A 127,464-nucleotide genomic window follows, 5' to 3' on the forward strand; every position below is an offset into this window, starting at 1 on the left:
CAACTTGTGCCAACTGCTGAGGTCTGATTTGGCAGCAGGCCCAGCTGGTCGGCAAGTAAACAGGAGAGTGTGATAATTGATTTCTGCTTCATCCTGTCTTTGTTGGCTAACTGGATTGAGCGCAGTGTCCTATCTGTTTCTGCATGCACTGTTGATGCACCGAAAAGCCTTATGAGGTGTGTACAAGCTTTGAGGGAGGAGATTGACACATTCAATTCATTTAAACAGGAAAGGAAAGGATTTTCTGAACACAGACAAAAGATCCTAAATCGAATCATTTGAGATTCATTCTTCCATGCCAAATAATTCTGTAGTAAGTGATTATGTGTTTTTTACACTTTGAATTGAATGAATTTAAAAGGAATATACCCCTGACATTTTGTTCAATGAATATACAGTTGTATATGTTCCACAGCAATAAGACAGCTACAGCTGTCAGAAAAATTTAATAATCTTAGTCCAAAATCGTAAATATCAGCACCTGCTTTCTGAGTTTTTGCTGCAGATCACAAAGTTAGCATAGATTGACTACTACATATTTTTTCCTAATGGTTATCTGGATGTAACACTCCATTGAGCCTGACATTGACTGTTATGAACTTGGGAGGGAGCAGAAAGAAAATAAATTCCTTGTTGGAGTATAGAAATCAAAAGGAAGCTGCTCCAGTCTGCTGTCCTCTGTGTGTGTACTGTATCTGTGCAATCAGTTGTGTCTCAGAATTATTTGCTTGATTTAAGAACAAAATTGAACTTTTGAGGGACCTGAGAGGGAGGACATCCTCTCACAGTGTTTGGACCAGCTGTTTTCCGCCTCCCTTTATGTTGTGCAGATATTACTTTATACAACTTTTATAAGAAAGCGCTTATATTCATGTTTGGATGTATGCAAGTCCAAGTTACTGTGATATTAGTGACATATTGCAGTTGTGCCAGCAAGGTAAGAAAAAAAAAGTTTTTCACAGAAGACATTTTGACATGTCACAGTACGAAAATCAGGCTAAATTCCATTTTACTGCTTCATTTTCAGAGTCCTGGCTCGCTATCACACTGTCATGGCTTACTGGAATACTTGAATAAAACGAGCCATTGTCAAGGGCACAGATCTCATTACAGTTTGGGTGGGGGCAGTGGTGGAATGGCCCTTTAAAACTCCACAGTCACAAAATACAGAAAAACTAATCGATCCAGGCAGTGGTAGAGGTTTTCATAAATGGTGTCTGGTGACATTGAAGAGAGCATAACCATTGTTTCTTGACAAACAAAAATGATCTCTTTAACAAAAAAGTCTGTCTCTGTAGAAATCCTTTCCATTATGTGTCCAACGCTTCTAATAACAATCTGAGATGGGCACTTTTATTGGACAGGCACAGTTACCACCAAGGATTATGCTGCAGCCGGCTGACGCAATATACTGGACCAATTCTTTGGTCTTCAGACAAAAATATGTATAAATAGACCCCACGATTAAATATTTTAGAATTCCCCCTGTTGGTTTTATGTGACTATTATTTTCTGGACTGACCAACTGTCAACTGACTAGTCTGTGAGAAGAGAGGAAGTAGTGATGCAACAAAATGCAATGTGAGAAACTGAATTATTACCATGTAGAAGCAGTTATTTAGTTGTATAATGAAAATGTAGAGCAGCTGATATGCACTCTGACTCTGCGAAATCTATTATCATTACTATCTACTACACAGAAACTTCACACATTTACTGGCTATCGCATGTGCATTTTGCTGGAATTTGTCCAAAATGAACTACAAACACAAAGTTATTGTTTTAACAGTATAATAATATCATACAGTCCAAACATGCTGGTTATGAATGGTTGAGTGCTTTAAATATTATAGGCCTGTTTCAGACAGTTTGACTTACCATAGCATGAAAAGTGCAGGTGTAAATGACCCTTCCTGAGATCCACCGTCCTGTTTCCTGTAGATATTCGATGTGCTTGACTCGTCTATGTTGAAAATAAAACCACACATAGCTCACTGGCTAATCTACATCAGTCATTAGCGAATTAGTGTTAGCTAGTGATTTGCTAACATTTGTTAACTTATGATATGTTGCTTTTACAGGAAAAGGAGAAGCAGAGAGACAGAGCACATTTAAGCCCCGTCCAGACCGGAGGAAAAACAATTCATGGTACTCCACTGATTTGTATTGCATGAGGGCGTCTCTTGTCATTTTCCATCAGCTAGGAAACAGAAAAATGTCTAAAAGCTGCTGTGTGGCGGGATGAACCACCAACAGAGCAAAGAACACAGAACTGTTGTTTTTTATGAGCATGTAAAATGAAAAACCGAGTCTTTAAGATGACAAACGTGAATATCAAAGCAAATATCAAAGTATTTCACTTCTGGCCATTCAGTGGGATAATTTCTCACAGAAAAGCAAGATAAGGAGAAGGGACATTTAGTTATACACGCAATAATGAGTTTGCCAATGTCACTTTTCCTCTGTGGTGGACACAGGGTGATAAAATAATCCTTTGTCATGTTTAAATCTAATGCTTTTAGTTAACTGCCATCACTTTGTTAGTGTCTCAGCCCCTGATTGCATATTGAAGTGGCGTGGGCATGGTCTACAGAGTATGACACATTGCACTCTTGTCTCTATAGATGGAAATAATAGCTACATTCAGGGCTCTCTCATGTGTTAATATTATTAATAACCTTTCCTGCTATGAAAACTCAAAATGTTCTCTGTGAAAACGTCTAATGTGAAATATTGATCATGAAAAGATGGTGTTAGAAAAAAAGAGGCAAGTGTTTGGTATAAGTACTATATTTTTTTTCATTACATCACTGATATAAGACACTCAGGAATGAATCTTGCGTGTGTGTCTGTGTGCGTTTGCTTGCCCTCCCTGGTCATATAAGGGAGTGATCTTGACTCACGGCAGTGTGCGTAACTATGCATGTACAACCCTAAACATACCTACTGGCATGGATGCCAAAAGTGTCAATCCAAGATAGTGACCCATGTACTGTACCTGTAAGCTGCCTACTAAAGCAGAATGATGAAATGCCTCTGAACATTTCAACCACTGGTTGCCGGTTGCTCTCGTGGCTTTGGGTGTAATATTTGCATGGGTTCCTTCAGTATATACAAAATGCATTACATAATGTGCATGTCTATTGAGGTCTGTGTCATAAACTATCATTTATATCTACATACAGTACATGCATACGAGTTCATTTCAACTGTGAGGGTGCATTACATTCTGATGAGTAGGCCATGTGATGCCACAGGCAAGGGTGAGGGTGCGGCCTGGAAATAGAAGAGCTGTTGCCCTAATTCATGTCAGCACAGTGACACACATGGAATGACAAGGAATACCCATGTCTCCCTATTTTAATAAACATGTACATGCAGTAGTTGCTATTCTTGAGTCCAGCACACAAGGCGAGCACCTGGCTCTGAAAATTCAGTATTGACAGTGTTTGTAAACTTGGAGTTACTTTATAGAAGCTCAATATGCTGAGATTCAATAATATACTAAGTGGATGAGGTGAAATTCAACATTCTGCACTTTTTACACTCCCACACTACAAACCCAGACCATATTTAGAGGCACATGTATGCATGTGCTCAAACACACAGAGACAAAAAGCTTCAGTTCTGCCTCCATAATCGACTCCAACACCAACCACCTCTGAGTACAATGTACTGAGTGAAAGCTTAGAAGAAGTGCTCTACTCTCACTAGCGCTACATTACTAATACTATCCTGAACAGCATCTATCTTCCCACATCATCCAAACAACAAAATGTCAAAGAGTTAGAGGTAACAACTTTCCCTCTATGTTACTCGATATCTGTGCTCTCTGTTTCAAAAAGGTTGGTGAATCCTGAGTTAGACATTTTGAGAGATTATTAGCTTTCTTGCAGAGACAAAGATGAGAAGATTGATTTCCATTTTCATATTTTTAGTGTTAAGTGTTTAGCTACAGCTGATTAGCTTATCTTAGCATAAAGACTGGAAAGAAGTGAAAGCGGCTAACCAGCCTCAGTATAAAGGAGAAAAGCCATCTACCAGCACCTTTAAATCTATTTATTGATTAATACACATTTGGTGTTTAAGCTGTCCAAAGAGCAAAGACGGCATTGCACTAATAAAGATTATATAAGATTAGTTCTAATCAGTTTAGGATAAATGAGTAAAAACAGATTTAAAGCTAGACAGAGCTGTTGCACAATCAACAACTAATCTCTGTTTGGTAAGTCCAAGTTTAGTGATGTAAAATGAAATTTTAATCAATATGCTTGCTTGGCAAATTAAAATAAATAAATTAAAAAAATGCATTCGGGAGTCAGGACCTACTATAAAAGAGGGGGAAACCAACTGCTCTGTGTTCCTAACGAAACATTACATTGTTGCTACCCAGCTAACATGAAAAAAAACATTACATTATTTGCTAGTTAGCAAAAAGGTTACCCACATAGTGCATTGTTTGCTGGCTAGCAAAAAAAAACTTTTTCAAAAAAACTTGGCTAAAAAAGTTAACTAGCCTAGTTTGCTTACTCATGATGGCTCAGCAAATATATATATACTTTTTTTTTTTTTTTTTTTTTGCTCAATCCATCTCAAAAGGGCCGCTAAAAGTTAAACCTCCTCAAGGATTACTTTAAATGGAATTTGGGTGCAACAGAATTAGGCTAAATATAAGTTTAGAATGAAAACTAGGCTGATTTTTAAAGAGAAATTTAACTTTAATGTTTTAATGTTTTAAGGTAGTTTAAAAATTTGGTGCATCATAAATTAACTTTAAATCATCATTTATTCAGGGTAACAAATTCATCCTTGTGTAGAAAAATGTCAACAAATTGTAGTTAGAGGGGTACTGTGCCAGACGTATGCTAAGCTAAGCTAAGAGGCTAGTGGCTGTAGCTGTCAGCATACATTAGACTGGTGAAAACCTTTTCATTTAGCACCTCATCTTGGCAAGACAGCCAATAAGCATGTTTCCCAAAATGTTGAACTTGCTTTAAATAGACAGATAGTGGCACTAATGGGGACATTGTTGTGCTTGAGAATGGATAGGACAGAAATGCACTCAGCTGAATGTGGTCACATCAATAGCACAGCTGTGCCTGCGAGCCAGCTCAGTGAATAGACGAGGAACTGCACACAGCTACTGGATGCAGGAGCTCCTGCAGGTTTGTTTCCTGCCTGCGGTTGTTTAACTCGTCTTTTTTTACACCATTGTGTGGATCTACTGAGCTGAAGGCAAACTGGCCACTGTAAAAATGCCCGCAGATGGGAGATGTGACATCAAGTAAGAGTGGCTCTAACCGACCGTAATAGCCCTCTGACACATCTACTTACACACAGCCTCACTCACACACAAACACACACAAAATAGGAAGAAAATCCTTTGGTCATGGAGCAGTGGAATGATTTACACCAAAGTTAGAAATGAGGGATTTATTTTGAGAGACTGGATGCCTGTGTTTCAGTCATTTCAGCAAAATTTCATCATTAATCACCGCCACAAATGGATGACGGCACTAAAAAATGACTGTCAGCCAAACACAAGCACCCATACTGCTGTGCTGAGCTGGAACATAACCTACTCTGGAGCTGGAACATAAGGAACTGCTGCAACTTATATTAAGTTAAATATATTTCTTATGCTTACAATTGTAAACATACAAACAGTGTACAACGAGTGGTCCTGTTTTGTATCCTTCTTTTCCTTTAATTATTTGTCACTTCATATTTTGAACACACTGACACACAGAAAGAGGGACGGGAATAAGCAAAACGCCTGGTTTTCATTACAGGCCAACACTGACTTTTCCAGAGTTTTCTCCAGTTTCTTTTCTCTATCATTATCACATCACATTGTATTATTATCAGAAATGATTTGTCAGCTTGGATTTATTTCATCTTATAAAATTATTGTGTTTAATCTCATGGTACATACTGTATGTTTTCTATTGGACTAAATATTGACAAGCTCTTCTTAGCCCTCCTCTGAGGAAGTGGCTATTGATTGGTGGTGAAGATTAAGCCCCTGCCTCCATGTGGCAGAGAGGAGGACGGTCCTACTGCTGTTACATATCTGCACACACAGGCTCAGGGGCCTGCCAACTCTGTATCCTTCCCCAGCAATAAAAGGTCATTTGAGAGGAGATGGTGTGTCCTTTTGTGCGTCACAGTCCTGCCTGGAGAAGTGTTTTTTTTTTTTTTTTTTGCTTTGTCTTGTTGTCTGACCTCTTCTTGCTCTTTTCTCTTTTTTGCTCTCTGGGTATTTCGAAGGTTAGCAGGGGTCTAATTAGCATCCAAGTCAAAAACCTGTTTGTTATCTTCATTGTCCACACCAGAAGTGGTAAAAGAACACACATTCTGTTTCAAGTAGAAGTACAGATACTCTGCTTGGTCTCATATTTTCTCTGGTCCAGTCCGCTTTTCTTGTCTGTTTCATCTTGTTTCATCTTTTTCGCTTTGAAACATTTTTTTTGTCTTGTCGCATCTTTTACATAGTTTTAAGTGTTGTTACGATGTTTTCATCATGTTAGTTTTCTTATGTTGTTTTTTGTTTGGTTATGTCTTTTGTTGTCTTTTTGCATTTTTTACTTTTACTAGTATTTTTCATCTAGTTATGTCGATTACATTGTTTTTTGTTTTGTTACATCTTTTTTGACATGTTACGCCTTCTTCATCTTGTAACTTCTTTTATGTTGTTTTTTGACTTGTTATATTTTTTCATACTGCTACATTTTTGTGACATCTTTTTAGCCTTTTTGTCTTCGCAACTTTTGGGGTGTTTTTTCCATCTTGTTACGCCTTTTTTGGATTGTCACTTCCTTTATGTTGTTTTTTCATTTTGATATATTTGTTGTTCATTTTTAGTTTTGTGTCTTGTTACACCATTTTTCATGTTACATCTTTTACATCATTTTTCATCTGTTAAGTCATTTTTTGTAGTGTTGCATCTTTTTCATTGTGATGTATTTTTTTTGCCTTTTTTGTCTTGTTATGTCTTTTACATTGTTTTTGTCTACTTACGTCTTTTTGTCTATTGTTGCTTTTTGTCTTGTCACGTCTTTTTTGCCTCGTTATGTCTTTTTCATCTTTTATGTTCTTTTTTTATCATATTTTTCATCATTACATCATTTTTAGTCTTGTTACGTTTTTTCATCTTGTTGTGTCTTTTTTTTTGCCTTGCTATATCTTTTGCCATGTTATGTCATTTTTTGTGGTGTTATGTCTTTTTCATCCTGTTACATCTTTTAAATTGTTTTTCATCTTGTTAGGTCATTTTTTTGTAGTGTTACATCTTTTTAATTGGGACATCTTTTCACCTTTTTTCATCTTGTTACGTTGTTTTGTCGTTATGTTGGTCATGCTTGATATGCACTGATTTATACACTAAGAAATTGTCTTTGCTATGTATTATTGTTCCATCCATTTAGACTGAAATCAGTCTTGATGTTGGGAAGGTGGTGTGCAGTGACACAAAATAAAAATAATCAGTAATTCCTCTCATATGCATTAAAAATAAAGAAACAAGAAAGAACAGACAATGGTTTTAAAATGTAGGAAGTAAAAAGTAAAAAGTTGTCAGAAAAATAAATACTAAAATACAGATATGAAGAAGTACAGTCACAAAGTATTTGTACTTAGCTACTTCCCACCTCTGTTCTACACTCACATACCTTACAAACATAAACACACAAATACACATATGCACTGCAAACACTGCCACACGAGTGAACGAGAGCATGCATACACACTCACAGCTGCAGATGAGTTGCATTGTGTATTAGTGTATTCTGGGTGCCCAGACTGGTTCACAATTTTGTTAATCCAATGGAGCTGGCTGCAAAAGTGAGATAACCAGATGCTTACTCACACTAAGCTCCAACTCAAAAGCAGCACAATGATATTTCAAACTGAGACAGGGAATCTGCAAATTGGTCTCTGGTATTTTTGCATAAACAGTCGTGCAGCATTAGAGGGTCTTGAATTTCCTTTGACTAACTCTATTCCTCTCATCTCCAGCATGTGTCCCTTTATCCCTCCCATGCTTTATTTATCTCGTCTAAAGATATTTATGGCCATAAATCCTATTTTTGCAACTGTCAGTTTCCCTATAGACGTCTCTATTTCTATCTTTTTGACAGTGCTTATCTCAATGTTCTCTTAATGTCTGACATTTTGGGAAATAATCTTATTTCCTTTCTTGCCTGGAGTCAGATGAGGAGACTGATACCATGTCTGTATACGGTAAATATGAAGCTAAAGCCAGCAGATTAGCCTGGTTTAATGACTGGAAACTACTTAGCTTTATCAGAGGGTAACAGAATCCATGGAATCCCCATTACTAACAATGTGATGAAAAAGAAGAATGCTTTAAGTCATTATAATGAGAAACTTTCTCAAAATAATGACTTAATATTTCAAAATAATGACTTAATATCTCAAAATAATGACTTAATATCTCAAAATAATGACTTGGTATCTCAACAAAATAACTGAGTCTTTCTCAGGCTCTATGAAAAGGTAAGCTAACTCGGTGCTAAGCTAACTTGTTTAAGCTAATTGGCTACTGCTTACAAAGGGTTATGTGCCAGACTATTTTGTGGCCAGGAGCAGTGACTATCTGTAGACTCCACAAGATATACTGATTTGATTATTGACTTTTAAAGGTGCTGAAAGGTTGATTTAGCTAAAATTTGGACAGTGATTAGCAAGCTGTTTTCACCTTGCTTTACAGTCTTCATGTTAATCTATCCTGCTGGTGGCTACAACTACATACATACAAAGTGCAGACATAATTACATCTCAGTTGTTTAGTCTGTACAGAAGTTTATATGTCAAATTCTGTTTTTTCAGGGGGGTTATGTGCCAGACTGTTTCTGTACTGGGAACAGTTGCTAGTGACCACCAGTCAGGCTGTGTCCAGTCTTTATGAAAAGCTAAGCAATTATATCATGTTTGTTGATTCCATGCGAAGGCCTACTTATAAAAACTAATTCTCACCCTTTTACAAGGGGTTTATGTCAGATCATTTCCTGGAGTCTTCACATCTTGAGCTTTATACTTTGTTTTTTGGATGAATTCCCCATTGTTTACAGTGTTTATGTTAAAGCTACTACAAAGAGTTTTTAACTGGTTATGAAATGGTCTCAATATAATTCTGATGCCTCTATATGACCTACAAAACAAACAAAACCATCGTCATATTCTCCTTGAAATCAGATTTAATGAGCGTGAATTCGCATTTTCCCAGTCAAAATTACAGTTTGTTAACCAGTTAAAATGAATCAGGAGGACATTTTTATTTAGATTATTTTATTTAGATTCTGGGTTGGGTGCAGCTGCTTGTGACCAGCAGACTGCACATAGCACACAGCAGACAGCACACAATCTCCCAAACTGTGGTTTTAACACTTCAGTTATTATAAAGGTCAAACGTGTTAATTAGTGAGCTTTAGAGGTGCTGGTAGGTGGATTTTGTTACCTGTCAGCAGAGCCAGGGTAGCTCTTTTCCTCTGTTCCCAGTCTTCATGGGAAGCCAAGCTAACTGGCTGCTTACTGTAGCTTAGAAGTGGTATTAATTATACGGGCTAGAAAGCAAATTAGTCCATTTCCAAAATGCTAAACTATTCATAGTTATTTCCTCCCTTGTTGTATCTGCTCTGTCTTCTTGACAGTCTTCTGTCTATCTCTGTCTCGTGTGTCACTTGAATATTGATAGGTTGTGAGACAGAAACTTAAGACCCGATTAACGCAACGCACACCACCACAACTACCCTTTGGCTCCTCTGTTCACCTCATCTCCTCACATGCCACGTTTTCCACATGTATACCCAACACAAATGCCAAGTCCCCGTGAACTGCATGGTATGGAATAACCTACAGCCCCTGGAAAGCGGTGGCATTTTCCCACACTCCTCATGACTTGAACTTCTCATGGGAGCGCTGCACCGTGCTCACGATAGGGCACCTGACCTTTGATCCGACGGGCCTGCCACCGAGAGATTAATGTTTCGGGGCTGAAGCGGTGGTTAAATGCTGATCCCTATATCACTTTACGCAGCTCTTTTCTATAACGTATAGCCTACCACTGCAGGGGAGATGACTAACCTGGCTGAATCACAAGCACGCAAAGCCATATCCTATTTGGTAGAGCCCTTTGAATTCCTTTAGGGGATTTTAAAAAAATGTGAATCAAGGGGATTTGACACTTAAAAGTTGAACATGGTGGTACAACTCAAATATTCATGCGAGGTTGTTAATCCACTTTTCAAAAGGAATTATTAATAGACCAACTTAGAATAGACTCTGTAGATGCCTACGAGCAGTTCTGTCTTCCAGCTGTGTTACATAAAATATAATGAATTCTGCATCTAGGATACCAGGGGAGGGAGAGACAGAGACAGAGAGAGGGAGAGGAGAGAGAACTTATTTTAGAGCATGCCTGCTTTATAATGAGGTCCTCAGTACAGACAGATAAACACGGCAGATCCAGGCTGCTTTGGTATTTTGCCATTTATATAAAAGCTTAAAATCTAAACATCTAATGACTGAATATTTCACACAAACAGATCTTCAGGGCAAAAGAGGCCTGAAGCTACAGTACCAAAGCACCCTCTAGTGACAGGTTTTTGGTTCTGTGCATGATTTACAACACAATCCTATAACTTCAGTTTATCTGGAACTTTGAAAAGGTCAAATATTTTAAAACTTAAAGGAATAGTTCTGATAATTTGCAGTGGGGTTATATGAGGTATTTATCAAGAGTCAGTGTATTACAGTAGATGGCAGTCAGCCCGCCCCCAGTTTGGAGAGGCAGAGAAGAGTACCAGCACAGGTGCTTAACAATGTACTGCTCTCGACAGGGTCAGCAATGAAACGGATTTTAGCCACTTAAAAAAGATCCACCGAAAAAACCCAGCATCAGTTTAAGTGCACACTATATTTAGAATATTTTTACCTCTTTACTTTGCCATCAAACTGCCTTTTCTGACAGGAAACTGCCGTTATATAAGCCAAAGACAGCTCTCTCCAAACCAACCAAACTCCATGGGTAAAATCATTCATTTTACCTTGCAGAAAAAGTGAGTTGCTGGTCTTCCACTGCCTGAATCTGTCAGTTTCTTGTGTTATTGTGTGACTCAGGGGAATATGAACTATCCTTTTAAAACACTGAAGTCACACAATAACACAAATAAACTTCCAAACTAAGGCAGCAGTAGACCAGCAACTCCTGTGCTCTGTGATGCAAAATTACTGATATTGCCTGTGGAGACTGGCTGGTTTGGAGAGAACTTAATTTGGCTTATGTAATGGTTGTTTCCCCTCAGAAAAGGTTGTCTGACAACAAAGTGAAACAGTGAAAATGTTCTAAAAATATTGTGCCTGATGTTGATTTTCTTTTCTTAGATGGTCCTTCTTTGAAGTGCCTAAATTTAGTTTTATTGCTGACTCTGTGAACAGTTTAAAAAAAATCTAATTTGTTTGCCTGATTTTTAATTATTATATTTCCTGTCTTTATTCCTTTTTTTATATATAAAATGTTAAACACTTTAAGCTGCACAGTTTGTATGAAAGGTGTTATATAAATAAAGGTTAGTATGACATTATAGTTATAGTTATACATTGACCATGGATAAGTAACTTATACAACACTTCAAACACAACGTGGTGCAAATATTAATGAGGACATTTGCTGAAATCTGTAAACAATTTTTTTTTTAACCTTCAGAAGGATTTCAAATTAAATCAACAGTTTAAAAGTACATTACGACCGACATAACTTTACACAACCAGTGATCATTCTCTCTATATAAAATATACATGACATAATTTATTCCATTAAACTTTAATCCTGAGTACTGACATACTGTCTATACTTCAACACTGTATCTGCACACTGACAACTAGCACATTTTAGGCACAGCTCAAAGACAATAAATCAAATAAAATCCATTCCTCTGCTCTGTTGTCAAGACTTCTGAGGCCCCGTCTGGCTGCTGAAAGTCTCCGAGTGACTCTGGTGTTGCTCTACCATACGCAGGATGTTGTCAGATAGTCCTTTAATGTCGCTGTGAGTGTCGGGATGTGCAGCCAAAGCCTTCAGAAGTTCAGTCACGCCCTCCCTCTCCAGCATGCTGCTGTAATGTGAGGCTAGATGACAGAGAGAGAGGAAGTGATAAGAACATGAGAGAGGAATGGAAGCTTACAGGGATCGACCACACCACCACCACTTGAATATCAACACACGAGAAAAGTCTATGAAACTATTTAACATTGCTTATAGTGCAATATTTGTGTCATCACTATATACTATAGGGTGACAACTAACATTTATTTTTATTCTCAATTTATTTTCAGATTATTTTCCATATTAATTAATCCTTTGGTCTATAACATGTCATGTGCACAAATGTCCATGCATTTTGGCATGAAAAATTACTTTAAAGGTCTGGTGTGTAAGATTTATGGGGATTTATTGGCAGAAATAATAATAAGTGTTGTGAATTCCCCTGTGTTTTTCTGTACTGTGTCTTCTCAGATCTTTGATCTCACTGAAATTTCCTGTTTAGATAAAGGATTAACTAGCTAACTACATAATCTCACCCTGTAGAGGACGAGTAAATTGTGCCAGACACTAGACACTAGAGTAAAACATCCTGAAAAATCATATTTAATTTAATATAAAATGCAATTATTAAAGAATTATTCTTGTTTTTTTTTACAGTCTGGATCTTATTATCATGATTTTGATGTCATTCCTTTCTGTATTAAAGGTTCAGTTCCAGATTTATAGGGATTTATTGGCAGAAGATGGCAGGATATTTGTTTTCATTTGTGTACAATGACCTGAAAATAAGAGCTGTTGTGTTTTCGTTACCCTAGAATGAGCTGTTCCTATCATCAGAGAGCTTTGGCCCTCTTCTGTGTTGCACCACCATATTTCTACAGTAGCCTTGAATGGACAAACGAGACACTGCCATTAGATACGTCCTTTAACATTTTTTGTGGTCACCATATTTTGTTGTACATGCTTGGAGGAGGAAGGGGAGGCAGGCGGTATTCATAGGTCACAATCTACAATTTCACTGCTAGATGCCACTAAATCCTACACACTAGTTCTTTAACAATTAATCAATGATCAAAATACTTTATCTTTCTGTCTCAGTTGACTGATTGATTATTAGACTAATAATCTTTGATGCTCTACGCTGACCTCTATAAATCCCTCCATGTGCTCCCCACAGTAGTCTGTTTGTGTGTCTTACTGTTTTGACTGCAGACCAGATGTATGGCCCAGACCGCCCACAGCTGCACTCCTGAGGGCTGACAAGTCTGAAGCAGAGGGCAAAATGGATGGAACGACCTGAAATGTGGACACAAGGAGACACTACACTGATTAGGAGTGTCACAATATACCACGATTGACAAAAAATGAAATATTGGTATTATGTTCAAGCTGTAACATGCGATATTTCCACATTAAAATATCTAAAAACATGAGATGTTATGTTATATATTTAGCTGTGTTGTGTATTTGTTTCCAGCATTGGTCAAACTCAGAGAAATATGTCATTTTTTCAAGGTGATGGTGAGTTTCATGCTACCTAGTTGCTATAACTTTCAGGAAAACATGGGATATGTTGAATACATGAGAGAGTGAGAAAGGAAGACGGCAAACGTGACAAAACATAACATAAAATAAAACTTTAATATTATTATCTTGTCCATGAAAATGACTTCTGTCGTGTCAGGTAGATTTTCATGATTCAAGATTCAAGATGTGTGTTGTCACAGCAGTTACACAAAGTACCACTGTCTGAAAAACTTGGCCGGGATGCTCAAATAACAGTGAGTAAATAACAAAAATATCAAGCCAATTAAGTAATAAAAGACAGAACAATAATAATCATAAAGATAAAAAATATACAGTACTAAAATAAAATACAGCACACTAAATAAAATATTTGAGAGCAGCAGAAGTGCCAGAGAAAACTTGGCTGATGTTACTTAACTAGGTGCTAAAGAATCTAAAAGTAGCCTAAAGAATGTAAAATTAACCTTAATAAAACCTAAAACTAACCTAAGTGTGTACAATTTTAATGAGCTAAGGTGGTTGTTTAAAAGTGAAGATAACATCTTGCATAATCTCACGCTGCTTCACAACGTCAAACTACATCATTTATTATTGTTTTAATGTGAGAGAGACGTCTAGGTGAAATCTACATATTGTGCATTTAATAAGACACATACAGTAATATTATGTAATTAATCATTCGCCTTGTAAACATACTGAAAGCCCTACTTTTAACTATCTGTTAAAAGTAACTGCTCTTTTTTTCAGCTTTTGTACAGTTATAGACTCATTTGTCAAAAAAGAGACAAAACACACGATAAATAAATTTAATTTGGCTGATAGCATTTTTACTATTGTTTCAAATCTTTTCTGTAGATCACAATAACACATTTATCATTAATTCTTCTGGCCACATATTGAAATGATATCCTGAAAATCTGATATTGTGACTCTCTAACTGAGACTTTAAGAAAGTTGAGTAACTGAGAAATTGTTTTTTTGTGTTTGAATTCCCAGACAGTCAATTTATTTTGGCAACTGCTCTATTCAGGGAATGTAAACTGAGGTCTCGCTTGCAGAAAATTATTGTCAAAATACTTTTTTGTGAATGTCTTAATGCTTTGTCTAGCACTTATGGTAGTATTCTTGTGACAAATCTCTGTATGGCACATCAGTGGATACCCAAATAAATTAAACTATTAGATTAAGATTAGATTTTATTTCAAACATGTTGAAAAAACAAAAGAATATGCACAAGAGAAAAAAAGAGACAAAATAAACACATATGTTATATGAAGCGAACACTCAGCATATTCACAGTAAATAATTTATGTCTGAAAAGGTGTGAGGAGGTGAATACTTCACCATCAAGTCCTACCTCAGTTTTTATATTTCATCAATACACTTAGTGATACGCATGAATCTTTCAGCTACTTGCTCCAGTTTTCACCAGTTTTACACAACTGCATCACATTAAACAAAAGTACTCATTCACAACACAGACAGATCAAACAAGCAGAAACAAACAGAACAGCACAAAGTGAAATCGACCCACACATCCCACCACATCTTTCCAATCATCCATTCTATAAACATTCAGCATGTTGTTTTTTTAAAGATTTGTTTTAACTTATTTACTGCTTTTTTCCCCCATTTCATCATTTGTTGTTTTTCCATGTAGAAACTCCTTTGATTGTAATATAAAGATTTTGTGATGTTTGTCCTCACTGATTTCCTTCTCAAATATACAGATTCCTCTCAAATTGTGTTGAAAAGCAATTTTTTTTACTTTATACATGATTTGACCCTTTTAATTTTAGTACTTTTAGTTTGATTAATAGGGGGTTGGTTGGTTCTCTGGAAGTGGTTTTGTATTATATTTTTATTGTGTTATTTTATTGTGTTGTTTTTATGTTTTTTCCTATAGTTGATTGTACACCACTTCGGTCAACTCTAACACAAGTGTTACCAATGATATCATTTAAGGTCCATGTACAATAGCAGCACTCTGACTCTGTTTGACCTGAATGTAAAAGAACGTTGATTAATATCATTGATAATACTTGTGTTTAACCTACTACTTCATGTCAAAATGCCTGCTATGGAAAAGGTCTATTGTGTTAAATGTACACAGTGTTTTAAACCGTGCTGACACTGTATACATTAAATCAGCAACAACTGGGCAAAATGTTATGTAAGAGTGTTAAGAGAGAATGTAGGATGTGTTATTGATGGGAAACAATTTGGTGTTATGCAACATGAGGCTTACATTTGATGTTGAATCAAGCAGACAAGATGAGTAAGTGCATTAAAAATGACTACTTTTACAAAGCCTTTTCTCAGTTTTGTTCAGTGTGTGTTTTTCTCTCACCTGTAGGAGACCATTTCTCTCTCCAGATGGGTCCATGTTATTATGGAAGCATGCTGCAAAGACAGAGAGACACTTTGAAAAGAGCCAAAGGTGAATTTGACTGTCTGTTAAATGCAAACCAGCATACAAAACTTTGGCCTCGCTCTCCCTCACACACACATACACACACACACACACACACACACACACACACACACACACACACACACACACACATACACACACACACACACACACACACACACACACACGTACCAGCTGCTTCAGTACGGTGCTGAGGAGCTCGTCGCCCAGGGTCCAGGCGTCTGGTCTGGAGGCGAGCTGTGCCAGAATCCCCCCTGCAAAGTACCGGACCCCCACCTCCACCTGAGAGTCCTGCAGCAGGCTGAGGATGTGCTCCATAAGGTCCTCCTCCTGCAAGTCTGCCTGCAGCACCTCCACCTCTGCTATGTTGTTCTGCAGAGCAGATTCACACATGACTCTGTGTAAAACTGAACAACTCTTTCACTTAAATATTGTACATATTGTGTCGAATGTTTTTATAATACATACATTTTTCATATGTTAGTGTCAGTGTTCTATTTTCTATTTATTAGGGCTGTCACAATTTCAATATTAAACTGAAAAAAAATCAGTGATCTCAAAATCAAAAGGCAAACTGAATAGTGGATGTCCCTGTTTTTATTTCTTTTCCCAAATCATGACTTGTAAGCTGCATTTCCACCGCATGGTATTGTACAGCTCGATTCGACTCTACTTGCTTTTTAAAAATATTATTTACTTAAAAATGCCCCATGTACTGAGGATGAATGCAAGATGAGCAGAGGTAAAGGTGAGCAATGAAGTTGTCAGGCTGGCAGTAAATGTACAGTTTAGGTTACAGTTTTTTCAGTGAATAAATTCTGCAGCATCTCAAGACCAAAGGACCCATGTGTCTGTTTGTTGTTTTCCAACTGCTGGAGTAGCGACTATGTCACTATACTATCTGCAGAGCAAAAATGAAGTAGCAGCACCAAAGGCGAGTACAGTTAAGTCAAGCTACAGCTATGTGGTGCAAATGTGACTGCATAAATCATAAATCATGTTTTTTATTGTGCACTCATGAGATATCAATCAAACTGGTGTTGGTTTATTCATTTTAATAATGATGTTTAGTTCTCTGTATGTGAAAATCTATTTGGCAATCATTTCCTGATTCTGCTGATAGCAGTGATGACAGTAATAATAATGTTGGCAAAAAGGTGTAAGGGCCAGAGGGGATAGGTGAACAGTTTTATGTCAGTTTGCCTACATATGGATTTAATTTTATTCCTACTGGTCAAATACTTCTAAATATTTGAGGGAAATCTGAGACAATTTGTCATAACTCCCAAATTCAGATGCTGTTTGATGTCACAGCACTAAACTCGTGGGAATGATTGCAAAAAGAAAAATGAGCATCAGCTGTAAACACTGCAATTACTTTTTAGTTTAAACAAGTTGTAAACATACAGTACTGTGGCATACATGGCACTTAATCAAAAAACACATTCTGAACTAATAACAACACGTATACACAAACACGCTGAACCCACCAGGAGGCCAAGAAGTTTCTGCTGAATGGAAGGTTCAGTGTAGTAGAACTGAAACACAAGAAAGGGGGGGACAGCATAAGAGGAAAAATATTTGCGTGTGTGACCTTGGATATGTTTCTGTATTAACGTGTCGATCACTGTATGTTTGTACCTCCAGAACCTCCTCGTACAGCTCCAGGCCCTGGCACTCGATGAAATTGCGAGCGGCAGTGGGCATCTCATCTGTCAGGTTCCACAGAGCACTCAGGGCAAACTTCAGAGTGGAGTCCACCACTCCCACCATAGCTTTCTGCTGCACAATACCCAGCAGCTGCTGCAAGAGAGACAGACAGACAGATGGAGGGGAATGATAGAGAGGGACATGGAGACGGTATTAAGACAGCCAATAATCAATATATCCATGTTTGTAAATATACTCAACAAAATTATCAGCACACTTTTTTCCCTCACATTTTTCATGATTTGAGGTTAAAAAAAAATGTATAGCTCTTTCTGCACACAGAAAATCTTTATTTCTCTCAAATTTTGTTCACAGCCTTGTTAAACTCTGTGTTAGTGAGCACGTTTTTTGCCAAGAGAATACAACCACCTGACAGGTGTGGCATATAGAGATGCTGGATTATTGCACAGGTGTGCCTTTGACTGGTCACAATACGGCCAGTGTACTGAAATATGGCTATTTTACATAGTGCCACAGATACCACTGTTTTTCCTAGGAAAGCAAAGTCATGACCCGCCCTATTCTGCTTCTGATTGGGTAGTACTCCTTGCCTTCTTTGGCTGAGTTGGTTAGGTTTAGGCATGATGAACGATTGGTTAGGATTAGGATAAAAATATCAAGGTAAGCGAGTCAGAGGAAGAATAGACAGTTCACGACTTTATCCTTCTGGGGAAAAAAAAGGTACCTGTAGCCCCATGTGAAACAGCCATAGTTCAGTGCCTAATAAATGTCTTTTTCAAGCTCAAACTGGCCATTTTAGAGTGGCCTTTGACTGTGATTAGTCCTGTGCCATAAAGAAGAATGTCACAGGAACCGATGCCTCTGTACAAACTCAAAGCCAAAATTCTGAAAACATAACGTTACTTGTATTTCTACAGTATTGTAGGTACCAGTGATGCAATTCTTATGGACCTGATGGGGCCAGCATGTTAAATGCCAACGGAAGAAGAACAATGCCCAGTAGAGCAGCAAGTTGCTGACAGGTGGCAAGAGCAGCTGCAGCGATAGCTCTGCTTTGACTCATCAAAAAACTCAGGAAGAACTGTACATGAAACTTTGTGTTCGTGGCAAATCATCAGCGATATACAAGTTCATTAGCAAAATCCAGATTAGATTAACAACTAGGGGTGCCACAACTTCATCAAAATCAAAGACACCATCTCGATTCTCCAGCTCTTTTTTTTCTCTCCACCCCTGCCTACTTGCAGCATCAGGCACATGTCCAAAGAAAAAACACTTCAAAGATGACAAAGAGATTATGTCACATTTGATACCTACCATCTTTTTAAAGAAGAATTTGAAAACATTAATAACAGTTAACAATGGCATAGGCATCGGTACAAAAGAAAGGTTAAATTACAAAAATTGAATGGAATAGTGACCACAAAATCAGAAGTCAAATTGAATTGTGGATTTGGAGAATCGTGATTTCCCTATGAACAATGTATCCAAAATATTCTTGTCATCCAAAATCTGAGAGAAATAAATCTTTTGTGTGCACAGAAAAAGTTGTTTTACTGCAACTCATGAAAAATGGGAGCAAAACCAAAAGTGTTGCATTTATATTTTTGTTGAGTGTATATTTGTAGATATACAGTAAACATCCTTTGACGGTATTGAATTCAACTGTTGGTTAAATTGTTTACATATTAATAAGTGGCAGCAGAAATACAATAAGCTAAAATAAGTGAAGCGTAGAGAGAAGCTTGATTACATACACAATGAGGGAAATGGAGAAGTGATTGAATAATGGAGTAACAGTAAACTGAGAAGGACGTGTGTGTGGAGCAAATGAGGTGACAGTGACAGTGAGTGAATGAGTGCATACAGTGAGTACGTAATGGAAAATATAGAAGGTGAGAAAGACAGAGAGAACTAGAAATACACTCACGCATATCTAGTGTTAAGCCAGGGACGTTGTGTAAGTTGGAAACTAAATACTCTAAATCAGAGGTTTTCAAAGCGGGAGACAGGCCTCCCCGGGGGGCTACAAACAGTGTCAGGGAGGCTCAGTGAATGGAAATGAAAACATATTGCATTAGTTATCAAAAGGAGACCAATGGAAACACAGTGCCCGCCAGCAAAAGGACAAAATATCCCCATGGTAAGCTATAATTATGAGATATAAAGTCAGAGTTATGAGCTAAAGAAGTCAAAGTCAACTTTTTATCTCATGACTTTTTATCTAGTAGGTCTAACTTTTTAACTCATAATTCTAACTTTTTAACTCATAACTTTATGACTTTTTAATTCAGAGTTATAACTTTTTATCTCATAGTTATGACTTTTTATCTAGTAGATCTAACTTATAACTTAACTCATGATTCTAACTTTTTAACTCTTAACTTGACGTTTTAATTCAGAGTTAGAGAGTTATATCACAATTATGATGTACCATGGGAATGTTTTGTTTTCTTTTACTGGCTGAAATGGACTTCTGATCACATAAACTAGTCTAAATATGTGTGATTTGGTTACAGAGATAGTTCAGAAATACAGTAAAGAGAATTTTGCAATTTGTCTCACTTTCTCAGAATCAGATACTAATAAATGCCTTAGGAAAGAGCTTTTTATGTATTTGGTATGGTCTGAAGTGTCAAACAAAAGTTTTTGGCTATCTTGGCTCAATTCTTGAGTGTCTATTGGATCAAATAACATAATCATGATCCCATAGACATTTAGGAATTAAGTGAAACTAAGCATATAAAATAAGGGCAGGCGCCTCTTTCCAAGCTTTGTCTGAAGGGAGGCCCACAGTCTCAGACTTTCAAAACCCCTGCCCTAAAATTGTAAATGTACCTTCATAATAAAGACGTTGTTGCCGAGCCGAGCAGTCTCCTCGGTGGACAGCTGCAAATAAAACAAACAGATGAGTGCGTCTTTGAATTATCACCATTTTCCTAAATGTCAGACTAGAACAAACAGTGCTTTTATCACACAGGGAAATTTGCCCCACTTAACTGGACTAAATGAAAGCATAAAGCTGGAAACTAGTGTCACAGGGGTGCAGGAGGTGACTGAAGCACAGGGCTGTAAACAGGCGGGACTAACAGGTGCCACACTGTTTTCCTGCAGCGCACTAATGCACAGTAAGCGAGCGGCATCTTGACCTTGGCCACCAGAATGGAGATGACAGCCACTGCCATCCTCTGAAGGGTAGGATCCTCATGGCTGCTCAGCCAGTTAATCACCAGCGTGGCTGCTAAATACCTGAACCATGATCAGGAACACAACATTACAACAATATAGCAGTGATGTACAGACAAGCCATGGGAAACTCTGAGTTCAGGTCTGCATTTCTACATCTGGAGGAGCTATTTCTTTTGGCACTTACATTTCAAGAGAAAATATATTTTAGCTGGATCACAATTTGCTGGAAAAACATGAGTACACTGATGATCTTGGCTACTGCACAGCCCAGGGCTCATACGTCATATTATAACTGCAGGAAAGTAAACTAACTTGTCAAAAGGGACATCCTGAAGGATGTAGTCACTGCAGAGCGCCAGCAGGCAGTTCTTTTGCACCTGCAGAGATGAAAACAACTTGTGAATTGAAGAACCATATGGCTGTAAAAAAATCTGTGGGTCTATGTGTGTGAATGGGGTTTTATAAAGTAAGTACAAATGCTGTCTGAAATGAACCACATATGAGGTCAGAATTTGATGAATGACACATTTTGTTGTTGTTTAACTACATGATTAGAGCCCAGCAGTATAACAAAATATATTTAATTTTCAGACAACACATAAGCCTCCATTACATGCTGTGTTTTGGCTGAGGCTCTGTACATGATATCGAATATGGATGTGTAATGTGAGACACTGAGCATATCCTGTGACCTGGTGGTGGTTGGTGAAGGTCTTCATGGCGTGCAGCAGCTGGGTGACAGTGGAGCTGATGAGGCTGACGGGCATGGCCTCTGCCAGGTCCTGAGTGGTCAGGTTGAACACGCACGCTGTGGCCACCAGGTGGACGTGCACAGAGGTGGGGTGGCTCTGCATTCCGCTCAGGACCAGCTGCAGGAAATAACAAGTTTATGTCATAATCACCACAGAATAAGAAACTGACCGGTGTCAGGACTTTAAGCTCTCAATATTACCGCAACTGCTATTTGGGTGTCTTTTTTAACCATCAGGTGCTTCACTGATACTCCATCAGTAGGGGACAGTGATGGGACGGAGTATCTCTCAGATATTATTAGTGTGTAACCCTCCCACCTCCTAAAACTACTCACTAAGCCAGCTGTGAAGTTGCATTGTACTATTTATCTGTGAGGCTCCACTAGAAACTGCCTCTTACACTCCTCTTTCCAATCACCTCTAAGTACAGTGATTATAATGTCAGTTTGAAGAACATTTTAACTTGAGCTGTAAACAAGACTGTTCAAACTGAGCAAAAACAGTGCTCCTTACAAAGAGAATGAGGAACACTACATTCAAATATTGCTTTTATTTTTATATCTCTATTAGTGTATGAATGGTACTTCATATTGTTTCTTCTACTGTGGAATATGTGGGAAAATTGTGTGTGTGTTGTGAATTTCTGTGTTTTTCTGTTCTGACACTGTGTGTATTATTCTTTTGGAAATGTTGATCTCAGTAAGACTTCCTGTTTAAATAAAGGATTAGCTATCTAGCTAACGAGATAAAATTACAGCCTCTCATCCTGCAGAGAATAAGTACAGATATTGTGCACACTAGAGTAAAATATCATAGAAAATGTATTTTATTTACTGTACAACACAATTATTAAAGTATAATTGTGTTTTCTTCTTATTATTATCATAGTTCTGGTAAGGCTTAGCAATATATTGATATTTTATCAATATAAGTGATATGAGACTACATACTGTCTTAGATTTTGGACATTATTTTATCGTTATATGGCATATGTTTGGTGTTTTTCTGGTTTTAAAGGTTGCATTACAGTAAAGTGATGTAATTTTCTGAACTTACCAGACTGTTCTTGCTGTTCTATTATTTGCATCATATGATCATACAGCTTTTAATCTCCCTTGATTTTTTGCATGCCAGGTTTTCCTATGCAATGAAGATTATTTTAGGTGTGCTCACCTTCAGTTTTACCTTGAATAAAAGCATCTTAGATCATCTGTTCTAAACCTTTACATGTTGGTGTTGTTTTAGAAATTTTGTCAAAACAGACTGATGAAAACTTCAGAAAACAGAAAACACCCAAAAATGAACCCAGCCTTTAAAGATCGAACACGCCAAGTGCCATACCTTTAGCATGTCAGGTTGTGGTTTGTTAGTGTCAGTGGTCAGATTGTAGAGATGGACGAGGGCCTCTCGTATGAAACACTCTCGGTCTCTGTACCTTCTCAGGGCCTCACACACCTGGTTCTCATCAGCCTCTCCAGTTACCTGAACACAAACAGCAGATCAGCACCGTCAGGGAGTCAGGAAATGCAGTGGTCATATTCAGTACATATACAAACAGAGCCACAAGTCAGACACAAATGAGAAACTTATGCAAGAGTCAAGCTCATGTGTCTGCCCAGAACATTCTCTGCTGTCCTGACATGTCATGAACCACAGAATGACATCAAATCTGTAAACTAGAAGCTTACTTTAAGGTTTTTGTGTGAAGACAGGACCTCACAGGAGCTAGCCCCAGTGGCTAGCAGGCCCAAGAAGACCAGTCCACCCCTGGCCTCCACGAATGCTCTAACTGCTGCTTCAGTAGTCCTCTTCCGTCCAGAGATATCTAGAGAAATGAGGGCAGGGAGGACCTGGGGACTCCCCTCCAGGAGCTGCCGTACTGTCTCGTCCCCATCTTTCCCGTCGCTGTCGTCCACGGTAATGTGGTCATCTGAAAAGTCTAGATGCCTGAGAGCGTGAAGCTGGCCGAGGACAAAGAGCATCCTGGCAGGAGACATGTCCAACTGCCGCAGCCGGTGGGCGATCAAAGATCTCAGGGTGTTTTTGCAGTTGAGGAGCGCAGTGAGCTTTGAGATGGCAGTGCATGAGATATCCAGGCTCTCCAGCTGAGGCAGAGAACAGATGTCCTCAAAGACAGTGTCTGTTAGGTCTGTGTTGGCGAGGTTTAGCTTCCTTAAGCCCCGCAGGGAGCTGAAGCCAACACCGGTCCCTCCATCCTCCCCAAGAGACCCCCAGTCCAGATGCAGACCACTGAGGGACAGCCTCTGCAGGCTTGACCTGCATTCTGGGTTGGAGGCAAGGCCTGAGACGATGTTCGCCCCAGTGAGGCCCCCAGAGACCCAGGAGGCATCTAGTTCCTGGAGCCGGTGAGGGCAGAGGGCCAGGAGGAAAGCTTCTGCAGACACCGGAGAGCTGTGGATGGAGGCTCGGCGCAGACGGAGCTCTTTGCAGTTTCGGAAAATCCCAACAGTCGTGTCATTCAATATCCCTTGTAGGGAGAAACAAACAGAGGGAGGTTGTTGGAAAAGTAGCATCAGTTAAGCCACATTTATGTTTGTGGAGTAGACTTTTCCCACCATTTCAGCCTGGCATAGGGCACTGGGAACTCATACTGGATGATGACTGGGTAAATTGAGGATAATGATATTCTGATTCACTTTTGTTTATACAGGAAATTGTGTGCTTGAAGAATTTAAGCTAACTGAAGGTCAAACGCGAGTCACATTTGTCATGGTGTGTTTATCTGTTCCTTTTCTATCACCTGGGAGTTGCAGTTGCCCTCAGTTGATGATGTTATTGATGTTGTTGGAGCATTCGCTGTCCTACCTTTAGTTGCCATCTTACGCAGCAACTGGTCAGCCATTTCCTGCGGGAAGAGCGGGGCCCAGCTGAGGCACATGGAGCCGTCTGCTCGCCTGCTGCACAGAGCGTCCAGGCTGCGGCACACCTGAGCCAAGCAGAGGTCGCACAGGGCCTGGGGGCCCTCAGCATCCTGCAACACAGCAACAGTTAATCACGCAACTGGACAATTACTGTACGTATAAGCACACCTGCTGTCGTTTTAAAGGGTCAGTTCACTCAAGTTACAGAGAAAACATAACATAAATTTAAAGTCAATTTGTGTGAAACAGGTGTTTTCAATAATTCTGTTCTTGATCTCAATAGAAAGTTGTGCATTCTGGGTATTTATCTGCATGGTTGTATTATAAACAAGAGTGATCGTACACTAATAGAGTAGTGTCTCATACAAGCTAAGAGAGCAATAGCTATAGAAATGGTTCCCAAACTCGAGGGGGGGGGATGGCGCCAAGTGGGGTGTGGAGGACCAGGGGAGAAATATAGAGTGAAACTAAGTGGACATGATTTTTGTAGAAGAATTAACTGTTTGCTGATGCTATCATGCTGACCTTTATTTCACTAAAATTCAACCTGAATCCTATTTTTTATCAGTTGGTTTCCCAATTAAAGTTGAATGATTGATAATAATCTTAAGTTGAGGATGGCCGATCTTTTTTCAGCTTCTGAAAGTGGGGGGACGTGCCAGAAAAAGTTTGGTAACCATTCAGCTGTAGGATGAAACAATGTGAACAAACCAAGTATGAATCAGTACATTATGGATCTATCAACAAGTGCTGCCATGCAAAAAGCTAAGATACATTACCCCAAGGAAAGCTTGAAGTTTCTGAATATATCTGGAGGCATTTCATTGAGTTTTTGAAGCAAAATGTTGCTAATAAAACTACAGTCTGGGTTGAGGGCTGGGTGGGGTGTCTCGACTAAGATTATGAAGTATAGTAGCTTGTGATCCTAAAGCATATCTGCACATCATAATTACTGTAACGTGTATATTCTTTGTTTTAATTACTATGTTTTTATTTACCTATTTGCTTGTTTATTCATTTGTTGGTTGACTGTATTTGCTGCCCATGCAATTAAATAGAATATATAATATACAATATATAATACATAAAAATTCCCTGAATGTTTTAGAGGTTATTCTTCGGTCACATTCAATACATCTGTGGAGCACATTAATGCCCTGACAGTGGTCTCACAGGCTTCTTCCTCAGGGACTCAACAGATCCACACTGACACAGGATCTCTAACGCTGCAGGAGGCTAATTTTAACCGCAACAGATGAGACACCGCACACAAGTAAAGCCCGTTTAAACCACCTAATCCTCCGGTCTCTCTGCGGGCCACAGTGGACAAAAAGCACGTCTTTGCAAAGTCCTACAGCGCTGTGTACTGAATACGATAAAAGTTTGTCAACTAACACACAGCTGACGAAAGGAAACACTGGCAGCATTTTACAAAAGGGGAAGGGGGTTCAAACTCACCATGCCTCAAAGGTAAACAGTCGACGGGAAAATAAAATTGGCAACGGTAAAGCGTCGTTCAGCACATTTTTTAATCAACAGACGTTATTGTTTTAATCCGTTTCATCCATTTAATCTAAGAAAAGTTATGAAATCTTCTGTTTTGATTTAATAGTCGTTCCTGCTGAGCGTCGAGTGTCAACTGTCACCGGCTACCCGCCTCCTATTGGTCAGTGCGCATGACGTCACTTAGAGTTTGTTTGAAGGTATGTTAACTTGTTCATTCATCCTAATACAGTTTTAATTCCTGTTATTCGACTCTATCAATTTATCAATCTATCTACCTATCTATCTATTTGGCCCCATGCTTGTGCCTCTGAAGGTCATTAAAGTGCAGGTGGTAATAAACTCGTTTAGCCACAAGGAGGGGCTCACAGAGAGAGATGGATTTTAACATTTAACCAGTCTGACAGCTTATTAGTTATTTGTCAATAATTATTTAATCCCTAAATACAAAGGCCCAAAATCCATATTGTACATGTACATTTACATGTACATGTACGTTACATGTACATTTACATGTACAATAGACAGACTTAAACAGACTTTCTAAGGAGAGGGGCTAAAATTGTCCACTACCTACAGAAGACCAGGAGGCAAATAAAAAACAAACAAACAGGAAAGTCTGATCTAAAATATGTTCTTTTCTGTGTTTATTTAAGAACAGGTGAAAAAAGGTTTTCCCAGGATCATCTCTATGTTCCTTTTTCATCTGTGAGACAGGTGGGAGGATTTTTAAAGGGATCTTTTTTCCAGCTGTTTGTTGTTGTTAATGCTCATTTCAGCCACAAGAGAATGTAGTGCGCCACTGCCCCATGACTAAAAACATTAAAGGAACAGTTAAATTGTTTTATTGCGGGGTTGTGTGAAGTGCATATCCATAGTGTCAATAGGTGCTGGTCAGCATGTCCCCAGTTTGAAGAAGCGAAGACAGGCATACCAGCAGGAAATTTAAGTAATGAATTGCTGTGGATGGAGTCAGCAACAAAAGGTAGCTACTTAAAAAGGGCTTACCTAAAAAATACATATCAGTTTAAAGGGATAGTTAATCAAAAAATGAAAATTCAGTCATTACCTACTCGCCCTCATTGAAGGTCAGGTTTAGTTTTTTAGTCCACAAAACACTGCTGGAGTTTAACAGGAAAACAGGGCTGGAGAATCTCCCAAACAATTAAAGTGAATGGAATATATTTAGAATATTTTCATTACTTAATTTTGCTGTCAGACAGTATTTAATGATGGGAGACTGCTCTTGTATAAGCCAAAATTATTGCTCTCTCCAACCAACCAACCAAAATGAGTAATTTTACCTTGCATAACACAGGAGTCTCTGGCCCACCACTGTCTCGATCTGATAGTTTGTTTGTGTTATTGTGTGACTCTGAAAATATCTGAGCTATTCTTTTAAAACACTGAAGTCATACAATAACACAAACAACCAGTCAAGGAAGTGGTGGACCACCAACTCCCGTCTTCCCTGAGGTAAAACCACTGATTTCATTTATGGACTTTGGGTTGGTTTGGAGAGAATGACATTTGGCTTATGTAATGTCACTTTCCCATGAGAAACAACTGTCTGACAGCAAAGTAAAGTGGTAATATTCCGAATAAACTACTTTGTTTTTAGGTGGACCTTCTTTTAAGTAGCTTAAAACACCTTTTGTTGTTGACCCAGCATCTACAGTACCTCATACAACCCCACTTCAAAAAATCAGAACTATCCCTTTAAGGCGTAAACGCAAGAGAGAAAAACGTTTTCAGATTTAGAAAATAAATCACCAGTTTTTTTCTCATTTGCCTCTCAGGGCTTCCATAACTATCCCCTCGTTTGTGCATGAAGTTATTTTTTAGAAGGTTTAAGAGGTCACACATTTCACAAGAAATTTTTCAGAAGTCAGAAAACGAAGTATTATTTTGCACAAAACTTTTTTTTTTTCTTATCCCTTTCAACCCTTTTGATCATTCAAGTTTTAAGGGTCCCTAACCACCGGATTGGGAAACACTGATCTACAATGGGTCTTGTTAAATGTGTTGCAGATACAGATAAAGATTTTCCAGGCATGGGTTGAATTAGCACAAATTGTGTTTTTTTGAGCTCCTTTTCAATAACAGCTTCCACCAAACACATGTTCCTCTACTATATATAATTTATTTAAATCGGACAACCTCTATTATACACACCCGACCACCTACGAGACACACACTCAATCACACATACGCAAACACGTTTTCATACATGTACGGGTCACACGCACACACACACACACACGCACACACACAAAGACACTCCTTCATTATAAATGTCCTGCGTCGATTGCTCATAAGCAAATCTGTCCTCCCACACGCTGAAGTATTTCTCCCCACGCAGAGAATCCCCATGCATCAAAGCCTGTGCTTCCTCCTCAATCCAAAACATTTAGCTGAAGGGCGTTCTTTTTTGTCTGCAAAGCCCTCTGCATATTGTCCCCATAACCAAATAAACACAGCTGCCAATAGCTCTTGGATTGCTGCAAGACACACACACATACACACACATCCCATATACAGAGTTAACAAGAGAAATGCTCACTCACATCCAAAAACAGACACTGAAGCTACCGGATCGCCAGAATCACTCAGTCATTAGATTAGAGCTGATAGGAAACAGCTTTGTAAGGAGGAATAAGTGGACTATGAGAAATAGTTGCATGAATGGAGCTGACAGATGTGTGCGTGAGAGAGTTTATGTGCACGTCATCATCTTCCACAAGACAAATAGTGTGCGTGGGAGACAACACAACCTTGTAAACAAGCTGAATGATGACAGCCAGATTGATTTTGAGTGTGAGTGTCCTCACCACTCTTGCTGACTCTGATTCACCGCTTAGTTTCTCATTTGTGGTGAAACCTTTTATTAGGAGGAGTCTGACTTTTCTTTCCAAACTTTACGCGACATCAGAGGAGGGAGGGAGGGAGGGGAGGCAGGGCCGAGCCGTCCCCCCTCTCTGCTCAAACTACAGAGAAAATCACACCATCAGCCTCCCTCTTTCTGCGTATGGACCACCCTCTACTGTTCTCCTAGTGGACGCAGCGTCTGTGTGCCACAGCTGTGTGCAGGCCTGCCTGGGTTCTCAATGACAGAGGGAGACTGAGGAGCGAGAGGAGGAGAATGGAGAGCAAAAAACACAACTGAGACACCAAGCTGGGCCTTACCTGCACCTCCTGGACCACTGACTCAACTCACCAACACTGGTAAGATTTTTATTATTTTTTCTATGGTCAGGTTATTTAATTGATATGTGTTTCATATGCTCAAGGAAAGTATTCAAACTCATGAAAACTTTTGATTTTCTCAGTCACCACTATAAATAAATAAGTAAATGCAGAACAATGAATTGTAAGATAGACTGTAAGATGCTGAAAGTAACCATTTGAATAGATGAGACGATCAAATTATGGCTGCAAGTAAAAATTATTCTCATTAATTGATTGATTAATCTGTCAGTTATTTTTTCTATTAATCGATTAGTTGTTTGTTTTATAAAATGGCAGAAAATGGTCCAAAATGTTGATCAGTGCTTCAGAAAGTCCAAGATGATGTCCTCAAATGCCTTGTTTTTCCCCACAACCCAAATATTTTCAGTGCACTGTCCTAGAGGACTAAAGAGACTGGTCTGGAGTTTAGACTTTTCTTCCTTCAGAAATTACTCAAACTGATGAATCGATTATCAAAATAGTCAGCAATTAGTTCTGCTCAGTGATTTTTCAAGCCAAAATGTCAAACATTTGCTGGTTCCAGCTTCTTAAGTGTCAGGATTTGCTGCTTTTCTTTTATAAATGACGAGTCCTTTCGGTTTTGGACTGTTGGTTAGACAAAACGCTCTTGACTTGAAATGTTGAGTTGAGTACATGTACTGTACAAAGTTCAACCAAGTCATTAGATTAAGTCTCTAAACTTTATTTAATGACTTGTTTGTTTGAGAGTTAAAATTTGGAGCATTAAAACTTTCTTTTTTATATATTTTGAAGAAAACATAGCAATGAAAACTTGCTGTTTGTTTTGAAGTCATGGTTGATTGTTTTCACAAAAATGAAAAAACTGTTGTTGGTTCAACTTTATATCTTAAGCTCTTTGAACATGTTTCCTCACGTACAACAGAATAAATATCAAGTTTGTTTGACAAGATAAATGTATTTATTTTGAATCATTGCAAAATTATTTCAACTTGTCTTTTTGAGTTCACTTGACTTAAAAATTTTTAAGGCAGGCCCAACATATATTTTTTAAGTCAAATTCTTCTTCTTCTTTTTTTTCTTAAATGTGAGGATTTGCTGTTTTTGTTTCATTGGTTGGACAAAAGAAGCAAACTGAAGACAACACTTTGGGCTCTGGGAAATTGTGATGAGCATTTTTCCACAATTGTTTGACTTTTTATTGACTAAACCAGTGATTTTCAAAGTCAGATCCAGGGGCCAACAGGGACCCTTGAGTGTGTTGTAGACAGTCACCAGAAAAAGGACGAATAGAATTTTTTATCACAATTTTTGGAAGTTGGAACAACAAGGGAAAAAATAGTGTTGGCTGTTTTGATTGATTGCAATTCATAATTATCCTAATTTGATCGCTGACTATGAAAACTATAATATCTTTAAAAATGTTTAGTGGGGATTCCTTAAGACAAAACCCTCAAAAATTGAGGGTTTGTGGTCAAATGTGCATCTGTTGTGGGGGTCACTGAGATGAAAAAGTTTGGGCACCTGGACTGAACAATTTATCGTGAAAGTAATCTGATATTTAGAAATCTGATGATGTACTGAAATAATCTGTAATTGCAGCCCTACATTTGAGCATTTTTAAGTAATTTAGAATGTTTTAACATTCCATCTATACATTTGGGGTAAACCCCATGATCATATTCCCCATGAACAAGGCTCATGCATCATGTCGTCCCCTCAGCAGACGGACCTAATCAGTGGCACCATCAGAATAACTTGTGGGCTAATTGGCGTGTTCCTAAAAAATCTGCTGGCCCTATGTAAAAGCCACAACAAAGTTAGACTGGAAAAGTTTAACTTTTTGACTTGCAACATATCCATGCTATACATTGAAATAATGTTGGAGAGAAAGGAGGGGACACAAATGCGGTTTTTGAGGGTTTTAATGTTAAAGAAAATCTTTTAATTGGGAGCTTACAGTAGACAGTCAGAGCTCAGTGGCACCACTTAGAGTCAGCATGCCGATTGGCAGCGTCCTCGTATTCCTCTGGGCTGGGAAAACCCGCCACCGCAAAGTTTGACCTGTCTGGTTGCAGGGACTGCATTAATATAGATGAGGTGGCTGGATCTGGTCAGGTCTGGCTCTGAGGGAGGAGGAGAGGAGAAAATACCCGTTTAATAAGTCAACAAAAAAGCCATGGCTGCTGCGGCTGACTTGATGAAGACCAGCAGGGTGTGAACGACAGAGAGAGAAACCTGGTGGTAAGAACTGCCGATGAGATTCACAGCCCTGGCTGAGGAGTCTCTGTGTAAACACTGTCACTCCTGTCAGACCAGGGCCTGTGAGATTCATATTGTGGGGATGGAGACGTGCAGACGGGCCAATTGCTGAGACGGAGCTATTGAAGGGGGATGACCTGTGATTACGGAAAGACAGGAAAAAGCCCTCTCCGCGTAATAATAACTGACTGACAGTGCCAAGGTGTTTCTGAGCTCTGACACATGGCCCGTTTTCCTTAAAGTGCCTTTTCCTTTGCCCTCAGAAAGTTTATAATCTGACAAAACAAAGGCTGTTCCATATGCAAAAGCTGAAATACAGACGTTGGGGTGTTTTCTTTTGCTGCTTAACTTTTAAGCCAGCGCTGCAAAAAAAGAAATCATACAAAATAGGGGAATCAGCTAATATTTTTTCATTAGCTCAACATATGTTAGGGCTGTCCTCTAATAGTTGGCTAAACTGAGAGCCAAGAGTCTTAGTCAACCAAGTTTTCATTTATTCATCGGTCACAGGAATAAAAACGCATTCCATTCAGGACCTGCCCCTTGCCATTAAGCCCAGAGGATTGTTGCAACACCGAACTTTTCATTTGTAACACTGTTGTCAACAGCGCACTGCTGCTAACTGTGGCTGCCATTCGTTGTCAGTCAGTACTGAGGTGATTTAATGATCAGCAGGTTCAGACGGGGTTCAGGAGGTGTGAAGCAGTGTGGCGACTTGTCAACTAATGGCTTGAACTAACTCCTAACGGTCAATTATGAAAATGTTTGTTGAGGGCAGTCCTGATATAAATATACACATTTTATTTATTCAGCTTAACTAAACTTAAAATTTCCAGTATTTATTTTCAGAACATAAACATAACTTCATCCAACTTGAACTCTTTTGACTTAAAATGATGAGTTGAATGAATGTAATATACAAAATTCAATCAACTCATTTACTTAAGTGCCTAAGGAAACATGATCAGTATATTAGCAGACTTCCCAGGATGCACTGTTTGAGAGTTAAAACTGATTTGAAGGAAACATATATGATGAAAACTTGCTGAAGAGTTGTTGGTTCAACTCAATATCTTAAGCTTATAGAACATGTTTTCTCAAGTACAACTGAATTAAAATTTATTTGTGTGAATCAATCAATCAAAATGACCTCAAATTGTCTTTTCAGGTTCAGTCAACTGAAAATTTTAAGGCAGCCTGGGCACTAACTTTTTAAATTAAGTTTTGTTTATTTTTACAGTGAGTTTTTAAACATTAATGTTGGCTCAGACACTTTGTTCCAGCCAGTAAGTCATTGCTCCTTGTGAAAACACAAAAACGTAATGTTATATATTTCCCTTGAGACAAGCATGTTTTTTCCTTTGACAATGATAAAAGAGAGCTATACTGCTACAGCAGCAGTTTGAGCTTAGGTAATGTTCTGGGATCTGTCCCATTAACTGTGGTCAGGACTCTTCAGTGCAACTAAACATCAAGAAGAGACCACAGAAATGATTCAAAGCCCCTGCTGTCTCTGTCTTGGACTCATTTAATTCTGCTCTTTTGGCATCTGTTAAAATCCTCCTCAAATTTGTTTTGATGAGTTCCACTGTGAAGTGGGCCATATTGTGTGCCTGTCAGAAGTGTTAGATGAAGGTTACTTAACCTCCTTGGCCAGATCCGCCAGACATGCCTTCTGGTTGGATTTGGCCCGACTGCCAAAATCAGCCCGAAGTTGGCTCACCACTGACTCCGCTTCCAGATCCAAGCCTCGCTATTGAATATGGAAGGAGAGATCTTTCACTTAGCGTGCATTTCTGAACGTCACCCACCCCTGCTCCATTCGTTGTGCTGTCAGAACCAATAAGATCAAAACGCAAGCTTCCCTTCCAAAAATAGACTCCAGAAAACATTACTCATAAATCAGGGATTCCTGCTCCCCCTGCTGCTCCTCAAACACATCAATTTCTTTTATTCCACACCAGATTCAATTGTATCTACTTGTAGCAGCCAGGCACAGATGGCAGAAGTTAAAATGAGTCAGTGAGGCTCAATTATTACCACCTGCTGTCTTCTACCATTTATTACTGATAGTCACAGTTCTTCACCTCATGAATCCATCAAACACTGGCAGCAGGTCCCATTCATGGAATATTTCAATGCCGTCCATGGCCACATGAACTCCATTCTCTACCAAATATTTTCATTTCCAGTCAAATCTTCTTTTTTTTTTACTAAATGAAAGTGCTAATTAGAACCATAAACAGTCTTTGGCCTGACCCCTTTCGAGAACCCTTTTTTCTCTCTGGTAGTAAATATTCCACTCAGATCCCTTTCAGAGGGTTCTACCTAGAACCAACACTAAAGGGCTATACCTTGAACCATCTGTGAAAGGTTCTACCCAGAACCTAAGAGAGGTTCTTCATATCCACTTTCTATGGTGTAATGTTTCCACCCAGGACCCATCCAGAACCATTCCACCTTCTGAAGGTGCTAACAAGAAACCACCCAAGGTGTTCTAAGAAGGGGGTTCTACTGAGAACCCATTTATATAATCCATTTATATTCCAAGTGTTTCATGTAGCACCCACCCAGGAAGTTTTGCTGAGAACTCTTATATGCCAAGGGTTTACTATAGAACCCATACAGGATGTTTTCCCAAGGCCCATTTTATTTTCCAAAGGGGTTCTACAGACAGCCCTTTTATGTTATATGGATTTCATGTAGAAACCAACCAGGAATTTCTACTGATGACCTCCTTTATATTCCCAGGGTTTTATCTAGAACCCAACCAAAGACCAATGGTTGAACTGGGAAAACATCTTTGGACACCCGTGCTTTCAAGAACTCTTTCTTCCTTGGATGAAAATGATTCTTAATAGAACCCTTAGTAATTCAAGGAACTTTTCCTCCAAAATGGGCTTTTCAGAGGCAAATGGGTCAGAGTAGAACATCAGCCCTTCCGGAAGAACCCTTTTGAAACGCTTATTCCTAGTTCTCCACATGAGTCAGGGCAGGTACGCTGAAAGTCTATACAGGAGGTTGAGGAAGGTCTGAGCCAAGAGATCTACAGAAATATGAAAAACAGATCCCAACACTTGCACACACCCAGACACCTGATACAGATGCGGTAAGGGCTGTAATGAAAGAGAACCCATGAGGGAATGTATTGAAAAAAAAAAGAGTTACGATAACAGATTTGTGGTGGGTGGGTGGCACTCCTCTTACTCCACCACAGGCCTGCCAGAAGACACGTCTTGCCAAGGGCTGGACTGTGTGAAACCAGCTGTGCCTCTGCCACAGTCTGCAAGTTTTCACTTCATATTTTCATGCTCGCTTACTTCATTATTAAACAAGAACCTTGTGTTGAGTCTTGACTGGAAGCGCTCTCCTGTGTCATTCCAACAGATGCTCCTTGAATACTTAAAGGATTACTTCATCCAAATGACAAAAAAAGTATATATTTTCTTTCTCTTTGTTGGTATCCAGTCCAATCACCTTAGTTTTATTTGTCCATGTTTTGATACACCTGCCTCTGAGATTACTGCTGCCAACCCAGTACAATGATAGTTAATGACATTTCATTGATGGCATTGACTGCACTGAGGTAAAACATTAAAAGTAAAAGAGACAGTTTCCAAAAAGAAATCTACAGAACACACTGTGAACAGTTTTCAGTGGAACTTCAGTGGGACTGTAACAGTCCCGATTATATTCCATTCACCTGCATTGTATTAAGCTAAAGGGAAATCTCAGAGATGGATATCTTAAAACCAAAACTATCTGCATAGTTAAATATCACTAGAGGTGAAGTGAGAAAATATGTTCTTTTTTACTTTTCCAACCATTTAAGATGTGCAGGCGCAGTGGTTAAATTGGAGTATATTGGATTAAAAGAGAAAAGAAAACATCTGGTAGGAAATTTAACTAAAAGTACTAAATGAGTGGTAATAAAAAGCAAACATTCTTATAAATGCTTGGACCAAATTAAAGAATAAGCCTGGTGTTGACATTCAATATTTTCAACAAAGAGTAAAAAATAATACTATAATGAAAAATAGATGGCTTCATCCTACTAACAAGTATTGTCTGTTTAGCCAAAGCTTGAAATGTCATAATCCTTTATGCAAAACAGCAGACCTCTGCTCTGCTGCTCTATGTGTCCAAAAACATCAAAAAACCCAACAATGTGCCCCACTGTTGCTCGGGGTGACATCTTCCTTTGTTGTTATGTTAATTTTGAGTCAATTGACCCAGTAACAGTTGGAAGTATGTGATGGAACTTCTCTGTCAACTTTGTCCTTTCCTGTTTCCTGTACTTACATATGTGCTCAGCTCCTCTATGTTGGAATGAAAACCCAGTTTAGTATGTTGTTAAAAGATGCTGCTGGGGAACTTTTAAAAGCAACATATAGTAAAACACTAGCTAACCAACTAGCTAACAATTGTTGTAGATTACCAAACTAGTTAACTAGTGTTTTGCTAAGCGAAACACTAACCAACTCCCCAACATTGTTTTAACCATCTTCAAATGTGCTTTTCTTTTCAACATAGACAAGACCAGGACATAATATATTTAAGTACAGGAAAATGGACAGGAGAAAGTGTACGAAGCCTCCAAAAGGGAGGGACAGGAAGGGAATTCCAGGACTATCTATACTCCTAACTCACCAAATGAACTTTAATCTGTGGCTGAAAATAATTCTCAACAAATGCAGAATTTACTTCTCATACAGTAAAGTTTGCTAAAAAAAAAAAAAGAGTCCATTCTCAGAATTTACGGTGCTTAACAAGAGTATGAGTAAAGGTAGTTCTTATCACACTGACATTTGTTCAAGTGATCCTTTTTCTGATCAGTTTGATTTTGATTATATAAAAATATGATTGAGTCAGATGGCTGTGTGGGCAGGAACTCGATACTGTGGTTCTAACACTGGTCACTACTGCGCTGGCTCTGGCTGCAAATGACGTCAAGATTGCAACGCTCATATCCAGGATATTTTGGCTTCATTTTTGTACAGAGGGAGGAAGTACAGAGGTGTCGTCAATCTTTATTTACAGTAACTGGGCTGGAATCACTGATCGACAGAGCACCATTTCACCGTTTCCAGTCATGGTTAGAAATGAAACTGTAGCTGATGTAAAAACATGGCGGTGCAACATGTGGAAAGCTTCAGTGGAAGAGGACCTGCGTCCTCTGTAGATATAAAGCACTCATTCTTTGGTAAAGACAACAACAATTCTTATTTCAAGTGACTGTACAAAATGAAAACATACTTGTGAATGTTATTTTTCATTTCTGCCCTAATCTGATAATAATTCCATATAAATCTTACCCACTTGACCTTTAAAGATTCATGTATTCAAGAAAGACAGGGTATGGAAAGTACAGAGACAGACTAATAAATTGTTGATTTTGGTGTTTTTATGGGATTTACTGACAACAAGCGTGACATAGAATAACCCCAACCTTTTCTGCTCTGCACGTCTCCTTCCTTTTTATAGATCTTTAGGTTTTTTGGTGATAAAGAGAGGAGGAAAAATGGGACCTGGAACATGGAGCCTATTTATTCTGTTTGGTCTGTCCTTCTGGAGCACCAGCCAAGCCCTCACCAAGCACCCCATCCTCTCACGGATACGAAGAGCTCCAGAGGCCAGCGGAGATGGTAAGAAGTGCTCCTACACCTTCCTGGTCCCCGAGCAAAAGATCACAGGACCCATCTGTGCCGCCCGCGGTTACTCAACCGACAAGGACCGGGTGACACGCCTGGATGTGGCTGCGGTGCGCGACCTCCTGTCAAAGCAGCGTCGGGAGATGGAGACTTTGAAGCTGGTAGTGGACGTGGACGGTAACTTGGTGAACGAGATGAAGCTGTTGAGGAAAGAGAGCAGGAACATGAACTCCAGAGTGACCCAGCTCTACATGCAGCTGCTGCATGAGATCATCAGGAAGAGGGACAACTCACTGGAGCTGGCACAGCTTGAGACACGCATCCTCAATGCCACCACTGAGTCACTGCGTCTGGCCTCCAGGTACAGGGAACTGGAGGCCAAATACTCCGCCCTGTCTGCAGTAGTGAATAACCAGTCAGTGCTGATCGGGGCACTGGAGGAGCGTTGTATGCAGGTCTACAGCCGGAGGCATGATCAGTCACCCATGGGACCTCCACTTGTGCAGGTGGTGCCTGAGAACATTCCTGTTAATGTGCCACGTTTCACCAATGAGATCCAGAGGGACAACACCCGAGGGTTTGCTCGAGAGAGGGGCTCTCGCTCTGGGCCGTCACCCACAAGTGACACCCTGGAAGTTCAGAAACCTCCACAGAGAAACTTCAGCGCTGAAGGTGAGTGAGTGAAAGATGATTTAGGCTGGGTTGCACCAACAAGGATTAACTTTTAAACAAGATTAAATCTTGGTTTAACTTTAAATTGTATTGTGCCAAACTTTTAAACTGCTTAAAATGAATACAGATTGAATTTAAATCTCTCTTTTAACCTTAGTTTAGTAGGTTTGTCATAGTTACATTTAGATTTGTGTGAAACGGCTCAGAAAGCTACATCTCTTGTCTCGCACAACATACATCATCAACATCAATGTCGCTGTCCCTTGTAACGTTTTCTGACCTGAAGTGTTTTATCCAGTGACCCCTGGTGCTTTTATCAGCCGGGAAGACAAAGAATGATTAAGAACAGCTGTTGTGTGACTACACCCCGTTATGTAAACATACAGTCATCGAAGCTTCAGCGGCCAATGTTAGCTTTTCAAGGGAGAAAGTCATTACGTCACTTAAGCAACTTAAGGATTTGTAGTCTTTCTAATTACGTATCTTCACTGGCTGATACTTCAGCAGCTTTATGACAAACATTGACTTTCTTGAGGTAAAAAATTATGTTTTAAATTGACAAACATATGTTTGATTCAGGAGGGGACTTGACTTAGACTCTCCATACAGAGCTGCCAAAAGTCAAATGATGATTGTAAATGATGATGAAAATTCAACTTTGATGGTGCAACCCAGGTCTTAGTGAGTGATCCATCCATCCATTCATCCATGTATCCATCCATTAATCAATCCCTTTTTTAATTTTTATTCATTTTTTCATTAACTCAAAATATAAAAAAAATCAGTCATGGCAAGATTTATAGCAGTCATGACTTTGTAGGCCAAACATAACAAAACAGTAATCACTGAGGTTGAATATGGCTGCAGGTGGGCCTCATTTTCAAAGGTTAAAGATTTGCAGATTCAGCTGGAACTCAGCTCCCCGCTCAACAGAAAGAACACAAACTGGGATGGAAATAAAAATGTTGTAACGTCTCAATTGAGGCAGGGGACTTAAAGTAAAGCAAAGAAAGACCTAACCAATGCGATTTTGCTCATCAACAGAAATTCCTGACACATTTAGATTGCCCTCGCCCAAGAATAATAAAGTGTGTAGGATTTCAGTGCAGCTGTGTATGAAAATGATCCTTTACATGACTGTTCCATTGCATGTGAGACGTAGACACAACCCAGGCTGGCATGATAGGCTCCTGGAAACCACAAAGTCGAGGCACTTCTGGTATACTTCATGCAGTGAATACCTATGCCTTTACATTATTATTATTATTATATTAGCCTGGAGAGGGTCACCAGTCCCTTAAATAAACTCACCACTACATGTGCTATTAATTAAAAATCCTGTCATGAGAGTGGTGAACTACCTTGAAATAAGGCAGATGTTAGTGACTTGTAATTCTGAGTTAACAAGACCTATTTTGGTTTTTTGACCTCAAATGAAGCCAAGCAATTTCATATTATAGTGACTTCATTTGACCCGTTCTCCTTGTTCTGGGAGGACATAGTAAACAAGTGTATCTGTGCGTACCTCGATAAATGTGTTTTATATTACTGTGTCTGCTTGTGTGATTTTGTTCTTGTTTACTGGGTTTTCCTACCTATTTTACCCCTGTTCAGACAGTGACCTCAGTGTTCCTCATCATGTAAACTCATTGCACTTGTATTGCTGTTTCATTGCTGACACTAAAAGTAGCCTCATTAACTGGTGGTCAAAATCAAGTTAAGACCAAAATTGGACTTTTTCACAAATGTTCAGAGGTGTGGACTAGAGTCACATGACTTGGTCTCAAGTCAAATTTGAGTCACAAATTTAATGACTTTAGATGTGACTTCACAAGATTGAAACAGACTTGCAAACTGGCTTGGATTTAAACACCAATGACTTGTGACTTCAGTTCCAATAAAGTTGACACTTATCTCTCTAGATCCACTTTGTTTGAATCAGTCCGATAGAATCCAATTAAGTTGCAGAAGAGAATCATTATATAACATTACATTACTGAGCACTAGCAGCATGCAAAATGTGCAGGTCAAAAATTACAGACAGAGACGCAACAACTTCAAACATAGTAAGCAAGCTAAAGCTTCACTAATGTGAGCTTAACAGCTAAGCAACTTTGTAAATCACTGAGGCTGGAAACTCACTGTTATATTATGATAATATTTAGGACTCACTTGAGTGAGTGTAAAGACTTGAGACTTTGGCTACTTTTGACTTGCAAAACAATAACTTGGTCTCTACTCTGCATATGTTTAACCATACGCAGTTATGGTCATTTTAGTAACTACAAAACAGATGTAAAAACACTCACCAGTTCCCTGTAGGCTAAAGTAATCCTGCTAAAAGCTAAGAAGCCCAGCTTAGATGATAGGTCATTCTTCCAATTTCAGCGTGTTCATGAGCTTTTAAATCGTAATGTTGAAACAACATGGACGCTACAAAGGGTATGGTAGGGTTGTTGTTGTACTTATTGTGGCATCTGGGACTAGGTTGGCTGAGACCACTGTCCCAGTGCATATTCATGTTGCTACTCAAGAATGCTGAGACAGTTTGAAGCTTTACATTAAAAACTGACTTCGTCCCTGACTAAATGTCCCATGTGGGACATGTGGGATTTAGGGGGATCTATTGGTAGCTCCTGCTTTTGTAGCCTGTGATGTTCTGGATCGCCCGCCACATAGCTTTGGTGTGCTGTTGTGGTCTATCTCCGCTCTCTGCTGCTGATGATTAAATGTTTGTTTTACATTAAGGCAGAACTGAACACAATTACTTAAAATCCAGTGTGTCAAAGTTATGGAGATTTATTTGCAGAATATGGTAGAAATGGAATATGATATTCATATGTATGTTTTCATTGGTGTATAATCACCAGCAAATAGGAATATTTTTGTTACCTTAGAATGAACCCTTTATATCTTCAGAAGGAGCAGATCCACTTCCACAGAGAGGCAATGTTTCAGCGTTTATGACATCAACATACAACAACACAAAGTGGCTGACTTTCTGAATTGTTGTTGTGTTCATAGGAATCTTTCCAGTCAGAATGGTAAAACCACAGATCTCTTTTCTCTTTTGTTTTGGGGGTGGGAGGTGGCAGTAGTCCTGGAAAAAAAAATCTCAAGTTAAAGTTTTACAACTATTTATGTCCCTCTTGTTTCTTGTCCGTCTTTCTTATCACCACCTATCTCTTTGTCTCGTTCTCTCCTTCAGGTCCGTTCAGAGACTGTCTCGAGGCACAGGAAGCTGGCCACAGCACCAGCGGCATGTACCTGATCAAACCAGATGAAACAGAGAGGCCGATGCAGGTCTGGTGTGAACAAGATATAGATAACGGCGGCTGGACCGTTATCCAGAGCAGGAAAGACGGATCCGTTAACTTCTTCAGAAACTGGGAAAACTACAAGGTGATGACACTGACACTTCCCCTGCCCTGTCTGTGTTATTTTTCTCTCTCCTCTTCTCAGCCAACCAGAATATTTGGACCATCCAGAGACAACAGGAGTGTCGTTATATGACCCATCTGGAACCATCTGGGGTCTTCAGGACTATTTCTTGGGACAGAATTCTTGTGTTTTCACTTACTGTAAAATATAACGCCCTGTCAGCAGCACTATTTGTCCAAGGTCACATGGATTGAGATTCCCATTATGAAACATTAGATGGCCCACTAGAAAGGTATGTTCCACATCTCAATCTGCAGGCGTTTCTTTCCAAAACCGCTACTACTATGGTGCCTTCCTGGATGGATGGCTGGTTGGCTTACTGCACCATACCGTATAGACCCTCTCATCAAAGCTCTGTGAGAATGAGATGGAGTATATCGCTGCTGGCAGCCTCAGCGATCCAGTGTTCCATTCAGCCCGGCCAGGCTTGTGCATGTGTAACTGGAAGCTAAATTGCTCTCTTCAACATTGATTTGCCTCTGCGCTCTCCCACAAAGCCACCACATGTACACACACACAGCACCAGAGAGGAGGCCACGGACTGAAACCCTACATCATTCATCATCTGCTGGCTCACCCAGCTAATCCACAATCACAAACCTCAGCCTCCTCTACCAAGCGAAGTGTTCTGGAGGCACACGGCCAGATGTAGATTGCTTGCGGTTGTTCGACACAAGCGCCCAGGCCTGTTTCGCTATTAGCCGTGATCCAAGAGATCTGTGGCGTTTGAGCAAGGAACCAGCATCCTGAAGATGGATGCTTATTTTCCTTCATAAACTCTACAACATGTCTTCCTCTGGAATTTCAAAGACAGTGTGGCATTCTTTTGCCACAGTGTTTTTCTCTTTTGAAGTTTTGTAGTTTGTCTTAACTAGAGAACCAGGACCAAAATGTCATCAAAAACAAAGTTCTCATTTGTTCTGCTACAATCCCACAGCCTCATCCACGTGAAGGTTTTATGTTCCCAAACAGTTCTCATGTTTCTAAACTCCTCAGGCTGCCACATTAAAAAAACAATGCACATTATTTTCTGTAATCTCTCTGTAACCTTCCTTGTAATCTTTCTTTGACTCAGAGTGGCTTTGGCAACATAGATGGGGAACACTGGCTCGGTCTGGAAGGCATTTACAAGCTGGGGAGACAGGGGGACTACAAGCTGCTGGTGGAGCTGGAGGACTGGATGGGCAAGAAGGTCTACGCTCAGTACAGCAGCTTCCATCTAGAGCCTGAGAGTGAGAGCTACCGCCTACGGCTGGGTACCTACCAGGGCAACGCTGGGGACTCCCTCAGCAGTCACAACGGCAAACAGTTCACTACTCTGGATCGAGACAAGGATGCTTTCTCAGGTAAATGAACATGAGGTCCCTTTGTGCTCTCTTGCATAGTCTATCGATCGTAGTAATAGTTGATAATAGGGTTCTACCTAGCTTCGCAATACTAGACAATTGGTGATCTCACCATCTATTGGTCGTCTAGGGATTTCTAAATGTAAGGCAGCTGCTTGAACTTTAACAAGAACAGTTGCTAATAAACCTACATGCCTTAGATATAGTCACCAAACTAACATGAAGGGCCTCCCAAAAGAATTTGAATTGGTTCAGCCCGAATGATTTTGATAAACTCTAATCGTTTCCACACACTGCAATGAAAGCTGGGAGATTGTCCTCAGACTCTACTAAAAGAAGCAAAGTTTAGAGGGTGAGGACTTGTGAATCTAGGTTCCACCTGGTATTGAGCTTTGAAGTTTTCACATCCAATGTAGCTAAACAAAGTTGATGTATTTTATTGGTCAAAATCAGACTCCCCCAATGTAGTCTAATAATATCCAAACACATTTTGGTTTTCTCAAACTGTTAGAGTAGAATAATCCTATCTTGCCTGTAAACCTGCCTTATGAAGCAACTTGCACGCATCCCATAAAAAATAGATGTGAAAATTAGCTATCTATCACTTTTTCCTACAATTGATGTGACTTTATGTATCATATCATATCATATCATATCATATCATATCATATCATATCATATCTTGCCTTCGCTGTCCTGGGAAAAGGGGGCCGATGTGGCCAGATCTGCCAGCTAGGATTCCTCCTTACACAGACAAAAATGGTGCAGCTTAACATGTCACACAAATTGTCAGAAAAAAACAGTATGTTGTTTTTCTTTTACACAATGTTTGCTGATGAGCTAGTTACTTTGCTACACACTTACCAGTACAAGCAACATATGGCAGAGGCGATGGCAAACGCAAAATGGAAAGCAATGACCTTCTCGCAAAATTCTATCAATATGTGGATGTTTTCTGGGGACAACATCAGTTGTGTTTCTTTGGATCATTCTGTCTGTGAAAAACACACATCCTCATAAAGCTAATCATCACCCTTCCTGTTTCCCCACCAACAGGTAACTGCGCCCATTTCCATAAAGGAGGCTGGTGGTACAACGCTTGCGGCCAAGCCAATCTTAACGGTGTCTGGTACACCGGAGGCGTTTACCGCAGCAAATTCCAGGACGGGATATTCTGGGCCGACTATGGTGGAGGCTTTTACTCTATGAAGTCTGTCCGTATGCTGATCAGACCCATAGACTGAGGAGAAAGCTGCGAGCTGGGCTGGTCCAGGGGCGACTGTCGAGGCCAGGATTAACTTGAACCTCATTCTAAATTGTGACTGTACATCAGCAACTGGTTGATAAAAGAACTACACTAATGGAAATTACCAACCATCAGTAGTGACTTGAACTGCCTCCTGGACTCTGCGTGAACATTATTCTCTTTCATATTAGATGCACACTTTAAGGGATTTATGGGACATGACTATTTATAGTGAGCCATGCAGCTCCTTTAACCACCAAAAACATATGACAGTGAGGGGAAATTAAGAATCACTGCCAAAATTTTGCAGCTTAATAACACGAGCTGTCTATCTGATTAAGAGACCGCAGTGTTTTCCTCATTACTGTTTCACCCCGTGGAGAGGAGGCGCCACATCCCAACAGAACTCCATTGGTATTGATTTCATTCATAAGCTTTAGGATCTAAATGCAGCTCTTCCTACCTCGCCAAGATAAACGTGTGGGGGAAACATTCATACATGGTATTTCTCTTGTACTTAGTTGCTGGGAGCTGGAAAATACATTTCATTAAGACCTATATAGATTTATTTAGACTCTGTATCCACTTCCAGATCTGAAAAAACTAACACTTTAAGGAGAAAGGAAGATGGTTTAAATATGTTTTATGTACATTTGATTACACAAAAACTGTACGGATTTTATTATTTCTCCCTTATGTCCTTTATACTGTATGTTAAACTACTTTGTCCAAGTGCGGATGACCAGAGAGGATAATTTATGTGTACAATTAACTTATCATAACAGTGAAAAGGGCCAGGTGTCCTGAGGGAACAGTAAATGATCCTACAGAAAATAGAACTAATTTCCTCCACTGTGTATATGACAATCATTCTCAAAGTGTGCTTGCACGTATGGAAATTGCTGTTATATGTTTTTCTCATTTGGCTGTTGATTAAATTTCAGTATGACTCTGGAAAAAAAAAAACAGGCATTGTTGGGAGAAAAAAAAAGATGGAATTACGTTTTGTTTTGAGTGGTTTTTGAGCATGAAAAATATGCCGACCAAGCGTGTTGAGAGTTATGGGCAATGGGACAGACAACGAGAAACACATTGCTGAAAGCCAGACAGGATGGAGAAAGAAAAAGAGAGGAGAGAGGAGGGAGGGGAGGGGATGAACTGGGATGGAACCGGTCCAAATTTCCAAGTAATTTTTCCCCCCACTCCTCCTTTAAATACAGAGAAATTTACATTCTTTCCACACAAAAGTGCTCAGACTGTGTGTTTTTGTAAAAATATCTTTCATTGACAAAGTCACGGGTGCTTGCACTCTGTAATCACCGATATGGAAGGAAAGTGGCATCTCTTGGGGGGAGGAGAGGGGAGCTGGGGGGTTTGAAGTGGTGGGCCTGCTTTGAACAACAGTGCTGCATCCAACAGCCTTCTGCTCTCTGAGCCCTAAATAGACTCATATTGTGCTGCTTTTCTTATTGACCACAACGTCCCTCACACCCATGTCTTAAACAAACTTTTATAAAGCAACAAAAAACAAAGCCGGAACACCGGACATGGGTACATGTTTATGAACATGTAAAAAGAAGCAGTGTCCAATAAAAATGACATTACAATGTTAGAATTAAACAGCAGTAAAAGCAGACACCAGTGAGTCACAATACTTGGCAGAACAATATTACACAACTAACAGTCAATAAATGGAGAACATTCAGGGTCATATCAGGAGACATTCTTGCACATTTGGATTCAGGAAAGGAACTCTTTTCATGTGCCATGCTGATTTATACTGTTAACAAAGTCATAAATAGTAGAGGACTTAGTTAGTTTTTAGACTTAATATGCACACTCCAAACTTATCTTGTGCATGTGAGTCATGCAGATGAAATGTTGTGTAATTCAAACATATACTGTAAGTCTTTTTGGAAGGACGTGCCAAAGAACGTTTTTCAACTAAAATTAAGCATAGTTGCGTTTAATGGTAAAAAGAGTAATATAAAGTATGCATGGCTGTGTGTGCTTTGTGGTGGCATGAAAAAGTTGTGAGGAGGAAGATGACTGAATACATAGAAGAATACGTAGAATGTCTTCTCAAGTGGTAACACATTTCTGTGGATGACTGGCTGAAGGGCAAGTCATCACTTCATGTCTGGCTCACAACCCAAACTATGACTCTTTTTCACTGTCTATTCTTTTGGTTCCACTGTCCAGCAAAGCACAGTCACACAGTTTGTCATATCATCAAATGTCTGTTTCCTAAAGGTATGCACTCATTAGTAGCGTTTTCGTCGACATTATTCTTGATTTTAAAAAAATAGTTTGACATTGTTAGTTAACTTTTTTGCAGAGTTAAATGAGAAGATTCATGCTCATCTTGTCTATATACAACCACAGCCAACTGGTAATTAGCTTAGCTTAGTATCAAAACTGGAAGAGTTCTGTACGTTTACTCTAGGATTGGATATGGAATAGAATTGTTTGACAAATAATCAGAAACATAAATCATAAAATCTGTATCCTAAATATGAAGCTAGAGAAAGAAGCCTTTTAGTTTATGTTAGCATAAAGACTGGAAGCACCTCTAAGGCTAGAGGTAGGGTTTCATGGATTAAACCAACAAACAAATTGTAAATTGTTAATTAGTGAGCTTTAGAGGCTATGGTTAATGGAAGCAAGAGTCAGGCTAGCTGTTTATCTGTTTTTAGTCTTTATGTCCACATGAGCTGATCACCTGTTGGCTGGTTTTATATTTAGCGTACAGGCATGAATGTGGTACTGATATTTTCATCTATCTTGGCAATGAGCACATTTTCCAAAACATCAAACTATTAATTTAAATGCAAAATACATAAATTCTGTGGCTAGGGATGTCTCACATTAAAACAATAACAAAAGACATAGTTTGACTACATTTGAAGAAGTGTGGGATCATGGGAGTTGTTGTCTTCACTGTTAAAGAACTACTATAGCTGATGATGACTCGGGCAGAAATCAGGTTCATGGACAAGGTAATATTAAGGTTTAATTCACGTTATGTCTAGTCATTTGCTTCGATTTCCTTCCTCACACTCTGATGTATCTGGCGTATTCTGGGTTTCACCAGAAACTAGCCACTAGCTAGCAGCGCCTAGCAGGAAACTTACTTTTAATAGATTACAGATTTCTATGCATTTCACAATTCTTGGAAACTTTTGGGATAATGTGCATTACTCAGTGAACTATTTGACATATGTCCAGAATTTTTTGGACATTTTAATGCAGAAATGTTACACATCATAGCTTCAAGCACAAATCCAATCAAACTGTATGTATAATATGAGAATCTTTAACTGTGCCTCGTACACCTATATAATCCCTTTTACACAGCTGAAAGGGTCAAGTGCAGGCTCAGACTCTCTTTCAAGAGTTTTATTGAACAGCCAGCAATCTGAGCACACTTGTTTCTTTAAAGCCAACACTGTTTTATGACCACCTTCATGTCACAAGTCTGCCTCTCAACCATTGAGCCTACAACCACCCCACAGACTGCCAGTGTGGGATGCTCCGTCACCACGGGAGCTCTTCCAATAACTCTGCCCACCACACACTGAACCTTCACATTTTATACAACCTCATGGGGGTATGGAAATGCGAGATTAGCCCACAAAAACCCAAACCTCTGCACAGTCAGACGTTGGAACAGAGAGGGTGACATCCTTGGCTGTGGTGAGGGGACCACACTCATGCCTTTACCACCTCGAATACCTGGCCAACGGACTGGGGATGGCCGGGAGCTGCTGCGGTGTGGTCCTCTGAGAACCGCTGCAGGTTTCTGAAGTGAAAGCCCTCTTTGTCATGGAGCGAAGCTTCGCTGTCCACGAATTTGAAGCACCAAAGTGGCACCAGGCTCGGAAGATTTTTGGAAGAACCTGGCTCTGCTGCTGTTTGCTGAAAGACATCTGCTGTTGGGGGAATGTCCGTGAGAGTGACTCATTAGCCCTCAAAAGCTCAGTTAGTGTCAACCAGCAAATCAACAGACAGGATGTAGGGCTGTTTTCTTTGAAAATAAGCACCATGACTAATTTTTGCCCTAACTAGGACAGTTAAACAACTCTACAGCTAAGTCCGTTCCTAAGTGCCCTTTTGATTTAAAGCTTAACAGACACTTGTTTAAGATGGATCATCATTTGGAGGGGTCTGGGAAGGCTCACCGAGCTGCAGACAGCTGCAGTTTCCACTCTCCCTTATTAGTCTAAAACATACAGTCGAGCGGTATTTTATTTAGCTGTGAAGCACACAAGAGAGTGCTGAGGTTGTGAAAATGAGATTTATTTTAATGAGGTTTTTCTGACAGAAAAAGGAGTCAATCTAAGCAGCGCTCGCAACCCAGAGATAACAAACAGGGGAACATTTGAGCCATGAGAAGTGTGCTCCTCTGGTTTCAGCTGCCCACGAACATATATGCAGTCTGTTACATCTATTAGTGACCAAAAATTCAGATGGTTTTCATTGTTCGTGTGGTTGGCATGAAAAGCTTGTTTATTCTAGACTCAAAACCTTGAAATCTCTTTATCAAATGGATCTCTTTCATAATGACCTCAGAACACTGTGGAGTCAGCATTAGTCAGTGAACTGGAGGACACACTAATAGCCTACAGTATGACTGTTAACTGTATGTATTCTGAATATATGGTTTCATTTATTGTGATGAATGGTGTGAGTCATGGAGGTCTGTTTAAGGCTTTTACGACCGCCTGGGGAGACAGAGCCAAAGGAGCGATCGCCCCCACTACTCGACTGTTTTTACACCACAGTTAAAACAGTGAGAAACAAAAGGGCCTCCCAGCCTAAACCTGCTCACAGAGCGGCATGAGCCAAAGAGCCACAAAGGACAACAGAAGGAACCACAGAAATGTTTTAGGCCACATCCAGTCTAGTGAGGAATTTTTATAAAAAAAAAAGACTTACAGCACCTTCTGCTCTTTTCTTTTGGTTGCTTACAATATATTTTCAAAAAAGTAACAAAAGAATAGTTTACAGAATCCAATTTATTGATTTGCCTGAAGAGAAAGGAAAGAAAAGAGAAATTACTGCCACATTGTTGTAAGCCTCCACCAACTAGTCAAGTTTCAGTTTACATCCATGTCTGCATAATATACTGTATATAGTGAGACTTTGAAGACATTCAATAAATCATTCATTCATTTATTCATTCAACATTTATTTTAACTTGGAAATACATTGAGGTAGAGACCTCATTTACAATGTAGCAGAGTAAAACAATAAAATAAAATAAAAGCTCCTAGACACAAAACATACCAATGAAAAATTTTCATAAAGTGGCAACGAGAAGAAAATTGATAAAAACGAGGAAAGCTTGAAGTTGTTCTGCATGTTGTTCCATGTCGCAGGTGCACAATATGAAAAACTGGGTTTTCCAAATTCAGTACCTGCAGTGTGATCCAATCACTTGACCGAGTTCACATTAAAACAAAGCATTGAACTGACGTAAAAGACCAAAAAAAGTTTTCTAAATTAATAAAACTCAGTGTTTTTTCACACCTTACAGACAGAGAGGGCCACCCATCCGTAGCATAAAGGTCACAGTGATGTGTATTATTATTATCTCTAGTAATAAATCTTAAAGTAGAGTGACAGATTCCAAGGGCTTCAGAGGTATTAAGGTATTGAGTATAATTTTTATGCTACATATACTGACATATATGATTCCAGTGAGTAGTTTACAATGAGAAACATGGAGTCTTCACTAAGAGATTATTTTTACAGAGGAGCATTATGATGTTACAGTGCAGTTGACATTTTATCCTGTTAGACAACTGTGTGAATCTTTGGCAAAATTAGCCTATGAATACTTGAGTTATGACCAAAAATGTATTTTGTGAAGCAACACTAACCTTGACCTTTGAGCCCCCCAAAAATGAAATCAGTTGGTCCTCGAGTCCAAGTGGACGTTTGTACTAGATGTAATGAAATTTACCTTCAGGTGTTCCTGAGATATTGTGGTCACGAGAATGGGACGGGCGTGAGGTCACTGTGACCTTGATCTTTGACCTAATCTTTGTCCTAATCAGCTCATCCTTGATTCCAAGTGGACATTTGTACCACATTTGAATAAATTCCCTCCAGATGTTCTTGAGATATTTTGTTTACAGCAATGGGATGGATGTGAGGTCACAATGACCTGTATCTCCAAGTTTGAAGAAGTTCCGGCTAAACGTTCAGGATAGACAATCCAAAAATATATTGCCTGTGGCATGTCTGTCACTGTCACTGATAATAATCAGTGAAAACAGTTAGAAATAATAGCACCAAAAGTGATACAAATTCAGGACAATAGCAAAACATTACATAAAATATACCACAAGCAGCAAAGAGAGAGTCCAAACTGGTTTTCACCACTTAGAGATTTGAACCTTGGACATTTGTATCCCAAGACAAAGGCATTTACTGACTACACCACTGGGTAAACATGGTTTTTCAAACACCTTCTCACAAGTTGAGGCAAAGGCATCAGATAAAACTGGGGCATTTCTGTCTGTTTAAACTTAAAATGCTTAGAACAGTCATAATTTTGGTCATAATTTATTGTTATAAAATTATGCATTTACAATACACATTACAGCAAGATACTGGATATCACTACAGACATTTGACTGAACACCATTTCAAACACTTGATATCTAACATCTAGAGAATATCTGTCAATTTTGGTAGCATTTGAATGAAGACTTGAAATATTGATGTTAATTTGGTGTATTTTGAAAAATATACAGTGATGGACTTCTGATTTGACCACAGATTGCAACAAGCAAACTTTTATCACAATTTGGTGAATGTGCTGAAAAAATTCAGCTCTGTAGGACATACAGGTGATTTTCTTTTCATTTTTGGAGGTTTGGATTGTGAAATGTCTAGAAATTTAGATTTGTTGTAATAAGCCACACTGTTATTGTAATCAGTCAGTACCAAAACTCATGCACTGACTTAGTCATGACCCGAGATTGTGCAAACCCAGTTTTGTATGAATCCTTGCAGCCAATTACGAGCAATAAACTTTTCACATTTCTGGTGCCTCCTAGTGGCAGAATATCTCAGGACTGTGCAGTAAAGCTCAGATCTAGCACTGGATCAATGGAAATTTCTATTCTAATCTGTACCTTGTGCTACTGTTTGCCTGTTTCCCATTAATTTGGGTTCAACTTAACTTTACATCGACAGAAAACTGACAGTTATAAACAGCTGATCAACTTACAGTGTAGAACTTGTCATTGGTTGTTATTGTCAAATTACAATGTTGCACTTGTCTTGTGCTCCTGTAATGATCGTGCAGCCTGCCTGAGCTTCCTTGGAACTGGGGAGGAGGGGGCATGGGGAAAAAACTTGCTTCAGCCATAGACTGTAATATGATTTCAACCTATTTAATATGACTCTAAGTCGCTATTTGGACTGCAGTGCTTGTTTTTGGATCTGCTGTTGTTACATAGCGCTCCTTTACAAGTGTATAGTTTCAAAACTCTATTGAATATCAAAAAAACAATTTTGGTCAGGACTGGTCAAGAAACACTATTAAACCAATTTAAAGCAAACTGCTCACAATTTATGGGAGGAGCAGCGAAAAAACAGATATGGACAAAACTCAAAATGGCTGAAAATCTATTATGGCCAAACAGAGGTGGTTAATATGGATACATTAATCAGGACCCACAGAATCAGGGAAAAGGATTTTTGGTTCTGAGACTTAGGTTCAAAAGTTATGGGCCAAAACCAGACAGTTTCTTTGTCTGAGTAGAAGGGTGAGATTCGCAGCTGAGTTTGGGAACTGTAGCTGTTCATTTCCTAGATCCAGTTTTAGGGCACAAGAAGAAGAAGAAGACTCCTTCCACATACAATAGGGTTCCAGCAGATTCACTGCTTGCCCCCCTAATTAAAGAAATTTCTTTGGCAAAATATACAGGACTTGATGTCTCAAACTAAATTAAGCCCTCACCAAGGGATAGTAAAATGAAGTTAAAGTCCTGCTGTAGCCAACCCTGGCTGTGCTTTAAATGTGATTAGTACATTTTTTCCACCCATTCCAAATTAAGCTGGTAGCTCTGACGTTTAGATGATAGAACAGGAAATATCCTGTCTGATCTCTTCATTTAGCACTGGTTCACATTTCAGCTGCTGCACTATAAAGTAGCTGCAGATGTAAGTGACATTTGAACAGGGCAGGAATTTCAGAGGGTAAAATGGGATGTGATACAATTTTTTTAATGACAGCTTTCTCTGATTCTTGAGGCCTACTCAGATTCTGGCAGCTGGCTTTGTTTTGGAAAGAGATCATTAAAAATAGTATTTCTGGAGTTAGTGGACCAAAAAAAATCCCCTTTATATGAACTTTACTGAGCAGTAAAAAGTTAGAGGATCATTAAAACTCAACATTAATAAAAGATTCCTCAAGCTGAAAGGGGGCAAATGAAACTTGTGGATTCACACTAACTTTGTTGCAAAACTTGTAACTCTGCTTAATGTCATGAGATAATCTTTTTTTTCTCCCGGGAGACTTTTGGCTTTGATCAGACTTGAACATCGACCCTACAGCAATACTTAATACACATCAGCTCAGGCTTCAGTGAGCCCATGGTGTCATATCTGCTCATATCATGTTTTGGAACTAAACATGCAAAATGTCAAAAATAATGAGCAACACAACACGCAATTCTGCCTTGAAAACATGCTGTGTGGCTTGCGAAAGGCAGATAAGCCCTTTCTGCCCTGGAATGGACCTTGTTACTACACTACATTTTTGGGGTAAAATGTGCCTGATCTGTGTAGACATTTAATAAAGCATGTCAAATTTCAAGTGCACCGATAAATCCTCTTTTTAGCTCTCAGCTCTCCTGCAGCCAGATTTAAGTGGACTAGTCTTTGCAGAACATAAATCATGCTATGGCACCATCTAGTGGTGGAGTACTTCTACTGCCTAAACACACTGTGGTTTGTGGCAGTTGACAATAGTTAAAACAGGCAAGGAAACACTTAAAATAAATGCTTTGTCAGAGATGAAAAGTGCTTGTATACATTCTTGACACTTTATAAGCATTTCACTCTCACAAAAGTGTGCTCTGGTCTGAACAAAAGAAATTAAGCAAATAACTGTATTTAAAATTAAACATCTCAAGATACATCTGTAGATCCAGCTGCAATTAAAATGCCTGTTTGCTAAACATGTATTATTCTATATAGTATTATCAGTTAAAGTTAATAAGGATAACATTGCTACTCATGTAATATTCATTGTTGAGTAAAATTTATCCTGTCAATGAATGAAAACTTTTTTAATCTTTATTTACAGAAAAGAGGTATAACAGTGGTAAAAAAAAAAAAAACAACAACTTTGTATTTGCAAGAGGGCTGCAAAGTCCATTCATTAAGAGTCTTACAGTTTTCCTTCTTCTTATATTCAATTAAAGTGCTATACTACTGCAAAACCAATAAATACAGAATCATTTTGATTTGTGGATGTGCAGTTTACCAAGAGGCTTATGGGCCTAGTTCATACTAGCCAGCCTACTGACCACAAAATACAAAAATCACATCAAATACAATTATCTGTACGTTAGAACTCATTTTTATATAAATGAAGGTTTGCATATCTTTCCAAAAATAAATTTTAATCAACACAGTCTGAAAAACAAATGAAATATTGTTTTGTAAACACAGGCATGGTTAACATTTCTTTTAAATATTTCCAGTACATTAATTTAGAAAAACAACAAGCCTCCGCTGTAAATTGCTCACGACAGAATTATAATAATAATAATGGAAAACTTGCTACAATAAAGTTTAAACCACAGATATAATAAAGACTTGGTGTCGCTGGATGATGACGTCATTGTAGAGCTTCATGAACGCAATGGCAGCTCATGCTAGCGAGCTTGAGATTGCAAAGAAAAATTTAACTGATGCAATTGGCGATAATGTCAAGCAGTGAGTAAAATATTGTTTGTGCTTGTTTTGTAATAATGATGTTGTTTTTTGTCTTGTTTTTTGTTATTTGCTGCTGAAATGTAAAGTAGTTTTCCCATTAGCTAGCTGCGTGCATATTAGCGGCTCGCTAGCACTTGCTAATGTTTGCAGCATTTCTCCTCAGCAGTAGTTATTAACGAGACAACATTTTTGCAGTTATTTAGCATATTTAATTTGCTCCCAAGAGCACTTGAAACTAATAGCAAACGTGATGTATAACATTATTATTTCTACACGTCCTCGGTTTCATCAGATAGCTACATGTGTTTTAATGTGTTTGTAGATTTGTATGAATAACGTTACAGCTAACGTTCAGTACTTATTTTGGATGTTTAGCTTGAGTTAGCCAAATGAAAACAAAACAGGATAAGAGAGATTTTAAAAAGAGAAACATTTTCATTCATTTTCATTAGATTAAAGTCTTGATACTCTAAGTTTAAATTCTTGAAGACACCCTGAGATGTGAGGGCTACATATGTTTGTTTAAGAAATGATTGAAATGTTATAAATGCACATCAACTGATGGAGAAAAGTTTGTCCTGTATTGATGTTTATTTGTTTGTCTCTCCATGCAGTTACTGGGCAAACCTGAAGCTGTGGTTCAAGCAAAAGATCAGCAAGGAGGAGTTTGACATTGAGGCACGTCGTCTGCTGGCACAGGAGAACGGTTAGTAAACAAGAAGAAATAATAACTTTATCTTGTTTATATTAAAATAATGCTGCTGTCTGAAAAGGTGGTATTAATTTTACATTTTCTTCTTTCTTCCTCTGCAGTCCATGTTCACAATGATTTTCTGCTGGCCATTCTCACACGATGCCAGATCATCGTCTCCACACCAGGTATGATTTTTTGAGATAATTTATTTATTCTGAAACTGCCTGTGAGCTTGTGTTTATGCAAAGGCGATCATATTTCCAAAGCAGTGCCCATAAGTATACTGCAAGGTCATGCATGCACACATTTATGCACTTAAATATGCATCACAGGCAATTTCATCAGGATAACTTAAAATTATACATATATAGAATTATATTATTATAGATTAAAATTATAAAATAGGGACAGTTATTTCAGTGCTTAGCAGTCCGACTGACAGGCCAGGTTACAGTTCAAAGTGGCTACGGTACAGCTGGAATCAGTGACATTTCATGTGGTTAAAGTGGGAGAATCAGTTAATCAGTCTGCATTGAATGAATGTGGGTGATTCTTACAGCTCCTCCTTCAGTTCATGAAATCCCTGCAGCACCTGAAGGCAACATGATCCGTAGCCTCTGAGGAGTTTTGTGCAAGGGTGCAGCACCTGTTATGCACAGCCATTCACTGTGTTTGTTTTCATCAAATAGCCTGAAAACAACACCAGGATATTAGATCATAACCAAACAGTCCTCTACACACATCAGACTGGTCCATTATAACTCCATATTCCACTTCTTTTGTGAAGGAGACACCGATGACCAGGGAAGGCTCATCTCTTTTTCAACTTTCTTTTTATCCCTGAAACACATTCCAGTGCAAGTGCTGCTGTGTAACATTAATTACTAACTTATGTGACCATGTTTAAGATGAGAAACATAAAAAATATTGCTAAAATATTATTGGTCCCATGTAATCACCAAATCAATTTCTCTGTATTGCTGAGCTGTCATTAATGTGTTTAACTGTGACTGGCCCAGCTGTTTCAGAGCAGTGAACCCAGTGACATGACAGCTGATGATACTATTTAATGATTCACCCTCGCCCAGCCCTTCTGCACATTGCGCTGCTGCACAAAGGCCAATGTGAGCCAAATAGAAATAGAGAGTGCAGCGTATGCATTTGCACCCTCGTAGCCTTTGTAATTGTGGTGAAAACCAGGACAATTTGGGAGTGAATGTTGAAAAACCAGGACATTTTAGTGTTTCACATCTATTTGCTGGAACTCCCAGCTTGAAACTGAGACAGTCCCTGGTCAGACAAGGATGTCTGGTCACCATAGTTTATTTTAAAGCTGCATTTTATTCAGACTTGCAGTAAAATAATCTGTTGTAACTTCATTACCTATGTTTATGTGTTACATTGATTTAAAGCTGCAACGATTAATCAAATTATTGATTATTAATCAATGTTTTAATTAATAGCCAACTATTTTGATGATCGATTAATTGGTTTGAGTAATTTTTTAAGGAAAAAAAAGTAAAAATTCTGTGGCACCAACTGGTTTCTTAACTCCTATATGGCAGTAAACAGATTATCTTTGGGTTGTAGAGAAAAAAGACATATGAGGACCTGACCTTGAGTTTTGGAAAACACTGAATGACATTTTTCACTATTTTCTGATATTTTATAAACCAAACAGCTCAACTGATCTAATTGATTTTATTCTATCAGTTTTTGGAGCGGTATAATTTTCAGAAATTTTGAAATAATGTCAAAGTTAAGTTAATTGACTTAATAAGGACAAAATGTGAACTTGCCTGTGATCAAAGACTAGACTTAGAGGATCTCAATATTAGAAAGCCTTATTTTTTAACTAAAGGGAAATATTATTTTGATGATTGTCTTTATTTATGTTTCTTTAATGCATCTAGTGTTGTGTGTTCTTTTGTTGTCCTCTAGAGGGCACAGGACCATTGCAGTGGCAGGGTCCCTCTGCTTCAAAGCCTGGCAAACCAAAAGGGAAGAAGAAATGTTCCTCTAGACAGAAATTTGATGTAAGTATTTATTCTCACATTCTTCCCTGCAGTGGCTGGATACATTCAGCTTAACAGCAGCTCTGCCTAAGTGTTTAAATACGCTAATTTCCTAAATAATGGCTGGGTGTAAAGGTTTGTTAAAGTTAATGGCACCTAATGAATGTCTGCGTCATTGGGATATGTGTGTATCTTGTTTGCTCCCTCAGCATCGTTTCCAACCTCAGAACCCTCTGAGCGCCGCTCAGCCTTTCAGTCCACGGGAGGTGGGAGGTGAGGAGGAGGAGCTGCGTCTCAGCGCCCACACTCTGCTGCTGCCCACACGGGGCCAGCTGGAAGCCCGCATGATGGTGACGGCCTTTGAGCTGGGTCTGGATAACATCACAGAAGATGCCGTCAGCACCATGATCTATGCTGTTGAGGTCTGTAGCAACTGGACACTATCAGTGTGATATCAGTTTATTTACACAGCCCAGAATCACAAATCACAGATTTTCTTTAAAGGGCTTTACAATTTGAATTACACAATACTCTCCATCAGAGTATGAGAGTACGGGTAATTGTGTGTAAATTATTTTGTGTATGCAGGATATAATTACTGTGTATTTGTGTATGCACACATTTGGTTTTGTAAAGGTGTGTGCACTAGAGGTGGACAGTATAAACAGTATAGAAAGTAGACTATATTGTACTGACCAGTAGAGCCCTCATTTCATTGGACCAAAAGTCCCAAGATTAGAGATGGTATCAAGGTATTAACCCTCTGAAGTCTAAGTCTTTTTTCCTCCCTTTAGGTCTGTCTGGTTTTCTAGTGTAAAAATGCTCATAAAACATCCACCCTGTAATGCAGGATATATTATAAGCTACATTTCGATCTGCTGTGTCCGCTGTCTCTCATCCATCCATTATGCTTCACACAAGCACAGCACACTAGCTCCACTAATAGCGACCTGTTAAATGAGCTAAAATGAAAGCTGTTTGAATGTCATCCGACATATCTTAAGTTTTTTGTCAAATTGTTGTGAACTTACTGCAGGCTGAGACAAAGCAGCCCCTCCTCCCTTTGCCAGACAGAGACCTGCAGGCAGTGAATCACATGAGCCGTGTAGGACAGAGGACAAGATTAATGAGACTGACTGATGTCTGTGTTCTTCATTCTTTCTAAACTTAACTCAGAAAAACAAATCATGTTCCTGACATTACAATACCGAGTGTACAGAGCAACCAGTCATCTGCTTCTCTTAATATGATTTACTTTATTGACATTTTAGATTTGTCTCCAGGAGATATTATTGAGTTCATATGATGACTTTACTGTTGCTGCTCTAGAAACATGTAGATATAGAAATATACACTTCTAATTCTGTTATGAGTTTATTCCTCTTTTAAAAAAATACTATTAGTAAAGCTTTAGTAGTAATTCTTAGTAATGAACTGATTACCATGTACTGTACCATTTCAGTACCGGATCAATAGTCAGCAGTATTGGTAAGGGTAGTAGAATCAATAAAATCCTAACGCCCATTCCTACCCAAGATTTATCACAGGATTGGTCATCATCAGCTCATCATATGGAAAATATTGTAGTTCATGCTGCGTTGTTTGGAAATGAAGAAATGGCTGACAGTGCGGCTCAGTTGTACAGTGTGCAGTGGTTGTGTAAAACATAACAGCAGTGGATGAGAGTCTACAGAAAGAGCAGATTATATTTTGCCTTTTGCCTTCTGTCTTCTTTGAGTTATCTTCACTTGGTTTACTGGCCTCACTGCTGACTTCACTCCTTGCATCTAAGTGTGACACATGCAAGGAGAGGCTGATAATAAATTACACCAAAATGTTAAGAAGTACAGATAAAAGAACAAATAACGTCACAGCTTTGCCAAGAGCTTTTTTAAGATATGTGGAAAACTTTAGTCTACGTCCAGACAGCTTTGGTTTTAACTTATTTAAAACAATCCACTCCAGTGCACATAACAAAGAGGAGGAGGAGTTGGAAAAACAACTGGTGCATCTTCCATTATACGGACATGGTTCAGATTTTAAAAGTCAGCCAGTCAGTGGTAGTACTTTATATATCTAAGAAAAGATTTTGTATTCTTTATCTATATATCATTCCAGTTTTCTACATTAAATGTTTTTAAAACACCTCTGAAACATATGTGAAGTATGTCCTAGTAATACAGTTAAGAGTACAGTAATAGCTGCCATGCAGTTGTCATACCAGTGCTTTACCTGTACAAAAACATATTTGTTGAATTTTAATAAAAAAGAAAATACAGTAATATATATACTCTTACAGCCCATGGATCAAATTATACCTTGGTATAAATTTTAGGCCATACCACCCAACCCTTGGAGAAGGACAGGCACTTTCAATAAACAGTTGGTAGGTGATTGGTCTGTCACATCAAACACAGGCTAACTTCAACCAGTCAGATCAAACTCTTGACGAAGCCGGTTGGTAGAAGAGCGAAAATATTGTTTGCATGGAGAAAAGCCTCCAGTGCCGTTCTTTGCTCTTCTGTTAATAGAGAAATACTCTACAGTTCTGATACAACTGATGCTATCACAGTAGCTACGCTAACCTCTTCTGGAGCCGCCATTGACTTGAGCGGGTCATAGACGCTTACCGCTGTCGTTACACCTAAAACCATGTCTGTTGCTGCCAGTAGTCCTTCTGAGTACACTGATTGGCTGCACCACTGGTGCGGACACAAACGGATAACTTGAAGCCTGGTAAGACGGATTCTCATGTGATCTCCTGGATCCATCTACCTCGCAAAACTGGGCGAGTGACCCCAGTTGACTTTTTTTTTTTATTTTGTGGCAAAAATACATTAAAAAAAACATTAAAAATGTAAATATGATCACACACAGAAATATTGATAAGCGTCATTAATTTGTATGAGTACATGAAGGAATACAAAAATATTATTTGCATCCTTTAAACTATTTAGTAAAATAAAAAAGTTGGATTAAATTTAAAAAAGTTCTACCACAAAAATCCATATTTCACTTTACATGAGAGTTGATCTCTTATACAGTGTTTGTACAACATATTTACAGGGAAATGTACTGTTCTTTAGCAGCAGGTAACTTTAACAGGTTCTTTCCAAAACTCCATGTATCAGTTTTGTTTTTGAAATTCATAGAATTGTAATTCAAATGAATTAGAGAATGGTGCTCTTAACGTTTCATTGACATTCTGTGATTAAACATCCATGCAGAGGAAAGATTGATGAATGGAAAGATTTATTTTCTGTACTGCTTATGAAGTATGACTGTCAGCTGTACCCTGTAGGTCGAGCAAAGCCTGACTTAGTGTTCTGCTTTATCTCAGCACCACTTGAAAGACGTCCTGACTGCTGTAATCACCCGGAGGAAGGCGTATCGGCTACGAGATGGCCATTTCCCCTACGCCTTTGGCAGTGATGTCACGCCACAGCCTTATCTGAAAAACAGCCTTGCTGCCTACCACAGTGTCACTGAATGGTAGGGACCGTTGCATTGCCTAATAATCACTGTGCAGGTTTAAAATAAAAGACAGAAGTTGATGTAGATGTAAATATAATTGAATATTCACTTTGTGAAGGTTGTTTAGCTTTGCAGTTAAGTTGATCATCACAACTTTTGCTGTAATTAAAGAGCAGTAGTACTTATGCTGATCACAATTTGCAGTCCATTGTGATTTTTGCCTCTTCTTTCTTTCAGCCCCCCTCCAAGCGCTTCCCTCCCTGCAGGCCCGCCACCTCAGGTGTCACCTGACGAGGCCGAGCAACAAGCTGTTCACTTATTGGCTTGTTCTGCTGACATGCTCCCCGCGCCCCTCCCACCAATCAGCATGTTTGACCTTCTGGAGGCTTTACAGGTGAGACAAATGTTCCCTGTTTGTGGACCTTCAACAAGCTGAACGCTTAATACTTGAAACAACCATGTTTAAACTTGAAATGGATTTTTGATGTTTCCAAGCATGTGGACAAATTCATGACTGCATTATACTGGCTTAATTATGCTACAGTGGTCAGATTTGGTGATGTCAACTCTGACAATATAAAATTTGATGCCATTTTGTACCTTTGAATTGGTTGCATAGGAATTTGTTTTTGGAAAATCTCTTGATATTATCTAGCATTGTATACAAGTCAAATGAAAACATTGATGTGAATGATAAAAGTTGTCATAATAGAGCTGAAATGATCAGATGGTTTCTTATATGTCCTTTTTCCAGCAAAACCATTCCATGTTTCTTTTCTTTTTAATTGCTCCTTTACTTAATTGTGGGTGACAGTAAATTGTTCATTTTTCTAATTGGACTGTTGGTTGCACAAAACAAGACCTTTATAGAGGTCAAGTTGAGCTTTATTAAAAGGTTTTGTGACAATTTATGGACTGCAAGAAAATCATTAAATGGCAAATCTGGTCTACAATTGAATAACTAAACCTAGAAACTTTATGCCTGGGCAACACATGTCACGCACTGCTGCAGCAACACTTCATCTAGAAATTCAGTGTCTTTCCTAGTTTTTCTGTGTGACATGCAGAATTCTTGGCAAAAATAGACAAATAAAATGATCTGTGGATAGTGATGTCAGCATCATACCGGTGACGTGACACCTCTCAATCCAGTTTCAGTGTCTACATCTGTACAATATGTCACAAAAAATGGGATGAAGGGCATTGTTTTTCCAGTGTGCACTCTTTTTTTTGTCTCTTCTCTCTCTCTCTCTCTCTCTTTGAACGAGGGGGAAATAATCATAATCAATCAGGCTGCTTTCTGGCTACAGCTCTTTTCTTTTCTTCTAAACTCATCTGTAGACTCATTGTAGAAAGATTCATCCAGCAGTAGCACACAGCAGCAACATCTGTGTGTACACACAGGACTTTAGTATGTACTTTCTTGTTGTCAAACACTTTATAATGATTCATTGATCATGTTGGTGAACTGTTTTGGACTCTTATGATTGCTCTTTATTACTGAAATCATTCACATTAGTACTTTTGGCTTTGTTCATATAATTAAATCTTTTTCTGGAACATTTGTCTAATGCAGGTTCACCACGGTGTGATGCCCTCCCACACCATGTACGCCCTGAACATGGAGCGCATCCTGTCCCGGCTCTGGCACCCCAGCCACGAAGAGCTAGAGCAGGACCACGTGCACCGGCAGCGCCTCGCTGTAAAAGACGGCGTGCTCGTCAGCTGAGAACCGCCGACAAAGGACTGAATATGAACTGATGATATCATCAGGAATCAGACAGAACAATATTCCCTGCTTGAAAATGGAAGGGGAACAGCGTGTCCAAACAAACTTGAGTTCCTTTTTTATAATCACATCCACGTCACACAAAAAGATAAAGCCTGAGCGGAGAGAGATGAAACAAAGCAGTAGGTCAGTGGGTCAACCCCAGTCACCAGCAGGCAAATTAGCGCTGTAGCCACTTCATTTTCATTTGTTCCGCCAGATACTTTGGCAGTCAATGAGCCATCACTTATGTTATATGGATAATCTAATTTGGTTGTAAAATATTGGAAGTGTTCTGGATTTCCCGGCAGCTCACGAGCACTGGGCCAGGCTGCACAGTGTTAATGTTTCTGTGAGTGTGGCTAAGACACTTTTTCAGGTTGTCAAATATAAAAAACATCCTACAGAACAGTGGGTATCTAATCATGTAGCATTGTGTACATGACCAGGTCACAACATGTTTAGACAGTCTTAAAGTCCCTGTATGTTAGACACAGGTGTTTCCATTTAATCTGATAAGAGCTCATATCAGGTTGAAGTTGAGGAAGTATGATGACAATAGACCTTTTACACAGCAGCATATTGATATGAAATAGTATCGTAGACACAGGTGTTACCAGCGATGCTAATTAGAGGTCAGATCTGTGACCAACCAGCCATTGAAATATAAAATATTCAAGCAAGTTGTTTCTCCTTGCACCATCAAGTTTTGAGTTCAGTGACGGTCTGCCAGACCCCATTAACATTTAGCTCAATTTCACCATTATAAACATTGACATTGACTAAAAAGATTATTGGTCATTTCTGAAGGCTCATAAACAGACACCGACTCATTTGGCAAACAGTCAGCATTAAGCCTGTCCAGTAAACCAACACACAGATGTGTAAACATAGTTGCAGCATCGACTTCACCCTGTTACTGTGATATGCCAGTGTTGCCACCATATTGGACTGTGAGCAGACACATAAATGGGGGAAGCTATGTTTTTTTCTGGATAAAAAAGCACTAACATTTACATTTCTCAGCTGATATCAATAAGTCATTTTTATATTTCAGGGTTTATGATTAACGAGTAGAGACTTACTCCATGTAAATCATGAACTCTTGAATATAAAAACAACTTGATTTGAGTTGAGAAATAAATGTTACAGTACATTTTATCCAGAAAAATGGGCCATGCTTACATGTGTTTGCTCACAGGCCAGTCTTGCCTGAATCAATATGGTGACGACGTCGATGCACGATCCAAAAGCTAATTGTCAAAATGGCTGCTGTGGAAAAGGTCTGTCATTTGAGGTCGTCCAACTCGCCGCACAAATGTCAGCGGCGAAGTCAATCAAGCGCCGTCTGTACAGGATCCTGAGACGAGGTCTAATCAAGCACTGAGTGAAAACACCTGTGTGGGTTTACTGCGGGTGTGTAGGCTCTTCAAAATCTGCCCGACAGCTGCCTCCTGTGTCACCACGCCCCTTGTGAACATATCTGGAAATTGTCTCTGAAGTATTCCTAAAACATTTACTGGTGTCTGCTGTAAGGCCAGTGAGTAGCCATCAGTGTCGGTGGTCCACAGTGTGTCTGCAGATGAAGCTGAGTGTTTAATATCTCAGTGCACTTGAATATCTGTTCACTGTTTGTGTGCAGCCTCTAGTTCAGGTTGAAATGTGTATAAATTTCTACCTTTTTTTTCTACGCCAAGCTTGTTTATAATTTATATCACAAGTTCAGAAAATAAATAAAAAATACTTCTACAAGTTTTTTAGCTAATAGTGTGTGAATAGAGCTTCTTTTATAACTGGAAAAAGGGAGCATGTTGAAAATATCAAGGTACACGATGATGCTAAAGTCTGAGTGTATGAAGTGAAGCTGACAGGTAGAAATGCTGGCTCATGAAGAAGACAGTAAGATAAACTAAATGTGGCCTCTGTATTTGGCAAACAATAATCACTGCTGCCCTTTTTATCTAATGTGCTGTAACAGCTTATTAATGATTTATAAAGTGTTTACAGCCTAATTAATAACCTTATTATGAACCATTTATAAATCATTCATAAGGGTAATCTGATTGAATGCAGTGATGAAACTTACTATAAACATGCTGAGTATGTTTCTCTGCATGAGGAGAAGCAGCGGGATCATTTCACTTCAGCAGACATTTTCAGTAAAAACTGATTTTGAGGTTTGACAGTTACTTTTTGAGTGTAAAGTATTTTTCTCATGTCCAAAGTTTGGATGGATGCAAATTAAAGGCTGCATCAATTTTATCTCTAGGTTATTGGTTCAAGATTAACATAAACAAATTATGGTTGTAAAGGTGTTATTAGGCAGCATATGAGATTGTATCATGGCTGCAAGGCTGGGGGTCAAATCTGACATAGTGTCAGGTTATGTTGCCCCTCAGCCACATGGGCCAATGCAAACACCCTGTTTGTTTGTGTTGACATACTTTTCTGTTACAAAATGAACATAATTCCCAAAATTTAAATGTAAAATTACTTTTAACTCAATTCAAATAATTAAAATCTAGCTAGAACTTGATAGTATTCTGAAAGAAAAAAAAACAGAAATAGACTTGGTATGAATTCATACAATGCCTGACATCTAAAAGAATTTGAACCACGTGCAAACCGGACCTTGATATCAGTGTGTTTACACGACAAACTAGCTGCTGAGAAAAACGTCTAAATACTTTCATCAAAATATTTCTTTTGTTCCTCAACACACTCCCAAAGTGTGTAAACAGATGTGCCTATGCTTCATAGGTTTCTTCTAGGAGTCACCATCTGTAGGGGGAGGACGGTGATTCACACACACACACACACACACACACGTCCCAGGGCGCACTGAGGACCTCTTGCCATATTTGGCTGCGTGCGCTTCACTTCCGACACCTCGTCGTCCAATGGGCGGCCGCGTACACTCACCAACCATTACGAGCGTCTCAGACACACTGCACTGGTGACTCAATATCCCGTCCGTCCCAGTTCCTTCAACAACAAACACTGCATGTAATGCGCTGTTAGACTGCATGCAGCGATTAATTATTCAGCAGCCACACAAGTACTCACACATCATCACGCGTGTCCAACATTTTATTCAGTCATATGTACAGTTCTGAAGTGCTCAAAATACAGCGTACAAATATTATTACAAAGTGTTATTTCAGGTCTAACATTAGTTACACCTATATCACAAACTTGTATGAACAGAAGGGTTAAGAAAGTAAGGCAGTTTGTCAGTAAACGCTACACACACACCCCTATTAGAGTCCTTGCGTAAAAGGTGTGAAACTTTGTCTTTGTTAGTGTTTCTCTGTACAGACTGTTGTATAGTCGCTGGTGGGATGCTCAGTGCTCGACTCAAGTCTATATGCATACATTGCTTCTTGAAATAGTGGGAAATTCGCAGGGCAAAGCCTCGTTCACATTGTCTGTCTGTCCCGTTTGCAGTTTGATCTCACACAGGCTCCGGCTGTCCTGTCAGGACGCAAGCCTGCATGGGACTCCATTTAAAGCTACTACAAGGAGTTTTTCAGTGGTTGTGAAGCAGTCTCAAATCATTTCTGATGCCTCTATCTGACCTACATAATTGATATTTCTGTGGTTGTTCTTGCTGTCTGCCACCTGGTCAGATTCTCCTTGAAATATGACGAAAGGAGCCTGTTTACATTTTCCCTGGAAAGTTGCAGTGAGTTGTTTATTAGCCAGTTTAGCATAAGTTTTTTTTTACTGAGATTATTTTATTTTGACGTTATTTTGTGGATATTAAGGTGGGAACACTACACTTTGTCTACAGGGTTCTCTAAAATCAGCAGATTATTCCTTGTAGTAGCTTTAAAATGATCTTTAGGTATTGACACTTGCCATAGTATATTAGCTTGACTGAATGCAGATTTAATCTTGAAGTTTTGATTGAAAAAAAAGACAAAATTAGACTATCAGAAGTTCCTCTGAGCTGTGCGTGTCCGTGCAAGTTTGGTGGCCTCTGCTCATCATACTGACCAATCACAAGTCTCATGTCAGTGTCCATTAGCTCCTCTTAGTCTGCAGAGACTTCGTGGATACAGCCTGAGTGGATAATTTGGTGGAAAAACTGAAATGAAACCCCACTTTAAAAGCTGCATTTGGTCCCCAAGAAACGTCCCTTGGCTCTTTCCCCTTGGCAGTCTAGAAAGCTTGGAGCTGCTGCGTCAAAATGAGCTGGCAGCCGCTGTTAACGTGGTCCATGACCTTTTGCTTGAGCAGAGCCAGCTCGTCCCGGAGGACGTTGGCGGAGGAAACCAACTCCGTGTTTTGGCTCTTCAGGTTTTTGACCCTGTCCTCCAGCCGAGAGATTCTCTCCAGCTTCCTTTTCCGGCATTTGGACGCTGCCACCCTGTTCCTCATGCGCTTCCTCTCGGCTTTGATGCGCTCCTGGCTCTCCATGTCGATGGGGGAGAGCGGCGGGGTGTCACCGGACATCTCGGGCACCGTCTGCGGCTCCTCTTTGAGGGCGTGTAGCCGCGGGTGCTGAGCCGCGGCCAGCTCCATGTGGTTGTGGGACGGCTGTGGCGCGGATGGGTAGCTCATGGGTGGGTGCCTCTCGTTGGCAGGTGCAGACCGATTGAAAGTGCCCAAGTTTGTGTACTCCGGCGGGTCCGTGCGCACCGTACAGCTGTAGGGAATCCCGCCGCTCTCGGACGCTGCAGACCCGGCCATGCTGTTTGTCGCGCCGGCCTGCGCGTCAGGGTGCACGGCGGGTCCCTGGTAGTGCAGCTCGGCCAGTGCCCTCGCAAACCCCTCGGCGAACCCCTCCTGCTCGTCGGTGATGTTCTTGGGACAGATGAACTGGGTTGGGGTGGGAGTTGTCAATCCGGTGCAAGACTGGATGATCAGCCTCTCCAGCTCAGGCGAGGCCAGCTTCAGCAGCCCGACGTCAGGGGACGTGAGGATGTCTAGCGCCTTGGAGCTCAGCTGGGGTTTGAAGTTCTTCGGGTCGTTTAGGTTCAGGGTCATGGTCTGTTTGAGGGTTTTCGGGTTGAACCCGTACACCGCCGTCCCGTCATGCTGAGAGCTGGACGCGTTCACGGCTTCGTCGTAGAAGGTCGCTTCCATTTTTTTGGACATAAAGTTTCTTGTATCACCTTGAGGGAGGTCTATTCTCATTAAAAAAAAAGAAAAAAGTCTGGTCACATATGTCCTGTGACTCCCTGTCCCTCAACTGTCTTGTGATAGAGTCCGCCTATTGTTGAAGTACAACTCACTTGACAACTTCGCGTCCTGAGAAAACTTTTCTCTTCTCTCTTCCCTCTCATACACACAAAAGTAATCCTCCCTCCGCCGAGAATCGCTGTTTTTACACCTGAGGTATCCGCTTTGATTTATCCTCCTTCCCCAAAAACCACAAACACGGCCCGGACAGGACAGGAATAATACTTTCTATCACTTCCAACGTGGAGACGAACTTTATCCACCTCTAAGCTGCAGCTCGACTGAAAATAACAATGATGTCATTTTTACCGCCCCTGATTGGCCGGAGATGATTTGGGAGGCGGGGGATGTCTAATGACATGCAGGTTGCTCTGACAACTAGCCATATCCCCGCCCCCCCGCGATGGCTTATGGGATTAGGTAATGCAGACAGTGGAGCAATGTACTCTGGGATTACGTAGTGTTTTTGAATATTTAGTTACCCGCTCAATTATTAGTTACCCATCCTGAGGTAAAGGCTGCTCCAGACGGACAGTAGTAGAGTTTAACATTGATTAACACATAACAGCAATATTCTCCCAATTAGATGTTATTGATTAGGAAAATATTGTTGACAGGATGTAAAGTTACTTGATAAAACTAGATAGGAGCACATTAAAAATGATTACCTCATTATCAAAATGCAGAGACATGAAATATTCAGTGTCTACATAAATGCATACCAGTTCAGACAGGGAGTGCTGTTTAGTTGGTAAACTAGGTCTAGTGAAAAGGGTTAAAGAGAAGAAAGAGAATGAGGTCATACCTGTGCAAGGAGGTCCTTGGTTTTTAAGAATAACACATAAAAAAAACTCTTTATAATAACCAGAATTGATTAATTAACTATCATTTCACCATTTAGTAATGACAGCTCTATAAAGCGTTTGTCTTCAATTGTGCAAGTTTTTTACTTAGATTTTTTTTTAGTAACTCAATATCTTTTAATAGGGCCAAAGAGAATGTACAGAAAGAAATATGGGCAACAAAACTGCACAAAGATAATCAAACATAAACATAATGTACAGCCATTATATATAGGCACAAGTGGCTATATATATATATATATATATATACATATACATATATATATATATATATAGTCTGCAATATACATTATCAGTTTACAGGTCAAATTGTTAGTGTAAACTCTATACAGTGTAGAGAGTGCTTCGTATGTATAGGTAATATAGATACACATACATAGATGTGTGTGTGTGTGTATTATATATATATAATACACACACACACATATATATGTATATATATAATACACATATACAAATGTGTATCTAAACTGTGATATTTAAAAATAATATATTGATATGTTAATCATACACATATATCATCATGTAAAATAATCCATCATCTCTTCAACATACAGTATGCTCTTATATAATTTCTGTCTTTCCGTTTTAGCTTTGTCTCCCTCCCTCAACAACCAACCTCTTCACTATCCATTAAGTATAGTTTCACTTTTAATACCCTTTTGTACAGTTGTGATTACAGATTCTCTCCATCTCTTTGCGCTTTGTGTTTTGAGAGTAATTCATTTGCCAAAAAATAGATAAAATGTACATTAAGCAAAGTTAAAGATCAGGTTGGAGATGACTGATAGCATTTAAAAAATATATTTCTATAGATATCACAATAATATCATTATCATGCATTCTTTTGGCCACAATAATAATGTAGTGAAATTCTGATATTGTGACAACCATAATATTTATATAATCTATACACTATCTATACATTTACAGTGACATAAAATAAAGACAATATAAACTGCTATATATAGAACAATGGAAGGTTTATACCCTCTGGATGAATAAACCAATAAATCAGCCACTCAGATCCCAGTATAGTCCAGATGTCCAGAATCTTAAACTGGTCATACCTGTAAAACAAACATCAGAACTGAGCAAACACATGGAAATAAGTATATGAAAAATTGTTTTCAAGGTAAATGTAAAATGATATAGATTTTAGGTCTACAACATACAGGCCATTCATGCTTAAATTTGACTGCTTAATCTTTGCCGGCATGATAACCTTCACATGCAGGAAATACTACACGCTTTATGTTCTGTGCTGGCTGTCACAGGCGTCATAGGTAAATGTGAAGCTGCACTCATGACTGAAGGCTCCATACAGCTGCAGTCCAGTCTGTCTGGCCTCCCCCATTGTATTATTCAACATGTTCTCCTCAAGCCAACTATAAATAAGTTAACAGTCCCAGACAGCCTGGGAGAACCAGAGCTGCCTGAGGTCAACGCTCTTGAGATGACATGTTGTCCTCACAGCACGGCCGAGAAACACCCATTTGGAAGTATTTGACACCCTGAAGTGGAAATCCAGCACTGGAATGCTTTAGAAACGTTTGTGTCTAATACACCAGTGGTAATGTGGGAAAATAAGACTTCAGTTTCTGATTTCTTTCTTTCATAATGGACCAGCCTTCAATGTACAAACACCAGTTTCAAAAAACAAATGCAAGTTACAATTATCATGCAACAACATCCAGAAATGCGACTGACCTCTGTGGACCTGAGCTCATCTGAGATGAACTGACGGAAGAGTTCAGATTGTTTTTGGTAATCATGGATTTCGTGTCCACCAGGCTAAAGAGGAACATCTGTGAAGGCCTCATTAATGCTGAGATGATTTTGGAGCAACATATGCTGCCATCCACAGCACAAAATACGACATACAAGACCCCAGACTGTTTGTTGTTTCTCAAGCAAGAATGAGAAAGAATCTCACTTTCAAGTGTCCTCAGTTCCCAAATGCTTACTGAGCGTGATGTATGACAGTGGTAAACACGCTCCTGGTTCAACATTCAGTGAGTGTACATTACACCCATTCTTGAGAGCTGAGACATATCATGATCTACAAAAAAATCTTTAAAAATTATTCATATCAACACTAATTATTTTTTATTTGTAAAAAAAAATATTCTTTAAGGGTTTTTATATATATAAAATATATGTAATTTGTGAAATGTTTTGGTCTGCTTTATTTTTTTTTTTTAACTCCCTGTCTTACTTCCTGGTTAGAAAAAAGGTGGGAATACTGCTCAAGCACTGCTGTGCTTTCTACAAATCATTCAATAATATTACTATCAGATGTGTTTCAATCATAACAAGTCAACTTCGCAGCCTTTCTACATTTAAGGCTAAATAAGAATTATAGTTTAAAAATGTTTATTTTGAGTAGCAGTGGGAGGACTCGTAACAACTTTAAAAAATAAAATGGCTACTCACTACGACCACGTGCTGGAATGAAAAAATGCAACTTTTGACAACCCCATAGGATGTCAGCTCACTCAGACTCAATCATTTTTATAGCCAAGAGTTTAATCTCTTATGGTATATTTTCTCAGCATAATTGAAGACTAAAAATCAAAACCCCTCAAAATACAGGTTTGTCCCACTTCTTAAGAAGGTGTGATTCACAAAAAACAATAAAGTTGATCAGCATATTAAATATTTTATCACTGGATTATGATTCTATTTAAGTTTTAAACAGCATCCCAACTTGTTTGAGATTCTGAGTCACTTCACTCTATCTGTTTGTCTGTCAGTCCACCTGTGTTAAGCCCCACCAAGGAGTATTTTCCTATCAAACTACCGCTGCCCCCGGCCCTACTTCCTGTTTCTCTGTCAGCTTTTCCCCTCTGCTGGCCTGACAGGGTCGCTTTTAGATAACAGCACTTTCCTCCTCCCTGCCCAGGCCAGCTGTTTCCACTGCGTGAAGTTTTCTACTCAGGAGCCGGTCCTACCCGCCTCCCAACAGGCCTGCTTTTGTTGTGCAGAGGTGGGACAGTCCAGGATCCATGGGAACACCCCCCCCCCCCCCCCTTTCATGAGAGCAAAACCCAGGGAAGGACTATATATGCATGTGTTGATGTAGCAATAGAGCAAAGTTTTGATTACCTTCAGGCGTGGACCAGAGGGACACACACACAGAGACACGCCAAGCACTGAGAGAGAGACAGATGAGATTTCAAACACTGTCCGCGCAGTGTTTGTTGAAGACCATCTGTTTCTTCCTGTCCTGCTGCTTGGTTTTTCTCTGTACTCCATCTCTGCTGATCATTCCTGGTCCAAACACGCTGATCACAGCCAGCACCACTTCCTTTAGACAGCTGTTGATCTCCTCCAAGAAAAGAACACAATAAGAGACCAGGCGGGACGCAGACTAGAAAGTTTAACGTGTCAGATACTTTTGATGGCATGTTATTGTCTCGCACAGCTAGTTTTGCTGACACCACAGCTCTGACACCACATGACTGCAACAGATTATTATCTGTTGAAGCACTGTACATTTTCTCTTCAAGTTAACATAAATACACAAGATTTATTTATTCAAGTTAATTAAACTTAACATTTCATTGTTTTTTTTTTCAAAATACTTGAGCATTTATTAACACAAGTTATTGCAACTTGAATTCTTTTGAATTCAAGTTGAACTTGAATTCAAGTTCACAACAATTATGAGTTGTTAGAATGTACAGTACAGAGTTCAAGCAACTCATTAAATTAAATTTCCAAAGAAATGTGGATCAGCATCTTAGCAGATTTCCCAGCATGCATTATGTGAGATTTAAACTCTCCTGAAACCCTTCTTTTTTATAGTTTGAAGCAAATATACAAGTTCTCTTTATTCAAGTTAAACTTATTTTCTAAAGTCTTCTAACCTGAAGTGATGAGTTGAGTTTAGTCAACTCATTCAGCATATTAGCAGACTTCCCAGCATGCACTTAAGAGTAAAAACGTCTTCTTTTATCTAGATGGAAGAAAACATATTGGGAAATTGCTGTATATCTCTTGATCCACTTTAAGATACTGTTGCTTTTTTCATCAGGATGAAAACATTGTTTTCATTGTGTTTTTACAAACACCCTGTGAGCAGTTTCACGTATTGTCTTTGTGCTGATGCCAGAACAAAGCAGTTGCAACAGGAGCAGCTGTAGCGATATGTTTTATAAGCAATATTACACGAGAGGGTGTGCTTTAGTGTCATCACATGTACTCAGGACAGAGGCGCTTGTATCTAGGTTCATGTGCAGTAAGCGAGTTCCCAATATGTCCAGTGCACACAGCAGCAGTATACGGTGACTTTAGTTATTTACTCACCTACTTGGAGTATCTCAGTATTAATAAGCTGTAAGTTAGCTGTGTGTAGCAGTTTGTGGTAATATGATTAAACCAAGGTTTAGTTATGAATATACATAATGAGAGAATAATGTAAACTGAAAGATAAAGCTCTTAATGCTTCATTTTCACACATGGGGCCCTCTACTTTATAACTGATTAGATAAATGACACAAGACCATGTGACCACAACACCTTGATGTTGTACTTTACTGTTAAAAAGTCCTATAAAAATTCATATCAACAATGGGGCCTTGGGGGCCCCTGGCAGTCTGGGGCCCCAGTTGTCCAGGGTGTTAGAATATACATATACTCAAGTGCTGTACTTTACAATTTTGACATACTTGACATACTTTACTTCAGTATTTTAGCTACTTTATACTTTGACTCTACTGCAGTTCAGAGATAAATGTTATACGTTTTACTCCACTACATTTACTTCCCTCTGATAGTTACTTGTTACTTTTTACATTAAAACTGATATACACATATGATTTAATACTATACTACCTATCCTCTCAGTACTATAGATCTACAAGGCATCTTACATCAGCTCAGAATTGACAAACTACAACATTGAAATAGGCTAATAATGAACACATACTTTGTGATACGCTTGATTTTGCTGATAATATATATTTTTAAATTTTTGATTTAATACTAACTTAAGTAAAATACATATTTTTGCCGCAATACTCTTTGTCTTGTTGGATTACTTTAACAAAATTTAAAGAGATATATAATACACGGTATTCCCATTCCCCATAGTAATGGAATATCTATGAAGAATTCGGCTATTTTTGTGTTGTACGGACTTGTAAGAGAAGAAGATAGCGAGGGAAAGATGGAGAGATAATTTAAAATATCTCATCCATGACGCTTCATACGGCTCAGCAGAAATATTCGACTTAGACCTTTTTGGCCGCTTTCGCGTTCCGTCGCAACCACCGTCCCCAGCTCAAAGTACATTTATCACAAACTCAAAGTGATGTTTCCTGCACTCACATAAGATTTTGACTGGGCGGTAAGTTCAGAAATGTTGTTCTAACAGATGTACAAACGTTTTCTGTGGTTGATAATGGTGTGTTGTTGAATTTGAGATGTTGTTCTGTGATTTTCGTATCTCTCCTGTTGTTGCACTGTAGTGTTATCATGTTCAGATTAGGACGACTTCAGGGTCTGGGAAGACAAAAAGATACCGTCAATTAAAAGCAGTTGTATGCGTTAATATCTGTGTTTACCTCTATCTGTGTCGAAGCAGTCCGTTAAATGTTGACAGGGACAGTGTAACCTGGTTAATAATGAACTCCTGGCTCCTCTGCTCCTCCTCGTTCAGCTCGTCTCCTCATGGCAGAGACGGTTTTCTACGTCGGGGTGGACGTGGGAACCGCCAGTGTGAGGGCTGCGCTCGTGACCAGGACCGGCCAGCTGCAGAGCACCGCGCAGGAACCCATCAGCATCTGGGAGCCCCAGTCTGACCACTATGTCCAGTCCTCCACCGAGATCTGGGACAAATGCTGCTCAGTTGTCAAGGTAGGCTGACCTCAGAGCAGTGGTGGGTTTCCAGTCACATTAACACCAGTACCACATCATAGACCCCACATGTTCCAGATGTGCTCACTTCAGGTGCATAAGTAACACAACAGAAAAGTTAATACTAATACATTCTTTTTTCAGACAGTTAAATTGCCTCTGGTTGGTTTGGTTCAGTTTGCATTCTCACTAATGTTTACAAATATTTATTAATTTATTTATATTTAAACTAACTTTTTTCAACTATTTATCCATTACTTTTAGCTAATATTTCCTGTTTTTATTTGTTACTTGAGGCTAATATTTTAAGTGTTTATTGTTTACTTTTAGCTAATTGTTTCAACAGTTTATTGAATCTTATTTCATTTAGCTTTTTCAACTGCTTGTTCATTACTCTTAACTAATATTGAAACTGTTGCTCTTTGCTAAATGTTTCACTAGTTTATTATAGCTAATTACTTGTAGTTCTTTCAACTGTTTATTCATTACCCTTAACTAATATTTCAACCGTTATCCATTATTATTCTCACATTAGTTTTTGCTAGGCAGGCTTAATATAAAAAAAAGAATTTTTGTGGATATCGAACATGCTGATATTTTCTTAGTCAATGCCGATATGCTGATACTGACATATGCACTTCTTTCTCACCTAATTGCAGAGAACATCAAGTCTCTCCTGTGGTGGGGTTAAAATATTATTATGCCGTATGTTATTGTGACAGTGGCAGATGCAGACATAAAATACAATCCAAATACAATACAATACAAAAAGGTATACATTCAGTGGGCAAAATAAGAAAACTACTGCTGACAGTTTTTTTTCTCTGCTGTCTGCTTCTCTGTGTTCTTCACAAAATCAGCATAATGACTGGGATGATAACTCTTAAGATTGGTAATGATATTTGTAGTGCTGAAGGAATGTGGCCTGGCTCCTTGTTGCATGACCAATGCTGAGCAATCATAGGAAATAGCAGCCTTGCTCTTTGTTTTGGACACTTCAGAAACCTCTGCACCAAAGACATATATCATGTGTATATAGTAAAAGCCTCATCTTATCAGCCTATTATACTGACAGAAATTTTCATTTCAAGCCGATATGACCAGTATTTAATTTTCAAACTTCCATGTACTTTCATGACCCAATGGCAGCTTTGAACTGTTACAGCTGCCTTCAGTTGGTGGGAGGTGTGCACTGTACAGTCAGCACTGTGGTCGCTTACTGGTTTTTATTACAGTAAATTTACTTAACATCAGCATCACAATTCTATTTTGATGTTTATTTTTCCGCTCAACACAAATATGTGTACCTAAGTCATACTTTCCATTTTCAAATTTGTTGACCTACTTCTACTTTTTCCACGTGTTCCCTGGCAACTGCGAAGTTGCTCTGGGGTATAAGTCCACCTGGTTGGAAATCACTAACTGAGAGGACAAAGACATCTGTGTCAGTGTCATTCAAACATGCTGATCATTTGTGAAAATAAATACGGGTTCATTCCAGTTATTTTAATAATTTCATTGTCACACACGTCATACATTGAACTATGATGCAATGCTAATATATTCATACACACCCTCTCACGATCACTCCACATACAGTATTTTGACTTGTATGTAAGGTGATGTTTCACATCTGTTCCAGAGAGTTACCCAAAATGTGGAGAGGAGTCAGGTCAGAGGGATCGGCTTTGATGCCACTTGCTCTCTGGTGGTTTTGGACCAAAGCTTCCAGCCTGTTCCAGTCAATCAGGATGGTCAGTCAAACATTTCTTTCCTCTTATAGCCCGACCTTTGTTACTTGAACATCACACATATTTTTTGCTTAAAGAAAAACATGGGTGTATATGGATAGAAATAAATATGTTTTGAAGTGGTGATTGAAAAGTTCCAGGTTGTAAAATATTTTGAAAATTGATTTTTTTTGGACTGTTTCAGTTGTTGAGTTTTGCACGGACAATTTGTTTTAGTCTAATGTAATGGGATAGTTTATTGATCCCTGAAGGTAAAACCCCCTCCTCCACAGCCAGGTCAGAGGTCAGGGTCAGCTAGAGAGAGCAGAACCCCTGGAGATGGTAGGGATTCATGTTTTTTTCAATTTTGTAAGGTGGACACAGGGGTCGGGACCCAGATACTCAGGTTAAATGATTGATTACATGCTTCATAGATATTACACATCCGTCGTCATCCATCAACAGTTTTGTTTATCATCTCCTGATAGACCAGTTTAATCGTAGAAATACACCTGAAGTGTTCACTCATGCAGTAATAGCTATTTTGTGTCTATTTTGCTTTGATCAAACCTGTTCCTCCCAGGTGACAGACAAAGGAACGTGGTGATGTGGATGGACCACCGTGCTGAAGAGCAGGCCGCTCGCATAACAAACACCAGCCACAGGGTCCTGAGCAGGGTGGGAGGGGTCATGTCACCAGAGATGCAACCCCCTAAGCTGCTCTGGCTCAAAGAGGTGAGAGGTGAGCAAGGTCACCACAGGTCCACCGATCTCTGGATGTTTTATTGTCTCTCTCTGTTTTGGCTGGTCAGCATGCGCCCGGTGTTGTTTTAGAAGTTTTTCAGCCTCACACTCCTTCTCTGTTGCGAGGCATCTGATACATGGAAGCTTAAAAACATGTCCGAGATCCCAGAAAGTGATTATATCACAGATCACAGATAGATCAGTATCAGTATATATGGATAGGAAACGATCCTGGTTTGGTTTAAAATAAGTATGTTACTTATGTAAAATTGTGTACTTAACATAATGTATGGAAGTTACTTATGTAGAAACATAGGTATTAAAATCATTGCAACTTTAATAATAGTCATCCAAATAACCTTTATAGACAGTTTACAGACTAATAATGATTCCTTAAATGTTAACAAATCATTGTTATCATTAACAAACACTTAATATATAAAATGTTATAATGTGCGCAGTAAATTAGTTTAATAATTTAATCAGAATGTGATTGTGATTGTGTCTTATCAGCTATGATAAAATATATAATTTATAAGGTTATTATTTTATATAAATAATTAGCTATTGTTTCATTTCATATTAACAGTGAAATTATTACAGGGTCACCCGGTGGCTACAGGTACTTCAGAACTCTCTAAATGTCTTTAATTCACATTTATTAATAATATATTAGATCATTTTAAATTCTCTTTGAGATGGTCTTAAATAATTATTCATTGAATTCTTTATGGTGGTCTAAAATAGTCTAAAATTCACTCCATGGGTAAGAGTTGGACTGAAATGCCTCTGTTAACCTTTTAGGTTTTTGCAAATAAATGTATATGGACAAATATTCTTAAACTCTTAAACCAGTTATTGACATTTTCCCTCACTGATAATTTTGAACTGACATGCATCAACTGCCTACATGCCTGTATTTTCACATCTGATGTTTAGTTTTATTGCAAAATTTGCTTTAAATTGAATGAAACACCGGCATTAAAAAGACTTCTAATAGATGGAGACACACTGTATTAACTTAAGTTTATTATAAAGTACACATTTCTCTCGTCTTTTCCTCAGAATCTCAAAGAAAGGTGCTGGAACGAAGCTGCTCACTTTTTCGACCTGCCAGACTTCCTGTCTTGGAAGGCGACAGGCTCGTTGACACGGTGAGCTCTGTTGGATGGTGGTCATTGTGAGTGTGTGATACATGACCCTCGTATCAAATATCTGTTTAAAAGAAAGAATTAGGTTGTCCTCTATAGCAGGAGTGATTCCAAGAAATGGACAAACGGTTTTTGACAGTTTTCTGTGGCCTTCAGATACTGTTAATGTGTTAATGTGACCTCGTATATGATGAAACATGTTATAGTGCTGTTCTGCAATGTTTCACAGGTCTTTGTGCACTCTGGTGTGTAAATGGACGTATTGCCCTCCGGAGGGATGGGATGCCAGTTTTTGGACGAGCATTGGACTGGAGGATCTTCTGGAAAACAACTTTTCCAAAATTGGTAAAAGACATTCACAAACAAACTTCGAGGAAACTTATTATTATTATTAAGTGTCACAGAGCGATTTTTCAACACGTCATTTGTTATTGAAGCTGTGCTGTCTCTCTGCTGTTATCCAGGCGGTGTGACGTGTCCTCCAGGGAGCCCGCTGGGAGACGGCCTCACCCAGGAGGCAGCAGCAGATCTGGGTTTGGACCCAGGAACTGCAGTTGGTGCTTCTCTCATCGATGCTCACGCTGGAGGCCTTGGTATAACATCCTAAACCTGTTTATTGAAACAGTCTTAAAAATATCTATATTTTTTCAGGGTGCATTAGGTAACTTCCACGAGGCTTTGATTCTTAAACGTAATCATCATCATCTTTTCACCGTAAAAGATGAAATGTGTCATCAGTTAGACACCAAAGGGAGAAGGGCGGCTGGGTCGACTTTTCAACATTGAAACTGCGGTCAGTTCCAACTCACGTTCAAGAACTTTTAACACACATAAAAATGTTCCAAACATTATTATTAATTTCATAAAGTGGCTATCAATGCTAACATAAAAAATTAACTTTTTTTAACAGCTGTGACAGAAGCAGACGGTGAAATGTTTATGTCTAAAGACATTTTAGTCTGAGGGCGTGTTAAGATGAAGCTGGTGGAGTGTCCTAATGAAGATGCTCATCAAACTTCATGACAGTTTCCAGTTAAATAAAGGTCAGGGGCTTTTTAAAACACTAAATTTCAACCTTTGCAATGTAAATATCTACAGCAAGTTCATGGATTTCCAGCCAGTAGTTTTTAGTATCTTCAAGTGTCGAGAGATGCACGATGCATAGATTTTTTTCAGCAGACATAGACAACCAATAATTGCCTGCTGTTTATGAAAAAGTTCATATAACCATGGGACTAAGATATAGTGAGTAAAGATGCATGATTTAATATTACATAGCTCGTACAGCTCTGACTTTTCAAAACCTTCACAAATATACTTTGGCTTTTATAGAACATTTTGTCTAAGAATTAAAATTAAATGCTTTTATATAAAATGTCAAACCATATATATTATATTTAGATATATATTGGCAATAATTTCATTACCTTAAAAACAACAATATTAAACAACTATATTAATTTTAATAATTTATCAACCCCAGTATTTATTGTGATTCCCACATGAGTGTCTCAGAAGCAAAGGGCTCATTCTGTGTGGTAAATGTTGGTGTCCAGTAAATTTAATATCAGATAGATTTTTTTAAAAAAAATCTCTTGTTCACAAATTAAAATTTTGGCCTGTTGGTGGTGCTAGATGAAAGGACAGGGCGTTCAACAAATTGATCAAGAATCATCCTCTAAGACAGTGGTTCACAAACTTTTTTTTTTGGTATGACCCCCCCAGAAGCCTAAAAAATTCAGCCCCCCCCACCACCACATAATTATTGTTATCAGTCATTAACAATAACTGGGGAAGCAACTGGATTTTAGTGAAATAAAGGTCAGCATGATAGCATCAGCAAACTTTTGTTTGCTTCACAAGGAATCTCCTTTCTTTTCATAAAGGAAGGTCTGGTGTGGCCTAAAGGAGATAAGAACTGAAGCACCTTTCCTTTGCATTTAGAAAATTCAACCAGTTCATATCATGGCTGTTACTCAGATATTTCCAAAACAAAAAAAAGGACTATTCAACCAAAACCCCTGACTAGAACTGAAGCAGGGATGATTCAGTAACAGTAACAGGTGTCTGTTTGAAAAGCTGCTCATTAACGCTGCAGTTTATCGTATCTGTGAGCACCCTGTTAGCTTCAGGGCAGCGGCGGACCTCTCCTCTGGTTCAGAAATCCTCACCATCTGGTTTTGTTCTTGGAGATAAACTGTTCATGAACTCTGGCCTCTGACCTCTGGCCGTGACCTCTGCCCACCACACATTGTTGCATCAGTCAGAGGTTAAAACACTCTGCACTTTTTAGTTGCCGTGCATGTCATGGTGATGTACACCGCCTGCCCCCGTGCACGGCTGAACCTTAAACTCAGACCAGCTCCACAAACATTGTTCCAGCAGTTAGTGTCACTGCTGAAGCTCACATGGAGGTTAGAGAAGCACATCAAAAGGATTTAAAGCTTTTGATCCGCAAATCATTGTGATTAGTCCCTGACAGTGCTCTCACAGGAGTTCTGTAACCTTTGTATTAAGTAACTACAGCAGAGTATTAGGGCCACATTACAGGAAAAAATGAGAGGAGGAAGATTTCTTTTTAAAAAATTAGTTAAGTCAGTATTTTTTTGCATTTTGAGAATTAAGTTGAAATACCATTTTCACTTTATTCTCAAAATATTTAACAACTACATTTTTAAATCATGCCTTGGACTAATACTGAATTTCTTCTCAACATTGTCACTTTATTCTAGAAATAAAAAACAATGTTTATTTTTCCTCATGCTCTGAAAGTATGAGTTTATTTTTAACGATTCTAGAAGTGCAGAATTCAAAAAATGAATTTCTACTCTCATTTTTTCCCATATGCCTGGTGCTAATACTCCTCCATAGGTAACACCAAAAAAAGTCGTGTTTTTTTCCCCCTGCAAAATATAATTTCTGGTTAAATGATTAACAAAAGTAATTTTGCTGTTTCCAGGTGTGATAGGTGCAGATGTGAAAGGCTTTCACTTGCCGTGTGAAGACCAGCCAATTACCTCACGCATGGCGATGATCTGCGGGACATCGACCTGTCACATGGCGGTGAGGGTTTAATGTTTCCTCTTTCACATTTAAGTGGAACTTATCTTGAGCAACCTCTATTTTTATGTGCTGTTAAAACATGGATGTGGTGTGAATTTGTTGACCTTTGTTGTTGACCTTTCTGACACTTTTCTGAGTATCTTCCTGTGATGAATCATATCTTCACTGCTTCTGGTTTGTTAACTGAAACAACTCTGAGGTGACGTAAAACGTAGCTAATACTTATGCAAGACTGCAGTCTATTAAAAGACTTTTGAGTAATTCTGCCATTTTTTCCATTTGTATTTATTAATTTTAACTGTCCCTTCTCTAACTGAACTAAACTAAACTCTTTGCAGATCACTGATCATTGTTAGTGTGATAATTGTCTCCTTCATGCACATCAGATCAGCGAGCAGCCTCTGTTTGTGCCAGGAGTGTGGGGGCCCTGTCTGTCTGCCATGGTGCCCGGCCTGTGGCTCAACGAGGGAGGACAGAGTGCGACAGGACGGCTGGTGAGTCCACTGTCAAACTTTATAACAGAAGACTGTATGCAAGGAGACATGACATGTATTCAATCAGTGTGTAAATACAGTTAAAAGACACTCAGATGTGAACAACACATTTGGCTTAGACAGAGATCACAGGAACAATAATTTCATCAGAGTTATTTCAGTTTTTCTGTCGTAAAGAAATAAATGATTGATAAACAGTTAACAGTCATTTTCCTTCCATTTTCTCATTTCTGGCTGCTCAAATGTGATGCTGGAGTTGTTTGATTTTTATCATTTCATCATATCATATATATATATATATATATATATATATATGTGTGTGTGTGTGTGTGTGTGTGCATGACAAACAATAAAAAAATGAAAGGAGATTATGGATGTTAATAGAAACATCATTCAGGCCACCCTTTACTACACTGTCAGGTACTGTTTAAAAAAAAAAAAAAAATCACAGAGGATCATAATACCAGACATGCAAAACAAATAAAATGAGTGTGTCGGCTTCTCAGCGTTAAAGGCAGCGGGCGCTGAATAACTCACATTCAAGAACTTCTTGTCACTTCTAAACTTGGATTTGTTTATTTAAGTCACTTAAAAATGTTCCAAACATTGTTCTGAAATAACTTTATAAAGCAGAAGTAAGTGCAAGAATAGTGGTTGAAAGACTGTATCTCAACCACAAATTCAGTTTCCAACATTTACTGAACAAAAACCCACATCTCCTGCATCCAAACAGCTAAAAGAACGGTGGCACCTGACCTGTGTACTAAGTATCCATAATATTAAAACTTACAATATACATTAAGCAACACATGTTCAGTAAACAAATTGATATTAAACTTAACTTGGATATTAAAATATACTCATGATTTTAACATTAAAAGAAAAATTAAACCACCAACAGCCACAACAGAGAGATACTGATGTTAATAGAAATATACAGTATACTGAAGACAACATTGTGCTGCATTGTTAGACATCACAACTGAACTGAGCAGATGCATGGACATAAAAAAAAAGAAGAAGCACAGTATATAAATCAGTCGGGCACATCAGAACCACAAGTAAAAAAAAAAATATTTGTGTTTCCAGACTATTGCCCTTATTTTGATTTCTTGAATATGCAATTCGGATTTTCTAAAAATAATTGTATCATGCAAGTACTGTGCTTGTCATGGCCAGAGGTTTAGCATGCAGCTGAATGCACACTCCTGCACAGAGGTGCCTCCTGAATGTCACAGGCTGCAGAACAGCTCAACTCCAAGTGCTTCCTGTACCAAATCCAGACATCTGCAACCAAATTAGTTCAAAAGAAAATGCAGCAATATCTTTGAATATCTTTACATAACGTCACAGATAAACAAATATTAAGCTTATCTGAACATGTATGAGTTCTGCAAGTTTTTTTTCCGTGTAAGGAAAACCATGGACACGGTGAATAAACAAAGCTGTGAAAACTAAATTATTGAGCTTTTTCAACTCATAAAAGACTGAAATATGGGGGGAGCAATAATATAATATTATTTATTCAATGTGTTAAGGGGAAATATATGAGTAGAGGTTGCATGGGTGAATTTATTTCCTCTCTGAGAAGAGATGTTTGACACTTGGATGTCATCCAACTTTCTGCAAAGGCATATCCACAGTGGGTAAATCTGTGTTTTCAGAGGGCTTCTTTGACAATCCCAAATATAAAGCCTGGTTGCTGGGGATCCCAAATGAGAAAAGAAAGCTAGGTATCAAGTTGAGTCTGAGAGGTGTACTGAGAAGTCTGGAAAATTTGAGTGTGGAGAAGTATTGAATTTTCATAATAATTTATAATAATAGTAATTTTGAAATGGAAAATATGATGTAAGAACCCTGCGGAGCTGCATGTGTCCAGTTCTCTAATTTGATCCTTATTGAACTGAATGATGTGGATTTTTTTTTAACTGTTGGTTTGACAGAATAAGCTGTAGCTTTATAACATCTCTTTAAACTCCAGTAACCTCACACGGGAGTGTCAAATATTTTTGTACATTTTAAAAAAGAATGTTTAACCAATAATCAAACATGACAGATAAATGAATCAGCCATGAATATAATAAGCAGTTGCAGCCCCATAAGCCTTTATGTCATCAGCTGTGTCCTCTGTAATCCTCTCTGTTAAATCGTGTTGCTCTCCTCTCTCCTCCCTCAGATCGAGCACATGGTGAAGAGCCACGCCGCCTACACGCAGCTCCAGGACCAGGCACAGCAGAGGTCAGCTGATCCATCCACTGCTGCACTTCCCAAAAAAACGTTTTAGCACAGCTGTCATCCCTGTTCAGCTGACCTATAAAAATATTCTGTAATCTTTGGGAAGATTAGAAGATTAGTAATGGAGTGTATTCTATATAATTCAGTTATTCTGTGGAAGTTATTTTATTTTAACTGTTTGATTTTAACATGTTAAAATGTCCTCTTAGAATAAGGGTTGCTGCATTTCCAAACAAATTGTTGGTTTCCATACAAAATCATGTTTGTATCTTATTTTATTTTTATATTTTATCAGACTGGGTTTTTCATTCGCTTACTGTTATTTTTCCCAGACTTCCCATCACTGGTGAGAACGTCTACAGCTACCTGAACAGCCACCTGAGTTCAATGGCTGACTCTGGGTCTGCTGTGGACCTGCTGGGCTCCAGTCTGCACGTGTGGCCGGACTTCCATGGGAACAGGTCGCCCCTGGCTGACCCCACCTTGAAGGGGATGGTGAGGAAACATGAGCCAAGGCTGCAAGTGTTTTTTTTAAGTTTATGTACCACACTGTCCGACAGAGGTGAAGTGATCATTGCAGACCCTCCTATGAGAGACTGACCGCTATTGCTCATCCAAAATACATCTGCAAAACAAGACGTGTTATTTACAGCATTTTTTGACAGCTGATTAGTTTGAAATATTGCAAAGAGTAATGGAACAGGAAAGAGCAGACACAGTGAGCTGTTCCAACTTCTCAGCCAGATGACCAACTCCTTTCACTTATGTTTGCAGACTCATGCAATGTGCAGCATAAAATCAAATCACAGTGGTTCACAGACTGATGGAAAAAAGACTGTCTTCTTTATTAAACAACAAAAACAACTGTTTGTTTTGCTGCCCCTATAATGAAATGCATTTGCTGTTACCACCATTAACTATGTGTCAACAAATCAACCAGGAATGACATCTTAAGGATTGTAACTTTTAGTAATATGGAGCTGGAGATGGGACACAGTTGGCCTAGCTTAGCATAAAGACCTGACACAGGAGGAAGCACTTTTTAACAGTCAGGCTAGCTAAGTTAACTGCCTCCTGACTCTAGCTCCCTAATTAAAGTGCAGACATGAGAGTGGTAGCAGTGTTCATGTTTAAATCTTGATGATAGCTTACTGTTGTAAACAAAATTATTACATAATACAGTTGGCCAGCAGCTCAATGAACTCATTAAACCGTAACAAGGCAAATGTATTATTTCAGTAAAGTCAGTTCAGAATTAGGTGATTTACTGTTGATTATGTAGTGAGCATCTGTCATGTTTACTAACGGACCTTGAACACTCCACGCAGATGCATAGCGATGGTGGCAAAGCTAACAACATGGGAATTTATTCATCTCATATTGTGTCTATCTGTGGTGTGCAATTGGAATCTGCAGATTCTCAGGTTTAAGATGAGACAGAACTTTTCTATAGACATCGGTTTTTGAGCTACGACAAAGGCCAAAATGAGTTCTGCAGCAGACTAGGTAAGCCTTCTTTATAGCCTAGCAGTTGTTGATGACTTGTGGGACCTACCAGTCAGTTAAGAGGAGTGAGGAGTCAGCAGCATAAAACTAAATAAAATAAGGTTTTTCAAGGTTTTTCAAAAATTGTAATGAACACAGTTCCTTGAGCATTCAGTCACAAATGTGGCCCAAAAATATCAGGCTGGTGGATCCAGTGATAAGCAAGATTATCTGTAGACAAAGGATCACACACACACACACACACACACACACACACACACACACACACACACACACACACACACATACACACACACACACACACAGACACACACACACACACACACTCAGCTGATTGCATGATCTCCCAGGCTTACGCCGGCAGAGATAATCATCACATTGATTTTTCTTGCTTTTCAGACGTCTCCTTTGATTTCTGACAACAGTTCGCTTTGAAAAAAATGAACTTGATGACTTTAAGATGAAAGTGCGTCACAGCTGAAGATTGGAACAGTCGAACCACTGAGATAATTTATGTATTCAGGAAGCTAATTTCTTCAGCTTATTGTTTCCAGGCCACCTCTCTGGTGGTCTTCTTTTATTTCACAGTACTTAGACATTTTTCCATGATGATTCATTACTGTCTTGCAGGTGATTGGACTGTCGCTCTCTCAAACCCTGGATGACTTGGCCCTGCTCTATTTAGCCACTGTACAATCCCTCGCTGTGAGTCCACTGTGTTTTATTTGCTTCAGAGTTTCAAATGACTTCCTCTGAGCCTCCGACTGACATCCTAGTACCAAATAAAAGTACGAAGGAAGGTTGCCTTTGTTTACTTGTAAGCTGATTCCACTTGTGTCTTCCTCTCTGGTGTCAGCTCGGTACGCTTCATATTCTGGAGGCCATGAAAGAAGCAGGACATGACATCAGGACCCTCTTCCTGTGTGGCGGGTTGAGTAAAAATGCCCTGTTTGTACAGATTCACGCCAACGCCACAGGTACACAATACTGACAAGGGATGATCACAGTTTTGATATTGCAAATGACAGTTTAGCTAAATACACATTTCATCCAAAAATATTAAATGACTGTGACACAAAAACTTGACCTTCTATACAATTTCTACAAAAGCATGCTCACTGTAATAGAAACTTAAATTTTACAGTGTCTCCCATGTCCTTGTCCTTGTCCTTGTCCATGTCCTTTCCAGGGTTGCCTGTGGTGCTGCCTGACCAGATGGAGGCTGTGTTAATAGGAGCAGCAGTCCTTGGTGCGTGTGCATCTCAGGACTACAGCAGCATACAGGTGGAGTGACACACACACACACACACACACACACACACACACACACACACACACACACACACACACACACACACGTAAACTAAGGTCATAAAGTTGACAGGGGCTTAGGCAAAAAATACTTAATGTAGTGCCTCTATTGGTTAAAACTGGCCCTGAGTATAGTTGTATGTTTTACTTTCTTTTGATTCTTGAGTTTTCAAATATCCATACTGTGTGTGAATGCAACTGTTGTCCAGTATGGGACACTGCTGGTAACTGAACATTATGAAATGCCTGTAAACACACAGATGCTCAAAAATTGTCATAAGGAAAAGTTGTCCCTTTGTTTACTCTTAAATGATAGTGTTCCAATGGAAATACACTGAGGCTTCATAAATAGTCACAGTGGAAATTTTCATTTGTTATTTTATGCAGGTAGAAAAAATGGTACAAACGAGTATCCTCATGCTGCACTACCTCATGCTTTATTTTGCATAATAAGGATTAAGTTGAAATGTCAAGAATAAATTTACAGAATAAAAACTGAACTTTCAGTATTGGTGCCAGACATTCATTGCATTTTGAAAATAAAGCCAAAATGTTGAGTAGAAACATCTCATCTTTATCCTTGACATTTCACCTATATTGTTAAAATTCAAAATAAAAAAAATCTTATGCCTGGACCCGAATATTCTTCTGTTATGCTACATACTGTGAGAGGAGGTACTGTATGTATTTTAGTATGTGTGCTGCTTTGTGCAGGTTGTGTTAAACAGCTTGGTTGCCCAAAGCATAAAATGTGAATGTGTTACCATTTTAAAAAAGTTTGCAGTTCAACAGAAAATATATGAGAAGCAGCCGGTGTGCCTGAAAAAGTTCAACAAAAAAAACAGTGTTAAATCAGGAAGGGGAAGTGTTGCTTTTTAGAATATGTTGCGTTAAAAGGGTACGTATATGATTCAGTCTACACTTTTTCAATTTAATGACTTTTGTTACCTATTGTTACTTGTTTATCTTTCTGCTTATTATATTAATATGTTTCATGTAATGATTAGAAGTTATAAAATTGCTCACATGGAAGCAAATATGGCTGCATTTTTTTTATTTGTGGATAATTCTGAAATTGCTGATTTCTGCATTGTTTTTTTTTAATTATACTCTCGCGCTTCCCTAGAGTTTGAGGGACTTTAGAGAGACAGATTAAACAATTACAATGTATTTCAGTCCCCAGTTTGGGTCATGCTTCAAATACCCAGATCCCATGTGTCCTAACTGGATAGTACTTTAAATAAATAAAATATAATAAAGAAAATATTTTTTTTAACACAGGAAAGCTCGCCCCTGAGCCACAGAAGACATTATATAATTGTTTCCACAGGCTGAGTGGTGCTTCTCATGAAGAGTGAACTTTAACTTCATGAGTAAAATCAGTGGTGTGCCCCTTTCATAAAAACATGTTTATTTGCAATCTGCTTATTTTGTAGTTTAATAAAACTGACCTCAGAAACTTTGTATACCAAGCCATACACAGGCACATAGATCTTTGACTCACTGACTCAATGGCTCCATCTGCTGGGTGGAACCAGAACACAAAGTGCGTGGCTCTGCCTGCTTGAGTCACAGAGAAGATTTGTGCACAATGCAGTTAAGATATAAAGCGATGATTAATCTTTTGTGAAGTCGAGCTCTCATCCCTCGGTGTCTCAGCACCAGACCTCAAAGCACAAGAGACTGGCGAGCCTTTAAGCCACATATACTAAAAATAAGACGTTATTGTTTGGACTAGGCCGCACCTGTCAACCCATTTTGAGCCTTAACTCCAGCAGGCAGTTGTTGTGTCTGATCCTCTGGGCTGCACGCAGTCAACTGGCTGGATTTTGTAGGTTTAGACAGCAGAGAGGCCCTGCACTGCATTAGTCATAAACTCAACCACACCGAAACCGCTGCAGTTGGCTGGTGTTGATACCATAACTAGGTCACGGCTGGCCTCAGACTGAATATGCATAGCATGATTTATTGAGTGATATTTGTCTCTGCAATTTATGTTTCAGGAGGCGATGGAGAAAATGGCCAAAGTGGGGAAAGTTGTTCAGCCTGACCGTGAACTTCAGAGGTGAGAGTAAAAGATGTTTTAAAGATTTGGTGAACTGGTTTCTGTCATGGTCTGTGGAATAATAACTGGATCAGATATACAGTATATGATGCTCAACTGAATAAACATTAAACACAGAAACATTTTTTTATATCAACAACTTGCCTTTCTAGAGGAGTCATTTCTATTTCATTTTATTCTGCCTAATTATTTAAAGGGACAGTTTGGATTATTTGAAGTGGGGTTGTATGAGGTACCATAGTCAGTGTATTACATACAGTAGATGACAGACAGCACGCCCCTAATTTGGAGAAGCAGCACAAGTGTAGGAAGCTAAGCAATGTATTATGGTGCAGACAAGATCAGCAGCAAGAAGTAGTTTAGCCACCTAAAAAAGCCAGCATTAAAAACATCTATAGTTTGTAGTTTTAAGTTTAAGTGTACACAGTGTTTGGAATATTTTCACCACGTTTACATAAAAATCAGACAGCTTTTACTGAAGAAAAACTGCCATTATATAAGCCAAATATCATTCTCTATAAAGCAACCAGACTCTGTTTGCAAAATTAGTAATTTGTTCTCACAGAACACAGGAGTTGTGGTCTTTAAAACAGATATTTCACAATAACACAAACTTAACAAATTTAGGGCAGTGGTAGATCAGCAACTCCTGAAGGTGGGTCTTTTTTAGGTGTCTAAAATGTATTTTGCTGCTGACCCTGTCCACAGCAGTACATTGTTGAGCTTCCTACACCAGTGCTCCTGATACTTCAAACTGGCGCCGTGCTGAAATCCATCTACTGTAGTTAACACACTGATTATCAATCAAAGTACCTAATACAAACTCACTAAAAAATAATCCAAACTATCCCTTTAATACATACATACATACATATATGACATTGTAGTTTTCTGTGAAATCATTCCTTTAATTTAAGGTGAAACCAAAATTTTTAATATGGACTGGTCTCCTTTAAGTCAAGGTCAGGTTATAAGAGAACCTCCTGACATATTAAGTCTGCTTATCACAAAACTGAAATATACGGTCCTATGCATCAAATCTGTGTCAAAATCCTCTGCATTTCATGCTTTTTCCAGCTTCTATGACAGAAAGTACAAGGTGTTCCTGCGGCTATTTGCCCACCAGAGGGAGTACCAGGCCCTCATGAACCAGAGATGACTGTGCCGGTGGGAGGCGGCTGAGCTGGAACTGACTTTCTCTGATGTAATAGCGATGAGGAATCCACACACTGGAAACAAGACCAGAAGTCTTAACCTTGCTGCTGCTCCTGGTAATATTAATGGACCAGTTTTCTTGATAGTCTGATGGAAAAAGTCTGTCTGAGGCTTGAATATCTGCCACGGGGTTCAGTTGATTCTGGACGTGTGCTCTCTGCCCAAAATGAAGCAGAGGCTGCAGGAGTGAATGTGGGACATCAACAGATTTTACAGTGATTGACTTGCTAGTGGCTCCTCAGCTCCATCAAGTACCGTCACACTCAAATGTGTTCCTAATAAATAATTACAATGACAGAACTGCACTCACGCCTTTCAGTGTCACTCCAACCTAATGTCTTTTCATATATAATTTAGTGCCTCTCACTCATTCATTTTTAAACACCTCGTCCTTTGTTCTCTCTTCACTGCATTTGATCTATTTCCTGTTTGTGATGCCGTCACCGTCCTTATATTCTCCTGTCCGCTGGTCACAGAGACGAGCCTGTTGCCAGCAGCTCCCAGGATCAAAGTTGATAAGCTCTCCGCTGATGCTGTCGACCCGGTGAGAGCGGGGAACGCCAAATCCTACACAGCTGAATTAACAGTCGCCTCAGCGACAAACAGAACCGACGGTGGTGTCCAGAAGTCACGACAGTGTGATTTCATTACTGTAGTTCATTGTTTGCTAAACATCAGTCCTTAGTTGTAGGAATTCTGGGAAAAAATGAACAACCTTAATGTTTTTATTGTTCCACGCAGGTGAAATTCTTACATCAAACACTCAACCTTGAAAGTAAATGCCTGCATAGACAAAGTCTTATATGTTTTACTTCAAATCATGAAAAATGGGAGAAAAAGCAAAAGCATTGTGTTTATATTTTTGCTGAGGATAAAAAAAATTAATTAAGTGTGTGTAATGATGTCAACCTGTCAGATAAAATGAGTAGCCAGGCATAATAATAGTATCACTTCCTCTGAGTGGGTCGTCTGTCATGCAAATGACACTTTAAACCACTTCCTCTTTCATTGGTCCAAAACAAATCAGGTATAGTAAACATATGATCCAAGACTTTTTAACTCTGATAGTATCACAATTACAAAATAGAAACTTCTTCCATCATACTGTATATATTAAACTTTTTAATGCATCATTAAATATATATATAAAAAAGTTCCCATCCCAACGTGACCTTTCCAAAAACAACACTACAAACCCAAATTCCAAAAAAGTTGGGACAGGAGCCTGTTTATCACTGTGATACATCATCTTTTATTTAACAAGACTCACGATGCATTTAGGAACTGAGAGCACTAATTGTTTAAGTTTTAAAGTGAAAATCTTTCTTGTTCTTGCTTGTTTTGTGAGTTCAGGTGCTCAACAGTCTGTTTTGTGTTTCATAATGCACTGCACATTTTCAGTGGGAGACACGTCTGGACTGCAGGCGGGTCAGTCTAGTTCCTGAACTCCTTGACTATGAAGCCACGCTGTTATAACACAAGAGGAATGTGTCTTGCCATTGTCTTCCTGAAATAAGCAGTGATGTCCCTGAAAAAGATGTCTGGATGGCAGGATGTGTCACTCCAAAACCTGTATGTACCTTTCAGCATTAATGGGGCCTTGAGAGATGTGCACGTTACCCATGATGCCATGGGCACTAAACACCCCCCCATACCATCACAGACCCTGGCTTTTGAAGTTATTACTGTTAACAATCTGGATGATCCTTTTCCGCAACATCCATGATTTCCAAAAACAACCAGAAATGTGGACTTGTCAGGCCGCAGCACACTTTTCCACTTTGTGTCAGTCCATCTCAGATGATCTCAGGTCCAGAGAAGTCTGCAGCCTTTCTGGATGTTGTTGATATATGGCGTCTTAACTTGGATTTGTAGATGCAGCCACAAACTGTGTTTACAGACGTGTTCCAGAGCATATGTAGTCATATACTTTATACGATCTTGCGGCTTTTTAATGCAGTGCTGCCTGGGTCAAAGGTCACAGGCATTCAATGCTGGTTTTCAGTCTTGGCCCATTCATGCAGACATTTCCCTGGATTCATTATAAAGTGTAGATGGTAAAACCCCTAAATTCATTTCAGTTGTCTGTTGAGAAATGTTCTTGAACTATTTGCCCACACAGTTTTTCACACAGTAGTGAATCCCCCCTCATCCCTACTTGTGAATGTATGAGCCTTTCAAAGATGCCATTTTCCAGTTAACCTGTTTACCTACCGAAGGTTTCAATCAGGTGTTTTCTGAACATTTACTTGCTTGCCCAGTCTTTTGTTGCCCCTGTCCCAACTTTTTTGAAAGAGGTTGCAGACCAAAACCATATCAGATTGAACATTAAATATCTTATCTTTTTACTGTAATCAATTGAATGTAGCTCAGAAAGGATTTGCAAATCAGTGCATTATTTTTATTTCTGTTTTACATTGTCTGAACTTTTTTTGAATTTGTACCTTGTAGGGACAAAAACAAACAGTACTAAAGGTCCTTAAGGCCCAGGATTGAGAGCTGCTGGATTAAGGTACAGTCTGTGTGACCTGAGTTGAGTGTTGAATATCAGTGCTGTCTCTGCCCGTGCTCATGGCTGGGGTGTGTAGCGCAGGTACCTCTTGCCAGAAGGCAGGTCTTTGGTGTAGACGCCCTCCGGGAACAAAGACGCAGCCTCCTCCTCAGACATGCTGGGAGGGACCATCACACAGTCTCCAGGCTGGAGGACGACAGAAAAGAAACAAGGTTACTCTGCCTGGCAGCGGTACGATTCCTGTTTCTGCTTTCTCTGTGGTCAGCTGCTGAACAAACGGCGCCAACTGAGGTCGCTTTGAAACGTGTGACATACCCTCCAGTCGGCAGGTGTGGCCACGCGTTTCCCTGCTGTGATCTGGAGTGAGTCCACCACGCGTAAAATCTCATCAAAGTTGCGCCCGGTGGTCGCCGGGTAGAGGATCGACAGTTTCAGCTTTTTGTCAGGGCCGATGATAAACACCTGCACACAAACAGAGACACAGAGATGAAGCCTGGGAGGGTTGATGGTTACTCTCTGTGGGCAGGAGAGCAGGTACGATATTATAGTTCTTCCCAGTGGCCTAGAAATGTTTCCTGCTCATTTTCTCTTTTTAACTCTAAATACAAAACTAAAAAAAAAAATGTCAATAACTCATAAATCTCACTGTCTTTGAAAACCATGTTCTCTCCTCTCAAAACTGATTCCACCAGAGATTAAAACTAATTAAAACTAGGTTCAAAATGAGTAAATCCAGATTTATCATTCAGCAGAACTCTGATGTATAATTAAAAAGGAATCCAACTAGTAAATCCAAGTTTAATGATGTAAACTGAAATGAATTAATTTAACTGAATCAACATGGAGGTTCTTTTAAAAAAAACTAAAAAGTTAACAAAACATTACCTTGATTGCTAAAATGTTAGTCAGCCTGCTCATGACAGCTCAGTGGAGAAGCTCTAATGTCTCCTCCTTGAAAAACTTGTGGGCTGAATTATCAACTGGAGTAGAATAAAGAAGAGGAGGAGCATGATAGAGCTCACCTGAGCTTCATGAGTGTTTCCCTTAACCATCTTCCAGAAACTTGAACCTCATCAATTGTAATTTAAATTCTGCTGTTAAAAATCTTAAAATATTGCTATCAAAATAATTTTTTGCCTTCATGAGGCCATGTTACATATTAAAATTTTTCGTCTTTTTTTTAAGTTAGGGGTTGTTTTTTCCCCAAAATAGTTTCTAATTTTATGGTACATAAAGACTGTTGCCTTACTGTAATAATGTGAATATGTCTTATAAACACTGCATTGACACAATCACTACATTAGCACAGAATACGATGCTCATTTGTCTACTCAGTGAGCTCCTGTTGTGCTAAACTCACAACGCAGCTTCCCAAAGTCATACTGTAAATTTAAAGTTGAAACTGTCACGTTGTTGGAGCTCTGAGAATACACAGATCTTACCTATTTTGGCAAAACTGGCAGTAATCGCACTGATAAGTAAAATGACAAATACTCAGATAAGAAAATGGGCTAACATGCTTGTATGCGACCTGTAAAACAAGAGAATCTGATTTTGATTGTGAAGACTTACACAGCGGGCAGTGACTGGCATGCCATCGTTGTCCTTCTCATCGGGGTCCAGCATGCCCAGAGCCACTGCCAGCTCCCGTTTACTGTCTGCAATGATGGGAAAAGGCAGCGAGATGCAAGAGGACTCCTCACAGTTGTAGGCCAGGATGTCCTGGTTTGTACGGAGACACAAGCCCTCAGTTACTTATTTAAACCAAAACAGTGTTACACTAATGGAGCCATGGTGTATTACAGAAACTTCTTTATTGAATGCACAATAAGTAAATTCTGCCACGAAAGTCTCTCACATTAAAACACGAACAAAAGTTAGAGTGACATGATGATGCTGTCGACTAACTTCTGGGTGCCCATTTTCCCCAATGAGCATTTGAAATTTGCAAGATGTCCATGTTAACACGTTAACGTTTTTTTAGTTTTTACTTGCATCTATCCCACCTTGGTCCAGCCATGGTGATCCTCCAGGCAGTCGATGGACAAGGCGATCAGTTTGACGCCACGTTTACTGAACTCGCTGCTCAGTCTGGCAGCTCGACCCAGCTCTGTAGTGCACACAGGGGTGTAGTCTCTGGGGTGGGAGAACAGGATCCCCCACCTGGAATAGAAAGAGAGATTATTGTAGGTCTTGGCAAAGTATATTACATTGATATTTCGGTATGATAATGCTAGATAGTGTCTTAAATTTTAGATATCATTATATCATGATATCCTGGGTTTAAAAGCTGCATTACAGCAAAGTGATGTCATTTTCTGAACTCACCAGACTTTTACAGCTGTTCTGATTTCACCCACTGAGTTGCTGTATCCACATTACTGGTGATTATTTACAAAAAACTCAATGTGTTAATATTTTGAGAAAGCACCAGTGGTCATCCCTACGATATTGAGGTATTTGATTCTGTCAGTATCACGCAGCCTTAGTTTAGTGAGGTTGATTCACATGTCGTATCAGTGTGACTGCTTCTGAAATATAATCTGAGGTTTCAGTCTCACTCAAGTTTCCTCTCTCAGATATGCAGAACACCTTCTAATACTGTGTTTACTATTGTTGCAGGGGATGAATCTGTATCTGACCCAAAACTGACAGGATGTGACCTGCATGTCACTCAAACGTTTCAAACCTGACGACACCAGGGACTTTTCTCATGAGGTCAGCAGTGTGATTGTGCACCGTCAACACAGTGCAGGGATTTTAGGTTTGACCTCTGGCCCGCTCATCTTACGGGCGCTTTTCATTTGCATCATCTCACTATCTGATTGAGAGCTTTGTGATCTGATATAAACTACTGGAGTAGATTAATTTGTCCACTTGTCCACCACATTATACACCATTATCTTTTAATGACGTGCACTTCAAGGCCAATGCCACCATTATAGAGGTTTTCAAAGGGGAAGTGGGGGGATCCCCTGTTTCAGGGGAGGCTCAGAGAATGGAAGTGAAAAAATATTACATTAGTTAAGCTCATGCACTCCACAACCTTACATTTTTTAACTATCATTAACAACGAGAGGGGAAGCAACTCATAAAAACCACCTTCAGTGGACCATCATGGGACCTCAGTTAAAAACTCTTTAATCTTTTTTGATCCTGTTTGAATTGTGTCACAAACCACACATGTTATGTTTGTCAATTTAAAAGATAATCTGAAAAGTCAAGAAAGTCACAGTTTTTTTTATAAAGCTGCTGAAGTATAAGGATGTTGTTCACTGAGTGGTTTCCACACAAAACTAAACTAAAACAAATCTATCATAAACTGTTCTTGACTTGTACAATAATCTTTTAAATTGACAAAGATCATACGTGTAATTCTTTGCACAATTCAAAGAGAATAAAAAAACCCATTTGTCTCTCGCTGTAGACTATCGTTCAGATTTTTTTCAAAATCAGGTCTCAAGAGGCACACAGGAAGGGGAGGGACTTTGCTTCTCTATGAAGGTCAGTGTGATAGCATCAGCGAACTTTGTTTATTGTGAATAAGAATTTGTTCTTAATGACTTTCCTGGTGAAATAAAGGTAGAATAAAATAAAAAGAACTTCACTCCATATTTTTTCCATGGACATCTACAAATCCTGATACTGAAATGAGTAATTTTGCCGGAGTGTGATGCTCAAAAAATGTGTCTGCCATTTTACAGATGCTTCTTTCACAATGTCGGTCTATGGGGAAACATATTTTTGGGGCTGTACGTGATGTTATCAGTAGACAGTTTGTCTATGTCAAAATGGCTTCAAAGCCCTACACTCTTCCTGGGAGCTTATTCTCTGCTCCTACAGGGGGGCCTGCCCCACAGATTGAGAACCACTGGGTTACAGTGATGGGGATACAGTATTGTGTCTTTCCCAGAGTTAGAAATCAGTAAATGTTTTTTGTGTAATCTGAAGTTATGCCAAACAACAATATGAAGCTATCTTGGCTCAGCAGTGTCAGGGGAGCCCACAGTCTCAGACTTGTATCACCTGCAGTAGATGATACATATAAAGCAGAGTGAGATATCTAAAGCAGAAGTCAAAAAGCAGGAACTTGACACAACCTCCCTCTTTGAACTGAATCCTCGATAACCCTGCGAGTCACTGACCAAAAATTAAAAAAAAACAAAACATATATTCAGTAAGTCTACTTACGAATCACCGAGAAATTCGTGGAGTTTAATTTTTCCAATGGTGGTCTCTGCCTCGAAATCAGGAAGCACATCTCCGAGCAGCAGTCCGGGCATATTCACCGTGAGCGCCGACAGACTTGTGGCGTTTGTTGAGCAGCAGCAGCTCTGATGACAGGAGGCGGAAACTCCACACTGAACAGGACACTGCATTTACATAAACGTCCACCGTGAACTGCACAGCACAGCAGGTAACACACCACGCCACGACTCGTACAATGTGGTGCGTTCAGGTCGCGTTTTCATTATCGTCGCAAGGTTTCCAACTGACCAATTTACGCACGCGTTTCTACCAAAGATTTATTTGTTTTACTAAAGTGCAACATGAACACTTCCCCACTAGAGTATTGTCCTTATTAAGCAATTTAATCAAAACCATGAGAGGGTTTGTTTAGACAGTAGGGTAGACTGGGGATGGTTGCAACAGGGGAAGGATGCAACAGGCTTGTTTCTCCAGTCAGGTACAGTGATGACACTAATACTTTTAGTAGTACAGTATTTTGAGAATACAATGCTTACTGAGACAAAAAAGAAATGATAATTGGTGAAATTTAACACTTTTAACATGTTGGTACCACCTCTTGACCATGTTGCAGCTGTCCCCAAGGTTGGGGTCAGTTGCAACATCCAATTTTTTCTATTCAGATAAATACTATGAATGATATGCTATATGTAATCATCTTAAAATGGCATGGGTAATTAGCAGTTCGTATAGTCCAAGCAGTCTGAGTAATTGAGAGAAATGCAAAACGTGTTGCAGCTGTCCCCAGTCTCCCCTATAGAGATAGCTGGAGGTATTTGTCTCAGAAATTACACCTTAGTCTAGATTTAAAACTCAGTGCTTGTTTAATTATAAGTTAATGGGAAGGGAAATGTAGCCACGTGACCAGAGCAGTCCAGTTCTAAACTGGTGACATTTTAACCCCAGTATCCGGACTCCCCAGTTTGCACGATGTTTTGCGTCTGAGCGCAGCAGGATTAAAGAATTTACTGACCACAGGTGCTCGATAGAGAAGAGGGGGGTGTGGATTGCTCTGGACACTCTGGACACGAAAGGAAAATGTCCTCACCGACGTCCAGGCGGAATAGTTGCCGTGGGGTAGTGTGTGGAAACCGGGCATCATCTGAGTGCCATGTCCGCCGCCGGGCCTCCAGCTGCTCCTACTTTTCCTCCGGAACGCAAAACGAAGACTTTTCCGTCAGTCTGAGTCAGCCCATTTTCATCATAACGCTGCGGTTTTTGTTGGCGATCGATCTGTGGCTGTCCAAGCGGCTCGGAGTGTGCGCCTGTGAGGAGTCTCCGTGGGGCAGCATACGGCCCCTGGTGCGTCTGGTGGAGCTCTCTGGACATGTCATCCCCTGGCTCATCGGCACCGTGTACACCCTGCTGCGGGGAGAGAGTGCGGAGGAGCAGGAGATCATGCTGAATCTGGCCCTGGGTGAGCCAGTGTGTGTCGATGGTTTTAAGTTTGGGTTACCAGATTATTAGTTTGGATTCCTCCTGTAATCAAAGTATGAGTTCAATGCTTTATTCGGGCAAGTATGTGCTTCTTAAAACTGTCATCCATGATAAATAGATAATGATATTTATTTAATATGCACATTTAGACTATAATAAAATCGTCAGTATTTTTTTTTTTTTTACCTCGTCTTGGATTTGGAACACTTAAGCCTCCAAAGAAGAACGCTTTTATTTGAGAAATCAACTTTCCTGAACACAGCAGTTCATGTAAAATACATAATACACATTATAGGCTACTATAACTACTTGTTTTCATTTAGCTGTCTGTTGTTTATGCGCCTTTAAATATTTATCACCATATTAGCCACAGATAAATCAGATGCGTTATTACGCACATTTGTGCCAACTCCAAAAGCAGCTTTTGGCAGTCCATACATGAGTGACTTTCATGAGCTACATAATGATAATTAGACCCTAACCAGTATATTTGAACAGTATTATCAGCCAATATTGGCCTATCACAGCTATATTGGTATCTACATATATATTGTCCTACATGCAGTGATATGTAAACTTCTTTTTAAACAGAAAATATTTGATTGTTTTTATTTGTTAGCTTTATAGGCAGTATTTAATGTATATGAAATCATTTTTCTTTATTCAAATTTTATATACTTTCATATATTTTGCTCTGTTTCTGTATATATTTTATAGTCTGTATAAAAAATATTGGCCGACATAAGAATTTTTTCACTCCCTAATATTAGTATTGGCACTGGCCCCAAAAATCCAGAATCAGTCAAGCCTTTATATTAATGGTAGTGGAAATAGCACAACAGGCCAAAGCTGCATCAGTCAACCCAAGTGTCAAATCATGCATTAGCAGACGAGCTGCAGGCCGTCTGTGCGTCCCTGTGACCGAGCGAGAAACAGCAACAGCTCAGCAGCCATGGAAAGTTTTCTCCTTTGAGCCCAGCTGATGGCAGCTGTGGCTGCTGAGAGACATGCTGCACGCGACATGGCTGATGCTTTATTTACATGTGTAGATTCTATTTGTTGACTGACTGTTTCGAGATCAAGTCTTGAGCTCTTATAGCCGACTCTATTGTGTTGTGGTGAAATATCAGAGCTATTTTTGGCATGTAATAGCCAATACTATAGGCCCTATAAGATACCACTGTTTTTGACATAGTAGGGCTACAATACAGTATAACCCCTCTTGCATGCTACAAACCAATGTGAGGATAATTAGGTCAAGGGTTTCATTTAATGTAATTCATAGTACTACTGCCACTACACTTTCTCAGCATTAAAAGACTTAAGGATCATATTGATATGAAATAAATACACGTGTTACCAATTATACTAATTACAGCCCCATTCCATTCAGTGTAGCCTACATACACAATAGCAGCACCTTGTCTCTGTTTGAGCAGAATGGAATGGAACCTCAATTAGTATAATTTGTAACTAGGACCTGACTCATACTGGATTTTTGGAGCCGATTCCAAAACTGATATTAGGGAGTAAAAATAAATTGATATCAATGTACAATATTCCTTACACAGAATATAAAATGCATACTGTGTGATATTCTCAATAACACACACCTGTGATTCATTTATGCAATGGAGTCAGTATATTTTAGTTTAACAAAAAATATTATCATCCAAAACAAAATGACATCAGGGCACTGACACAGCAAACTCTCATTGGTTTAATAAATATAATTAAGAAAATAAATAAAATAAAATTTATATACACACACATTTATACTGCTCAAAAATATGGCAACACTTAATCATCACAGTATAATACCAAGTCAGGTAAACTTCTGGGATATTGATCTGTCCAGTTACAAAGCAGAAGTGATTGTGAATCAGTTTCACCTGCATTGGTGCAAATGAAAGCGACAGCAGGTGGACAGGAGAGGCAACAGCAAGACAACTGCCAAAATGGGTTTTGCAGGTGGTGGCTACAGATCATTTCTCTTTCCTCATCCTTACTGGCTGATTTTTCTATAGTTTTTCATTTTGCGAGTGCACTTCTCACTTCTGGTAGCATGAGGTGGTATCTGCAGCCCATGCAGGTTGCACAGGTAATCCAGCTCATCCAGGATGGCACATCCTTACGAGCTGTCCCAAGGTTTGCTGTGTCTCCCAGCACAGTCTCAACAGCATTGAGGAAACACCAGGAGATGGGACATTACACAAGGAGAGCTGGACAGGACCATAGAAGGGCAACAACCCAGCTGCAAGATTGGTATCTGCTCCTTTGTGCGAGGAGAAACAGGAGGAGCAGTGCCAGAGCCCTAGAGAATGACCTCAGCAGGCTACTCGTGCATGTTTCTGACCAAACTGTCAGAAATAGACTCCATGAGGGTGGCATGAGGGCCCAACATCCTCTAGTGGGATCTGTGCTCACAGCCCAACACTGTGCAGCTTGATTGGCATTTGCCAGAGAACACCAGAATTGGCAGGTTCACCAGTGGCGCCCTGTTCTCTTCACAGATGAGAGCAGGTTCATAATGAGCTCATGTGATAGACGTGAAAGAGTCTGGAGACGCCGTGGCAAACATGCTGCCTGTAACATCATCCAGAACGACTGGTTTGGCAGTGGGTCACAAACCCCATGTGTTAGCCAACAGTACCATGACTGCTGTCAGGTACTGGGATGAAATCCTCAGACCCATTGTCAGGCCTTATACTGGTGCAGTGGGCCTGCGGTTCCTCCTGGAGCAGGACAATGCCCAGTCTCATGTGGCCAGAGTGTGTAGGCAGTTCCTGGATGAAAATTAAATTCAACATAGTACCTTTAACCATTAATAAAGCCAGTAGTCACAAATCATAAACCATTCATAAATTCAAAAACTCTAACTTCATTAGAAAGTGATAGAGTTCTACAAAAGTTAACTGCAGCATTAGATAACTGCTCAACTAAGCGTAGAGAAGCTATAGAAGAAACTGAGAGAGATAACCTAGAATGTATTACTATTGCATCTGTAATGTAGCCTGTAATCCAAACTGAAACAACTGTTGTATGTCTGTTTCATCCTCACAGCTCTGTTGTTGGACCTGCTGTTGGTGAGAGTTGTGAAGACTATGGTCAGACGTCGCAGGCCTGCCCAGAACCGCTCTGACATCCTCTCCACCTTCTTCGTGGAGCGCTACTCCTTCCCCTCAGGCCACGCCACGCGGGCGGCCATGTGTGCCCGGTTCCTCCTCGCCCAGCAGGTGGACACAGCCTCCATGCGAGTTCTGGTGGTGGGTTGGGCCGCCCTGGTCAGCCTGTCCCGGCTGCTGCTGGCCAGACACTATGTGACAGATGTGGGCTTTGGCTTGGCTATGGGCTACTGCCAGTACAGCCTGGTGGAAAGGCTGTGGGTGACCTGGGACTGCCTGCAGGACCTCCTGCTCATCCGACTGAGAGAGAGACTCAACAGAGCCTGTGGTGAACTCTGGATGGCAGATTGGAAACGCTAGTTGGTATCAATTTAGTTCAAGGGGCGTGCATAAGACATAAGTCATTACACTGTCATAACCATGTCATGATACCTGTCATGACCATGAAGCAATCATTATGAATGTTTATAATTTGTCAGTTTTAAGGGTCATTCAGTCAATTATGTCATTTTGAATGCAAAGTTTGCATTGTTTGAAATGTCTTTATTCTGTCAACTTGACATTAACTAAGACAGCATAACCTTTCAATGTCTTTGTCATGACAACTTGACGTCATCAAACTTTAAGAAACTGTCTTATGTAGTTGGTTTTGACACTGGCCGCCATGAGACCATTAGAAGTGTGTCATGAAGTTTTCCTTGACCTCAGGTAAAAAAAAAAAAGTCATTAAATTTTATGAGGCCAGTTTGACATATGAGCACAGTAACAAGTTGATTTAGCTTACTGAGTTAGCTGAAGCACAAATAGCAGTTAGCTTGTTGGTTTGTTGTGAAAGTAGGCTAACCACTGTCGGCTATCTGTAGCTGTGGTTAGCTAGTTATCTCGGTTAGTTCTGACAAAGACACTGACAGGTTCTGTTGTCCTGGTTAATGTCAAATTGTCATGACAAAGACATTTTTATTTGGGTCAAGTTTTTGTATTAAAAATGAAATAACTGATAAAATGACACTTAAGGATAATGATAACAGTCATAAACATAAAGACTTGCTCCTGTTCACAGGTATCATGACATGGTTATGACAGTGTAATGACAGTCTTATGCGCATTCCTTCAAATAAAATGTTAACCACTAATTTTGGTGGAACTGTGTATGTGGGGAAAATGTCTAGCATGAGTGTATGTAATTCAAAAAATCCCTGCTGTTCTAAAAAGTAATTATTTAGTGGATTATATCCAAGTTACTTCAGTATGCGTTTTTGTTTTGTTTTTTCTGTTATTTTTGATTATTTGTATAGAATGAAGGAAATATTGAGATGGATGTCGTGGACAGTCACAGTCACTGGTGGATTGTAGCATATCCTGTCACAGGCAGCTTGTTTGCACAGTGGTGCTGATGATGCATGGACTTAATTGTACAATGCTGAAACCAAAGCTGAATGTAATTAGAGCCTTTTTTTTTGATAAAAAGTGAAGTTAAGTAAACTGTGTCCATTTAGTTTAATATCTAGAGAGAGCGTGTGTTCGTGGCTGACACTTCCTGGTAAAGTGAAAATTTATTTCAGCATGTGGTGGCATAATGTTGCAAAAGGTGTATGTGGTTTCATACCAAGCTGAAATCATCCACAGCGGGTTTACTCTAACACTGGTGAGGGGAAGTCAACTCACACTTGCACAAGTTTCCATCAGCTGCTGCCACTGAGTCTCCTGACTGTCATTATACATCCCGTCTCGTCTTACAGTGTTGTTAATCTGTGCTGCCGTCCACCATCTTTAAAATACCACTGCAAATTCCAAACTAAACTATGCAAGAATGTGGTGATTTTTATGTGGTTTCTGCATTCAAACAGATGAACCAGAGAGCAGATGAGTCCTTCAAGTGCAGGCATCAAATGACATGAATCCACACAAACTGTAGAAACTCTTTCAACTGTTCTAGTCTGAAACGTGCCATTTATAACAAGTCAAATGTCTTAAGAATTCCCAGTGGGGGCCAGTTTAGTTCCCATTGCTGATGAAAAAATTCCATGTCTTCTTGTCTGATGTCCACACAAAGGGTGCAGAACTGTTTACAAAGCATAAATGCGGCAGTTTGTTTTCTTGCAGTATCTTTGTAAAGTTTAACTTAAAAGCTAACACGTTTAAAGGAGCAGTATGTAACAATTGCACATGACTAGTGCCATTCAAACAGTGAGTTGGAGCCGTAGATGATGATATTAAATAGGCTAAAATCATATTTAATATACAGTCTATAGCTGAGGCGAGTTGTTTGCCTCACCCCGTTGTCCTCAGACCTAAGGAAGCTCAGGCAGGTCGAAGGAAGACTTCAGGAGTGCACGATGACCGCAACATTGTAGTTGACAATAACAAGCAAGGACGAGTCCTATACTGTAAGATGATCAGCTGTTTATAACTGTCAGTTGTCAGAATAGTGAGTATTTCAATTTAGCATGTTTCCTTGATCTCTGATAACTTATCATGGTCATTTTATTATTTATTACAGCAAATATATTACAGATTTTATGTTCAAAGTTTATGTTCAACATTACCAACATTTATGTAGTTCAATGCCTATTTGGCAGACGCAAACGTATTTGAAAAGTAAAATAAAATTGTAATTTTAAGTCATATTGACAAAATTTTGTTTTACATTTATTTGAATCATTGCAAAAAGCAGTAGCAGGGTCTGAGAAAGAGACACCTTTGAACCATCACTTGGGTCTCAGAATGTTTTATGTTATGCTGAAGAATTTTATTAGCATGAGACTTTTTGGTGTAATTTGTGTAAGTTGTTCATTCGATACTTTTTTCCCTCAAAAAAATCTGTAAAAAGGCATTTTTTGGCAATTATCAAAATTTTCCCTTCTTCCTCTCATTCAGAACATATTGAGGACACAAAATTTGTTTTTTATATTGCAGTTTGGATGAGGTTGACCCACATTTTTTGGCAAAATGCCTGCACTGTTTAGCCAGTGCGTGACTGAAGCAGATAAGGTATAATGCAGATGCAAATCATTGTCCACAGAGGGCAGTACATGACAAGAATATGGTTGTCAATAGCAACATGGGGCTTGTGGTCAGAGATATGCCTGGTTCAGGGGCTTTGGGGCAATATGGGGTGGACACAGAGACTGGACGTGTGTTTATACTGAGGATTAATGTGTCACACACCAACTGCTCACAGTCCCTCAGTCTTATCCCTCTGTAGCACACAATGCTGGTGAGGTGTGTTATAAAGACAGTCCTCATTTATACAGTAACAACAATCATACAGTAATAACTTAAGTAGCACAAATGCACCAACTAGGGCTGCAGAATTAATTTAAATATTATTGAAATCATAATATAGTCAAGTGCGATATCCAGACAGGAAAAAGCTGCAATTTATTAATGAAGGTAACGTGTGTGACAATGCTCTTGTCTACAGATTTTGTTCTCCAGATGTAAGAAAAAATGTTTGATTGGTACAAACCCCAAATTTCATATCATCATGACTGTATATATATGTGTATATTTTATGAAAATTATGATGCAAAAATGCTCATTCCCACTAACTGTGAATCATATCACAATCACAATAGCTGTCAAAATAATTGCAATATGATATTATTTATGATTAGCAACTATCTTGCTGCTATATATTCTTCTTATAATTGTTTCCCCACTAAAAGTGTTTCTGCAGCAAAAATGTGAAAAGTTTATATCTCCTAATTGGTTGCATGAACTTGTATGAAAATCGGTTTGCATTATCTCAGGTCAGGATTCAGTTGATACATGAATTCTGGTAATAAGTGATTGAAGTGGGTGTGACTTATTACAACAAATCTAAATCTATAGCCATTTCACAATCCAAACTTCAAAAAATCAGCCATATGTCCTAGAGTGCTGAAATTGCTTCAGCACATCTGCTGAATTGTGACAAAAGTTTGCAATCACTCAATCTGAGGTCAATTAAAAATTCCATCATTCTATATTTTTCAAAATATAAACATCTTTATGTTCACGAGTTTTCTTTTAAATGCTACCAAAATGGACACAGGTGTTCTCTAGATGGTGGATATCAAGTGTTTCTGATTGTATTCAGATCAGTGAAAATTTGAGACTGTGGTGATATTTAATATCTTGCTGTAATTTGTACTGTATGTACAGCAGTTTTGATTTCATCTCATTTTTGATCATATTCCAAAAAAATATTTGACAATACACTCAAGAAAAGCAGGTTGAAGTGTGATTTTTATCATATTTAACAGTTAAAGTTCTGTGAATTTTGAAAGTTTTGTGACATCCCTGATTTTCTGCTACCTGGCTCAACAGTGAGTGGGCGGGGTCAGAGAGGGCGTCAGGAAAGTATCTGCACCGGGTTCATTTAGGCCTCAGACTGGTTTGGTGGATTCAACGTGAAACTCTTTTTCTTCTCAGGCTATAAGAGACCAAAATAACTCACCATTTTACAAAATCACCATGATGCACAGATCACCAGAATATTTTATCATGTTTAAATGTTAGAGATAATTAAAGTTTTCACTCTCACTGACTTTAACACAATACTTTATTAACAAGTTCCTTGTTGTACCTTTAAATTGAAATCCACTTTATGAAACAAATGAGTGTCATTTTATAAATGTTGTTTTATTGAGAAATTAAATAACATGAACATTTATTGACAGATAACAAAAATATTTCACAATTCTAAAACATGACTACTGTTTGTGATGAACACTGAGATAATCAGAGAATCTATCATAGCTACATTAATCTGCTTTATGAATATATTTCTGTTCCTATAATAGATTTTATTTACAATAGTAATAGAAAAAATAAATTTTAATGATTCAAAAACACATAGACGACCTCAGAACAATTCAAATGATTATGTTTTATCATCATGACAGTCCTGTGAACATCAGCTCCTCTCTGTCTTTAGCTGCTGCCGTGGCTCGCCCTGCCCAGTCTGATGTCATAGGTGACCATGTGGAAGTTGTCCCAGGCAAACAGCTTCCTCTGGGCGTGGTTGTAGTCCACCATGCTGTTGTAACGGTATTTGTTCTTGAAGGGCACAGCGAGAGCCCGTCCCACGCTGGTGGCTGTGTCAAACACATAGTTGATGGTGGTGTTGGGCGCGGTGTAGCTGGCCACCGTGTACAGACGTCCGCATACCATGAAGGCATTGGCCACTGTGTTCTTCCTGATGTTGGTCTCCCAGGTCTTCTTCACCTCCAGGCTCTCGGGGTCCAGCTGGGAAATCACAATTGCGCCCTTCGCCTTGTTGGTGCTGTAGATGGCCCACAGGCCCTGTTCGTCCGCCGCCAGGTCGATGTCGGTGTAGCCGCCCCAGGAGTAAGGGTGCTGGCCGTGGAAACCGGCGTGAGGCAGGTCCCGGCGTGACACCAGGCTCTCAGAGGCCAGGTCATAACGGATCAGGGTGCGGCTGCGTTTGCGCTGGTAGTAGAGGGAGCCACGGTACATGGTTGCCCCCGTGCTCTCCACAGGCTCTGGCAGGACCAGGACCTTCATAGGGAAACCTTTGGAGAACTGATCCATGTCTTCGTATGCAAAGAGCTGACGGACTTCTTTGCCCACTGTGTCCATTCGCCACACAGTCTTGTTGGTGTAAACAGGTCCCTGGGGCTCAGGATCCTGCAGCCACACTCCATACTTCCCAGTGATACTGTCAGCCTTTCTGTGCAGGACAGGATCTCCCACTGACTGCACCTCTCCACAGCCTGGAACAAAAAGAGGGTTAATTTCATGGTGTTTGTTATATTCGAAAAATATATTAGAGCAACTTTTGTTTTTGCTCTTTTGTGCACCATGGAAGTCTTAAATCTTTTACCTTAACGAATGAAAAATGGAAGCAAAAACAAAAGTTTTGCATTCATATTTTGGTTGAATGCTTTTGAGGGCATCTATTTGCATCAACACCTCACCACTCCGCCAGTCTGCAGCAGCTGCATTAAAATCAGTAAAACCAGAACTTTACCTGTGAAGCTGTGGTTTCCTTCAGGAATGAGGTGGGATGCTGGAACCTCCGTAACCTCAGCCTTCATCTCCTGGTACGCACCATTCCCAAAATTATATGCAGGGTCTGTGGGAGAAAGAACAAAAGGGAAATGTGTGTATCAAAATATTACAGAAAAATACAGACTGGGAATACATTTTGAATATAACATGAAAAAGAAAAGATATTTTATGTATTTATTAGCATTACAGTTAAAACATAGTCAGTCCAAACACCAGAGATGGAAGTAACTAAGTAATCAAAACAGGCTCATTACTTTAGTTTCAATGCATTTAATTTTGCATCATTGCGCGCTGCCTTCCCAACATCAAAATGGATTTGAACCTAAATGGATCGGATGAGGTGATTCCTTGGTGTACCTGTCAGTGCGTATACGGCAGATGTAACAAGATCAAACAGTTTAACAAGACAAAACAGATGTAACAAGACGAGAAACGTCAAAAATGTAACAAGATCTAACAAAACCGAATAAAACATAAAAGACATAACATGACATAAAGTATGTTACAAGACAAAACACATGTAAAAGACATAACAAGACAAGAAAGAGGTAACAAGACATAAAAGACAGAACTGACAGAAACAGCTGGTAGAAATGTCTTTCAGGGGCCTTTTCCACCAAATAAGCTTTGGTTATCCAGTTTCGTTCACGAGTCTTGGAACCTTGGTGCTATCAAGTGAACCAGCCTGTATTTGGGGTGGAACCATTGTAATCAGGGAAATCATCAACAGAGGGCGCTACACAATGCACAACAACCTGTAGAAAATAATACGCCCACTTTAGTTTCCAAGGAAAACCTGCTGGTTTTTTTGGTTCCAGCTGGGAACCAACTTTTCAGATTCCAAACCAGTTCATTTTTGGTGGAAATTCCTCAGGGGACTACTTTTTACTTTTATATTGTGAGTACATTTCTGTACTTTTTCACTTTTACTTGCATAAAGAAGTTGACCCAGTACTTCAGTACTTTTACCACAGTCTTTTTTAAGACAAGTATCTTTACTTCTTCTTGAGTAAAGAATGTTTGTAGTTCTGCCACCTCTGCCCCACATCAGACAACATCAAAGTCTGAGTGTCTTCTTTATTTCCCTCAGAGCACAGCAGGTTTCCCCTGTAACCCCACTACTGCGCTCCTGAAAATGATCACATGCACGTAAACAGACATGCATGAGTGACAAAGTCATAAAAAGAAGGTCTGTGTTGTAAATTCCAATCCCCTTACTCAAACTGGGACGGCTCACTGCAACCTGACCTGTTGTCTCAGGAGACTTTTCATAGCCTGAGTCACCTCACAAAAGCATCAACACACACTAACAGAAAAAAATACAGAAAAATATCTTTATGTGCTCTTTTGGGCATGTAAGTCTTTTAATTAAAAGAGTTGAGGTTTTGATTTGTGTGTGTTTTCCTTCTCCTCACTGATGTACATACCACTGGCAGGTCTGTTTTCACGCCGACTCCCCGCTGAGGTGTGCGTCTGCTGGCAGGGTTTCTGCCTGAGGTTGTCTGCCTCCAGGCTCAGCTCGTCCAGCCTCTTCTGCAGCTCCTGGACCTGCCTGTTCAGACGCTCCTTGTCCTGCTGCAGCTGGTTTCTTTCCCCTGTAACCTGGGAGTAAGCTTCCTGGAGTCCCACTTCACTGGCAGCCCTGTCCCCAGTCCCGGCTCCTCCGTCCTCTCCTGCTAAGAGCCGGCTGACCAAAGCTTCCAGCAGAGTGAGTCGGGACATGACTCCATCTATCTCTGGTTTGCTGTCGGAGCAGCTGGACTCCACTGGACTGGCCACAGTGAAGGTGTACTGGCAGCGTCCGGCGTGATCATTGGAGCGGCGGAGGGAGGCTCGGTCTTGGGCTTGGCCTTGGCTGGTCAGAGTTAAGATGGACAGACTCAAGAAAAACACCTGGAGCCACATTCTGGTGGATGAGACTGAGTCAATGATCTTCTGGTTTGGGAAAATTTGCTGAGATGCAACTGTTTGTCCTCCTTTGTTCAGTAGGGTGTCTACACTTGAATTTTTCTCTCTTTCTTTAGCTGGTCTTTTCCCACCTGAGCGTCCCTAGTCAGTGCAGGTCAGTGTCTGAATCCCAGCAATGCTGAGAGTAGGATATTTATACAGTTAACTGTCGGAGAGTGGGAGGGGGCGAGGAGTGTGGCAGGGAGGGAAATAGCCAGGGGGGTGTGCAGTGTGTGTAAAGGTCCACGTGTGTCCTCTTTTTGGTGAAAGCGACAAACAATGTGAAAATCACAGAGTATCAGTGGAAAAATACACAATTTGTTGTTTGTTTTTTCCTGTAGCTAATTCCTTCATTGCGTCGCAGCGGTTGGTATGTCTACAGGTTGTTTTGACTGGACAGCATCTCTTTATGTGTCTACTGGCTGTCACCTGCTGAGCTGTTTACTTCCTCCGTAGCTGATAGTTTTACTATTAAACCACCTTGTGATTAACAGTAAACTCGGTTTATGACCTGGGTATGGGGTGAAATCTGGGCTTGACAGCGAAGACATGAGAATCTGGGGCCATTAAACAGAAACTTTCTTAAGATAAGAGAAGTTTAAGATACGATTTTTTCCCAATTTGTTATTGTTTAAGAAAATCTTAAACTTTTGGAGTCCCATCTTATATTACTGCATCCTATCTCAGTTTGAGAAATCATAAATACTCAATCCAAAATAACTCATCAACTTAAATGTCTCTTACCTGGCAACCAACACTGTTTTTCTCATTTTGCCGAGCTGAACAACTTTATAATTGTTGTTTTTTTTCTCACTGAAACATACTAAAATGTACATAGAAACATACAGAAATGGACCAAAAACAACAATGTACACTTAATTTAAAGATAAATGAGCCAATAATATGGTTAACATCTGTAGAAAAATAAGAAAATGTTCTTTATGGGAAATTTGCTGAATTTGACTCCAATGTTGCTGGCATCCATTGTGTAAAAACAATAAAAGAGTAGCCATGCTGATTAAACAAGTCATCTACGTTATCTGTCTTTACTAACCTATCATTATTAACACTACAGTTAACTATTGTTGGTGAACACTAATGAACAAAACCGTTAGCTACTCTTAAGCACTACTGCTACAGTAGCTACTGCTAAGTAGTTCTACTACTGTAGGTGAAAAAGTCAAAGTTAAGACAGCTTAACATTCATCCTAGAGGTAAGACAGATTTTGGGAAGTTAGGATGCTTGTGTAATACTCCTATCTTAGGATACAAACACTGATTCAGGAAACTGTTTATCTGTAACGTTTTTTCCTAAATCAAGTCCAAACCCTGTGGCGACCAAAAAGTAAAAAAAAAACAAAACTGTAAATTATTTATTAGAAATTATTATTCTGTGATGCAGGTCCTGAAGCCAAAATTTGCCAACCAGACTCAGCAGCATGGCAACCTGTACCTTCAGACAACCTGAACACACGCTGATATTCTTCTCCCCCCTCCACAGCTGGACAGGATGTCTGGCACAGGAGGATAGGCTTGCAGTCTGGCTAGGAATGGAGACATGGTGTGGTTGTGCTTCTTTTCATCCTACCAAACCCTCATAAACCCCACATGCCAACATCTCTATGTACAGTCAGTTATGTTTACTGTCTACCATTTTTTTTGACTGTTCGAACTGCCAGTGTGTCAATTCCTCCACTACATAGTGCATTCAGTTTTCATTACATCATGGAATTGGAGTAGAAATGAGTGAACGAGAATGATTTCAGACATAGTCAACAGTCTAACTAGCAACTAACATGTCAACATGTTCTCAGTGACAGTGCTAACTTGCTCATGTTAAGGAGGTTACAATGTTTACCATGTTTACTATCTTAGCTTACCATTTTAGCATGTTAACGTTTGCCATTTAGCACTAAACAGAAATTACGGCTGTGGCTGATTGGATTAGTTTAGCAGGTTTTTAGTCACAAACCTTAGTCATAAAGCATTTGACAAATAATGGACAAAATGTGCCAAGCCACCAAGTAGATGTCAAGACATTTCACAACACAAATAAAATTGTGGTCCTGCAGGTGCTGCTACAACAAAGGTCAGGTATTCAAGTCATTTCCAGATACCATGGATGTCTATACCAAGTTTAATGGCAACTGATCCAACAATAATGCCAACCTCATGGTGGTGGGAAAGTAGGTTTCATCTTCTTGTAACCATGAATGCCTGTACAAAATTGGATTGCAATTCATCCAGTGGTTGTGTTGAGATATTATAGTCTGGACCAAATTGGTGGACGGATTAACCGCTCGTGGGCTAATGGTGGCCCTCAGAAACATTTTGTGTGGCCCTAGAATGTGGCATGAAATACATGCATCTTATTTTAATTATAAACAGTCCATTTCAATACTTTCACCTTTAGCAGCCTATATATTACTTTGTTATTGTGTCAAACTACACTCCCCAGGCTGGCGTTTGCCAGGTTAGGAATGACAGCTTGGTTACCTGGCAATTAGTAACACCAAGCACGTTCTGTTCAGGATCTTTTTGGTGGACCTTGGTGATGACAAAAATATCATCCTGTCACCGTCCTCTAGCTGTGGTGGGATGTCTTGGTATGTGCAATGAAGCTGTTAGACAGAGCATCCATGTTTCAGGTTGTAGTGGTGTTTGACACTGAGACGGTGTTTCAGAGCAGAGAAAACTGCTCATTTTTTCATGATTTAGAGACCAAATTTTATATACTTTGTACTTTTATATACTCATTTGTTAATCATTTCAATTTGGCTGGGTGGTTAATAACATGTTTCTCTGGTGTGACAAACTCGGAACACACATTTATAGTTGCTTTAAACAAATTTAATGTGGAACTGAGTTGAAAACCACAGAACACACACTGTATGGTTGAGGAGAAAAGGAGGTTTCAGAAAAATGGATCAGCTCTTACTTCATCAGACCTCAGGGGGTAGATCAAGTGATCTGCAAAGAGGTGAATTCAGTGCTCAAAGAAATTAATGTTAAACGCCGTTATGAGACCAATCATAAAACCAATGACAAGTTCATGGGCTCTCCTGTGCTGCCTTCATTACTGAAATTGGCACTCATCAAAACCTTGAAAAGCCCTGCCCAAGAGCCAGTCTTAACATTGAAGCCATGGGTTTTTATTTGTCTGGACACTTAAGGTGGAAACTAAACCTTTTTTATTATCAATCATCTAGCTTGCTTTTCTCTCTTTACTCAAAGCATGTGGTCCACCTGTGTTCTGACTGTCTGCATGTCACACGTCTGAGACATTCTGTGCTGAGAGGGGAAAATGGGAAATTTATCACCTCCAGAGTCCAACACAAGTGTACCCATTGTAAGTGTGCAAAAAAAAAAAAGAAAAGTATTATTCTGGTCTCTGAGGGGGCGGAGGATATTAGTCACAGTTACAAACTGTTAACAGTTCCTCTCAGTTCTTCTCCACTGTCCTTTTCATTTGTTTTTTTTTCTTAATCAACTTGCTGTGACTGTCCTCTGTGACAAAATATTTCATAAGAATACCAACAGCAATAAACCAGTTTTCCCATGAAAAGCAGCTTGGAGCACACATCTGTATTTGGTTCCATGAGATCAATCGGCTGCCTTGTTAACCTGTCCGTTTTACTGCCCATGGAAAGTCACTAGTATTCCAGTTTGGTGTGGTTTTTACCACTGAGGTCTGTTTTCTTACGTAACATAACGACTCAGACGACCTGTAAAAAGAGAACAGGGCCGCAACGTGCACACAGCCTCTTCCACATGTATTCTCTCTATGCTGAAGTAACTCTACTGAGAGACAGTCAGTGTTTGTCTGCTGAAATGCTCAACATGCACATCTTGAGCTGGCAAAACACTTTCTAATGATGATGGTTCTTACAGTGTATTACAGTGCCCTGGTCACTCATGTTTTTCTCAGGTTTCTGAGATACTGGACTTCCATTTAGGCTTATCATTATTATACAAAACATTTTCTTATCTTTTACTTTTGCCCCAACCTTTGAATATCCATTCTCCCCTTGTTATTTCACCTTTAGTAGCTTTATTCCACACTGTTTGATAGTATCATACAGACATAAGTTGGGAACACTACATTGACATATCATCACCTTTTAAGTTGATACAGCAGACGTGTTGCCTTGTTGCCTATTTAGTGTTGTTTCCAACCACCTGATGAATATAAATCCAACACTGACTCTCTTTTAGCTCTGCTTTTAGTCTCTAACTCCTGAGGCGAATATCAGGCAAAATGCTCCGCTATATTCACCAGCGAGTTGCTAACTGTGTCTGTTGGTTGTTTGGTGCTGGACTGGCGGTGTGCAGTGAGTTTTTAGAGCTGTTTGAAACAGCTGCCTGCTGCAGCCAAAGTGACACTATGAGAGCGGTGAGAGTAAAACGAAACAGGAAAGTTATGGGCTGGACGGTTTTAATCAAGGAGCTAAAATTCACCGTAAAGTTCTGTAAAGTTGAGATGACTTGTAGGATTAGACAATAATTCTCTGACACATTGTTTTTGTCATTTGAAACATTGTTATGATAGAAATACTGATTCTAGCCAGTTTAAGCTGTGGCTTCCAACCTTTCGTTTTGCTTGTGACTGTTTACAATAAAGCAATGTTTACATGTGACCCTGCATCACAGGTTATGATCCTAATTTAGATTCATATGAAGGATTATAACAGTCCAAAGGGGTGAAAGTATTCCACAAGAACAAAAGTAAAAACTTTTGCACACCAGTAAGTGGACAGGTCTGTAGGAGAAGAGTCAACAACAATCTTGGAACATCTTTGGGAAAATAATGGGAGAAGAGCGAGATGGAAGTGGAAGACAAGCAGTGGGGAGAAACAGAGCCAAAATATTTTTACATGTAACACAGTGAATTAAGGGTTTATTTCAACCAAACCAGAGCTGGTAAGTTTTGAAATGGTGGGAAAATGATCCAAGACAATTTTATTTTCTTTCTGTCAAGTTTGAATCAAGTGTGATTTAAAATAACAAAATTACTGTTTCTGCAAATAGAGCCTGGTGGTTTTGGTGAGAGGGATAAATTGGCTGTTTCTGAATAAACAAAAAGGATCTCACTCTATTAATAAAATGTCTCTCTCTGTAGGAATTATTCCCACAATATTGTCAGACACCTAGACTAACAATCTGAGTCTGTCAGCCTGGCAAAGCAAACACTTTTAGTGGCCATATATTGATGGGTGCAATTGCCCTTAAGGATTACATTGCAGTCAGAGTCGCACTTGAGAGCTGCAGAGCTCAGCACTGGACCAACTGAAAAAACTGTTGTTCCCTGTAGTGACTTACACACAAAAACATGGGAAAATGGGGTCCAAGTTGATAAAATACTTAAGTTACCCTTTAAAACATAGTTCTCACAGACGGTGGTTATATTGTACACAGTTCTCAGAGATGGAGATTTTCATCGTTTAGTTTATAAAAAATATGAGCAGTAATACAGTCATATGCAGAAAGGAATGATAAACAGTGGACGTCATAGTTATTTTGGCATTTATTTCAAAATCCCTTTCAAAGTGCAATCCCAGAATTCTTGGCAGTACAGGATTTCCATTGAAGGGACGTTTTACTGCTGTATTTGTTTAAATATGAATTACATAATATTATGCAACAGGAAACAGAGGGGAGGGGCTGTTTAGGACACTAGCACCACAGAACAAAAACAAAATAGATGAGAGAAACAGTGTGATGGCTGAATCGGGACAGACGTGGAAAATGAAATGCTCACTGTCAGAGTTGTTTATACAACAGCCACTACAATCTGATCAGAGGATGTTGGGCATGAGGGCTTTTATAGAGCAAGAAAGTGGACTTGGTAGCAGCTTAGCCGACATGCCAGTTCTCTCACACAGTCATAAAGACAGTGACAACATCATTTTCCAGTGGCCGATGAATAGCAAATTTGAGCAACACCCTCGCAGAACAATCACTGGCCCGCCAGACGTGCATTTACAGGTGTGAAGCGTTGCGTAACGTGCATTTACATGGGTGCCAGTCTGGCTTGTTGATGTGCAACTCTTAAACACGTCCTCCCGCTTCAACATGTAGGTGACGCTTTATCAACATGCCTCATTGCTCAGGTTGGAAGAGCACAGCCTGAGCCTGAGCTGTGAAGATTATTAGACGGAGCGAGACAGTCTTGAGCAGAGGGAGAAGAAAAGTACACGCTTCCTTTACTGAAGCAGCAGGACAGATGCTTGTGTAAAAAAAACAACCAGTAAAAGTCGATGTATAGATTTGACGTTCTTAGTCCAGTAAAAGTGAAAAAGGCACTTCAATGTACAAAGCTAAGTGAACCTCGCCTTTTCTTCACGGCTGAGTCATCCTCTGTTGGTCTTTTACGTCTTGTTATTTCTTGTTTTGTCTTTGACGGCTTGTCACATTTTGTTACATATTTTTTCGTCTTGGTACGTCTTTTACTTCGTGTTAACTCTTTTGTCATTTGTCACCTTCTAGTGTATTTTTTGTTTTGTTACATTTTTTACATCTTTCTTGTCTTGTTAGGTATCTGTTACATCTTTATTGTCTCGTTACATCTTTTATGTCTTCTCGTCACATCTTGTTATGTCTTTACATACAGCTTGTTACATCTTTCACATCTTTTTACTTGTTAGGTCTTTGATATCTTGGTAAATCTCTTATGTTTTGTTACATTGTTTACATCTTGTTATGTCTTTTACCTCTTATTACCTCTGTTAGGTTGATTATTGTCTTGTTGCATTTTTTTGTCTTGTTATGTCTGTCATGTCCCCTCAAATGCATCAAAACTAAAGTAACAAGCCAATTTTTGAAAATGTAAGAGGTACAAATTACAGATACTCGTGTTAAATTGTAGGAAGTATAAGTAAAAAGTTGAATAGACAAATAAATATTCAAGTAACGTACAGATATGAAAACTCTACTCAAACACAATAACAAATACAGTATAAGTTTTTGTATTGGACTGTACTGTTACTTCTCATCTCTGGTTTTGTGGCTTCGCACTTGTGATGTAAGCTGCAGAAACTCAAATGACTCACATTTGAATCATAGTTAGCCATTGATGACGTAAAGTGACAATTAGATACGTCTATAGCGTTCCATTAACGTCTGTATGAGGAGTTTCTGAGAAAAGCATTAGAAACGTCCTGATGTCTGCTGTGTCTGAGGGTATAATCACATCAGTGGATCACACGCCTACACACACGAAACCTTAGCTTTGCTGCTGCATGGTAGGTGTTGTTTGGTCTTTGACAGCTCAGTACAGGTGTTACACCAGAGGTTCTCATTACTGATGCAGTCATGGCACCACAGTGTCCTTTGTGACCACACAGACGGACATAAAACACAGATCAAATGCAACCGACATAAACCAAAAGTGATGTGACCTATTTAACACTTAGGTCACTGTGGGATTTTTTTTTTCAAAAGAGTCCTCTGCCTCACAGAAGACGATGTGTTTCTCCAAGAACCCATGAGACAGTATCGTCACTTACTTAATCAGATGTTATTTCCAGGATGTTGTGGTGGAGACTTTAAGTCTTCAGCATAAACCAAAGGGCTGTTAGTTACAGAGTGGAAAACAATTTGATTTGCTAGGACCTGAAGAAACACAGGATTTTGTTGACGTTCTAGTGATGCCTAATACACTGTAAAATCTAATAAGTTGGGTGTACTCAAACCCATTGCCTCAAAAACACTAAGTTGATATTTCAAAGTAAAAGTAACTTTTGACACTTGTTAGACTAACTTGTTTACTTGAATGTGCAAAACTCATAAACACTTTATGTATCTATACACACACTGTACTCTTTGTTGACGGTACTGGCCAAATAACCAGCTACATAAGGTAATACTGTGAACACCCTTCATCCTCAACCCCCCACCCACTTTCTCATTAGATCCACACCAATGTAGTCGCTGACTGTTTTTTCTCGTTTTGAACTTAGAATGGCGAGTTTGCCAAAAGGTGAGGAATTAACATAAAGTGTTCAAAGTCCTGGGTTGTACATTTTTATCCTTGTTAGTCAGGTTGCAGCAGTATGACCACATGTTGTTGGTAATATAATGGATAAGATAAGTTATCTCTAACCAGCAAACACATAAACCTGAATTTCTACAAGACAGCATAAAATGATTTAGTCATCAAACAGTGTAGCAAACACCAGAATCACAATAATGCTGCCAAGAATGGCCACTGCTGTTGAAACAACATCCACCCCAGTTGGACATGTCCAAGTGTCTTTAAGAGTAAGGTAATGCGCCAAGAGGCGGAGTGATCTGCACACGTCTGAATGTTGAAAAAAGCAGTGCCACACAGTGCAGAGGAAGCAGATCCTTCACCGATCTTTTTGCTTAAAGGATGTCCACTGAAAACATTTAAAAACAAGCCAAAGAAAACTAATAAATGAGACAGAACATTCATGTGTAAAACGTTGGTATTATAATGCCTGAAGAAAAGTAGCATGATATTCACAATCACTTTCTATTATTAGGCCGTGAAATAAAAGGGCAAAAGTAGATGCCAAATCTTTCTGATTAATTAATGAACTGATCATTTTAACCGCACTTAGTTTAGTTTATGATGAAACATGGTAACTTATAAGTTCTTACAGTATTGTGCATACAAGATTTTTAGTTTGTTAATAACACTATTGCCTACATTTAGGCCTACTTAAAAAAAAAAAAAAAAAGAAAAAAAATGCAGTTTGTTCAACATCTCAAAATTTGGCCAGAGTAAACCCTCTTCACCGAAACACAATCACATCAGGATCTGTGGGAAAGTTTGTGGTTCAGTTTATGTTTTACCCCAAAGAGTAAATCACCTGCCCACCAAAATTAAAAGACTCTGGCCAGGTTTCCGTTGTTTAGTTCAGTTTTAAAGGACAACAGAATGTTTGATCATTTTGTCATTTTCTTTTTATCCATGAAGCACTTAATAATTTACTTTGATTAGCTATAACATGAAGAACTGAGAACTAAGTTTATGAATATTAAGACAAACTTTTAATTGACCCCTATTGCCCCAAGGGCAAATGTTCGGCAGCAAAACAAACATGAAATCAATGGTGGTTAAGAATAGGAAATAAAATTATATAGGGGAAGCTAAAATTTATAACCATTCAAGTAAAATTCAAAAGTCAATCAACATACATAAATTCAAGCCGATAGTGCAGTACAGCCTAAAAGTTAAATGACAGTGCAAAGTAAAGTTGCAGCAAATATGTATACAGTATTTTGCAAAGGTTTTAGGCAGGTGTGAAGAAATGCTGTAAAGTAAGAATGCTTTCAAAAGTATAAATTTTAATTGTTTATTTTTTATCGATTTACAAATTGCAAACTGAGTGAACACAAATCCAATCGATATTTGTTTTGACCACCCTTTTCTTTCAAAACAGCATCAATTCTTCTAGGTACACTTGCACAAAATCAGAGATTTTTAGGATCATAGTCAGGTGTTTGATTAACCAATTATACCAAACAGGTGCTAATGATCATCAATTTCATATGTAGGCTGAAATGGTCATTAGCTGAAACAGAAACAGCTGTGTAGGGGGATTAAAACTTGGTGAGGAACAGCCAAACTCTGCTACCAAGGTGAGGTTGTGGAAGACATGTTCATGTCACAGGTCAGACACCATGACAAGACTGAGCTCAGCAACAAGACATGAGGTAGTTATACTGCATCAGCAAAGTCTCTCAGACTGGGGTTTCAAGATGTGCTGTTCAAGCTCTTTTGAAGAAGCACAAAAAAACGGGCAGTAGATGAAAGACACATTATGCTTACTTCCCCTCCAAAGATGTCCAGCAGTACCATCAGCTCAGAACTAGCAGAAACCAGTAGGACCCTGGCACACCCATCTACTGTACAGAGAAGTCTGGCCAGAAGTGGTTTTCATGGAAGAACTGCATGGAAACAAGGCCAAGTGACTCAACTATGCATGAAAACAGAGCAGAAAAATGCCAGCAGATGCTCTGGACTGATGAGTCAAAATCTGAGATATTTGACTGTAGCAGAAGGCAGTTTGTTCACTGAAGGGCTGGGGAACAGTACAATAATGAGTGTCTGCAGGCAACAGTGAAACATGGAGGAGGTTCCTTGCAAGTTTGGGGCTGCATTTCTGTAAATGGAGCTGGGGATTTGGTCAAGATTAATGGTGTCCTCAATGCTAAGAAATACAGGCAGATAATTATCCATCATGCAATACCATCAGTGAGGCATCTGATTGGTCTGTCTGATTGACCCCAAACATACAGCCAATGTCATTAGGAACTATCTTCAGTGTAAAAAAGAACAAGGAGTCCTGGAAGTGATGTATGTCCCCCACAGAGCCCTGATCTCAACATCATGGAGTCCGTCTGGGGTTACATGAAGAGACAGAAGGATCTGAGGCCGCCTACATCCACAGAAGATCTGTAGTTAGTTCTCCAAGATCTTTGGAATAACCAACCCGCTGAGTTCCTTCAACTGTGTGATCAAACCAAAAATTGATTTGATTTAGGTTTTTCTGCTGTTGGCTGAATTTGCATTTTGTGTGTGTGTGTGAATGTATGTATACACACATTTTTCCGATAATCTGTCAAAAGTGGTTAACATTTGTGACAAATAAAGGAGGCATTATATTTTACGTCCAAATGAAAAGGTGATGAAACCATGAACTTTAACCAGTGTTTTAAATGACTATGCATTAAAACATGAAAATAGATCTAAACATGTATATAATAAACGTGAATTAAGAAATAAGGAGCGACTATACACAGGGTGCACGTAAGGGTTTGAAAATAATGGCAACCACAATTATATTAATTATTTTCAGAAATGTCTCATAACCTTGTGTTTCATTGTATTTAAAGTAGTCTGTGACAGCTGCTGAAAGAGTCAAGAGGCCCGAAAGATTCTGGAGTGAGCCGTTCGATTCCATGTTAGTGACGACAGTCTGCAGCACAGATCACCTGAAAGAATAGAAAATGTACGTCAGTAGACTGGAATAATATAAGAAAACATGTCTAAAAAGATGGATGTGGGTAATCACATTTAAACCTGTGGGAAAAAACTCTGTTTAATGAGGCCTAATCTATGAAAAGAGGTTTAGATCATGGTAGTTTGAGTAATTGTTTATTCATTACTACACCTTGCTCAACATTTTGCAAAAATCACTATTATGCACTGATTGTCAGCAAAATTTTTCATCATTGTTTTTATGGTGCCAGCCAGAGTTCATCTGACAATTTCCTGTTTAAATGTAAAAGGGTCATTCCCCCACATGGATGCATGAATACACTCGTACACTATTGACGGGACAATGAAAAATCACATTTAACCAGAGAGACAGAAGAGAAAAGAGAGAGAAAGTCATTTTCAATCAAGTCCAAAACAAATATTCCCTGAAACTCTTCAGAGTTCAACATAAAAACACAACTTTTGAGGTCTTCAGCAATAAACAGCAAAAAGAACTCAGCTTGTTCAGTTCAGTATCTTAAAATTTGATCAGAGTAAATCATCTTCACCTAAACAAATCAAATAAGGAACTGTGGGAAAGTTTTAGTGGTTCAGTTTAGTAAAGAGTAAAAAGAGTAAATCAACTCGCCAACAAAGTCTGTGGACAGGTGTCAGTTGTTTGGTCCATGCTCAAAAAGAAAATCAAACACCAAAAGTTTGTGAAAGAAGAAAACAAACAGAAAAAAGGGGAAATGAAACCTGGCTCTCGCCAACTCACTTGCCATGAAAGGAGATTATTGATCGACTGGTTCCGGAGATATTTGGTGTTTTCAGAGGACTCCTGTAACGTTTTTCCCACGCTGTCTTTCAGACGCCATCACTTCCCTTTTACCTCCTTTATAAAGGAAGAGAGGAAGAAAGAAGGGTGTGGGCTTCATTGATTAAAATTAATAAATTAATTTCCTGTGGACAGTACATATTATTAAACATTACTATATATATACCCGAATTAGCCAAAAGGCTAGTTTTTATTGACAAGAAGTAAAGTTGGCAACCTAAAATCAATATGAAAATGAAGACAGAAGTAAATTAATTAAAGAAATCTGAAAAAAAGCATAACATCAAAGTACTTGGTTTGTGGCAGCTTTTTCGACCTCAGAGTCCAAGTAACTTATTTAAAATGAGTGTTAATAACAAGTTGATAAAAACTGAATTAGATGAACTCAGTATTTGTAATTAAACAATGTTAGTATTTACAGTGTAGTGTAGCATGAGATCACTACTGAATATTCACTGTCCAGAATGCAGTTTTCCAGAAAATTAAAGTGCTCTTTAATTAGATTTTTTATAGCAACACATGCTCTTTAGAAGGATAGTTTGAGATTTTGGGGAATATAGTCATTTGTTTTCTTGCTCAGCATGAGATGAGAAGGTTTATACTGCTCATGTTTGTTTGTTGAGTATTGGAGGACTAGTGTGTATGATGAACCTATTGTGGCCATGAATCTTGCAAAAACATGAAAGGCCGTATCCACCGTCAGTGTTTAGTTTAGTTTGTCCGTTCTGGGCTGCCGTAGAAACACGGCGGTGCAACATGATGGACCCCACAGAAGAGGACCTGCTGTCTTTGTAGATGGCTCATTCTAAGGTAACAAAAACATAATACTATTCTTTTCAGGTGATTGTAGACTGATGAAAACATTGCATTCCATATTATTTTACGTTTCTGCCAATGGATCCTCCTAAACATACCACACTTCGCATAACCTTTGACTTATACTACAAGACTGTTTGCTTAGCTTAGCATAAAGACAGGAAATGGGGAAACTTGGCTGGCTCTGCCAACAGGTAACAAAATCTGCCAACCAGAACCTCTAATGCTGACTATTTAACACATAACTTGTTTGTTATAACGCCCCACTCGGGCCACCCCAATCAAAAAGTCTGGACATGGCCCTGCTTGATGATGGTGGTCGATGAGAGGTTTAGTTGTCTTGCCGTCTATGCCCTAACTATTGCCTTGTAACCTAACTGTTCATAGTTAATGTATGTGTCTCTGTCTTCTGTGACATTACATCATGTAAATACACAGTGTAAAACTGATGGAATTCCTGCTCATTGCAATTCCAGTAATATCTCTCTGAGTGTCCCCCTCCAGGCACGCTGTTTTTATAAGTATGGGTTTACTGGATTCCACTGGCTGTAATACGCACATCCAACGGTTTCGGCAAATTCCTCTTTTCCTACTTACAACACTAACTGTCATTCCATCTGTGTGCGTGTGTGCTGTGCAGTATGTGTCTGGGCTGTTTAAAGGTGTGCGTTACATAATGGGGCCACAGTTTTCCCCCAGATGATGACAGTTTAACAACGGAACCCTTCACTGTGATACAAGTCAGGTTAAGATTTAGAAATTATGTTACTGAACTAGCTAAAAAGAGGAAAATTAACAAAAAAATGTGAGTGTGCATTTAAATATTTTCTCCAGGTGAACCACAAGTACTTTGCACAACTCAAACGGTCATCTGTTTTCATCTTGAAGTGACAGGAGCTCATATATTTCTCTTCAGCTCATCTCTGTGGCCTCGTAATCTCATTTGGTCAAGGTCGACTGAATTCCTTCCTTGTGCACAGATTTAAATCTACGGCTGTATCAGATTCAACAGCTGCTCCTGCAGTGCCGTCTGTGAATTCTTGTTGAGCTCTGAGGAAAAGAAAACACTGACCTTACTTTCAACAGCAGCTCTTGTTCTGGTGCCGCTCAGCCCGGACACAGAGAGGTCATTTATTGGGCTCAGACGTTGTGAGGAGGCAGCACCATCTTGTCCAAAAACAGTGCTGCAATGAAGCGTGGGTAACGGATGATTCAAGGCGATGATGGAGCGGCGCATGGAGACAAACATGTTGATTGCTCTCCCTGGCCTCCCTTTGACATGAAGCCAATAATTTGTTTTCCACCAGCGCTCCACCATCTGTCTCTTATTCAAAACATACGAACAATGACAAACACACTCACACAAACACAATGTCCTGTATTTCATTCAACGTACATGCTTGCAGTAAATGTTCATTTTGAATGGCTATCCTCCTCGTGTATTGTACATCTCATACTGCACTGGGATCTAAGACTCAGGTTAAAAAACAAAAACAGCTACAAAATGATTTTACATGCCAATGGGAATCAATTGAAAAATTATTAGATATTAAACAGACTGGTTGAAAGTAACCAAGATACATACTTCAGAACTGTACATTTTCCAGGGTAAATTACTGGAACTTTCCTTATGTATTTCTATTTTATGCTACTTTATACTTAGTAAGTATAAAGTGGATTAGTAACATTTTTAACATGCTCAATGATGATGCATTCTTGCAGACTGTGCAGTTTGTCTCAGGTTCTTTATTTGTCATATGTCCAACAATCACAGAGCAGTTGTTGGAAATGAAATTCTTGTTCTCAGGTCTCTCTTGAAATACTTATACAATATGTATAAAAACAAAATCACAATGTCCAAAACAAAGTATATGTTACGGGCCACAGTGTCTGTGTGGTGCTGTGATCTCCTGTGTTCCTCCACCCTTGCAGATTGCAGTGATTGGCATCAGGTGCAGCTGCTCTGCAATCAGGACCTGGTGCTTAAAAGCCTGCAGAGTGCAGCCATTCAGGGCCAGTGGGCCATTTGGTGGACAGAAGTCCACATGTCAGGGCCAGCGGGTCATTTGGCAGACTACAGTCTGCTAGTCTGTAGTCCAGTGGTGCCCAACCCTGGTCCTCAGGGACCCCTGTGCATGTTTTAGATGTTTCCCTGCTCCAACACACCTGATTCAAATGATCAAGCTGTTGTCAGGCTTCTGCAGAGGCTTGATGATGAGCTGATCGTTTGAATCAGGTGTGTTGGAGCAGGGAAACATCTAAAACATGCAGGACAGGGGTCCCTGAGGACCAGGGTTGGGGAACACTGGGTTAGACTACTCATGGCGGTTGACAAGTGCTTTGCTAGCAAATCAAGAGGATGTGTGGTCTGACCGATGCCCAAATAGTTCAGTAAATTGCAGATCAGCTTTACCTCACTCCTTATAAATTACAGCAGTACAGGTGTGGTAGCACTGAGGGCACAATGTTACACTGTGCATAGCAATGTACCAAAGTCACAACATTTTGGTGTGTGACATGTTGACTAATATGGATACAGAATTCATTCACTGGAAACTTGCTGTTTCCAGAAAGTGTTGCACACATTATCTTGGAAGTCAGATATCAGAAATGTCTAACTGATGTGTAATCACACGTCTTGAAAACACTTATGTTGTATTCTTAAGGATCTGGCCATGTTTATTGAATACATGGAAACATTATCTGATCTTGTTGTACATAAGTGACAAAATGAATAAATGTAAATGTAAGGCAGACATGTTGTGTAGTATTGTAGTGAATGTAGAGACCAGCAGTCCTTGACAGGTCGTACACATAAATATATTGCATATAATGTGATATGTTACATGCCATACTATGATATATGATCTGGATTAAACTATTCAACACTAGACAATATACTATGCTAATCTGTACTAGAGCTTGAGAAATGTCTCCAAACCCGACGGGACCCGACGGGACCTGATGGAACACGACGGGTTTGGGTTTGGTCGGGCCTTATTTCTCATGGGCTTTTTTGTGTTTGGGCTGTATCATTATTATTATTATTAGTCGTAGCAGTTGTAGGAGCAGTATTTTTTTCATTTTTCTCCTCAGTTTTGTTGTTGCCAATTCAGATTCCCCCCATGTATTGTCCCTGTCACTGCCAATTCCTACTGGTTGGTACATAGAGGGAAGGTTGTTAAGAAATGTGTCAGGCTTTAATTGGGTTTGGACTGAAATATGCTAATGAGGGATGGGTTCAGGTCAGGTTCGGACAGAATTTTGTCGGGCTTGGGCCTCGTCGGGGTCAACTTTTCTGGCCTGATTAAAGTTTTGAGCTGTACTGCTTTACAGTAGTACAACAGTGCAGTAAAATGCTATAAAGCACTGTCTTCTATATTCATATGACATTGTATATAATGTAAGAGAGTCATATCGTTCTGTATGAGAGATAATGTACAGTGAGCAGATTTTCTCATTTTTGAGAAATAAACCTCAACAGTGTGGTGAAGGACTTGAATCTCTCTGAGCGAGTTTATTTTGCAATAATGACATGCTCACTGTACTTTACCCCGCTTACCATTACATGGAATTTTTATTTTTGAAAAATCAATCACAAAATATTAATTTATACATTATTTTAGTGATTTAAAAATTATTTTATTGCTCCTCCAGAGTCAGAACTGGATCCATAGCAATGATCTGTTATTCGTAGAAAAGGTCTGCTATTTGGAAACCAGACCTTTTTACAGGTCACCTTTTTAGACCTCAAAGCTGTGTAATAAGTAATCCTCTGAAAATGAAACTGGGGCATCCCTTGAATATTTTGTCACCCTGAACACCAACAGTTCTGACAAGAAATAAGTACTTCCTGGACTGACCTGGGGACCCTCTCACCAACGCTCCTGAATCATCCAGGACCTCATTTTAAGAGTCCCCTCTGTAGGTGGACAGGTCACTGCTGAAGAGACTTCCATGTCCTAGTCTAAAAACAGGCCCACCTATATCTTTAAGCCTTAAAAACTGACCTGTAGACCAACTCTGGTGTCACCCTAGATACCTCAGGAAACAGGATCTTTGGCCGGAGATGAGAGGGGTGGCTCAGAGAAAGTCAGAGAGAGGTGTTGGATTGATGTTGATGTTACTGGATACCCCTGCTCACACATCCTCTCTCTGACAGGTAAGGTCATGGGGGTTGAGCCTGGGCTGAAGCACAGCACTTCAGTTTCTATGTCACTGTAACTCATAACTCATAACATCCTAACAACAGATTCAGTTACTTCCACTCCTGTTTTGTGAAAACAACAGAAATATGAAGACCAAAAGACACTTTAAAGCAGAATCTACATATTTTAAAGAGAAATCTGTAATATATTTATTGCACTAAATTGTAAAATAACCATGATCTGCCATTAGAAATGAAGTAAAAATGCTAAATTTAAACACTCGCCACTCTGACAACAACACTACAGCTGTGGTGTTCTCCCTTGAAATTGCTATCAGGGACCTGCTAACTGCTTTAGTTTGTCGGTTTCACATTAATTAGAATTAAATGAAATGTTTGTGGAATGAGTAAGTGTTTGTTTATGAGCTGTAAGAAATCTTTAATAATCTTTTAGAAGGAGTGGATGTTAATAATGGATGATTGAGCAAAATGTTAGTGTAGTCTGGCATGTAGTCACTTAACTCAAAGTCCAAAGTATTTTCAGAGCAGTGGGCTTCTGCTTTCAGGATAACAGGCTTAGCTTTACATTGACAGATGATTAACAGTTATAAACAGCTAATCAACTTACAGTGTAGGACTCGTCTTCGCTTGTTATTGTCAAATTACAATACTGCGCTTGTCTTGCACTCCTGCAGTGTTCCTGCAGCCTGCCTGAGCTTCCTCGTGTCTGAGGAGGACAGGGTGGTGAGATCAACCATCCACTGTATATTAAATAGAATTTCAACCGATTAATACACAGGTGTGGCTAGACCTTGCCATTTGGACTGCAGGACTCATTTTTGGATGTGCAGCTGTGACATATTTCTACTTCAAGTTTCTCCCAGTGATTGTGACTTTATTCCCATCTGACATGTCCTCATATTCCTATTACACTGCACACTATATTTGCAAGGATTCAGCTCTGGTGTAATTTTGATCATTTTATAGATGAATTCTTATTTTATGATGTGACCTTTTTAAGTATAAAAGCACAAGCAGGAACAGGGGTTGCAAATTAACCTTGGTTAGAAACCCTTCATGCAGCATATCTGTATCTTGTCATTGTAATCTGCTTTAACGTTTCTTGCATTGTCCCTGACAAATACAAGCAAAACTTTATAGTGCATCTCGTTCCAGGGGGACGCAGCTCGCTGCAGAGTGTGAGTTCCAAAAATTACAGCTACAAGAACCATGTGGGAGTGAAATAAACACAGTTAAATATATACACATGTTAAAACTAACTGGGATAAAAACTAAAATGAAATAAACTAAGACAAGCAACCAACCAGTAAAAATAAGGCATGAAAATTAAAACCATTTAAAAGGAAGAAAAAATAATTTATAATAAGTTAAATAAATTACATTAGATTTGAATCAACATTTGACATGGCTTTACTAAATACTTGATTTTTATTGGTTATTTATGACATTCTAAGGTCTGTTATTTCTGTATAGCAGATGGTTGCTGTAGACACAGTTTTGATCATTCACTCTTTTAATCTAAATAATTTTTAAATTAATATTTGGTTGCAAATTATTGATTTTTTTTAAAAGTAAGTAGCCATGTAATAAGCAGGACAATATACAGTAAGCAGGTTATTATTGTGAAATAAACCCCCTCATGGTGATTCAGGAGCCCATGTCACGATTTGTTTTGCAATAATGACCTGCTCACTCCTCATTATCCTGAACATAATTAAAATCAACAGTTAACTAAACATACTAACTAAAACATGTAAAAACATGTAAGCTAAAAGAAATAAGAATAAATAAAATAATATACATGAAGAAATAAACGAAGAAATAAACGAATAAATGAAAAGTGTCGGTTATAAAATTATTTTCTTCATTAAGAAATGCAAATATCGACAGGGCCACAAACAGAGCTGCAGTGGTTTGGTCGTTACTGCCACCTAGTGTCGTCCCCGCTCACTGCAACATAACCAGAGCCATCTCAAGAGGCCTGACCATAATGAAAAGGGCAAATACTGACTAAATCGATCAGATTTTACCGTCACAGGCAGATGGAGGGGGGCGCGTGTGCACAGAGCTGCGCCTGTTACGTCGTCGACGCATATCAGATCTCCTTTCAAACCTCTTTGCAGAGGAGCAAATTAGACGCGTCCTCACAGATCATCTCATGATAGGCGGTGGAGGACAGTCAGACACAGGGGTTGTCCTGAGAGAGGTTAAGGCAGAATG

The 127,464-nt window shown here is 39.3% G+C and overlaps 8 protein-coding genes and 1 long non-coding RNA gene across 10 annotated transcripts; 4 read left to right on the plus strand and 5 right to left on the minus strand.

Moving 5' to 3' along the window:
• Positions 1 to 11,846: 11,846 nt before the first annotated feature.
• On the minus strand, positions 11,847 to 26,188 carry LOC146318123 (protein zyg-11 homolog). 2 transcript variants are annotated; one of them, XM_084732665.1, is made up of 14 exons: positions 25,978 to 26,188; positions 24,464 to 24,629; positions 23,326 to 24,125; positions 22,979 to 23,119; positions 21,578 to 21,754; positions 21,198 to 21,262; positions 20,846 to 20,945; positions 20,535 to 20,585; positions 17,667 to 17,825; positions 17,516 to 17,563; positions 16,197 to 16,397; positions 15,942 to 15,994; positions 13,263 to 13,360; positions 11,847 to 12,147 (listed from the first exon to the last, which is right to left on the minus strand). In XM_084732665.1, the coding sequence occupies exons 1-14, from the start codon at positions 25,978 to 25,980 to the stop codon at positions 11,966 to 11,968; spliced, it is 2,244 nt and encodes a 747-aa protein (XP_084588791.1). In that variant the 5' UTR covers positions 25,981 to 26,188; the 3' UTR covers positions 11,847 to 11,965. The 2 variants fall into 2 exon arrangements, with proteins under 2 accessions (XP_084588791.1, XP_084588790.1); XM_084732664.1 differs by having other exon boundaries at positions 17,667 to 17,828; positions 25,978 to 26,187.
• Positions 26,189 to 28,283: 2,095 nt separating this feature from the next.
• LOC146318124 (angiopoietin-related protein 1-like) lies at positions 28,284 to 44,845 on the plus strand. The gene is made up of 5 exons (XM_084732288.1): positions 28,284 to 29,247; positions 36,976 to 37,814; positions 41,023 to 41,216; positions 42,331 to 42,601; positions 43,658 to 44,845. The coding sequence occupies exons 2-5, from the start codon at positions 37,013 to 37,015 to the stop codon at positions 43,843 to 43,845; spliced, it is 1,455 nt and encodes a 484-aa protein (XP_084588414.1). The 5' UTR covers positions 28,284 to 29,247; positions 36,976 to 37,012; the 3' UTR covers positions 43,846 to 44,845.
• Positions 44,846 to 53,703: 8,858 nt separating this feature from the next.
• On the plus strand, positions 53,704 to 62,262 carry tada1 (transcriptional adaptor 1). The gene is made up of 8 exons (XM_084733048.1): positions 53,704 to 53,810; positions 54,425 to 54,516; positions 54,624 to 54,689; positions 56,446 to 56,540; positions 56,729 to 56,941; positions 59,860 to 60,011; positions 60,231 to 60,387; positions 61,570 to 62,262. The coding sequence occupies exons 1-8, from the start codon at positions 53,728 to 53,730 to the stop codon at positions 61,720 to 61,722; spliced, it is 1,011 nt and encodes a 336-aa protein (XP_084589174.1). The 5' UTR covers positions 53,704 to 53,727; the 3' UTR covers positions 61,723 to 62,262.
• Positions 62,263 to 64,833: 2,571 nt separating this feature from the next.
• On the minus strand, positions 64,834 to 67,230 carry LOC146318126 (transcription factor Jun-like). Its single transcript, XM_084732339.1, has one exon. The coding sequence runs from the start codon at positions 66,901 to 66,903 to the stop codon at positions 65,926 to 65,928; it is 978 nt and encodes a 325-aa protein (XP_084588465.1). The 5' UTR covers positions 66,904 to 67,230; the 3' UTR covers positions 64,834 to 65,925.
• Positions 67,231 to 68,823: 1,593 nt separating this feature from the next.
• On the minus strand, positions 68,824 to 73,518 carry LOC146318127 (uncharacterized). Its single transcript, XR_014771688.1, has 3 exons — positions 73,382 to 73,518; positions 70,920 to 71,142; positions 68,824 to 68,881 (listed from the first exon to the last, which is right to left on the minus strand). It is a non-coding gene; the product is annotated as an uncharacterized LOC146318127 (long non-coding RNA).
• On the plus strand, positions 73,443 to 89,487 carry fggy (FGGY carbohydrate kinase domain containing). Its single transcript, XM_084733043.1, has 15 exons — positions 73,443 to 73,673; positions 75,316 to 75,427; positions 75,987 to 76,138; positions 77,213 to 77,301; positions 77,528 to 77,643; positions 77,763 to 77,891; positions 80,258 to 80,361; positions 80,748 to 80,855; positions 83,032 to 83,093; positions 83,423 to 83,585; positions 85,227 to 85,301; positions 85,453 to 85,573; positions 85,786 to 85,880; positions 87,911 to 87,972; positions 89,050 to 89,487. The coding sequence occupies exons 1-15, from the start codon at positions 73,488 to 73,490 to the stop codon at positions 89,129 to 89,131; spliced, it is 1,656 nt and encodes a 551-aa protein (XP_084589169.1). The 5' UTR covers positions 73,443 to 73,487; the 3' UTR covers positions 89,132 to 89,487.
• A 1,916-nt stretch (positions 89,488 to 91,403) lies between these two features.
• On the minus strand, positions 91,404 to 97,144 carry LOC146318129 (peroxiredoxin-6-like). The gene is made up of 6 exons (XM_084732784.1): positions 96,996 to 97,144; positions 95,891 to 96,033; positions 93,706 to 93,862; positions 93,272 to 93,421; positions 92,015 to 92,161; positions 91,404 to 91,885 (listed from the first exon to the last, which is right to left on the minus strand). The coding sequence occupies exons 1-6, from the start codon at positions 97,047 to 97,049 to the stop codon at positions 91,757 to 91,759; spliced, it is 780 nt and encodes a 259-aa protein (XP_084588910.1). The 5' UTR covers positions 97,050 to 97,144; the 3' UTR covers positions 91,404 to 91,756.
• On the plus strand, positions 97,059 to 100,869 carry LOC146318130 (polyisoprenoid diphosphate/phosphate phosphohydrolase PLPP6-like). The gene is made up of 3 exons (XM_084732500.1): positions 97,059 to 97,123; positions 97,237 to 97,364; positions 100,448 to 100,869. The coding sequence occupies exons 1-3, from the start codon at positions 97,059 to 97,061 to the stop codon at positions 100,867 to 100,869; spliced, it is 615 nt and encodes a 204-aa protein (XP_084588626.1).
• A 4,241-nt stretch (positions 100,870 to 105,110) lies between these two features.
• On the minus strand, positions 105,111 to 108,600 carry LOC146318131 (myocilin-like). The gene is made up of 3 exons (XM_084733146.1): positions 107,955 to 108,600; positions 106,487 to 106,591; positions 105,111 to 106,229 (listed from the first exon to the last, which is right to left on the minus strand). Exons 1-3 carry the CDS (start codon positions 108,430 to 108,432, stop codon positions 105,427 to 105,429), a joined length of 1,386 nt encoding a protein of 461 aa, XP_084589272.1. The 5' UTR covers positions 108,433 to 108,600; the 3' UTR covers positions 105,111 to 105,426.
• Positions 108,601 to 127,464: the final 18,864 nt, after the last annotated feature.

Source organism: Lutjanus erythropterus, chromosome 12 (assembly GCF_056507025.1).
Source record: "Lutjanus erythropterus isolate fLutEry1 chromosome 12, fLutEry1.hap2, whole genome shotgun sequence".
Lineage (NCBI taxonomy): Eukaryota > Metazoa > Chordata > Actinopteri > Lutjaniformes > Lutjanidae > Lutjanus > Lutjanus erythropterus.

Bases quoted from the DNA above. Each gene is read 5' to 3' on its own strand.
- LOC146318123 (XM_084732664.1), bottom strand. The intron at 23,120-23,325 runs GTAAGCTTCTAG...GTTTGTGTTCAG, and splicing joins CTTCACACAAAAACCTTAAA to GTAACTGGAGAGGCTGATGA. The intron at 17,564-17,666 runs GTACAAACATAC...CTTGTGTTTCAG, and splicing joins TGTACGAGGAGGTTCTGGAG to TTCTACTACACTGAACCTTC.
- LOC146318124 (XM_084732288.1), top strand. From the start codon at position 37,013: ATGGGACCTGGAACATGGAGCCTATTTATTCTGTTTGGTCTGTCCTTC. The intron at 41,217-42,330 runs GTGATGACACTG...TCTTTGACTCAG, and splicing joins GAAACTGGGAAAACTACAAG to AGTGGCTTTGGCAACATAGA. The intron at 42,602-43,657 runs GTAAATGAACAT...CCCCACCAACAG, and splicing joins AGACAAGGATGCTTTCTCAG to GTAACTGCGCCCATTTCCAT.
- tada1 (XM_084733048.1), top strand. From the start codon at position 53,728: ATGAACGCAATGGCAGCTCATGCTAGCGAGCTTGAGATTGCAAAGAAA. The intron at 54,517-54,623 runs GTTAGTAAACAA...CTTCCTCTGCAG, and splicing joins TCTGCTGGCACAGGAGAACG to TCCATGTTCACAATGATTTT. The intron at 56,942-59,859 runs GTCTGTAGCAAC...GCTTTATCTCAG, and splicing joins CCATGATCTATGCTGTTGAG to CACCACTTGAAAGACGTCCT.
- LOC146318126 (XM_084732339.1), bottom strand. From the start codon at position 66,903: ATGAGAATAGACCTCCCTCAAGGTGATACAAGAAACTTTATGTCCAAA.
- fggy (XM_084733043.1), top strand. From the start codon at position 73,488: ATGGCAGAGACGGTTTTCTACGTCGGGGTGGACGTGGGAACCGCCAGT. The intron at 75,428-75,986 runs GTCAGTCAAACA...TGTTCCTCCCAG, and splicing joins TGTTCCAGTCAATCAGGATG to GTGACAGACAAAGGAACGTG. The intron at 77,892-80,257 runs GTATAACATCCT...TGCTGTTTCCAG, and splicing joins TGCTCACGCTGGAGGCCTTG to GTGTGATAGGTGCAGATGTG.
- LOC146318129 (XM_084732784.1), bottom strand. From the start codon at position 97,049: ATGATGCCCGGTTTCCACACACTACCCCACGGCAACTATTCCGCCTGG. The intron at 93,422-93,705 runs GTGGGATAGATG...CGTACAAACCAG, and splicing joins ATCACCATGGCTGGACCAAG to GACATCCTGGCCTACAACTG. The intron at 91,886-92,014 runs GTATGTCACACG...GTCGTCCTCCAG, and splicing joins CCACACCTGCCGACTGGAGG to CCTGGAGACTGTGTGATGGT.
- LOC146318130 (XM_084732500.1), top strand. From the start codon at position 97,059: ATGTCCGCCGCCGGGCCTCCAGCTGCTCCTACTTTTCCTCCGGAACGC. The intron at 97,124-97,236 runs GTCAGTCTGAGT...TCCGTGGGGCAG, and splicing joins CGCAAAACGAAGACTTTTCC to CATACGGCCCCTGGTGCGTC. The intron at 97,365-100,447 runs GTGAGCCAGTGT...TCATCCTCACAG, and splicing joins CATGCTGAATCTGGCCCTGG to CTCTGTTGTTGGACCTGCTG.
- LOC146318131 (XM_084733146.1), bottom strand. From the start codon at position 108,432: ATGTGGCTCCAGGTGTTTTTCTTGAGTCTGTCCATCTTAACTCTGACC. The intron at 106,592-107,954 runs GTATGTACATCA...TTTCTCCCACAG, and splicing joins TGAAAACAGACCTGCCAGTG to ACCCTGCATATAATTTTGGG. The intron at 106,230-106,486 runs GTAAAGTTCTGG...TTTTTGTTCCAG, and splicing joins AGGAAACCACAGCTTCACAG to GCTGTGGAGAGGTGCAGTCA.